The sequence below is a fragment of the Peromyscus eremicus genome, chromosome 23 (assembly GCF_949786415.1).
Source record: "Peromyscus eremicus chromosome 23, PerEre_H2_v1, whole genome shotgun sequence".
Taxonomy (NCBI): domain Eukaryota; kingdom Metazoa; phylum Chordata; class Mammalia; order Rodentia; family Cricetidae; genus Peromyscus; species Peromyscus eremicus.
This window is the reverse complement of record NC_081438.1, coordinates 8,282,323-8,425,702: the sequence shown is the minus strand read 5'-3', so window position 1 is coordinate 8,425,702 and position 143,380 is coordinate 8,282,323. Positions and strand designations below refer to the sequence as shown.

Below are 143,380 nucleotides of genomic sequence, written 5' to 3'. Positions count from 1 at the left end.
CCGCTGCCCACGGGTGACCGTGGACTGAAGTGAATACCTCCCAGCTTTAACGCAGGCCTTACCCCCGTGGAAGGTGAATCCAGCGGATGTGCGGATTTTCCAGCGCATCTGCGTGGGAGCAAATGCTGCAGATCTATCTGCACGGGTATTTTAAGAGCCTTGCATGTATTTTTGTTGGCATAAAGCTTTTCCAGCAGACTCCACAGCCCTTGGGGGGAAATGATCATGGCTGAGAGAAAACCTGAGTCTTGAGGTACAGAAGACAGGGTACTCGTCACTCTGCACATTGGCAGGCCCCCATGGTTACTATCATCAACATGTCCTGGCCTGATTTGACTTCAGCTCTGTGTGTGTGTGTGTGTGTGTGTGTGTGTGTACACACTTGTACAGATGCATGTGTCACAGCACATGTGGAAGTCAGAGGACAGCCTTGCCTGTTGGTCCTTACCTTCTACCTTCTTTGAGACAGGGTCTCTTTGTTGTCTAAAGGATTAGCCTGTCTCCACCTGCCTTCTGAGACCCAGTATTACAGATAGTCTGGCTTTAAGTGGATTCTGTGGGATTCGAATTCAGGTCCTCACAGTTGCATGGCAACCAGTCTATCCACTAAGCCATCTCCCCAGCCCCCACTGGACTTCTTGGGAGTTCCTGCCCATGTGAGTCCCTGCTTGCCCTTGGCCTGTCTTCCCCACAGGCCGGAAGGGAGGGAGAGGCTATGGTACAGTTCATAATGATCTTTCTCTGGATTCCGCTGCTCTGGCTGACTTCATCATTAATGAATATTTATAGAGAGGGGCGATTTGCTAATCGAGTTCAGACTAGACAGGTAAGCGCTTGCAACCAAGACCATTGTGTAATGGGATGTAGGGGATGGGTGTGCATATTAAAACGTGCCACAGGAAGGGACGGGGCTAGAGGTCTTATCTGCATTCTGTCACTGGCCCCAAACACCAGTTAGGATGCACAGGACCTGAGAAGGCCACATCTCATCTGGGGCGAGCAGTCAACTGGAAGCAACAACCACTTCAGGAGCAAGCGGTGAAGGATGGCTGTCCCCGGTGGGTGACTAGGCACTCTGGAGCTGCCCTGGGCATACAGCCTGGCTCTCCACACCCTCTCCACCTCCTTCCTCAGGGATTTGGATGGATGATGGATGCCCCCACCTCTGCAAGGCTCAGAGGGGACACTCAATGCATCAGGGCTGGTGGGTGGTCCAGCTTCTACGGATTCTATGCTTGCCAAGCCCTTAAACGGCTTGGTACACATATGAACCTGCTCCCAGCCACTGTGTCAGGCACACACAGCCTGAGTTACACCCCACCTGCCCCCTCCTTCCGGCACAGAGGAGAAGACAGAGGGAGAGGAGACAAGACATTATGAAGTTTGAAGTTGTCCAGTGTCACCAGGAGAAAAGCCAAGTTCATTTCCTGGCTAGGAGCTGCCAAGTGGCAATGGCTATTGCTACAATAGGCACATAGGTTCTGTGTGTGTGTGTGTGTGTGTGTGTGTGTGTGTGTGTGTGTGTGTGTGTGTTGATACCAGTTGGGCGCTTCTTTGGGACGGGAGCCGTGCTGTGTATTTTAGGGTGAGTAGAAGCCCCGGGTTCTACCTACTAGATACCTATAGAACCTCCTATCCATGCCGTGACAATGAAAAATATCTCCTGCTGTGGCCCAGCGTCCCCTGGCTGGGAGGCAGAAACTTCATAATAACCATTGTCCTGGACCCATGAAGCCTTTAGTTTGAACTCAACTTCTAATCTCCGTAGAGTGACCATATATTTTCCCGTCCACCCGGAGTCCTTCTGAGTGCAGAGGTGTGGTCTGAGGCTGTCCTAAGTGAGCAGGGGCATTTAGTTGGCCCACTACAAGCTTCTCCCAGAAGGGAAGATGTGTTCTCCATGTCCCAAGGTCATATGCAACTTCTATGGTTGGCCTTTGCACTCCTCGATTGTATTCAGTGATAAACCTTAGAAACAAAAAATGTTAATGTCTAATTTGCCCGCATATATGTGTGTACATCATGTGTGCGCAGTACCCGTGGGGGCCAGAAGAGGGCACTGGATCCCCCGGAATTGGAGTTACAGATGGTATGATTGCTCCTGCACACACACACACACACACACACACACACACACACACACACACACGCATGCACGCACGCATATGTATGTATTTCACGTACCCCCCCCACACACACACACACATAAAGAGTGATAGCAATAGAATGATCCCCTTTTGGAGCTCTCCCCTGCTCCAAGTGGTCTGTCCTTCCAGCTCCTGCACCGATCCAGCATCAGGCGTGGCCTCGCCAGCGCTTTCTCTGGGCAGCCGTGTGCACCTGGGTGAGTCCACATGACTCAGAAGATTCGGACCGAAGGCCCCATGACGGATAGAGGGGCGAGTCGGGAAACCTCCAATGCAGTGAGTGACAAGAGCCAGGCGGCCGCTTGGTGACCAGGACACGCATGGAGGCGACTGAGGGGCTGAATGAACATGACAGGCGACACGGAGGCCAGCATGGCCGAGCTGGGGAGGGCGCAGAGCCTACACCACCATGTTCTGCCTCCCTTCACCCTATGGGAGAAGAATAGGTAGATGAGCGAAGACCACCAGTGATGCACAGTGAGTGAACCACACCTGCAAGCACGCGTGTGTACATGCACGTGTGTGCATACATGTGTATGTGTGCCTGCCTGCATGTATGTGCACGCAGTGTGTATATACAAGTGTACATGTGCCTGCTTGTGTGTGTGCATACACATGTATGTAGACCCCCTTGTATGTTTGTGCCTGCTTGCATATGTGTGTGTGCATGTACTTGAGTGCATATCCATGTATGTGTGCCTCTATACATGTGTGTGGACATGTGTGCATACAAGTGTAGGCATGCCGGCATGCATGTGTGTGCATGAACATGTGCACATCCATATGTATGGGTGCCTGCATATGTGCATACAAGTGTATGTGTACCTGTATGTATGTGCATGCACATGTGTGCATACAAATGTGCATGTGCTTGGTTGCAAATGGCTAAGTATGTGTGTACCAGCAGAGCCATCAAAGTCAGTCTGCAGCAGGAGGAGGTCAGAGCTGGTAAGCCCAGCACCAAATGCTGGTATAGCTTTAGCCAAACCCCACCAGACTTCAGTTTCCACGGCCGTGGGAAAACATGGTCCACAAGCCAGATCATTTTCAGACAGAAATCAAAACTGCTCATCGCACACGGCATTAGACACGTGAGAAGCACGTCTCTGCACATGGCACTAATTCAACCTATGACAGGCAAGGTCAAGTGCTCATCACCCTGCAGACACCGTGACAAGGGGTCTACGAAGGGACAGGTGTCGTGGGGCATGGTGGGCATGCCTGTCATCTCCAGTCCTCAGGATGCTGAGGGAGGGGCATCACCCATTTGAGTAGCCTGAGCTGCTGGTGGGAGCCTGGCTCACATGAAATAGGGAAATGAAACAAAATGCCGAGGTTAAAGGCCGCGTTCAAATGCGCGTTGTTGCAGGCATGTCAGATCCATGAAGTCCATCCACGCGAGCTGGAGGTGACTCTCCCTGCACCCTGGGAGCGTCTCTGTTGGATGTGACTTCCGATAACCATGGCTCTCAGGGTGAAGGCAAACACGCGGGGCCACGGGAGTCGAACAAATATTTGTCCTGTGGTTAATATTAACGTGTATGTGTTTCCTTAGGTCTTGCAGCCCGCTCTGAATTAGCGCCAACTGGTCAACAATCCACAGCAGCTCAAAGAGTGAAGAGATGTGACTGTCGCTTCACAAACCGTCCGGAGCCTTTGCAACAGCCTCTGGCAACACATTTTTTTTTTTTTTCCCTCCCGGCTTTGATGACTGGGAGCACTTGAGATGTCACGTGAGTTCCAGCCACCTTCAGGCTTCTCCCGTCCGTTTTAAGACGGAGGAAATGGGCAAAGAGGGAGACGTGAAGTCACTCGATCTGGGACTGGAGTTCAGTGACAGAGCATTTGCCTAGACATGCGGGACACGGAATGCCCACGGAATGCCACACCCAGCCAAAGAGAGAGACAGAGAGAATTTAAAAATAGAAAAAAAAAAAAACAGAAGTCTTTTGCCAAAAGTCAAGTGACTTGGCCCTTCATGATACACACAGAGGAGAAGCCCTGAGTTCGGTTCCCAGCACTGCTTACGGTGGGACATAACGGAGCATGTCTGTAAGCCACAGCCTGGCTTTAGTTTGGCTTATTTCTAGTCAGCTTTTCTTTCTTTCTTTTTTTTTTTTTTTTTTTTTTTCTTCGAGACAGTGTTTCTCTGTGTAGCTTTGCGCCTTTCCTGGAACTCACTTGGTAGCCCAGGCTGGCCTTGAACTCACAGAGATCTGCCTGGCTCTGCCTCCCGAGTGCTGGGATTAAAGGCGTGCGCCACCACCGCCCGGCTAGTCAGCTTTTCTTAACTTAAATTTTCATGTCTACCTTATGCCTCTGGGCTTTTACCTTTCTCTATTCTATATACCTTTCTTTCCTTCTTACTCCGTGGCTGACTGCGTGGCTGGTCCCTGACGTCCTCCTCTCCTTTTCTTGCTCCTCCTTCCCCACTTCTCCTTCTATTTATTCTCTCTGCCTTGCAAATGTGGTGATATTTTATTTATGCACCCCACGACCTTTCAACCCTACCTGTCCTTTCTCTTGCCTAGCGATTGGCCGTTCAGCTCTTTATTAGACCAATCAGGTGTCTTAGGAAGGCACCGTAGCACAGCTTCAGAGATAAACAAATGCAACATAAAAAGAGCACAGCCATCATTCAACAAATGTTCCGCAGCAGAAGTTACCAGACACCAAGCCAGGCAAAGGCTGAGGGATATACTGGGGAGAGAAGAGGCTTGGAAGCCAGACCCTCCTTGATTTTGTGTCTGTGTGTGTTGCTGTGAACAAGACCAGAGTCCTGTGCACTTGGCAGGCACCCTACCACTGAGCTTCACACCCAGCCCTTGATGTTTCTGGCCCCTAACTCTGCCTGCCTCGACCTACTGAGGCTCACACATCTATACCGCCACATCTGGCTGAGCGATCTTTCGATATTTAAAATGTAAATTCAAGGTCTTAGGGGTTGGCTCAGTGGTTTAAAAGCAGCTGGTGCACAAGCAAGCAGCCCAGAGTTCTGATCCCATGTGGTGACTCACCTGTGCTAGATGTCTGGGGAGCCAGAGATAGGATTCTCTGAGCAAACTGGTTAGCCAGACCAGCTGCATGAGTGAGCTCTGGGTTTGACTGAGAGACCTAGAAGTGGAATAAGGTGGAAGTGTGATTGAGGGGGATTTCCTACATGAACATTAGGCCTTCACATACATGTGCATATGCACACACACACACACACACACACACACACACGCACGTTGTTGTGTTTCTGGTCACCTTGACTGCCTCACTGACATTGTAAGTCTATTCATGAGGCTAATCATAACTTTGGTGTCCCCAATCCTTCTAACACTAAATATTGTAACAAGCACCATAATAAGCTGAAGGAACGAGCACCCTGGAAGGTATTTCCTCAGCTTATTATTTGAGTGGCATCATTTACCTCAAAAACTAACTTTTGTGAGAACTCAGGGCAGAGAACTTGCTGCAGAATGTGTAATTAGTAGCTGGTATTGCCATGTTGCAAAAACATCAGACATTGTTAAGAAGGCTAATGAGCTGCTTCTGCTTGGGTACAAACAGCAGGGGCAAAGTCTTTCAGATTAAGGGAGTTAATTAATGCTGTGAAATTTATGTTCTAGGCTTATCAACAAGCACAGAGGCAATAGATAGAGTTCATTGACTGTACTGGCTGTCTGAAGTGCTGGGTCACAGTGATTGATTAGTGATGTCTGCCATGGCGCAGCAGCGGGAGCACCACTTGGAGTGAGCCTGTTTTCCATACCTGATCTAGATTTACAAATACAGGATGTGTGCAGAGTAGAGACCTGTCCGGTCAAAAAAAATCAATTTTGATGAAGATGCCGATTTTCTTTTCTTGGAGTCATTTTACTGCTTATCTGTGTATATTCTCCAAACCACCCTTTGTCTATTATAGAAATGAAAGAAAGTACAGACAAAAGCAGGGAAGGTTGCAATTGTGAGCTCACACACACATACACACACACACACACACATTGAATGCTTGGGAGCTTGTAAAGAACCAAGCATCATAAAGAAAAAACCCATCCTCCTCATTCCTTTTCAATCTGAAATTGTTCCACATCTCCTGCTGTCTTCCTCTAGACCTGGTTCCCAGGTATAACTCCTCAGACAGGGGCTATTTTAAAATACACCCACATCAGAACCTCCTTTGTATCTCTGGTAAACATTTGCTCTTAGCCCCTGAGGATTTCTAGAAGTATTTGGCATCTCACTCACAGTGCTCAGCCAAGTCATGGCTGATGTACAGACATCCCAGTGAACCCACTTTAGGTAAAAATAACCCCATGCTCCTGCAAAACACATAACACACTCCAAGAATTTGTGCAGAAATGACCCGATTTCAGCCGACTGGGTCGGGAAAGGTTTGATTCTCATTTTGCAGATAAAAATGCCCAAGTATCTGAGGAACAGGGTGGATTCCTTGGTGTTATATAAGTGAGACAGTGGACGCTGCTGTCTCCTCCAAAGATATTCTGTGGGGGTCATGGGAAGGCCCAGGTGCAGGTACCAGCTGCAGGAGGAAAACCGAGAAGCTAGGAAAATTCCATGATCTCAAGCTCCCCATCTCTCAGACAGCAAAGGCAGCAGCTGCCTCATAGGCTTGGCACAGAAGTAGAAGTAGGAGGTGCCTGCCCCTATGTGGCAGGCTGAGAAGCTGGCCCTCCAAAGGTGCATCCGAGCTGGGCGTGGTGGACACCTGTACTCCCAGAACCTGCAAAGCAGAAGCAGGAGGATCATGAGTTTGAGAGCAGCCTGGGGCTTTTCTCAGTGGTCAAAAAAAAAACATGGCTCAGACCGCTTTCTGTGCAAGGCTGATGACCCAGTTCTACTCAGAACCCATGTAAAGTTAGGAGAGACCCACAAAATTATCCTCTGGCCTCCACGTGGGTGTCATGGCACACATAAACCTGCATGCACACACACAGGACATGCACGCATATGTGCAATAATAAATACGTGACGCTTTAGAGTAAAAATAAAAGTTAAAGGTAAATCTCTCATCTAATTCTAGGAAGCTGTGAATCTTGCTCTAAATAGCACAAAGTGTGAGCAAGTTAAGGCTTTCCGGGTGGGAGTGTTACCTAAGGTGGAGAGTCATTGATGAAGACATCCGAGGACAACCTCTGGCCTCCCCATGCGCATGCACAGGCAAACACACACACACACGCATAGGCACAGGCAAACACACACACACACACACACACACACACACACAAACACACACACAGACACACACAGTACATACCAGGTGACAGGGAGAAAAGGTGGGGGGCTCTCTCAAAGACTGTTGTGCTAATCACTCATTAGTGCAGTGTGCTGAGGCCACAGACTCTCCCTAGCCTCGAGAAACATGAATATTTGCAGAAGTCAAGCGGTAGAAACAACCCCTGTGTCCACCAATGAGCAAATGGATTAAGAAAATGTGGTTGGTTCACAGGCTGGAATATTATCCCTCCATGAAAAGGAAGGAAATGCTGGCACATGCTATGACATGGAGAAGCCTGGAAAGGTCACACTGAGTGACAGCAGCCAGTCACAGCCCACATGGACCACGACTCTAGGACCGGCAAATCCATAGGCCAAGGACACAGTTGAGGGGTTGTCAAGGGTCCACAGAGAGGGGAACCAGGATGATGAATCTTGGCAAAAAGCTTCCTTTTGGAGTTTGCTTATGTTCTGAATGAAATTGAGGTACTTCTGGTACCACATGGAATGTGCTAAAAGCCACTAGTTTAAATATTTTAAACTGTTATTTTTATGTCATCTTCATTTGCTCTAAATTTTTCGTGTGTGTGTGTGTGTGTGTGTGTGTGTGTGTGTGTGTGTGTTGGTATGTGTGCATGTAATGCATGTAAGTAGAGGCCAGAGGACAACATCTGATGTTCTTCCTCAACCACTCTCCACCTTGGTTTTTTGAGACAGGATCTCTCCCTGGCCTGGAACTCACTGAATAGGCTAGGCTGACTAGCTACTGAGCCCTAGGGGTTTGCCTCTCTCCTCTCCCCAGGACTTGGATTACAGACCTGAAGCTTTAAAGACACACTAGAAGGACAGCTTCCTGGTTCGGCGAATATCTGTCCTACAACCTGAGTGCTTTGTGTCGTAGGGTAAACCCCAGACCCCAAAGCAGGGTCCAGGAACACAGGGGCTCCTTGCTGCAGCCAACTAGAGCTTTAAAGTCAAGCTGAAGGTAGGCAGGGACAAGGCTGGTCCGGACAGAAAGCTCTACTGACCCTGAGGAGGGTCATCTTCCCATCTGCCTGTGACTCAGAGAGTGTTCCATTCCCACTTCCAACTGGCTGCAGGTTCTTCCCTGGGAAGCCCCTGCCAGGAGTAAGCACACTTCATGCTGGGCACGCGGGAAGCTTTGGAAGGTCCCTCCACACTCTTCCCTTCCCTTTTAAAGCCCACACACTGGTTTTTAAATTTCTTCTAGATGACGCTGGCCCCAGCCTTTCAGTCTTTCTTCTGAAACCGCACACCTTTTCCAGTTCAAGGAACTGGGTGGAACCAGCCAGGCCGTTAGAGACTTCCAGGATGTGAAGGGCTCAGTGCTCCAGGCGGGGCATGCCAGAGCGCCGGCTTTTTTCCCCGAATGCCTTGTCTTGATCTAAAGAGGAGAGCTGACTTTCCCCTCCAGGTAAAGGAGGCCACCCATGGGTCCCAGGTGCACAGAGGCAGGACCTGGGGAAAGCCAAGCCTGGCTTCTCGTCAAGGCCCTAGCAATTTCGATGAGAACAACACACACCATGAGGGAAGTATCACAAAGCCAGGCCTGTGGCACATGTCTGCTATCCCAGCTCTGGTGGAGACCAGAGGATCCAGAGTTCACGGTCATCCTGGGCTACACTTTTGAAGCTAACCTGGGCTACATGAGACCCTGTTTTATAACTTCTAAATTAAGATCTCCTATCCTTTATGACTATTCAAGTCATCTCCACCTGGGGGTGCACAGGGATGCATGGGAGCAGGGGATGTTTGACAGTGTGTGTGGAGACTTTTTCGCTTGTCCCAGCTAGAGAAGTGGGTGCCAACACACCTTCTAGGCAGAGACTGGGGTTCACAGAACATCCTTTCAACACAAAGCATAGCACAGTCTGAAGTCCCAAGGGTGCTGAGGCAGAACATGGAGATGGCTCAGTGGTTAAGAGCACTGGTTGTTCTTGTGAAGGACCTATGTTCAGTTTCTAGTACTCACATGGTAGCTCATAATCACCTATAACTACAGTTGCAGGGGAAATCATCCAACGCCCCCTTCTGGCCTCTGCAGGAACTGCACTCATGTAGTGCACAAACATATATGCAGGCAAACACACACATAAAATAAATACAACTCTATATTTCCTTGAAGTGCTATTTTTGTATGTTGGACATACTGTAATCTATTGTAAGAGGAGCTGAGTAGGATGGTACAAGCTTGTCATTCCAGCCACAGGGGAGATTAAGGCAGGAAGGTCACAAGTTCAAAGTCAGCCAGAGCTACAGAGTAAGTTTAAGGCCAGCTTGAGTAAGTCAGTGAGACTCTGGAGACCCTATCTGGAAATAAAAACCGAAAGGGGCTGGGTTTATAATTCAGTGAAAAGCATTTACTTAACATGTCTTGGGTCGTAGATGGAATCCACATTATCACCTGAAAAAGAGAAGAAAGAAAATGATTGAAATGCTTAAACACTCCAGGATGTGGGAGGAAGCTAGGAAGGATTGATTCCTCCCAATCCTGACAGCAGGACCCTGTTGACATTTGACCTCCAGAGTTGTGGTAATGTGTGTGATATTTTCAGCCGCTCACTTCATGGTAGTTTGTGGTGCAGCCCAGGAGACCACACACGGCAGCCGTGGAAGGATTACACAAGACATCTCCATTCGGGAGCTAGTGACCTGCAGACAGGACAGGAAGAGGCAATGCTGAAGAGATGTCAGAGCCTGTGACGTCACTTCCTGGCTTCACACAGTCTTCAGAACTTGAAGGAGAAGGAGGGGATGCTAGGAGAGATGGTCTGGCCCTTTGATAATCGTATGTGACGTCATCGGATGACCTCTGTGTCAGACCTCGATGCCGTCAGCACGCAGGGTCTGCTCAGAGTCTGAATGTGGGTGGCATGAAGGACCAGGAAGGCGGAGGTCATGTCATCAAAAGAGAAGGAGAAAGGGGGGGGGGACTACAAGCCACGGGAAATGGGAACAAACCGCACGATAAATCATCTGTAATGCCCCCAAACGTCAGTGCAAACGGAGGAAGTGTTTGAAACATGCACGATGAAATCTCGAAGATGCTGAAATAAGCGGTTAAAAGGCGAAGAGAAGAACGTGGCATACCATCTTCATGAATGGGAGGACTAAACGGCCATGCTGCTGATTCTCCCAAACAGATTAACAGACTCAACTTGGCCCCAACCAGAATTCCAATGTTTGGGGTTCTTCTTTTTTTTCTTTTCTTTCTTTCTTTTTTTCTTTGAAATTGACAACTGATTATAAAATATATGTAGAAATACCAATAGCTAGATTAAACAAAGCCGCTTTATACATTTGTTGTTATGTTATGTGTGCGCATGATGTGGGGGGTGGAGTCTCATATGCCAAGGCCGGCATGGGGAGATCTGAAGGTAGCTTTGTGGAGTCAGTTCTCTCCTTCCACCTTCCTGGAGTCAAACTCTGGTCTTTATCCACCCAGCTGTCTTGTCAGCCCGCTTGCTAAAGGTGGAGAATTTACCTAAGAGTATAGTGTCAGATGGAGAGAGAGAGAGAGAGAGAGAGAGAGAGAGAGAGAGAGAGAGAGAGAAGACAGACTGGTTAGTGGATTGAGTGGAAACTGTCCCACGTAGATTTGGAGAAGCGTAAGTGGTACAGCCTTGCCGGAGGAAGTGTGTCGCTGGGGGCGGGCTTTGAGAGTCCACAGCCTCACTCTACTCCCAGATTTCTCTTTCTGCTTCGTGCTTGCAGGTAAGCATGTGAGAGCTGGGCCGGGCCATGACTCGCTTTCCTGATTAGCTGTCTCCATGGCTGGCTCAGTGCTCCATTGACATGCAGCTGGCACCTGGGAATGTGGGTTTGCCTCGGATGAGTTCCCTGCGTGCCTTGCCAGCGCTCCGTCAACGGCAGCGAAAGATTTCAGATCAATTCTTCTCCCCTGTGCGGTCTCCGTTGCTCCGTTGCTTTGGCAAAATGGAGAGAGGCTGAAAACGTGTGCCCCACTGGAAGAGGGAAGCCGGCCTGCGTGCAGCTCCTGGCTGCGCAGAGCTGGGCAAGAGGCTCCTCTTTCTCGTGTCAGCCCAGGAGCCCTGAAGAATGCAGACGCTTTAGGAAATCAGAGCGGTTTTGTCAATATAATTCCTTGCTATGCAAGGAGAACGCAAATCCCAAGGCAGGAGGAGCCTGGAAAACCACAGAAAGATGCATCCCTGCTCCCAGGTCTGATCCACTCTGTGCCATTCTTGAAAAATGGCACCATAGAGGAGGGCGAGCCCTAGGGTAGCCGATCCCTGTGCTGCCAGTGAGCGACTCCAAGATGATGAGGAAGCAGTGGACCATCTGAGACCCCGGCCACTTCATGGGCATCAGACGGCCAGATCCTCTTGGGTAAGGAATAGAGAAAGTAGGAAGGCAGTGTCCCCGGGGAGCAAAGGGTGGTGGGAGGCACCTCGTTCCCCTCCACCATGCCACTCAGTTCCTATCCAGAGGATAGGGCATTCTGGTGGCGCCATAGGTGCCCTCGGCTGGTGTTGAAGATATAGTTTAGAAAGTCCTCCCTTGGTCTGAAACAGCCCTGCAGGCGCCTGACCACGGGGCAGGCTGCCCACCCCTAGATGCCGGCTTTGCAAGACTCGGATGGCCCCAAGTGCCTGCACACTGCCATGTCCCACAATAAACCTCACTCCATGGCCCATAAATCCTGCTTTGGGAGTTCTGTCCTCCAGCCCCTCCCCTGTCTCTCCTCCTGCCCTGTGGGACTTGCCAATCTCAGCCCCCCATCACCTTCCATAGGAATCGCCTTTCTTCTAGGCAACCCTAGTCCTTTCCAGCTCCAAGGACTGGAGCGGGCCAGACACAGACTTCAGCCACCGGCTCTGCTCTGTATCAGTGGTCACTCTCTTCATGTACACCATCCCTGTCCCCTTAGCATCCTTTCACGCTACTTTAAGCTGAGCTGCAACATATCGATAGGGTTCTTTGACATAGAAAATTCCAGAACCACCACGGTGCTTTCCTGTTTTAAGATGTTCTCATGGCCTGGATTTTTACTGCCTGAAATATCCTAAATCCACCTCATGCCGTTCTTTGAGTGACCATGTATGTTAAATGTCGAGATCCTTGCTGTACCAAAAATCTATGGAGGGCCAGAGTCTTACTCCCCGTCCCCCACCTCTCTCCCACACTGGAGATCAAACCCAGGATGTTACCCTTGCTAGGCAATCTCTCTAACCTCTGGGCCACACCCCCAGCCCCTGATGCTCCTTTCTTGTCTGCCTTATGAGCCTAGCAGACTGCCTGGCAGAGAATTTAGACCAGTGGTTCTCAACCTTCCTAATGCTGCGACCCTTTAATACAGTTCCTCACGGTATGGTGACGCCCAACCATGACATTATTTTCGTGAATGCTCCGTAACTGTAACTTTGCTGCTGTCATGAATCGCCATGTAAATGTTTTGACATACAGGGTGGTCTTAGGCGGCCCCTGTGAAAGGTTGGATCACAACAGGTTGAGAACCGCTGCTTTAGACGCAGGGACTGTAACTGCCTGCTCCTCCACTGGCAAGTGATTGTCGAGGCCCTCGGCCTCAGTGTTTCATCTTGCTCTACCAGAACACGACAGGCCGTGCAGGTTATAAAACAAGAAATCTGTTTTATGTGGCACCTGTCAAGTTCAAGGCCGAGGGCTCTGCCTCTGGGGAGAGGACTCTACCCACAGAGTAGGCAGATGGGCTTGGAGGAGGTAAAATGAGAAGCAAGAAGGAACACAACCTCGAGTCCTATTCCAATTCATCAACCTACTCATGGAGGTGGAGTCCCCAAATCTAAACCCTTCCCACTAAGCCCCAACACTTTACCTCCGGTGTGTGTGTGTGTGTGGGGGGCTGCTTGCTCACCATCCAACACAAAACGGAAAGCAATGGAGGAAGACGTGTCAACCTCTGGCCTCCACATGTGCATACATACACAGGTGAGCACACCCACATACATGCATACACAGACATAAATAAGAATTTAGAGAAAAGAAAGGATGAAGTAAGGTAAATGAATAGCTGAATGGACCTTAGGCCAGGGGTGAGCAGTAACTTGCTCAGATGTGTCCTGTTATGCCAGACAAACTTCCACCCGACCCGTGCTTCAGAGGACACACTGAAACCATGGCAACGTCTAAGTAAACAGTGTTAGCCTGAGATAGGAGAGACCTCCACGGCAGTGGTAAGAAACAGGTGGGAATACTGGCAGGAATAGGTGGCTCAGCGTTTGCTGGGCACACCTGAGGGCCTGACCTCAATCCCCAGCCAGGTGGTAGCATCTAGCTGCAATCCCAGTATTGGGGAAGAGATAGGGACAGGAGAGTCCTTGGGGTGTGCTGGCCAGTCTGGCCAAAACAGTGAGCTCCAAGTTCAATGAGACACCCGGCCTCGGAAAATTAGATGGAGAGAGATAGAAGACTTGTCAACCTCTGGCCTCCTCATGTGCACGCCCAGGTGAGCACACCCACACACATGCATACACACAGGAATAAAAGAAAACTTTTTTAAAAAATAAGACATGTGTGTAGTTGGTGGTTTTTGCTCTTTTGGGGGGCCCACCACCCAGCTCCCAAATAAATCACACATGGAGGCTTATTCTTAATTATAAATGCCTGGTCTTAGCTTGGCTTGTTTCTTGCCAGTTTTTCTTAACTTTAAATTATCCTGTCCACCTTTTGCCTCTGGGCTTTTTTTTCTTACTTCTGTTCACTCTTACTCTGTGGCTGGTTGTGTGGCTGTGTGGCTGGCCCCTAGTGTCCTCCTCCTTCTCTGGCTACTTCTTCTCCTCCCAGATTTCTCCTTCTATTTATTCTCTCTGCCTGCCAGCCCCATCTATCCTTTCTCCTGCCTTGCTATTGGCCGCTCAGCTCTTTATTAGACCAATCAGATATTTTAGACAAGCAAAGTAACACAGCTTCACAGAATTAAACAAATGCAACATAAAAGAGTGCAACACATCTTTGTATCATTAAAACAAATGTTCCACAGCATAAACAAATGTGACACATCTTTAACTAATATTCTACAACACATTTGAATAGCTGGATGAGCCGTGGACCAGGGGCGAGCAGTGGCTTGCTCATATGTATCCTGTTAAGGAACAATCTCAAGGATTCTCCAGCAAACCAATGTACCTTGATGTAGCAGGGAGGGTTCCAGTCCTACAAGTGATAAGCCCTTGACCTCAAAGTTCTTCTGCCCTGCCCTGTGCCGCAAATCTTAGCTCTGCTCTGATCCAGGGATGATGGACAAGTGTCAGCCCAAAGACCACCTGACTCTCACAGCTGCAGAATCTCATGGTGCCTCAATACCCAGATGCAAACCTCGGAGACCAGATTCCACTCAGCTTAAAGTCCAAACCTTGCCTGTAGGGTGTGGGGGATGATAAAATCCTAAAGATATTCTAGAGAACTGTTTCCCCCTCCATGACAGAGTAAGCACAGTGGTTCTCAACCTGTGGGTCTTGATCCACTTAGCAAACCTCTGTCCCCAAAAAATATTTACGTTACGATTCATAACAGTAGCAAAATTACAGTTATGAAATAGCAAGGAAAATAATCTTATTGGGGGAGGGAGGGTCACCATGACATGAAGAACAGTATTAAAGGGTCACAGCGTTAGGAAGGTTGAGAACCCCTGCTCTAGAACATTCTGCAAGCCCGAGACTGCTCTCCACTGGCTTGTGGCTGTCTTGCCGGAACCACACTTCCTGCGCGCTGGGAGCAGAAGCAGAGTTGGCCTGGGCGAGGGCTCCATCTGCCCTGGATTCCAGGCTGGCTATCTGAAGGTGGCCTTACATGGCCCTCTCTGCCAGGAGGCTGAGAAGTTGTCCGCAGTGCCACCCAGCTCCGGTGCCCTCTCTGCCAAAGGAGTCAGGACCAGAGCCAGCCCCTGGCATCCCCAGCCAGATGGCAGGGGAGGAAAAAAACAAAAGTGGCCTTGTTAGTACGGTGCGCTTTCCCGGGAGAAGCTATTTTTGTTGTGGTTACGGGGCGAAGTCTCTGCTGAACCCCCTCCCCCCCTCCCCCCCCCTTCCAGGCTAGGGCTGCGGGATGGAATCTGTTCCAAAGTTCAGGCTTTTAATGAGAACCAGAAGTGCCAGGTTTTGTCGGAAATATTTTGGAATGGGGTACGCTCAGAGTCCCACCCCACCCCCTCTCGCCCTCTCTCCTGGCCATTGTACAAAGTAAATGTTGTCCCAGCAGGGACCCCCCCCCCCCCAGCTCCCATCGCACTTCAGAGCTGAGGGGAGAATGGCTGCCCCACCCGGGCTCCGCAGCTGGGGTCTCTGCCCACTTTACAGCCACTGTGGCACGGGGGTGGGGCGGTGGGGGGAGGAGGGGAGGGGCACAGGACAGAAGTGGAAAGGAGGACAGTGTGGGGACGCGCCCCAGGGTTCTTTTGGAAATAGCCAAGGAGCCTGGCACGGAGCCCAGGACACAGGGGCCGTCAGGCAATCCATGTGCCTTGAGGTGAAAAAAAAAGAAAAAAGAAAAGGTTTTCCCAAGATGGAAGGGGGTGGGGCGGGGCGGGGGGCGGGGCGGGCGGGGGCGGACACTGCAGCCAGGAGCCCATGTTCAAAGCCAGCACTGGAGTTCTGGATCCAGAGATCGCTTTCTTCCCGTTATCTTTGATTCTTACCTTCCACTTTCAAAAAAAAGTTACGTGCGCATAGGTGTGTGTGTGTGTGTGTGTCTGTACACACACTGGCACATGTGTCCCTGTGTGTGCAAGCGTGTGGAAGCCACAGGACAGATGCGGGCACCCTGGGATCAGGTGATCAGCTCATATTCACCTTGGTTTTTGAGACAGGGTCTCTCGTTGGCCGGAGCTTGCCAAGTAGGCTAATGTGAATGGCCAGCCTCCCTGAACCGCCATCTCTACCTTGCTGGCCCCCGGGGTTACAAGTCTCAACTACTATCTCTAGCTTCTCTCACATGGGTTCTGGGGAATCAAACCCAAGCCCTTGTGCCTGCAAGACAGCACTTCACCAACGTGTCTTCCCTTTCTTTTATTTTCTTTCTTTTTTTTTTTTTTTTAAATTCTTGTTTTGTTTTTCCAGTACTGGAAACTGAATGCTGGACAGGCACTCCACCACCGAGGTATATCCCCAGCCCCCTTCTTACAGTTTTTATTTTGAAACAGGATCTTGCTCAGTAACCCAGGCCGAGCTTGAATTTACAATCCTCCTGCCTCAGCTTCCAGGGGGAGTAGCCGGAATGGTAGGCCTTCACCACTCTCTCTTTTTAAGTGAGTTAGGAACACAAACCACGGGTGACGCTTTCCCATATTGCAAAAATAAACACAGGTAAGAAGGAAGTGTCCCCAAACTCCACAGACTCCTGGTAATCCGGTACAGATGTCTCCCGGTGACCTCACCAGTGCACGATAGCCTCAAAATGTTGGTTTGGTTACTTGTGGCCTTTGGGTAGGTGAAAAGGGAGTTTGGTTTTGTCCTGGGGTGCAGTGGTTAGAAGGGAGGACTCTGGATCCAGGTTGTCTGGAGTCTCACTTTGGCGGCAGGCAGTTGTGGTAAACATCGCTGTAGGTGGGTGGGCTTGGCTGAACATCGGCCCTCTGCTGTCTGACTACAATGACCACAATGACCTGTTGTTCAGGGCTGTGTGGGGCCAGGCACATGAACAGATCTGGGCTTTATGCTCGCTGCTCTGGCCTGGGTGAGTCTTCTGCTGAGAGTGTCTATGCCCAGGCTGGGAAATCACGGACTCATTTACTCAGATCTCATTTACTCTGTGTCTCTGGGAGAAGTGACAAATTTAAAGAGTGCTGACTCGGGCCACCACCCTCTGGAAAGGCCCATCTCAGCAAGTTGGAGGTACTTCCCAGGCTGACATCCCCAATCACTTCCTGTGTGGAGGCATCTTTAGGATGGGCGGCTGAGAAACGCAGCCCAGGCCTGGCTGACAGCTGTCCAGAAACACTGAGATGGGCCACAGCAAGACAAGCCTTTCGAAAGGCATCTGCACCGTGGGTCAACACCATGAGGCCAGGAGTAGATGGGAGGGCAGACAGGTAGAGGGCGAGCCAATCCAGGCTGCAGCTTGAAGGGAGTGTGGCAGCCTCAACCCCGTCTTTCCCGACAAGGGCTATGTAAGCCGCTGTACACACCCATGCAGAAGAGCGTCTCTCTTCCCTCCACCCGACCTCAACAGGGCTGGTCAGGTGGATGTGGACACGTGGACAAAGCTTTGGGATGCCCCTAGACCAAGCCAGGTTTCAGCCACTCACCTCTTTAAACCACCGAATCGGTAACAGGCGTGCCTTGCTTCGAGAAAACCCAACCAGGGGCTGGGGATGTGGCTCAGTGGGTAGAGCACTGGCCTGGCATGAAGAGAGCCCTGAGTTCAACCCCCAGTACTGCATAAACAGAGTGTGGTGACGCAGGCCTGTAATCCCAGCACCGAGGAGGTGGAGCGCAGGAGAATCAGAAGTTCTAGGACACCCTTGGCTACCTAGAGAGCTTGAGGCCAGCCTGGGCTAAATGAGACTCTGTTGAGAAAGGAAAAGAAAAGAGGAAAAAAAAACCCATGAGAACAAAGTCCCATTTGTAAACCAGACTCTTTCTAGGATGGCCTCAAACCCCCTCATGTGAGATAAGAATGGCCTTGAACTCCTGATTCTCCTGCTTGCACCTACCGAGTTCTGGGGTTACAGCCCTGTGCCATCACATCGAGCTCATTATGTATGTATGTATGTATGTATGTGCGTATGTATGTATGTATTCATTTATTTAGAGGCAGAATCTTGATACATAGCCTAGAACTCCCTATCCCCCTGCCTCAGACTCCTAAGATCACAACCGGGTACCACGGCACTAGGCTCTGTGCTCTGTGCCACATTTCTGACTAGAAGAGGAGCTATGGGCTAAATTTATGACTGTCTCTTATTTCTTCCTTCCTTCCTTTTTGAGTGCCGACATAGGATGCGTGTTGGTGTGTGAGCATGAGTACACGCATCTCACAGTGTGCATGTGAAGGTCCACCATTCATCCAGGGACTGAGTGTGGGTCATCGGGCCTTTATCCGTTGAGTCTTCTTGCCAGCTCTACCCGGGACTTTTCAACCATCACTGGCCACCCCTCTGCTTCCACACCAAGACCAACAGATTTGGAGAAAAGACTCGGTTAAAAGAGGCCTCTGAGGCTTGGGGAACTGGAGCAGATCCCCTGCTCACCTTGACCTCTACCTCCACTTGCGCTTTGAGTTAAGAGACAGCCAAGGCAGTTACAGAGAAACCTTGTCTCGAAAAAGCAAATCAAACAAACAAAAAACAATCAGTAAGCAGAGGCCAGACATAGGGTTCACACCCCTAATCTCAACTCTCGGGAGTCAGGTGCAGGAGGATCAAGGGTTGAAGGCTAGCCTGGGCTACAGAATGAGACTCTATCTCAAAAAAAACAAGAAGTCAGTAATTTCCTACAGGTGGCAGAGTGGAGCAGACACGGGAAACATGTGACCCATGACCCCCTTTAATTCCTGCTCCAGGGAACCCAGTGCTCTCTTCTGGCCTCTACAGGCACTGCACACCTGTGTGCACAGACAAGACAGACAGACAGACAAACACAGACACACACACAGACACACACACACACACAGACACACACACACACAGACACACACACACACACACACACACACACACACACACACACACACACACAACTGAATGCCAGCAGTGTTGCATGCCTGCGATCCCAGCACTCCTACAGTAAGATGGAAGGCAGAGACCAGAATCCCCGGAAAGCTGAAGGGCCGGCTGTCTTGACCCATCAACTTGCTTGTCTTTTCCACATGCCATGCTTTCCCAGAAGCTCTGGGCACAGCAGTTATGACATCTAGGGCCACTGAGTTTAGAAAGCTTGATTTCATTTAAAAACAAAAGAATGAAAAGCTGACTGTATGTAACGATGAATCCGGCCACCTGATTTTCTATTAATGAACTTGTAAAAAAAATTGTTTTTTCTTAATGAGAAAGGGTTCTTCCAAGGCGAAAAGTCCCGGAGGGCCTTCTGAACAGGTAGGTACCAGCGCCACCCAGGTCAGGTCTTCCTGTTAAAGGTTTTCCTTGTGTCCTGAAGCATGGTATCAGAGCTCTGACCATCTTGCCCTTTCATATTCGTGCCTTGAACCGCCAGCTCTGCCCAAGCAAGTCCATGTTTTCACTTCTTCGTAAGCTACCACACCTCACACAAAGCCTGCCTCGCGATACATGCTCAACACTTGTCTACATCCGGGTCCAAGCAGAGTCACACTTTATCCAACAAGAACACACCTTCCAGCTGTGTGTAGCTTCCTGCCTGCCTGGCCTGCAGGCAACCAGAGGAGACAGGATGAATACCTAGAGGAGGGCTCACAACGTGCGTGGGGGAATTACCGATGCCAAGGTCTCCCTCCGGGAGTCGTGCGGGACAGGCAGAGATCTCACAGAAGCAGACATTGCCTTATCCGGTAGATAGTTTGGAATGGCACACAGGTCAAGGGCTTTCTAGCTACGGAGCTAGGGGGTGTCTGCTTACAGAAGCCAGCAAGGCGACTTCTATCCAAGCCCCAGGCTGTGGCATGTCACTGTGATAAGAGACAGGAAAGCCATCAAGAGGTGGCTGACCTAGAGCACAGAGAGGTGGGGCAGACAGAGTCTATGAACCTGGGAGATCCAGGCAGGAAGCTCTGCGCTGGGTACCCTAGAGGAAAGCAGGCTAGAGGGGACTTGGGCTCTTCCAAGAGGGACTCTGGTGGGTGTGGCTACCACTTACTCTCTCCAAGAGCAGATATGTCAAGCCCATGAGAGGGTAACGACATCACAGGAATGGGGAAGGAAGGCTGCAACCCAAGCCGGCCTCTGGTAGACAGTGGCCATTTTTAATCCACTCCATCACTGGATCCCAGCACCTTGGGAGGGATGGGTCAGAAGGTAGGGAGCTGGCTTGTCAGGAGCTGTCTGTCAGCCTGAGGGGAATTAAATCACACACACACACACACACACACACACACACACACACACACACACACACGACAAACAGGTGGCCAAACGCCAGTGCCCCTTGGTTCACATTTGACTTTGGTTCGGTGAGACCATAGCCAGGACTTCCCTCTATGAGATGCAACACTGACATGTTAAAATTCCCCTGCCGTGGATAGCTCAGTGGGTGAAGGCCCTTGCCACCAAACTTGACCTGGGTTCAGTCTCCAGGATCCATCTGGTGGAAGGAGAGGACCACCGACCGACTCCCACGAGCTGTCCTCTGACCTCACACATGCTGTGTCGTGTGCACACCCACACACGCATACAATACATAAGTCGAATTTTTAAAAAATCCCCCCTGCCACCACAAGCTAAAAATCAATGTGCCTTTTCACGGTGCTGGCTGCCGGCGTGAAATGCCGTATTAGTAAACGATACAGGAGGGACACTCTGATCCAATCCTGGAAAAAAAAAATCTTATTTTATTTTTTGCTGATGGCTACCAATTGCTAATGCTTCAGCAGGCGGTCGGTGTCAGCACTTACAGCCTTGTCCTCTGTGACAAAGGGTGACACTGATATTGTCTACGTGGCAAAGTTTCCCAAAGCGCGAACCTTTGTTATCGTTTAAACAGCCTTTTCACACACTATCCACACACAGTCATAGTATTGAAAGGGTTCTGGTGAACCCACAGGGTCGCACGGCCATCTCCGCCACCTAATTCTGGGGAGTCTGCGGGTGCCCGAAAGAAACCTCATCCCCATAGCAGTGAGCCCCTCCATCCCACTGAACCCTCCATCTCTGCGTCCCTGCTAGTCTGAGCATTTCTTGTAAATAGAGTCAGACCAGCAGTGTGTGGTGGGGCATGACTGGGAGCTGGGGCAACAGTATCTTACAGATTCAAGGCCAGCCTGGGACACTAGACAGAGTTCTGGGCCAACGTACGCAGTAAATAAATAAATGTGATAAAGTGAAATAATTTGTCCATAGACAACAGGGGTGTATGCGGGGTACCGGCCCACAATGGAGTTGTGTTTGGCTGTGGAAATGAAGTCTGCAGTACCACAAGCTTCTACAGGGATGTCACAGCCTGGAGAACACAGTGCTAAACAAAGGAGGCAGCCTCAGAGACCACCTCTTGTTTACTTATGTTTGTTTAGATAGTTTTGTTTGAGGCAGGCTCTTGAGAGGTCACATTGGCTGGCCTCACCCACAATGGGCGGGGCCGTCCCCCATCAATCACTTAATTAAGAAAATGCCCGATAGGCTTGCCTACACCCTGGTCTTATGGGTATTTTCTCAATTAAGGTTCGCTACTCTCAGACGGCTTTTTTCTCACTTTTTTTTTTTTTTTTTTTTTTTTGAGACAGGGTTTCTCTGTGTAGCCCTGGCTGTCCTGGAACTCGCTTTGTAGACCAGGCTGGCCTTGAACTCACAGAGATCCGTCTGCCTCTGCCTCCCGAGTGCTGAAGATGGCAGGTGTGCACCAACACACTTGTTTTTGTTTTAGCTTTACAAGGGCCCTCCATGCTGTTTCCGACAGTGGCTACCCCAATCTAATCTAAATTACAGCCACGACCTATAAGGATTCCCTTTTCTCTGCCTCCCCTCCAACTCTCGTTATCTTTTTAAAACATTTTCACCATGCTCCAGTTCCAGATGTGCATCCAGAGGAACTGAGGTTGGGACCTTGAAACTCACTCTGCATCCAGGGCCACCTCATGCACCCCAACAGCCCCGACAGAAGCAACCCGAGTGTACCCTAGACGATGTGGTATTCCGCACAAGGGAATGTTGGAGCAGAAGCAAATCCATCACAAACAGCAGTTTGTGGAAACACGAGCAAACCAGAGGACATAGTGTTCATTACAATGAGCTACACACAAACAGACCAGTGCTACAGGGACCCTCGTATGAGGAGTCTTTTTTAAAAATGCCAAACTGAGCAGTGGTGGTGCATACTTTTAATCTCAGCACTCAGGAGGCAGAGCCAGGTGGATCTCTGTGAGTTCGAGGCCTGCCTGATCTACAGAGCGAGATCCAGGACAGGCACCAAAGCTACATGGAGAAACTCTGTCTCGAAAGACAAACAAAAAATGCCACACTCACAATTCAAGGAGTGGCACAATGGAGGCCAGAGCCTGGGGTCGGGGAGGGGGCAATCTTGCCAAGAAACACACTTCTTTCACAGTGCAAGATACTAAATCCTGGAGACCTGTAGGTGGCAGCTACAGTCATCGATACAATACTGAACTGCATACTTAAAACACGGCAGGGGACTGGGCATGGTGGCACACATCTATAATTCCAGCCCTAGGGATGGTGAAGTCAAGACCAGCGTGGACTACACAGCAAGACCCTGTCTCAGTTGTTAGCTTTTTTTTTTTACTCACTAAGAAGGAAGACGATCTAGTTAAATATAATACAATGGCCCTTGTGTTAGACGTTTAGTCCCAAGCACTAAACATGGGTGGGGGTGGACCTTTAAGTGATGGAGCCAGTCAGATGCTTTCTGGTCTTAGAGGATGCCTTCCTGCTGCTGTGAACACACCCTGACAGAAATGACTTCAAGGAGAAAGGCTGCTGTGGCCCACAATTCCAGGGGACAGCCCATTGTTCCTGGGAGGTCAAGGAAGCAGGTGGCCACATCCCATTCACAGTCAAGAGCAAAGAGTCATGAATTAAGGCAGGCATGCCAGGGCTCAGCTCCCTTTCCCCACCTGCCTAGGGAATGGTGCCACCCACGGTGGTCAGGACTTCCCACCTCGGTTAAAGCCATCGAGGTGATCGTGGACAATTCTCAGAGGCTAATCGTAAGCTAAGAATCCCTCACAGGTGTGCCTGGAGGCTTGCCTGTGAAAGGTGAAGCTAAAAGTACCAGAGGGATGTGTGACCCCAATGCCTTCTTCTTCTCCCTTTCACTTCCCTGACGTGGAGTGGGCAACTCTGCTCTGCCACAGGCCTCCACCAAGATGTGCCACCGCAAACCCAAAGCAAAGGCTGTCATTCATGAACTTGGGCTTTGAGTGTGGCTCAGTGAGAGCACTTGCCAAGCATGCACGAGGCCCTGGGCTCCATACCCAACACACACACACACACACACACACACACACACACACACACACACACACTATGGGCAGAGACCTCCAAAACCATGAGCTGAAACAAATATTTTCCCTATTTGTTGACTGACCTTGATATATTTGTCTCAGCAACAGCCAGCTAACAGAGCAGATCGCATGTTGAGTAATGCAAGATGACCAGAGGAAGCGGGGGAGGGAAGGAGAGGATGGGGGATGGTTGCAGGAGGCATCTGCAGCTACAGTCATGCTTCTGATACCGACGGGAGAACCGTGAGTCTGTGCTCGGCTGCCAACTTGCCCGGACGCAGACATTAAATATATACAGTTCCTCGTATGTCAATCATACTTCAATAAAGTGGCTCTTAAAAAAAAATAAATCCCTGGACATGGGCTTAAGATCTAATCTAGAATGTTTAGAGATCCTGAAGTGCTCTCTTCCAGCCCTAACACGAGAAAAATGCTGTATCCTTTGCATTTTATTTTTATCTTTTCATTGTTATTCGTCTGTTTGTTTCTGTGAAATAGGGTCTCACTCGGTAACCAAAGCTGGTTCAGCCTCCTGAGAGCTGGATTCTAGGCATCCCCACCCTGCCTGCTCCATCTAATCTTTTCTGTTTAAATTTGTGTTACGTTTATCTGTTGTTGGTTTGTTTGCGTTTGTGCGCGCGTGCGCGCGTGCGCACGTATGGTCACTCGCTGCCTACCCAGCCCTGCACTGAGTACCTCAGCTACGCGATCTCACTAGCTCCATAGTAAATGCAGAGTCGTCCCTGTAGGGGCACAGACAAGGGAAGGGAGCTGGCCAAAGTCCATAGAAAGGGGTGATGCTGGTCTCAGCTGAGCTGGTGAGATTCCGGAACCCACTCTCCACCAGTCTCCATGGCTATTCTAGGTTGCTGCTCCTGTGGTGTGAGGTCTCTTTGCAGCCATAGCAGGAGAAACTGAGGCATTGAAGAGAACTGGTTCTCATCAGGATCAACTGGACCCCCAGGGCCAGAACTTTCTTCTGAATAGGCAATTGCTGGGTTCCCTGCTCCATGCTCTTCAAAGACCTGATTCTGCACCCAGCTTCCCTGAGCCTTCTGAACACCCTCAGACACCAAGGACTTAGAAACAGTGCTGAGGAATGATCTGGTGCCCAGCAGAGGGAAACTGTTCAGGATTTCTATCCTTTCACCAAAATATGACAAAGGAAAAGTGCTATGTCCCACATGGAGATAAAGTGTAATTCTTCCAGCTTCAATTAATTACTTCGCTGAAAAGGAGACATCCCTGAGAAGGAGTTCCCACATCACATCACAGAGACAGAGGTAGCCCAGAGCTCAACTTCCCATCGGCGGCACTTACAGTGGTCATCACATGCCACTCTGACCCTCATGCCCTTTATTCCAGGAGCTTCATGAGGTAGGTTTGGGGAGCGCGTGGGTGTGGCTAAGATAGATGAAAGAATGGATTGAAGTCCCAAAGTCACCTGAGTCAAGGGTCAGCAGAGCCGGGGCCAAGGTGAGCTCATTCCACCCTGTGCACCTTCCAAGGGTCTGTGCAAGCAAGAAGCGCTGGGCCTGCGGGGACAGACAAAATGGGGTGCTCAAAGCAGGATCTCTGAGCTTGGGTGAGGAAACACCGGCCCAGACGTACACCCTGAAAAATCCACATTCCATAGGCCCAGTAAGAAGGGCTGGCCACTCAGGGTGTGACAGCCGACGCTTGCCTGCAGCAGCCTTGGCCTTCACGAGCCCCTGTGACCACCCCAGCAGTGGGCAGCCTGGGTACCAGAAGGTCGAAGAATCTTCCCTTGGCTGGTGACGGCTCAGCAGGCAAAGGTACTTGAGTTCCATCCTCAGAGGCCACATGTTAGAAAGAGAGAATCAAATCCCACAAATTGTCCTTATCACAGATGCTTCATGGCACACACATGTACACACACATTAAATAAACAAACGAACAAATAAAATTATAGAAATAAGCTTCCCTAAAGCCCCCAAATATATATCACTTCTCACTCCCAGATAAATTCCAGATGGATTAAATTCAAATATTAAAGTCCTAAAAAGCCTGAGAAAGGGGTGGAAGATCATTAAACATGTATAGAATCCTGGAGAGGAAAAAGACAAACACAAAACCCATCCACAGCCATAAAAAAAAAAGATGGGCAGATCCAACTGTATAAAAATTAAAGTCTCTATATAGTTAAAAAAATTACAAACACAAAGTATAAACTGGAAAAAAATGTCTGGAGCCTGCCTCCTTGGTGTTTAGAAAACTCATATGCATCTTCATGAAAAGATTATAAACACAAACTGCATAAAACACATACTACACATACACTTACATACACATACATATATATATATATATACACACATACATACATATACAAATACATAAACACAAATACACACACATACATAATCACACATACATATAGACAAATACACACATATACACACAAATATGCACACATATACACACATACATAAAAACACATACATATATATATACAGAAACATTCCTAAAGCAAACATTCCTGGCCCATAAGCACACAGAAAAAAAATGTGCTTGTAACTGATATAAAGTAAGGAGTCAAGTGGGCAGAGATGAATAGGGTTGGTGATGCCCGGAGACAGGGAGCAGGGAGTGTTGATGTTCATTCATGCTTAGGGAAGCCCAGATCTGCACAGCTGCTTGGAGTGGGACCCAGGGATTCCTGTAGGAACTCAATGTACGACACCCCCATGCCCCGCCAGGGGGTCCAACTTCCGGCAGCTGTTCTTCGCACACTTCTGCCACATGCTCTGAGATGTACACTCTAGGGCACGTCAACATGCTCAAGCATTTTGAGGAATCTATCAGGGGAGGTGAGAATGGAGCTAGGAGTAAGTACCCAGTGTGCAAAAGAATTAGGGAGCGGCCAGGCGGCAGTGGTGCACGCTTTTATTTTATTTATTTTATTTATTTATTTTTTTTTTTGGTTTTTTTTTTGTTTTTCGAGACAGGGTTTCTCCGTGTAGCTTTGCGCCTTTCCTGGAACTCACTTGGTAGCCCAGGCTGGCCTCGAACTCACAGAGATCCGCCTGGCTCTGCCTCCCGAGTGCTGGGATTAAAGGCGTGCGCCACCACCGCCCGGTGGTGCACGCTTTTAATCCCAGCCCTTGGGAGGCAGAGCCAGATGGATCTCTGTGAGTTCGAGGCCAGCCTGGTCTACAGAGCAAGTTCCAGGACAGGCTCCAAAACTATACAGAGAAACCCTGTCTCGAAAAACAGAAAAAAAAAGTTAGGAAGCAGCTTGGAGAGAACGTCAAGGTGTGCAGATCTGTAGAAACAGGAAGATCTGAAGGTTAGGTATCGTGGCACAGGCCTCTCATCTCAGCTGGGGAGGCTGAGGCAGCAGGCTGACCACCAACTCTTGGCCAGCTTAGACTTTTGAAATAAAGACCCTGTCTCAAAAACATTAGTCAGGCATGGTGATATATGTCTATGATCTTAGTACTTGAGAGGTGAAGACAGCAGGGCCAGACATTCAACATGTCATTGATGACACAGAGAATTCACGGGCAGCCTGGGCTACATAAGACCCTGTCTCAAAAGGTGAAGATGGGGGAGAATTGGCAGCCTTCAGTTACTCCAGATGTTTTTAAAACAAAACAGCCAGGCGCTGTGGTGCACACATAATCCCAGCATTTTGGAGGCCTGGTTGGAGGACTGAACTGAGTTTGGGGCCAGCCTGGAACACATAGAGTCTGAGGCTAGTCTGGACTTGTCTCAGAAAGCCAAGGGCTGGGGATGTAGCTCACTGGCAGAACACTAGCATGCAGGGGGCCTGGGTTCTATCGCCAGTGCTTCAGGGATCTGAGCATCCTCAGGAGGAACGCTGGTGTCTCTTCTTCTGCCTTGCATCAGTACCAGCTGTGGGGGACCAGCCCCACACTTATTTACCCCAGGAACTCTTGAGGGATGAGGGATAAGAGAGTTAGTTGGAGAGTAAAGCAGCAGAGAGAAAACACAGGATAGACTCGGGAGGGCCTGGATCCTTATCCACCGGCCCCGAGCTTTATTCCAAAGGTCTATTTATAACAATGCCAAGGGGTGGAGCAAAAGACCTCCCCCTTGCTAGTTAGACCCTTACAAACACCTGGTACCCAGGCCCGTGTTCCAATCAACCTCTCATGCAGTCCTGCTGGGTACGGCCACTAGGAAACCTAGTGGGCTCCAACCAGCACAAAGTCAGGACCACCTGACTGGGTGTCCTTGGGAAAGGCACCCAACTTCTCTGGGTCACAGCTTGCTGCCCCAGGAAACGGGGAAGCAAACGCTGCCCACAGCTCAGGATTAAATGTGTGGCAAACACTCAGGAGAAGGGATGTCCAGACACAGCAGTGGACATAAAGATGTCTGACCGTCCATGCCTCAGTGGAGCCTAAACATTGCTGAAACAGGAAATCCAGATGTTATTATCACAGAGAAGAAGAGGGAGGATTAGGACCATGGAGGAAGAATGTCAGTGGCTTCCATCTCTAATGCAGGGATTTGCATCAGCACCAGCCATCACAGGAAATGATACCCTGGAGAAGACCGTCTGTGGATCCCTTGGGACTCAAGTTTTCACCATAAGCTCTTTTGACTGTTAAATCAAATGTATTAGTTGCCATAAACTCAGCATAATTTAATAGTTAAAACAGGCTCAGTGATTAAAAACACTGGGTGTTCTTCCAGAGGACCCGGGTTCAGTTCCCAGCACCCACATTCATGGTGGCTCATAACCATCTGTAATTCCATTTCCAAAGGATCTGCTGTCCTCTTCTGGCCTCCAAAAGCACTGCACATATGTGGTGCACAGACATACATGTGGGTAAAACACCCAAACACATAAAATAAAAATAAATTTTAAGAAATTAAAACAGAAAAAAGTCTACACAAATATATATCTCCTCACATAGGAGTAGAAAATTCCAGAAATGGTCACCTCTTAGGAAAACATGAGGCAAAATTTTAGGTGGAGAGCTTGTTTTATTTACTAGGCTTTTCTTTGAGGCCACCAACCAGCTCCCAAATCATGACACAGAGACTTATTGTTAGTTATGAATGCTTGGCCTAGCTTGGGCTCGCTTCTTGCTAGTTCTTATAACGTAACCTGTTTCTCTTTATTGACCTTTTGCTTCGGGGCTGTTTACCTTTTTCTTTCTTTCTGTATATGTTAGTTTCCTGCTTCCTCCAGGGCCTGGCTGGCTGGCAGCTGCCTGGCTTCTGGACCTGGGTGTGTGCATGTCTGTGTCCCTGTCCTTGTCCCTGTCCCTGTCCCTCTCTCTCACCTAGATTCCTCCTCCTATTTACTCTCTCTGCCCGCCAGCCCCGCCTATCCCTCTCCTGCCTAGCTATTGGCCATTCAGTTTTTTTATTAGACCAATCAGGTACTTCAGGCAGGCAAAGTGAAACAGCAACACATCTTTACACAATTAAACAAATGCAGCATAAACAAATGTAACACATCTTTAACAAAGGCAGCAGAAACAAGTGTAACACACCTTTACACAGTTAAAGTAATATTCTGCGGCATAAACAAATTTAATACATCTTTGCCCAGTTAAAATAATATTCCTCAATAGTTTTGGTTTTGGGTTTTTTTTTTTGGGGGGGGGAGTGTTGCTGTTTGTTGTTTTTGTTTTTTCTTTGTGTTTATTTGTTTGTTTTTTGGTTTTTGGAGACAGAGTTTCTCTGTATAACAGCCCTGGCTGTTTGTAGATCAGGCTGGCCTGGAACTCACTTTGTAGACTAGGCTGGCCTCGAACTCACAGAGATTCTCCTGCTTACACACACACACCACCATGCCTGGTGAGTTTTGCTGTCTTTCCTCTTCTACCGTGTGTGTGTGTGTGTGTGTGTGTGTGTGTGTGTGTGTGTGTGCTTTAACTTGTGCATTTGTGTTACATGAACTTTGTAACATGATAGAAAACTACACACCCAAGCCAAAATGATACAGAGGACAGAACGGCTCCCTGTCTGTGGGATGTACAAGGCCAATGCTCCCGGAGTCTGGTTCTATCAGCTGCGTGCCTGGCAGACAGCATGGGAAGCTGATGAGTGGTGTGGCTCCCGGCTTCAGTCCCACACAGGGTATTTTTCCCATCCATCTCCCACTGGTAGCAGAATCAATATCCACTTAAAAACCTCTGCTGGCCTCCCACTGCCTACAGGGAACTGTCCCAACTCTGTACCACAGCATTAAAAGTCCTTTGCGAGCCTGCTCCCTCCCTGCCCTCTCCGCCCTACACCCACCTGCCTAAATTCAAACCATACCAAGGAGGGCAGTTGCGAGAGCTGAGACCAGCAGACCCGGGGAAAAGCCTTTCTCCACCTGTTAGCCCGTGACCTTGGCTGAGCAATTCAGCCTCTCTCAGCAACATCTGAGATCTTCATCTGTAAAATCGGGCTAATGCTACCTGGATGTTGGAGGAGGCAGTGAGATGGTGTATGTTTACAATCTGCACACTGCACATCACAGAAAATGGTGCCCAGAGGATGCTCTTGGTTTTGGTCTTCTGGCTTCTTCTGGTCTTTGTGGACACCCTTCCTTGTGTCTCCCAATCTCCTTCCTCATTTTCTGGTCAGCAAACTCCTTGTAAACCCTTCCCTGACCACCCACTTTGTGGTTCCTGAGTGTAAATGCATTTGCTTGTGGTGACAGCCAACACAGATGATTATGTCCTCATGGTGGTCCCCAGTGGAGGAGTCACGGCTTCTGGACCACTTGGTATAAACTCAGGCTGAGTATAGACCTGAGCAGAGCAGATGTTCGGCTACTATTTGTTCTGTGTGTTTATGTGTGTGCTGTTTGTCTGTTTTGTTTTGAGTGGCTTGGTTTCTTGAGACAATGTCTTACTAGGTAGCTCGGGGTGGTCTCAAACCTGTGATCCCCTGCCTCTGTTTCTGAGTGCTGGATTATTTACAGATATGGACCACCATGTCCAGATTTCAGTACTTTCTGCTTTTGTTTGGTTTTGCTGATGCAAGGTTTTACGTGGCCCAGGCTGGCCTCAAACTCTTTACGTAGTCACAAACTCTCTATGTGGCTTTGAACTTTTAACCTTGCCACCCTCACCTCTCACGTGCTGAGGTCACAGGCGTGCCCAACTAGTATACATTTTTTGAATGAACATATTTACTCACTTATTCTCTGTAAACCTCTGGGCACCTGCATTTACTATCTGCATTGGAAGAAGAAGATTGAATGAGAAAAATTAAACATGATCGCAGAGCGTGGATGCAGACCGGGGCTGCCCCAGTGCCCACCCACTGGGTTTCGATCTAAATGAAAGTTACACAGATCTTTGCTCACAGTTTTCTGAAATGTTCTGCCGTTCCTTACACCCAAGCCTTCAGCTCAGTGCACACCTGTTTACATGCAATGTCACCCTTGGGTGCAATAACAGCACCTTCTCTTCCAATTGGAATGTCTGCAGACAGAGGCAAGGGGGATGCGTTCTGCCTCCAATGACAGATGCTCGGGCCTCCGAAAACAGCATCCTTACGCTCTTCTGGTCCACACACCGGAAAATGTCGGAAAAGATGCTTCCAGATTGTGAGGGAAAAGAAACAAGCATATGAATAGCTGCCTGGCTGGTCCCTGTTGGGAACCTTGAAATGGGATGAAGAAGAAACGGTATCCGTTTGGCAGCTCCTGGGCACCTGGTGCTCTGCTGGGGTCTTTCGTGTCTAATGTTTCATTTCACTTTATTTTTTTAATTATTTAAAATATACCTTTATGTATGGGGTAGGGAGCAGGACCACGGGTAGGCTGGAGGGAACTTTGTGGGAATCCCGTCCTCTCCTTCCACCATGTGGGCTCCAGAGGCGGTAATGAAGTCATCAGGATGGGTAGCAAGCGCCTTTACCTGCTGAGCCATCTGGCCAGCCCCGTTTTGCTTTAATATCCGTTCTGTGAGATAAGCAGAGAAGGAAACTGTGTGTGTGTGTGTGTGTGTGTGTGTGTGTGTGTGTGTGTGTGTGTGTAGGTATAGCTGGAATTCAACCTCCCTCCAAACTCCATAGTCAGCCTTTTCACACTGTGCCCCAGAATGCCGGTAGACTGGTCATAGCTTCTCTTCAAGAGAGCCATGCTCCCTTGGATGCCCAGGAGCTTCGAGATGGGTTAAAAACAGAGCTGAGCCGGGCGGTGGTGGCGCACGCCTTTAATCCCAGCACTCGGGAGGCACAGACAGGCGGATCTTTGTGAGTTCGAGGCCAGCCTGGTCTACAGGGCGAGATCCAGGAAAGGCGCAAAGCTACACAGAGAAACCCTGTCTCGAAAAACCAAAAAAAAAAAAAAAGAGCTGACCTCTCTTCTCTCCCCAGGCAGGAAGACGCCTGTTCTAGAGAAGCCAGGACCGCACACAAAGGGAAAGGGGTTATCCTGCCCCCTTGTGTTGGGAGGACCAGCACGCACCTGCAACTCTGCGGGCGTACTGGGACTACATCTCTCTTCCTGCCGAAAGCACCCGAGGCTGCAACCTAGGTATTTCTCACCAACAGAGACGCATATGACGTTCACTCAGCACCCGTCCCGAGTTCTAGGAGTGGTGCTGGCCCAGGAATTACAACGCGGAAGATGCGGCTGTATGTGGACTTGCCTCCCAAGATGTTGGGCAAACCACCTGTGCTCCGCACCTGCGTTTCATTCTGAGGCTCGCTGTGTTGTCTATCAGTGGCAACACAGTGCACCTCTGTGATTCCCGACACGTCTGTACCGAGTGTGCTCCCAGGCAAGCAAATACTGTCTTCACCCGGTTTTGATAGACGTAAGACCCTCCCCTACGAGCAGGCAGGGTGGGAACTCCGCGTCTGTCTGTAGGGGCGTGGCGGGGGTGGACAGTGATGGGGATAAACCAGAGTCTTTGTGTAATTGATGAAAGGCGTCGTATTGTTGAACCAGATGAAAGATTTTCTGGTCTTTGGTCTTGTCAGTGAGACTTTCTACACGTTTCCTTTTACAGGTTTCCCCCCGAGGGATGAGTCATTTCCAGAGACTCAGCCGCCTGCAGCTTCCTGGGAATTTCCCTTCTCCTAGTCAGCCTCAGTTTCTCCTATCTGTAAAACGGATCCATTCAAAGGTACTTTGAGGCTCTTTAAGGCTTCCAGGACCCTGGATTTGGACACTTCTGCCAATAGCTCATGTCACCTTCAAAGTGTTACATTGTTAAACAAGCTCTGCCTCTTCAGATTACAGAATGTGGCTTGCACATATTGGGCTCGTGGGATGACAGAAATTGGGGTGGTCACCTGTCAAAATCCTCTTCCTGAGTGGTGCCTGTACCCTCCCCTGTAGCTAGTTATCAACGAAGGGTGTGTGTGTGTGTGTGTGTGTGTGTGTGTGTGTGTGTGTTCAGAGAACAGGCTCCCCCCAGGTTTTTTGGGTTTTTTTTTTTGTTTTTTTTTTTTTTTGTTTTGTTTTTTTTTTTGTTTGTTTGTTTGCAATATGCAAGCTGTTACAGGTCTCAAGGCAAGATATTATTTCTGATAAATAGAGACGGACAATAGATGATTTCTATATTAATATTACTTAAAAAAAAGGCACCTCTCCTACAACTCACCGGAGAGAGACAGGAAGGCCAGTGTATGGAGAGTTGAGCTATAGATACCAGAGACTTTGGTCCTGTGAGAGTTGGAGCGCCCCACCACCACCATCACCTTGCCGTTCACTCCCCCCCCTTCTCTTCCTTCATCTCACGCAGTTCAAAGAAAGGGGGGTCTGCATTTTCTTCCTGCTGATGGAGGTTGATTAGCAGTCAGGTGGAGCGATGATGCTCGGGGGACAGCACAACAGATTAATTAAATCACTCTGGCTGGCTAAGTGGTGACACTGTGATTTATAGCGCCGCTCACTCAACCAGACAGCCGGCTTTTCTCGCATGCCGAAGGAAGGAGGCCCAAGCTGGCCGGTGGTTAGAGACCTCAGGCCCTACGAACTTTCAGGGCAAGCTTTTTTACCCAGAAGGCATTGGGCCCCCTGCTGCTGGGCTAGGAGACCCACAGGAGAGAGGGGAGCGGCCGCCGGGAGGCGTGATAGGCAGGGCCGTGTGCAGGAGTCTGATGTATCTCGGCAGAAGAGGAGGCTCAAAAAAAAAAAAAAAAAAAAAAAAAAAAACCGTTCAGCTGTGGCTCACCCTGAAGAAACAGCCCCCTGCCAGTCCCAGCCTGGTGACTCCGGGCCTTTGTCCCCATTTTTTTTCCAGGACAGTTATTGTCTCCTCAGCGAGATGTCCCACTGTTTCTCTTAGATGTTCTGTGGGCGGCTGCCTCCACTTCCCTGAGGAACTAGGTCACCCAGGGTAGCGTGACAGCGGTAGATATTCTAATACAGTTAGCAAGAGCCGGTTCTGCCATACCCTGTGTGGGAATGGGGAGCTAGCTCATTTCCATACCATTCCAGAACACAGTGTGTGTGTGTGTGTGTGTGTGTGTGTGTGTGTGTGTCCCTCTGCTACACACACAAACACACCCAAACCCTCCAGCATTACGATTAACAATGCCATGCCCCCCCCCCGGCCCCCCAGCTTTTTAGGTGGGTGCAGCGGGTACTTTATCCACTGAACTGTCTTCCCACCCTCGGACAGATTTTCTTAAGGAATCCGAAACCTAGCCTCAGTTTCCCCAGTTGATAGTGAGTTCTTCCTCTCTCTGGGCTTTCTTTACTCAACCATCTGACTGGCCCTGGTCAGAACTAAATTGGTATCTTATACTTGAGTCTACAGCCGGCTGGCAGCTGGTCATATGCAAGGAAGCTAGACACCCCCACTGTTCATGGACAGAGAAGCAAAGTACAGCAGAATCCATACAATGGAATGTTATGCAACCTTTTTTTTTAAAGGAAGAAAATGGGGGCGGGGGGGGGGACACAGATGGACACTGATGAAGTAACTCAGTCGGCAGTCGGTAAGGTGCTTTGCCTATCGGGCACAAAAGCCCTGAGTTCAATCCCCTGAACCACAGAAAGCCAGGGCTGGTGGCCTGAGCCTATAATCTCAACACTTAGGAACTAAAGATGGGGGATCAGAGGTTCAAGGACACGTTCACCTCCGTAGTGAGTTCAAGGCTAACCCTGGACATACATACTAAGCTCTGCTTCAAAAATAAAAATGTTTTAAAATCTAAGGAATGACATTCTGACCCCAATACAAGATTGGTGGACCCCGGGGACATGGTACTAACCGAAAGAGATCACACACACAAAATACTGTGTGGTTCCAGTACCTCAGAATCTGCTGTCTTCAAATCTCAGAGAGAGAAGGGGGAAGGGCTGGTGGCCCCGCAGGAGAGTGGCGTTAGCGTGTGATAGGTGACCTGTTGGGTGTGAGGTATGAAGGTACTGGAGAGGTGAGTGTTGCCACGGTGAAGCTACACAGTAGACCTAAAATGGGTAACATGGCAATGTGTACATGCTACTCTGACTTTTAAAATTTAGATAAATTGTATTGCTGATGTAAGCAAAATGTCTTTTTCTTCCAATTAAGTTCTTAGTTAGCAAATAAAGTAATGTGTTTCATGATGACATTTTCCGAAGTGCATGTCATTGTATTTTGCTCCCATCCAGCCCCTCAGGTCCCCGAGTCTTCCACATTCCTCCTCCCTGATTTATTTTGTAATACTCATTCCCACCTTGACCGCACACTGCTCTGCAATCAGTTTCAACGAAGTGTCTGGTTGCAGAGAGGATGCAGAGGGATACAGCAGGAATATGGATAAGCAGCCGACTCTGGGTCTCCTGTGGCTTTATTCCCCAGCCTAGGAATCTTGGAAGCCCCTGAGAAGCCACCGGACCCTTATCTCCACTTATGAAGGGAGCCAGAGCGCCATCAAATATTAAAAGGGTAGAGCGACTGGCATAGTTTTCCATATAAATGACACTACTTACATATATGAAGATTGCTTTTAAAATTCAAACATAATTATTTTTTAAAAGGCATCCAGCGAGCTCTGTCTCTCTCCACTCCGACACTTCTGGCTGTTGTCAAGTTCTAGTGAGGTGCCTGCTGGCAGACAGCCCAAAGCGCTTTGTAACATGCCCTCCGGATCCTCAGCGAAAAGTAATCAAAGGATTGGCAGCGGTGAAGACGGGGCTGAAATCAGCTCCGCGAGGGGTGGGGCCGCGCCATTGTCCCTCTTGGTGGGAACAGCTGCTTAGCAGACACTGGCACGGCCTGATTATCGCAGGCACACGGGAGGCTCTGGGTTCTCTGGGGGCCCGCACCTCGCATTTTAGCAGACAGCTCGGGAAGGATTCGGTGTCAAACCCTTTTGAAATGCCTCCTTGACACGAGGGTGGAGACGCTGCCTGGGAATCTCATTAGGGCCCCCTGTCTCCCTCCGCCACGTCCCCCTGCCTGCTGCCAGTAAAGCTGGGGCACAAATTGCTCCCCCGCTTCAATCAGCCTAGAGAAATTGCTCTGCAGACATGGTGTGGGTTACCTAGGCAGATCCTGGAGGCCAGCTCCTGGGTCCCACTGGAAGGATCATTTGTGGGTCTGCAGATCTAAAGGGGGTATTGGTGGTGGTGCCCTGGGGGTCAGCAGTTCTGGATTGGTTTTTGTTGTTGTTTTGAGACAGGGTCTCCCATAGCTCTGGACAGCCTTGAACTCACTTTGTAGCCAAGGATGACCTTGAATTTCCCATCCTCCTGCCTTGACCTCACAAACGACATACAAGTGTGGACCTCCCTGTCTGGATTAGGGGCCAGTAGGTACTATAAATGGTAAGAAGCCACCACCAAGCAGCAGAACTTTATATTCTCAGTATGGGCTGGAGTGGAAGAGGTGGCTGTGGGGGTGGAGGGACAATAGGGACCCTGCAGACCCATCTGATACTCCCCTGCCCTCAGTCCTACCCTCCACTCCCCACCCTCACCCTCCCTCTTCCCCTTCTTGGTTCCTTTTCTGGTACAGGAAGTTAAGCTGCTGGTCAGCATTAAGCCATAGTGGCAGGCAGGGCTGGGGACTGAGGATTAAGGAGGTGGTTATGTGCACTGTGCCAACACACCCTGGCTCCTATGTGGCAGGGTAGGACATGCCTCAAGGCTCATCCCCCTCAGAGGTCCATCTCTTTGGTCCTCTGGGTCAGTTTTCATCGACACCCCAAAAGGAAATGGGTTCAGGGATATTGGCAATAGTCTGATGCCTGGCAGTTCATGGGTTCAGAACAATTCCAGCACCTCACCCTCCACCCATTGGCAGCTAAAGGGCCCCTGGCCTTGGTCTCCAGAGGCAAAGGCTGATGGGAGGAGGGCCAAGTTACAAAATGAATATATGCATGCATGTCTTTCGCGTTAATCACCGGAATGCATTTTTGGAGAGGTGAGCGGAGAGGAGCTGCGGGACCCCCATTAATGTTAACTTTATTTCAGTAATGAGATGCCAGGCCTGGAACAATCACTGTGGCTAATACACTGTAATCACAGTGATGAAGCCTGCATGCTGAGAGGGGAGGGTGAGGTGCTGGGGAGGGGGGGGGGTCTCAGAGCAGGGGGCCACCTGACGTGGAAGAAGCGATGGGGATCATGACAGAGAGACTCCGGAGACAAGCCTTAGTAGGACAAGGGTCTGCAGAGAGTGGCCAGGCCAGGAGGGCTGAACCCAAATGATGAGGGCCATCCCAGCTCACAGATCCTGTACACTAGGCTGAGACCCACTCACAGGCATGGCCAGAGGAAAAACCTCAATGGAAGGTCACAAGGTCCCTAGTCACCAGAGAGTGTGCTCTGGCAATGATAGGAATGTGCAGGTAGGTAAACAGGATGCTGCAGAAGGCGCTGGTACCCGAAGGTAGCAGTGGAAGGAGCCAGGAGTCAGCAGTCACTGTCACAGAGTCCACCCAGGGCGGTGGTTTAGGAGGCCAGATCACCTAAACCACAGACACAACTATGCATTAAAGCTGACTTGGCTAGCCTGAGAGAGGAGTGTGAAGGGAAGAGAGGAAGTTACGCGCACACGCCGGGTTCTAGGGGTCATGTGTAGCCACAAGGAAACCAGCAATGCGCCCAGAAAGCTCCGTGTTCCCCGAACTCCTGGTGACCCAAACCCCCACTGTTCCAGGCGTTGACGTGAGTCTAGTGGGCAGAATGAAGTTTTTCTGTTTTTAAGATTTGTTTTTGGTTATTTTTAATTACGCCTATGTGTATGAGGCAAACGTGGGTATGTGCAGGCACCACAGAGGCTTGAGGCACCAGGTTCCCCAGGCACTGGAGTTGCAGACGGTTGGGAGCCACCCAATAAGAGTGCTGGAAAAATGAACTCTGGTCCTCTGGAAGCGCAGCCAGTGCTTCTAACCCCGAAACCACCTCTCCAACCCCAGTTTCCAAGTTCGTGTGCCTCTTTGTAATAAACCGTACTAATTCATTAACAAGTAATTAATTATAGGGAAGGACATAGTTCATTAAAGGGGAGACACAGAGGGACCTGAGGTGGGCCATGCCTCCCCTGTGACCTGACTCTAGGTGGGCAAGAAGAGCTGAGGTGAGGTCCCCAGTTCCCCTTTATGGGTCATTAATACAGTCCCTACCTCTCCCAAGTTCATAAATGCAGGCTTTTCCAAGCATGCTCTCTTAACTGAAGTTCAGATGGATTAAGGGTGGGAAGTGTTTCCCCGGCCACTGCAGTCTTTCCCAGTCCTACAATTTCCTCCATTATTTTATCTGACATCACTGCCAGCCATCCTTAACTCCTGGCAGAAATCTGGTGTGTCTCCAAGAATGGTCTGCAGGGGTCCCCCAAGTGCTGGTGTGAAATAAAACGGTTTTTAGGGTGGGGTGCAGCTCAGTGGTAGAGTGCTTGGCTAGCATGAAGGAAGACATGGGTTCAGTTTGCAGCACTACAACACACACACACACACACACACACACACACACGCACGCACGCACGCATGCACACAGGCAGGCAGGCATGCATACACACAGCTTCCTAGGCTCTGCCCAACCTTCCCACAAAGCACATCCAGGCAAAGCCTATAACTGTCCAGGAGCCGCACTACAGCCAGTACCCCAGGTTGCTTAGTGCCCCTGGACCAGGCTGAGTACTGCTGTGTAAGCAAGTTCTCACAGGAGTCTGGGGCACGGGATATAGATGTGTGTGACCAGCCAACATATTCCGCAGACCCATCCTGTTCCTAACCCAGTGACTGAGCTCCACTGGCTGCTCAGGAGAACGACCAGATTCCTACGTCCAGCAGCGACTAGGCTATCCCCACCCACAGAGCTCCACTCTGTGCCCAGGAGATAGGGCCAGGCACAAATGTGGGTCAACGGCGTGGTGACGCTTATGTTCCAATGAAGATACTAGGCATACTGAAACACACCTGTCAGCCCAGTGTTCAGGACGTCAAGGCCAGACAACCTGGTGAGATCCTGTGTTCAAAGGAAGGAAAAAAGAGAGGAAGTGGGGAGAGGGAGGGAGGGAGGGAGGCATTGGGGGCGGTGTACAGTACAGCCTGGGAGGGCACCAGAGCAGTGAGTGGCTCTCAGCAAACCTTTCAAGACTCCCTCTGGCCCCGGTGACGGGAATAGTCTGTGGGGAGCCGTGGGAGAGCCTGAGAGCAGCCTGAGCCTGCTGGTATGACTTAGGCAAGGTGTGGGGGCTCATGGGAGAGCAGGAGCCAGGGAAGGAAGTGCCTTGGTGAGCTCCCACCTCCCCTCCAGGAGATTTTACAAGGGGCAGAAGAGTCCACAGGCTCTGTAGTTCTTTCCAGGGGGTGTGTCAAGTGTGTCCCTGAAAAGGGGACTCCTAGCCCACTCCTCACCCTAACCCCATGATTCCCAAGCAGGGACAATTGCATCCCATGATGACAACCGTCACCCGGGTGACCTTGTTTGTTGTCCAGATGGGAAAGAGAGGTGTGGACGGCATCTAGGATTGGGAGGTGCCTCCTTATCCCAGGCTGGCCAGGAGAGTCCCAACCACTAAGGACCATCAGGCCCAATGTCAGGCCCAAAACTGGGCTCCTGCCCGCTGCCAGTTTCTCTCCCACCTGGCCTGGTCCAGCCACCTCAATTAATTCAGCAGGTACTTCATCAGATGGCTGAGGCATCCTCCCTGACGCACCTCGTGGTGGTTTAGAGACACATTAACTCCATCTCACTGGCTCCTGACAGTGACACAGATCAGCTGCTTCTGTCATCGCAGCAACCACATGAGAAACACGAGTGTTGTGGACAATTCATTACCCAGCTGTTAAGAGCCACAAAGCGGGCACAGAGCTCCTCCCCCCTCTCCGTGCCCCGCCCTACCCCGCCCCCATCAGGCCGGCGCTGGTGAGTGCTGACCCCGCAGGGTGATAACGCACGGCTGCAAGCCCTCTCCTCTCCCTAACCTTGACACGCCAGAGCCCACCCTCCTGCTTAACAGGCTGCAGATCCAAAGGGCAGTGTCTGGGACAACAAATGGACAGGTTAATTTGTTTTCTGCCCCAGGCCCATCAGATACTCACACACATAGAACCAGCCACTACCGCAGAGAGAACGACTCTAACATGGCAGGTGCTGAGGATCGCATTCCACGGAAGGAAATAAAAGTGACGTCATTACAGAGATGCGTTTATTGGGGTCGGTTGGCTTAAAAACCAGGTTCTTTCCCTCTGCAGGTTATTCTTGCAGGCTTAGACCTTCAAGCAACAAAAATATCACACTTCCAGGTGGTATCTTTAAGGAGAGCTAATTAGGGCTCTTGGCACTTAGAACATGAAACATTTTACAATTTTCTGAAAAGCAATTTGCCAACATTAGCTAATTAAAACACCCGGCCTTCCACAGAGGGGTAATGAGAAGAGAGTGGTATCCTCATTTCTAAGCATCTGTTCTAGGGTTAAAAATCCAAATTCCTGTTGTTCCTACTGCTTGGTCAAGGTGCTCTGAAGGCTGCTCCTTGTTGCTTTGAGCAATGTGCCCAAGAGCATTTAAGGAAAGATTGTAGTTGGTTTTTTTCTTTTGCCCTTTGGGGGTTCTGCCACCCAGCTCCCAAATAAATACACACAGAGTCTTATTTTTTCTTATGAATGTCCGGCCTTAGTTTGGCTTGTTTCTTGTTTCTAGGCAGCTTTTCTTAACTAATTAGTCCATCTACCTTTTGCTCTGGACTCTTACTTTTTTTCTATTTCTATGTCTCTTTTCTTTACTTCTTACTCCATAGCTTGCTGTGGGGCTGTGGGGGCTGGCACCTGGTTTTCTTCTCTTGCTCCTCTATCTTCTGTCCCCAGATTTCTCCTTCTATTTATTCTCTCTGCCTGCCAGCCCTGCCTATCCTTTCTCCTGCCTAGCTATTGGCCGTTCAACTCTTTATTAGACCATCAGGTGTTGTAGACAGGCAAAGTAACACAGCTTCACAGAGTTAAACAAATGCAACATAAAAGAATGCAACACATCTTTGCATCATTAAACAAATGTTCCACAGCATAAAAAAAATGTAACACATTTTAAAAGAATATTCCACAATATTCCCCCCATTTTGCCTAAATAAAAATGAAAGGTTTCAATTTTAACATAGTAGAACAATTATCCAATAAGAATTACATTCACAATGTCCAGTCCATTTGTGTCTGACAAATTTAGAGAAAATACCCCATTATCTATCCTATCTTAGGGAGTCCAAAGTTTTATACCTAACTTACTTCCTATCATAACTAAGGAAAACTAACTCAACCATTTAGTCTTAACTCCATCAAAGACCCTCAGAAGGATGTAACATTACCTAGCAACATGGCTGCCTGGAAAGTCACCCAAAGTTCCTCTGTAATGTTGGGGCATCCATCTTTGGCGTACAGGTCTAGAATATCAGGCAGACTTTTCTATGAAGCAGGAATTTTGAAGGACTATCCCATCTTATCTTGGCAAAGTTTGATAGTCACTTTCCTGTGTGTCCTGCATGTCTAGTTTATACAGCATACTGTCAGCAGTCAAGGTAAAGCAGTTTCTTGCCCAAATGGCTAGCCTTGCCACATCGAAAGCAAACTCTGATGGAGCTTCTTTGATGTCCATCATCTTTTTATGAAGTAAATTGGTGCTGCCAAGGGCAGATGTGTCTCATTGTCCTGAAAAACCTCAGGTTATGTTAAGCTTCTTAAATGCCATATTCCGTAGGTCTTTGAAGTGTTTGAAAATCATCTGTCTAAAATATACCTGTTTAACCTTGAAAACATACCTAATGTGACTACAAGTTTAATTATTATAGATTAACTACTAACCTCATTTCTTAATTATACATTGCATTTTTAAATGAAAGGCATAAGCACAATACCCAAAACAAGAGGAGAAACATATATACAGTGTAACAAAAATAACTTTAAATTTGTATCAATATACCAAAATCCATGCCAATGCAAAATATCTGAGATTAATAGTTGTCTTTTTATCCTATATTCCTATATTACACCAAATAATGACAAACATCCATAATCCACCAAATAACCAAAGACCACCCCCATCTCTTGGGAACATGGGCATCATATTCTCCAGACTGCTTCTTCTTGTCTGTGGGTGAAGGCATTTTTAGGGGTCCCTGAGAAAAACTGAGATAATAGCCAAGTCCTGGGAAGACCAACTATGACCTTTGTTGATAGATATCACCTGTCAAGATTCAGGAGGACTCCCCTGATCAAACCTGATTCATCTCAATCCTAAAGGAATCCACAGCCTCTAGTCTCCTGTGGGAATAAAAGCAAAACCTCTTCTCCAAAGCAATGCATCTTTTAAGTTCCATTTTATGAACACATTTTTTTTAACTTCCATTTTAAAGTTAAGGCATTCCTAAAGTATATAGGCTGCTTTATATCAACAGTCCCTCTTTCAAATCCCAGGTCTCTTAGCAGCTGTCCTTTGCTTATCAGCAATCAAAAAAATTCAAGATCAATACAGCAACATACAGGATCCAGCCTCCCTGTGTATTTCCCATCTCTATGTGGCTTATTCTTTTTCATTATTTTACTTCTCTCTTTAAAGTGTATTATTTTTAAACTATTTATTTCTTTCTATGACTATCTGTACCCACATTGTAAAACACACTGGACCCTGTTTAGAGTTTTGTTTTCTGACTGAATCTGCTTTACTGCATAGCTCTAGTCTTTTTTGACGGTGTGGGCAAACTTTAACTGCTAAGCTACAGCTGGGTCCTCTGAGAGGCTCTATTGGATTGTGAAAGCCAAGCCTAAAGCCTAAAGCTCAAGGCCTGGTTGGAGGTGCCTTTGACCAGGGACTGCATTCAACTCCCCAGAGCTCTAGGGTGCCGATGCCTGTGCTGTAGTTGCAAGGCAGAAACTCTTTTTTTTTTTTTTTTTTTTTTTGGTTTTTCGAGACAGGGTTTCTCTGTGTAGCCCTGGCTGTCCTGGAACTCACTTTGTAGACCAGGCTGGACTTGAACTCACAGAGATCCACTTGCCTCTGCCTCCCAAGTGCTGGAATTAAAGGTATGCGCCACCACCACCCGGCACAAGGCAGAAACTCTTAAAGGAGCTGTATTGTTTTGTTTTAAAATTTCTCAGGCCCTATGGAAATTTGAGCCTCATGATGGTGCGAAAATGTAGTAGTTTTTGTTTGTTTGTTTTGTTTTTACTCTTGCTCTTTGGGGATTTCGCCACCCAGCTCCCAAATACATACACAGAGGCTTATTCTTTCTTATGAATGTCCTTAGCTTGGCTTGTTTCTAGCCAGCTTTTCCTGACTTAAATTAGCCCTTCTACCTTTTGCCTCTGGGCTTTTACCCTTTTCTATTCCTGTATATCTTTTCTTTGCTCCTTACTTCATGTCTGGCTGTGTGGCTGTGTGGCTGTGTGGCTGTGTGGCTGGGTAGATGACCTCCAGTGTCCTCCTCTTTCTTTTCTTGCCTCTCTATTTTCTCTCCCCAGATTTCTCTCTCTATTTTCTCTCCCCAGATTTCTCCTTCTATTTATTTTCTCTGCCTGCCAGCCCTGCCTATCCTTTCTCTTGCCTAACTATTGGACATTCAGCTCTTTATTAGACCAATCAGGTGTTGTAGACAGGTAAAGTAACACAGCTTCACAGAGTTAAACAAATGCAACATAAAAGAATGCAACACAGCCAGGCAGTAGTGGTGCACATCTTTAATCCCAGCACTTGGGAGGCAGAGGCAGGTGAAGCTCTGTGAGTTCAAGGCCAGCCTGGTCTACAAAGCAAGTTCCAGGACAGCCAGAGCTGTTACACAGAGAAACCCTGTCTTGGGGAGGTGGGGGGAGAATGCAACACATCTTTGTATCATTAACAAATGTTCCACAGCATAAATAAATGTAACACATCTTAAAATAATATTCTACAACAAAAGATCCCTGCTTCCTTCACATTTGGAATCTATAGTAGGGACACTATAGAAGGATCTTGGACATAGAGGCTGGTCTACTAAGCCAGAGGCCGCCAAACTAGGGTTGAAGGCTCAATTTGGCCCTTGGCTTGTGTTTACAAATAAAGTTTTATTGGTACATAACCATACTTGTTTGTTTGCACATTGACTTTCATAATTCTCAGTGTCCACAAAGCTGAACCCATTTACAGCTGAAGGTATTTCTCCTTATAGAAAAAGCTTGCTGGACTTGGTGCTAAGCTGTGTGCATCTGTCTGACCATGACTTTCCAACCCAAGCGGTCCTCAGCTGTGACTTGGGGATATTATTAGATGGAAGGCAGGAAAAAGAACCTGAGAAAAAGCAAGGGTTACCTTCATTGACTCACCCTCCGCAACACACTTGAAGTGATGGTACAGGGGTCTAAGAAGCTGGGAGGGAAGAAAGGGCAGGAGTTGACTGTGTGTCTCACCTCCTTTTCGTAACAGCTCAGCCCCGGGCACATCACCTCACCACTTCCGGCTTGTTACCCTCATGTGTAAAATGGGACACTGCACCTGCTTGATGGGGTGTTTTACTAAGTCTTTCTGAACCCTGTTGCAGCTCTGTGGGGGTGCATTAGTGAGAGGTTGTGGGATGTGGGACCTGGGTACCTCTGTCAGTGGCTGTGTAGAGGCCCCAGGACTGCTGGTCACATCTGTGAGGGAGGAAAAGCAGCATGCCAGACAGCTAGAAGCTCTCAAAGATGCTACAGGAATCCGATGACATTCAAAACAGGCTTGGGGGCCACGCTCTGAGACAGATCCCAGAATATAATGTTGCGGGGGAGAGCATTTTGGAGTCAAGAATCCCATGCAAATTGGAGTCAAGTAGCTGCCCCCTTAGGACTGTCCATTGGAAAAAATATATGGCCACTTACTCATGAAAATCACATGGCACTCCACACAGCACACAACATACAAGAAAAGAAAAAACAGAAATAGAACATCAACACTAAATTCCTAGGCTTCCGAAAACACAGTTTTAAAAAAATGTAAAGGGGCAGCCCATAGAAAGAATATATTCGCAAACCTATAAACACATAAGGCATTCAACTAAAAAAATAAAGACATCTGGGGAAGGACGGGTGTGGAATTTGAATGAGAATGTCCCCCCTCACCCCCCATAGGCTTGAGTATTTGAACGCTGGATCCTCCATTGGTGGTGTCGGAGGTTGCGGGGTGAGGGGTTAGCTGGTGTAGACTTGCTGGAGGAGGCCCATCCCTGGGGGTGGGCTTTGAGATTAAAAGCCTCTCATCCCTTCCAGTTCACCCTCTCTGCTTTATGAAGACAAGAGCTCTCAGCTTCCGGATCCTGCCACCATGTTTTGCCAAGATAGACTCTCATCCCACTGGAACCAAGAGCCAAACTGAGCTTCTTTTTCTGTAAGTGGGCATGATTTTTTATCACAGCAGCAGAAAAGTCACTAATACAGTGGTGCATGCCGGTAATCCCAGCATTTGGGAACTGGAGCCAAGAGGATCCAGAGTTCAAATCCAGCCTCAGCTACAGAGCAATTTTTGAGGCCAGTCTGAGCTATAAGGGTGCCATGGATTTTAGATTGACTTTGAAATTCTGGCAGGTCCACCCAAAAGAGAAATGTGGAGTGACTGAATTGGACCCAGCAATCCCACTGCTAAGGATCCCCAGGAAAACTGAAGCCCACAGGGAACCACACATGAATTTCAAAGCAACGTGATTCATAGCAGCCCCAAAGCAAAAGAGATCCAAATGTCCACCAACAGAGGAACTATTGAACAAGTAAGTCATGGAGGCATACTGCAGTGCCACACTCCCAGGGAGTCCCAGCTTCAGCACCTTTGATGTTGGACCCACGTTCTTGGGGGTTGCCTGACCTGAGCACTGGGAGATGCTGGGCAGTGGTGTGGTCTCCATCATCAGATGCCAGAGGCACTCCTGAAATCATACTCCTTGGCAAGCAAAAATCATCTTCAAGGCTGGCAAGATGGTTCAGCGGGTAAAGGCATTTGCAGCCTGAAGTCCTGAGTTCAGTCCCTGGGACTCACACAGCAGAAGAAGAGCTCAGATGACTTCAAGCCGTCCTCTGGCCTCCACAATAACTCCACGTCACACACACACACACACACACACACACACACATCCACATACATACATGCACACATAAGGACATAGTGGTTAAGAAAAGCCTTCAGACATTACTGGCCACTGCACTGGGAGTCAAAGTCTCCCTCTAGTTCAACAGCTTAGGTCAATCTTTTCCAGGTCCTGGGAGCCTCCTGCAATCCTAGAATACCAAGTTGGAAGGACCCTGGACGTCACTCTGTTTATACCCTTCACAGAAAGACACACTGGCCAAGATACGCAACAGATACAGAAGAGCCTGGGACGTTAAGGAGGTAGCTCTTCTCTGAATTTGGAGATCAATCCAGAAGTCAGCACCTCCGAAGACTGAGCTTAGCTACCATTGCCACAAAGAATGCCATACAGACTGGGCTGCTCAAACAACGGAGTTATTTTTCTGGAGCTCTGTGGTGGTAAGTTTTCTCAGGTTCCACCCGGCCCCCGCAGTCCCTCAGCCACTTATAATCATTCAGAGGCTTATATTAATTATCAATTTTGTGGCCTATGGCCGGCTTCTTGCTAGCTAGCTCTTTCATCTTAAATTAACCCATTCCTATTAATCTATAAGCAGCGGCTGGTGTCTCTCCTCTCCTTTCTTCTCTCCATATATCTGCTTAGATTTCCCACCTGCCTCTAAGCTGACTTACCATAGGCCAATGCAGCTTTATTTATCAACCAATCAGAGCAACATATATTCACAGCGTACAGAAAGACATCCCACAGCAGAGCTCTTAGATGGAGACGGTGGTAGGCTGGTTTCTCCTGAGGTCTTGCTTCATGACTTGCCATTGGCCACCTTCTCCCTACATAGTCTCTCTGTGTATGGTAGCTCAGGTGTCTCTCGTTCTTCCTATAAGGACCAGTCACACTGGGTCGGGGCTTATCATAATGCTTCCTTTGAACTCAGTAGCTTCCATTTAAAAAAAAAAAACTATTTTAAAATCACAATTATCTACTTAGCCTGTGTGTATGTATAGGTGTGCCATTGTATACATGTGGAGGTCAGAAGGAGAGAAACTGTAAACATGTGGGGGTCATGTGGAGGCCAGAAGACCTCCACATGGTTTCTCTCCTTCCATCGTGTGGGTCCCAGGGATCGAAACCAGGTGGTCAGGCTTGGCAGCAAGCATCTTGACTTACTGAGCCATCTCATCGGCCCATCAATCATCTCTTTAAAGTCCCGCACTCCAAACGGCCACATTCTGCAGTACCGGGTTGAGGCTGCAGTCTATGGCTTTTGGGACTCACAATTGAGTACATAGCAAGGGCCACAGAACCCTAAGACGCAGCCCACTTGCTAGGGCTACCCTAAAATGCTAACTTCCCCTTCTAGCACATTCTCCCAAATCCCTTCCTGGCACCTACCAGTGGAGAGAAGATAGAAGAGGAGGCTGGGGAGATGGGTCAGTGGTTAAGAGCATGTCCTGCTCTTCCAAAGGACGTGGGTTTGATTTCTAGCGCTACTTCAGGTGACTGCCTGGAACTCCAGCTCCAGAAGCTCCAATGCCTCTGGCCTCCATGGGTACCTGCACTCCCGAACACCATCCCCACATACACAAAATTAAAAATACTAAAAAGTCTTCTTTTTTAAAAAGGTGGACGCTTTCGTTTAAATAATAGATGATCCAATCCCAGAGCCAAAGGGCAAATTTCAGGGCCAATACCTAACCTGCCACCCTCCAGGGCTCCACTGAGGACCCCCCCCCCGCCCCTGCAGCAAGGGCAGGCCGCTCTCCTCACCGCAGAGGGTACCATCTTGGCTGAAGCCAGGAAGCCAGCGCCAATCCCCTCTGTATTGTGTCCATAAAACAGAGATGAGAAGGCCTGCCTAGCTCGGGAGGGTGGGTGTCAGGGGAGTGCCTAAGCAGCCTTTTTAGCACGATGTCACCCGGGGAATGCCCACAATGTGCTTTTCAGAGACGCCTGGTCTGGAATTCCCACAAGACAGACAGTGTGTGTGAGACCTTGAGCCCGGAAGAACCAGGGAACTGGAGTCCTCCTCTACCTGAGGACCAAAAGGAGCGAGTGATTCAAAGGAGGGGTTGTGTGAGTGGTCCCTTCGTATCCCTGTTCATTGTCACCCAAGTACGGCTAAGAAGATTCACCTACATTTTGTCCTGGGGTGGGGCAGAGACTGAGAACGGGGTGGCAAGGGGCAGTAGCTCTGTGCCAGTAGTGACCTGTTTCTCTCTCCCTGAGGGTCCTGGTCACCAAAAACGCCAGGCACAGGAAAGAGTCCCGATTTGCTGTCCCATCAGCTGGCTCTCTGCCCACAGTCATTGTTTTGAGGGCATCCTGGGCAAGCCTGAACCACAATCAACACCAGGCTCACACTGGGAACGGAAAACCCATGCAGCTGGTGCCACCAAGTGGCACAGTCAGCAACTGCCAGCACGCTTGCCACCAGCCACCAGCGCTGAGCTGCGTCGGCTGCAGCCAAAAGCCAGGCCCTGAAGATCACGCCTGACTCACTCTGTGGTTCCCCCACAATGCTAAATCAGGTCAGCGAGCTTATTTATGTCAAATAAATCAGCAGAGCCAACTGGTGAGCCGCCTTGAGACTATTTGTCTTGGGCTAGCGCTAAGCACAGGCTGCGGGCAAAAAACCCAGGCAGGTTTGGACGTCATGGACAGAGCCCAGAGAGCTTGCCCTGAAGGGCTGTCCAGATCCACACCCACCAGGAAAATTTGTGTTCCGCATGGGGGAGGGGAGCTGCATATATGCCTATGGGAGACAGCACAGCTCTAAACAGAGGCTGTCCAAGAACACAGGGAGACCTTCACATACTGAAGTCCCTGAACCTTAAAAAAAAAAACACCATGTGGATGAGACTCTTGCTGCAGGTATGGGGGAGTGGGGGGAGGTAGGGTATGGGTTGTCCCAAGCATGGCTCATCCTTCCCCATGCGGCCTATTCAGGAAGATGATGGTCCATGGAATCTTCCCTGGGCCTTTTTCTTTTTAATTTAATTTTTAATTTTTAAAAAGAATTACTTTTATTTGTATGGTGTTTTGCCTACATGTATGTAGATGCACCACAATCGTGCATGGTGCACAAAGGCCAGAAGAGGGCGTGGATCCCAATGGAGTTACAGATGGTTGTGAGCCACCCTGTGGGTGCTGTGACTCGAACCCAGGTCCTCTGGAAGAGCAACAAGTCCTTTGAACTGCTGAGCCATCACACCTGCCTCTTTTTTTTTTTTTTTTTTTTTTTTTTTTTTTTGTAAATGCCTGCTCTTAGTGATTTTCCAGAACCAACAACATGCCCAAGAGACCTGGAGAGTGTTCTTTACTTCTTGCTCAGCCAGTCCTCAAAGATGCTGCACGCAGCTCAGCTCTGGCTTTGGAAAATGCCTGGAATTTATCTGTGAAAAACAAAAAAGGACTTCTCTCCCTCTGGGGTAAAATCAGACAAGGAGAAAGGGTGAAGACTTAATAGGAGATCATTACAACGGGCTGTAGGCTCCCATGGGCTTCACTTCTCCAGGCTGGACCGTCTGACTGGGAGGAGTTGGCTGTAACTGGATAAAGTCAACCTGCCGGGAACACGCACCATAAAATAGCATGTAGTGGGATTCCGTCTCTATCTACGTACACATATAAAATATACATTTAGACACGTCATTCGGCAAAACTTCCTGTTGCAGCTGCGGCTCTCCTTGGGGGAACTAGGAACCTAATCGGGCTCAACTTGATTTTGAAGGCTTGTTTTTAGGGTTTCTTTTAAGAGACAACCCTTATGCTGAGAGAGGCCCAGGGAAGCCCCCGCTCAGGAAATATGACATGCTCTGGGCATCTCGGCTCAAGCCCACTGAGTATCTCTGCACCCGCACAGCTCTGGGCATCCCGGCCAAAAGGTGGCTTCTCTTAGCACAGGAGCGTGACAGCTGTCTCCACAGGTGCAGGGACAGCACAGACACACCGATGGTACCCAGGGAAAACAGAGAAGGAAGCTGAAGAAAATGTTTGGCCAGGTTTGATCTGTCTTTGGGATGCCTCGGGGAGGGGCTGTTTTGAGGACATTTGGGGACCTGGATGGCTGGTGTCCACCTACCCTGTGGGAATCACAGTCTATAGAGGTCAATGAAGAGATATGGCTGTGGTCATGTCTGGCTCAGTGGTGGGACTTTTGGGTGTTCAGAGTCAGGATCTAGGATCAGCATACGTGTTAGCAATCACTCCAGCTGATGACAATGAGTTTACCCAAGTTCACAGATGCCTGGGCTCCTGTGAGGTGGGTCAGGATGCTGCTCAGAGATGTCAGACCCCTTCTACTCACATGCTGTGCACAACTGCACATGTGCACACACACACATACACACTCTCACACAAACATGCACACAGACACACACGGACAAGGCAAATGTTTAGGCAACACATAGATCATCACATTTATCATTCAAATTACCAACTTCTAATTAAGGAAATATTTTATTAAACTTTGAAAACAATTGTGTGTGTGTGTTTCAGACAAGTGTCAGTATGAAGCTCAAACTGTCCTTGAACTTGGATTTCTCCTACCTCTGCCTTCTGTATGCCGGCAACTAAACCATGTGCCACTGTACCCGGCTCAACATCTATTTTAGTATCTACAAACACAGCTTAGATCTGTAGGAGCCCGTTTTCGGGTTCCTCGTGGCTTTACCCAGCATGTCCGCATAGAGGATGATTAGGACCACGGGCCTGAGTCAGGTGTCTGAGATGGTCTGCACTTGGCTGTGGTGGGGGAGGAGGTCTTTTGCTCCACCCCTTGGCGTCTCTATAAAAACCCTGGGGCAGAGACAGTCAGAGCCCATTGGAAAAGGTTCCAGGCCCTCTCGAGGCTATCCTTTATTTTCTATCTGTTTATCTCCGAAATATAAATCCTTCTATCTAATATTTCCTGCTGCTCACACTCAAGAAAACTCTGGGGAGCTGTGGGGTTGGTGGGTAAACACCCCACATAGATCCATCCCCACAGGATGGGAAAAACATATTCGAGCAGTACTCATGTACACACACACACATACACACACACAATGATCACACATGCACACATGATCACACATGCACACATATACACATACACACACAATGATCACACATACACAATCACACATGCACACATACATACACACAATGATCACACATGCACACACTCATATGGGAGCACACACACACACACACACACACTCTTCTTAGAACAGGCATAGCCAATGGTCTAGAACCGGTTGTCTGTGACATAGACTTCTCTCTCATTTAACCCACACCACACATGGCTGCACTTCAGGTTATCTGGGTGGTTTTTGACCATGGACATGCACTCTGTACCACACAAAACAACCTATTTCTAGCTCTGCTGTTTGATCCCCCTGGCCCCACGGGATGTAGAGTCCTGAGAAATACAACTGACATGCACACAGAAACATCGGAACAACTGCTTCTTCTGTTTTTACTGGCAACTCGATTCTGGGGTTGCTTCTATATTCCGTGTCAGGGTCTCACTTTGTGAAGCCCAGCCTGAGCTCGAATGCATAATCCTCCTGCCTCAGCCTCCCCAGGGTTGGGATTACAGCCCCCAGGCTATCACCACAGCCTGCTGGATCTGTTTCTCTGCAGTTTTAAAGGCTGTGTCTTTGTTTCTCAGTTCTGGACTCTCAAAGGCAACGACCCTAGGTTGTACCTCTTTAGAGGACTGCTGAGGCTGAGCTCAGAGTCAAGGGGTGGTGGCACAGATGTGACCACCCTGCTCACAGCACGGCGGCAGACCAAATCACCTTCTTCGAATCTTTGATGAGGGACTGGATAGGGATGCTGTAGACCGGAGAGGGATGCTGCAGATGGAGCGATGTTGGTACCCAGAGCTGCAGTCACACCAGGATGAACCGTGTCAAAACCGCCCAGGAAGAACCTTGCCTGGACGGTGACAGAAGCATACTTACAACAGGGGAGAACACTGTCCTGATTAGCTCTCCTCTGGCATGTTTCAATCCTTCTCCTGCGCGCTCGGACTACGCCGCTGTCTTAAGTAGAATGACTCCCTGAGGAATCTGCAGGGACACCCCCCCTCCCACCCCCACCTCACCCCACCCCCACTTCACCAACAGGTCACAAACTTCCAGCTCGTCCTGCAGTCAAGTGTCTGCTGGGTGCACAGCGAGCACACTAAGGAACACGGTATAGGGTAACCGCCCTGGGCCTTGAGGCAGGGATGCGCTGTTATCCCAGCATGTCCTGTGGGGATCACGGTGTAATTTAATCAGCACATCAGCATGGTTGAACTCCGGGGTTGGGAAATAATGAAGTCAGCGCTTAGTGCTGGGAGTTCTCTGTTCAGCCTTGGGTGCATCTGTGACCTGGAGCTGGGCTCAGTTAGCTCGGCCGGGCCAGCCTATATGGTGTGACTGTCCCAGGCACCGTGGGCCAGTGAGTAGCATCACTGACCTCCCACCCCATTCCAGCTATAAGGACACTATCTCCAGACACTGCCAGATGTCCCCCGAGGGTCAGGGGAGGCAGGAGGGGCTGCCCGTGTGACAAACCCACCGCCCTAAATCTATTAGAAAGATGGGTCTGTGAACGTGAGCTAATTGCTTGAGTGTGTCACGGAAGGGAAAGTTAAGCGGAGAGAGGCTCAGCTGGGGTTTAAATCCCCGGAGGTTAAGGGCGGAGGATGGAGAGTCTGAGGCTAGCCTGGGACAGACAGACCAAGTCTCAGAGGAAGAAGAAGAGAGGGGAATAGGAGAGAGAGAGAGAATTATTTAAGGCTTCATCATGTTCCGTAATAACCAATGGGAAGAGACAAAATAAACGGTCAATCAAAACGTGGGTTTCCACTCACTGTGATTTAATAAACACAAATCAATAGCATTTGTGTATTTTATCATTTAACTGACAGACACAGACTTAGGCAGGACCAGCAAGATGGCTCTGTGGGCCAAGGCACGGCCACCAAGACTGATGACCCGAGTCCCATGCCAGAACCCACATGGTGGAAGGGAGCGCCAACTTTCAAAGGTTTTCCTCTAACCTAAACCATGGTACATGTGTGCCCCCACCCGCCCCCAATAATGAAATGTGATTGAGTTTTTTAAAGATTTATTTTTATCATTTGTGTGTGTGTGTGTCTGTGTGAACGGATGCCACATATTTCCGGTCCCTGTGAAGGCCAGAAGACATCATCACATCCCATCGGTTATGAGTCCCCCAATGTGGATGCTGAGAACTGAACCACATCCACTGGAAGAGCAGTAAGCATTCAACCATTGAGCCGATTTCCCCTGCCCCTTAAAAATCTTAAGTTTAAAAAAAAAATCCTCTTTGCAACCCAGAACTCCTTACTCTGCATGAGTTGATACACATGGGCTCAGGATTTTACAAATAAAATAGAAATGGGAACGCTGAACTCTTGTTAGCAAACAGCTTGAGAGATGACTGGTCCATGGCCGACCGGGGAATGGACAGACAGACACCTCCTGTACCTGTGGGGAAGTGGCTTGACCTGAACAGTGATGCTCTGTAGTAGCAAACCACCCCCACGGAAAGACCCAGATGTCCTCAACAGGTCTCTAGCAGCCTCACACTGTGTGCGCACAGGCCTGCAGACAATAAACCCACAGGCGCCGTTTCCAAGGGGGAAGCAGCTCTGGGTTTTGTGTTTTTTGTTTATTGGCTTGTTTGGTTTTGCCTGAAAAGTCACAGAGGAAGCCGAAAATAGCTGGTGGTTATCTTCGGGCTGTGTGATTTTTAGGTAATAACTTTATCATTTGTATCGGGTCCAAAAAAAAAAAAAAAACCCTCGGGACAAATGACTAACTCTGGTGCCTATTAGCATACCAACGTGAATATTGCTCTCCAGGCTTCCTCAGTATCTGTGTGGCTCTTCTCAGTCAGCCCCCTGCCCCCAACTTCTCCAGCTCCCTTCTCCAACTTCTCATTCCTATATTAGGGATATATTTGGGCCATGAACTCCTGGCCCCCTTTCTTCCATCTCCTCTCATGATCATGTTCGGTCCACTACTTTCTCTCCCTACTCTGGATGCTCCCAGATGCCTCGGACTATAGTCCCCCTCATTAAAAACCTTCCCCTCAGCCATACCCTGGAATGGTCAGGTCCTCACTTTACAGTTAGATTGTCCAGAATTAGCTAATTAAAAAATAAGTTCCTAATGACTATAACGAATGCTTTCCCATCCCAGTATCCGTCTCCTCATCCTTGCCCACCCCCTCATGCTGCTCCCCGGGGGCTACTGACATTGGCCTCTTAGGAGGCAGCATCTCTCACTCAAGAGGATACCTCAGGGCAAACTTGGACAGGTAAACGTGTGACCCTGTTTTCCAAGACTCAAAGAAGGCCACACTGTTGAGAAACAGTGGTTCCAGGCTCCAGTCACATTTCTGTCCTGTCTGTGAGGAAGAGGCTAGTTCATGATTTACCTGCAAATCCCTACGTTGGGAACATCTGGGCCCGGAATCCCGGCGTGCCCCTGTTCCCCACTCCGCTCCCGGGAAGCCCTGCAGTCGGCCTTTGGGGTGTGTGAAGGGCTCCATCATCACCCTAGAAGGTCTCCTCTACTCCTACAGGAACCCAGGAGCTCACCCTTCCATCCTGGTGGTGGTGCAGAGCAGCACTGCTGGGGGGGAGGGGCACATTCTCCTGCACCCTGTCTCAGAACCCTCTTGCTATTGTGTTTCTTCTCTCTGTGGTTTCACATGTGGTATCCCAGCATCCTCCGCAAGAGACCTACCTGCCCGCATCCCTCACATTTAATAACATTAAATACCCAAGCTTGACGATGTTTGCACCTCCTCTTCCCCCAAGCCCCCAATAAGCTTCACTCGACTGGTGCACACAAAACTACAGCCTCTGATTCTAGGAGCCCCATCGAGAGAACTCAAAACCAACCCTGCAAGGGAGGCAAGCCGGGACCCTTTCCTTGTCCAGTGCCTCTCTTGTCTGAAGGAAGTACTGGGAATTTCCAAAGTAGCGTGTGTGTGTGTGTGTGTGTGTGTGTGCGAGGTGTGTTTGTGTGTATTCCCCTACTTGATTAAAACACAAAACCCACATTCTACAGTCAATTAAAAGTGACTTTTGCAGCCGGGCAGTGGTGGTGCATGCCTTTAATCCCAGCACTCGGGAGGCAAAGGCAGGCGGACCTCTGTGAGTTCCGAGGCCAGCTTGGTCTATAGAGCGAGATCCAGGACAGGCTCAAAAAAAAAAAAAAAAAAAAAAAAAAAAAAGTGACTTTTACATTACTGACTTGGTGTGGACGTAGACACCAGTTTCTCCTATCTCCTGTCTGGGATAGCTGAAAGCCATCCATTCTCGGGGTGGGGGGGGGTATGGTATGGAGGTACAGTGGAGGACACGTGGGCAGGGTTCAAGGTGAAGTTCTTGTGTGGGTTTTGATGATTCTACCTTGGAGGGGACTTGGGAGGACAAGCCACCTCTCACTATTTCCCCATCTGCCGAGTGAAAGACAAGCAAACTGGATCCTTGATCGCAACTGCTCGAGGACTATAAACTCGTGGACTGTACACAACATGCCTTTCCCGTGCAGAGTCAGAGAGAACTGGCAACGGGCGTGACGTTTGCATTAAACTGTTTCACAGTCAACCTGGGTCGCCACTCTTGAGAGTGAAAACTAACTCAAGGGAGAGACTAACACCAGTGCTGACCAAGGGTAGACTAGCATTAAAAGCCAGGCGAGCCCGGCAGCTGGGGTGCACCTATAATCCCAGCACTTGGCAGGTACAGAGAGGGCAGTCAGGAGTTCAAGGCCGGTGTCAAATACATAGGGAGTTGGATGCCAGCCTGGGCAATGGGAAACCCTGTCTAAAATATATATATATAAAAACACCCCAGTTACCAGAAATAATGAGCAAGCCAGAACATTGCCAGAACATTCTAGGACGTGCCAGAATGTACAGGTGCACCTAGTTCTTCACTGAACTTTGAATCCACGCACTGAGAAGTCCAGAGCAAACGGAAGAGAATCACCAGGATCTAACACTGAAAATCGATTCCCTGGCCAGGGCCACGGCTCAGGAGCAGAAGGTTTGCCAGTCACATACAAAGTCCTGGGTTTGATCCCAGGATGGCAGCACAAACCATGAGAACAACTGACACCAGCCCGTCCTCCCTTCCGGAGAGGTGACAGAATACAATTCAGAAGTGAGCACAAAGAGGAAGCAGGAGGGAACTGAAGGAAATCCCATCCTGAAGGCAAATGTGGCTGGGAGACAAGGCTCCACGAGGCTGCTGAAACAAAATCTTGAGACTCATGTCTGTCGCTAGGGCAACCCGAACCCAACCCACAGAACGCCATGGCCCACTGTGAGGGTCAGTGAAAGAAGTGTGCATTAATAGGTGGCCTAAAACCCAAGTTTCAGTTACTGCTAACAACCGCCCACCTCTGCAAGCATGGGACACTGACCTGCCTTCGGGACGCTCTTCAGCACGGCTACCACATCCAGCTCCCACCGAGAGGGAAACTTTAGGCTGGAGGAAGGGCTTAACAAGTGGTTTGCCTCTGGCACACAGCCAGGAGCAGAGAGCAGTAAAGAATGAATGAGTGGTGTAAAGCACATTCACCAGGTCCCCAGCGGCTTCCATGACAGACAAGGGAAAGGCTCCCCTGCCCCAAGGCTGACGGGTTTCAACAGGGGCACAGTGACAGGAAACCCCACTGGGACAGTCATCCGGGGAATTCAGGCCTCCCGACTACCATTTCAGGTATATGAGCACACCACAAGGGCTCAATGGGGACCAGGGCCCCCGAGGCCCTACATACCCCTAGATGTTGGGATATGCACACAAGGCCTGCTGGTCCGATGTTGAAACAACCAAAAAATAAGTCCGCACACCCACACTCCTGGAGACAACCTTGCATCTGGGTGCAGGAGTGACGTCACTTGTTGACAGTCAGGAATCAAGCACAGCAGTCACCTCCTCAAGCGCACCCAACTGGACAGGCAACGGTGTCCTGCACAAAACATGGCACCTTCCACCGCTCTGAGAAGTCATTAAGTAACTACAACCTAGAATCAAGTGCCCAGCCCCTGACCAGCAGGCTCAGGGCCCTGTAAGGTGCCAGGGCCTCATCTGGCCCGCTCTACAGGACATCTCCGTCCATCTGCTCCAGCTGGCGGTGAGGGAGCCAGAGACACTCGATGCCACAAGACACGGTGAAGGCCAAGGATCCTTGTGTGCCTTTCTCCTTCGTTATCTCACGTGGACCAGACTGGTTCTGGGTGTGTCTCTCCATCAGGCCTCAGGCGGGGAAGAGTTCCGGCGGGCTTTCTCCATAGCAGTACTTGGCTATGGGGTCGCGGTATGTGTTCTCGTGTTGCACGCTCTGTTGGCGAAGGAAGACGGGAGAATGATAGAGAGGGTCAGCTCAAGGGACAGCCACACACTCCCTGCCCATTCCGCCTCTGGCACGCCTTGGAATTTTAAGGAACTTTCTGGAATAAAGTTGGATTCTTAGCGCTGAGTCCCACACAGACACACAGGATGCCACTGTATCATTTCTTCTTCTGTTGTCCACCGGGGAGCTTTTGAGCAACCCGGCTGCAAGCTGGGTATTTTCAGTCTACTTCTCAGTCCATCTGGAATGGGGCCTAGAGATATGGTGCAGCCGGAAGAGTCCCTGCCTAATATGCCTGAGACGCTGGGTTTGATCCCTAGCACCTCATAAAAATGGGTGGAGCGGTGCCCATCGGTGATCCCGGCATTGGGGTAATAGAACCTCGGGGTCATTCTTAGCAGTACAGTGAACTTGAGACCAGCCTAGCCACAGGAGTCTCAAACACCAAAACAAGGGCAAGGTGAGATGGCTCAGGGGCTAACACAGACAGAGCTTGCCTCCGAGCCTGAGGACCTCGGTTTGATCTCTGGGACCCACATGGGAGAACGAGAGGCAGGCTCTACAAGCTGTCCTCTGACCCCCATGCATATGTGGTGGTAACGCTCACACATGTGCACAATAGTAAGTATGAAAAGAATGCACGAAGCAATCTGAAACAGATGGACACGTGGTGGGATCGACACCTGACCCCGTGGTCGGAGAGATCCAGTCCCTGGTAAGGAGTCCCGCAAGGGACTCAGGAGGTGACGCCACTTCAAACGGCAGACATGCACTAAGAGTCTGTTCGCGAGCCAAGCACCCTCCCCAAGAGCCTCTCTCTGGCTGGGCACAGCAAGTGAAGCTGAGCCCAGACAATCTCCCTACACCGTCGGTGGTAGATTTCCAGCAATTTCCTGTCATATGAGCAATTTGAGGTTTTGGCTGCTCTAGAGCTCATTAATTAGCCTCTACCAAAGCTATGCACCTTGTTAATCCCACTCAACAGACTCGAAGCCCAGGCTCTGGGCACACGAACCAAGCGGCCATTGAGAACCGTCTCCGCTTGTACAACAGTCGGTACCTTCCGGCTCTGTCGGCTACAGGAAGCTACTAGAGTATCAGTTCCCCTTCCCAGCGTTAGCCAGGAAGAGCAAGTGAATCTACTGAGACCCCTCACACTTCCTTTTACACCCATTTACCTGGGAAGCTCCCCCACCAAGACCAGTGGAATTTCACATTCTCAGCGCACCCTCTATCCTGACCTGGGATGTTCTCACAGTGGACTAGAGATGGAAAAGGGAATTACCAGGCACAAACCCAAAGCTTACAGAGGGCCAGAGATGGACACAGACGGTCAGTTATCCCAGAGGAGTGTGCTTGTGTAAGAGACATCTTACAAAGAGCAGTGACAGGTGCCCAGCCACAAAGGCAGGGAACTGGGGCAGGCGACATGGCTCAGCATGGAAAGGTGCTCGCCGCCAAGGCTGGTGACCTGAGTTTGAGCCTCAGGACCCACATGGTGTATGGAGAGAACTGACTCTCACGAGCTGTCCCCTGACTTGTATGCATGTGCCTCCCCAAGCCCAAAATGAACGTAGAAGGGGAAATACCCAAAGGTGGGGGCGGAGGCCTTCCGGGGCACTCCATGGGTGGCGGGGGCACGTCAAGAGAGCAGAGCACTCAAGGTTAGGTAGTGTGTGCTCACCGAGAGCCTTACAAACCTCAGACTGACCCACGTGCCTTTAAATACCCACCGCCTACCCCTGGGTTCCAGAATCAATCAATCCATAGCTCTGCCAAGGGACAAGAGACTGCCCTCTCAATGACCAGCTACTGGATCTAAATATTTCACCTACCCACTCCCAAGCAGCAGAACATGGTGTTGATGAAGCCCCTTTCCACCCTGGGTCTGTCCAGAGTGATCGGCTAGTGTCCTCCAGCTCTGCCTCCCTCCCTCCCTCCCCCCCACCTCCCCTAGCGAGGGCCAGCACCACTTCTGACCTGGGATGAAGTCCTGCACTTCGCCAAGCACAGTTCGAAGTGATCTTCAACCGCCATGAAGAGGTTCTGGAAGGCCACAGCCGCCCGGTTGAGGAAGCGCTCCAGTAGGAGTTGCTATGGAAACAAGGTATTCAGTCCTGGTAGTCACTGCAGGCCAAGCCAGCCCACCAGGAGGGACAGAGAGCACCAGTCTCATTCACCAGATACCTGGTTAGCAATAGCATGGTCCTCTCTGCAAAGGAACCACGAGTCGGGGACCAGCTCCTCTCTCAGGAGAGGCCAGTGCACCCACAAAGCTCTTCTCAAGCACCCCAGGAGATGTCTAGCTCTCCCCCTGAAAGGCCTGGAAGACAAAGGGGGAGAGCTGGAGCCCTCACCTTGCTGGGCTGCAGACAACAGGAGACACAGTGCTCATAGGCTTCACAGCAGCCATTGGCCAGGCACCCGTCACAGCAGTACTGCTTGGTGCTGGGGACACTGACGTCACAGCAGCCATTGGCCAGCCGGTCCTTCCTCTCGCAGACATAGCCTGAAAGTCAGAGACGCATCCTGAGCACCAGGGCTGGCTTCATCCAGGCAGACGATTATGGGAAAGTCCGGCTCCTCCGTTATCCCTAGATCCACATTGTCACCACGCTCAACCACTTTCCAGTCTCCTGCGTAAGTGTGAGCTCATCACCACGCCAAGCCACGCCCATGCGGTTGGGTGCTAACATAAGCAAGCAATCTTTCACCTGGGCCTCTCTTAAAAAGTCTAAGGCAGGGCCGGGCGGTGGTGGCGCACGCCTTTAATCCCAGCACTTGGGAGGCAGAGGCAGGTGGATCTCTGTGAGTTCGAGGCCAGCCTGGTCTACAAAGCGAGTTCCAGGAAAGGCGCAAAGCTACACAGAGAAACCCTGTCTCAAAAAACCAAAAAAAAAAAAAAAAAGTCTTAAGACAGGGTTGGAGAAGATGGCTCCAAGGTGAAGAGCGCTGGATGCTCTTCCAGAGGTCCTGAGTTCAATTCCCAGCAACTACCTCTAGTGGGATCTGATGCTCTCTTCTGGCATAAAGGTGTACATGCATCTAGAGCACTCATATACATAAAATAAACAAATATTTTTTAAAAAGTTTAAGACAGAAACAGCAAGGCACCCACTCATAAAAAGCGTGTGCTTTGCAGATTTAAAAAGCAAGCACACAGCTTTTGATGGCTTATGCATGCTCACTGCTTTTGTGGTCATTTGAAGGGACAGTCCACCTTCATAACTCTGCCTCGAGTGTTTGTACGTAAACATGGGGCATGGGCACGGCCACCTCCCAGAATTAGGGATGAAGTTCTCAGATCCTTGAGGAGGAGAAAAACTTAATTCGCTCCACAACTGAGAAACCCCATCACACAGACATGAACGTCCAGTGTCAGCCAGGCCTCCTTACTGAAACTGCTTTACTACCCAGAGCTTCTAGGCAGACAGTTCCCTACATCCTTTGGGAACAGGACAGAAAAGTCTAAGTGTAAGTCATGAGAGCCATCACCCAACCCCTGACATGCTCCCAGCGGCTACTCAGGCCTGAAGGAATATACGTACATATGCATACATATGCATACAAGTGTATGCAGGGACCCTTGGGTATGTGTGTGGGCTCTCAGGTGTAGGCAAGGACCCTCTGGTGTGGGCAGGGGGCCTCTGATGTGTGTGTGTATGTGGGGGGCTTCAGGTATGTGCAGAGGCCCTCAGGTGTGAGCAGGGGCCTCAGGTGTGCGCATGGGCCCTCAGGTGTGTGTGTGGGGGGGCCCTTAGGTATTCATGTGGGTCCTCAGGCATGCGTGTGGGCCCTCAGGTGTGTGCAGGGGCCCTCTGGTGTGTGTGTGGGACCTCAGGTGTGTGTGTGTAGGGGCCCTCAGGTATTCATGTGGGTCCTCAGGCATGCGTGTGGGCCCTAGGTGTGTGCAGGGGCCCTCTGGTGTGTGTGTGTGGGCCCTCGGGTGTGTGCAGAGGCCCTCAGGTGCGCAGCAGCTGTTCCTAGCACTAGCCTGTCTGAGCGCCCCAACTCTGTCCTCGGAGAATGAGGATAACTTGTTTTCGGAATTGCTCTGGAAAACAAGGTCTGTGCAGGAGCGGCTGGCGCTGGCAGAACATTGACACCAGAGGGGACACCAGAGGGCTCTCACTCAACACTTGGGGACCAGGAGAGAACCATTCCCACCACCTGGGAGCTGGAGGCCTCTGTTTTGTTTCTGCGACTGCGTCTCCTGAGTGAAGAGACAAGCACTCTGATGTCCTAGTAAACACTTCCTTCCCAGCTGCCCCCACTCACGCTGTTGACAAGGATTCTAAACGGAATTCCCAGGGAGTCAGCACGTTCCCCAGGATTCCATCCCCAATGATAACAATAAAGCAACTCTCTGCATCACGGAGACGGACGATACTGTGCACCCCAAATGCAACCTGCTGATACCACCTGCCCCTTCCTTTGCCAAGCTGCATGTTCACATCCGAGGCCTTTTCTTCCCACTGCCAACTCCCAAGCACTCGGCCTTGAACTCCAGTGCTCACCTCCCGATGACCAGGTCTAACTTCTGAGGAGAAGCAAGCTCACCCAGGCCTCTCACCGTGTATCAGAAATCATGAAGAAGTTACCTTTCCCTTTTCAAAGAGTTATTTTGATTTTTAATCGTGTGTGTGTGCCCGCAGAGGCCAGAAGAGGGCGTTGGATCCCCAGGAGCCCAAGTCACAGGCAGCCAGTGAGCTGTCTTCCATGGATGCTCGGAATCAAACCCAGGCCCCAGTCCGCGCTCTTGACCACTGACCCACCTCTCCAGCCCCTTCTTTATTTTTAGTTGAAAACAAAAAACAAAAAAAAATCTACAAGAACCATACGGGGCACTGTGATGTTTCAATACGCATATGTACTGTGTGGTGCTGATCAGATCTGCAGATATGATTTCCATCAAGTCCTGTGAGGCCAGGGCCAGCGAATGTGTTGGTCTTGACTGGGAAATTAGCATCCAGCTTCTGAAAAGTTGGGTGATTCTAATTGGCTATCTTGTTTAACAGCGCTGTTACCCTGGCGACATGGTGGCATCTCGTTGCTAACCAGCATCAACGGCTGTGAGTTTTCTTTATTGAACCACGTTTCCCATATTTGCAAAGACAAAATAAAACCTGCGGCCCCTGTGGGATTTTTTTTCCCGGGTTGAGAATCTGAGTGCTGGATTTTTTTTTTTTTTAAACTAAAGGAATCTGTGAGTCTTTGTCTGATCTAAATTAACCAGAAGAAAATTACTGTTTTTGTGGCTACAGTAAAAGAAAATGACAATCTGCCATCTGATACTAAAATTTCCTGTTTTCTGAATCTATAGAAACAAGCCCTGGCCTCCAAGCCAGCCCCCACCCATTATCTGACAGCTACCTGCATCTTCTTGGTGAAGTAACAGCCCCGTGCTCAGTTTCTCTTTTCTTATAAGGATACTTACAGGCCAGCAAGATGCTCTGCCAGTAAAGGGGCTTGTGTTAATCCCTGGGATCCACATTGTGAAGGGGGAAAAACAATCCTACCAATTAGCCTATGACCACTATATACACCATGTGGTGTACACACAGACACAGACGCAATGACACACACACACACGCGCACGCACGCACGCACGCACGCACGCACGCACGCACGCTGAAAAACAAACACAAGATGGGGAACCTCTGTGCCTGTGCCTGGTAGGAAGTGGCCCGGGACTGAGGCCAACGCTGTAGGCAGAGAGAACTGCTAGGAGTGTGGCTCCTCAGCCAAGCTTCCCAGATGCTGCAGGGAGCCTGGGACAGCGAGAAAGGTACGGAAGACAGACATGGGCACCCCTGGAGAGGAGCAAGGAGGGAAAAAGCATTCATTGTGAGGGAAGGCCATCCAGAGTCCCAAGGCCTTGAGTGTAGGGGAGGGAGGCCGTACCCAGCCATCCAGAGTCCCAAGGCCTTGAGTGTAGGGGAGGGAGGCCGTACCCAGCTCGTCCGTGATGAGGTGTTTCCCTTGAACGGAGTTCCGGCACTGGTTGCTGGGCCGGCTGCTGTTGCCCAGGTTAAACTGGACCTTCCACGGAATGGGCTGTTCGCGGTCTTGAACCTGGAGCAGGTTCCGATCTCTTACCGCCCTCTCTTCCTGCAATGAGACCATGGGGGGAGAGGAAGGTTAAAGGTGGTTTTTCCTGCAATCTCACTTGCCCTGCAGGGGTCTATCTACACCTCCATCTCCCCCGACTCCCCGTGCGCGCGCACACACACACACACACACACACACCTCCGGCACAGGCACCGTCTGAGCAAAGCCACAAAACAAGCCTGCAGGAAAATGTGGCAAGTTAAAGTTATCCTCTCCAATGGCTGTGCTGCTGATGTGCAAGGCCCAGAAGCAGACAAAAGAGCCTATGAAACTCTAGAAGAAAACTTCTCTCTCTGCAGGCAATTTAAGTTTTTAAATACTAGAATGCACGCACCACGGGATAGAACACACGGCCCGAACACTTTCAGAACCAGGAGGAAACTATGTTAGTCTGATCATCTTACACTGTCACCAGACACCTCCAGACCATGTGGGGTCAACCGGGACAAGAACTCACGTAGAAAACCTGAGTCAGGGGGAAATGACTTTCAGGTCTCCCTTTGTGTGAGAACACAGAGAGGTCATCCTTACAACTGCTTCTAGATGTCATTCTGGGTACACAGCCCTTTGCCTAACAAACCAAGAGAGGAGTGGCCCTGGGGTGAGAGCCTGGATCTTTCTCTTAAACTAGGAGGACAGAACCCAGCTGCTGGGAATAAGCCAAGCACAGGGCAGCCACCTTTGGAACTGCCTAGCCATGAATGTATAACAAAACACCTCTAAAAAGACCCCCTCCCGTGCGCCTGTTTTGGTTTGTTGTTTTGTTTGTTTGTTTGATTTTGGTTTTGGTTTTTCGAGGCAGGGTTTCTCTGTGTTGTTTTGGTGTCTGTCCTGGATCTCGCTCTGTAGACCAGGCTGGCCTTGAACTCACAGAGATCCGCTTGGCTCTGCCTCCTGAGTGCTGGGATTAAAGGCATGTGCCACCACGGCCCAGCCTGTTTGGGGTTTTAAGGCAGAGCTTCTCATCCTATAGTTCAGGCTCGCCTGGAACTCACAGCATTCCAGGGGAATCCGTGGCTGATATGTAAAATTAAATGTTATAAAATTAAAAAAAAAGAAGAAACATCCATTCAAAGGGGATTTTTACAAAGTGCCACAGACACTTCCGTCAGGGGCTCCAAGGGGCTGTTGACAAAGGCTATGCTTGTGAATCAGAGCCCCCAACCCCCTAGATGTCAGATGTCCACACACGCACAGCAGAGGAAAGATGGGACCACACGTGGGCACACGCACAAGAGAATGTTCTTTGTAAGCGGTGGAGCCTGCAGTTAACACACATGACTTCTCAGACTTTTTAAAGCCTAAGTAGGAAGCATGCCGTGTAGGTTTTAGGGGTAGTTCTAACAGTCAAATGAAAGACGTGTTCCACAGACAGTGGGTACAGCACCGCCCTACACGGCATAGTTGGCCTTAAGGGATCTGCGTAGGAGTCGCAACAATGGAGGAGATACGGCCAGAGGGCAGTGCCCGCATCTGAAGTTTGAGAATTGCAGCCTGACAGTAGGGAATTACGGTTGTAAAGAATCATAAAGAACTTTTTTTTTTTTTTTTTAAAAAGGGAATTTGTTTTTATTATTTGTGTGTGTGTATGGGGGATGGGTGTACATGGTAGCCAGAAGAGAGTATCGAATCCCATGGAACAGGAGTTAGCTGGGAACAGAACCCAGGTCCCCTGCAAGAGCAGCAAGCACTCTTTCCAGTCCCGAGAGAGTTTTTAAAGATGAGGGGACACTTGTATGTTAAGTGAGGAGATAGCACACCTCAAGAGAGAGAAGCTAAAATATTCAGATAAAAAGACAGGAAGAAACGACGCCTGTATGTCGCAGTAGCCCTTCTGCCAGTCACCCTTCCTATGCCCGCGACGAGTTCTGCAAAGTCTGCAGAGAACAAGTCTTCACTGTTAACCAGTTTAAAGGGGGCGAGGCAGCTCTCTGTACTCACCCACGCTTTATATAATGCCCATGTGGTGGTTTGAATGAGAATGGCCCCCATAGGCTCATATACTTGAATGCTTGGTCTGCAGTTGGTGGAACTGTTTGGGAAGGATTAGGAGGTGTGGCCTTGCCGGAGGAAGGGTGTCACTGGGGGCGGGGCTCCGAGGTTTCAAAAGCCCAAGTTAGCTCTTTGCCTTGTGGTGGTAGATCAAGACGTGAGCTCTCAGCTACTGCTCCAGCACCCTGCCTGCTGCCATGCTCCCTGCTGTGATGGTCATGGACTCTAACCCTTGGAAACTGCAAGCCCCAAACAAACTCTTTAATACATTGCCTTGGTCGTGGTGTTTAATCACAGCAATAAAAGAGTACTACAGGTCACATTAGTGGACGTCAATCTACATAGTGCCACAAACTACACGTAAGTGGGCACCAATCCACATAGTAACGTGGACAATGTAAGTGGGTGCTAATCCACATAGTAATGTAGACAATGTAAGTGGATGGCAATCCACATAGGTAACTCCTTCCCAGCAGAGAGGTTAATGTGATTTCAAAGAGTTCAGCAGAGAGCCCAGCCCTGTGCCATCTAAGTACAAGGAGAAACTTAGCTCTCACCTCAGGCCAGATGCCCCCAGAGCTGCCCAACCCTGTGCTAATGTACCATACACCCTAAATTTCTGTTTGAAATCATCTGCCTACCCTCCCTCCCACTCCCACAGCAGATGGCAGGCACCCAGGGAGTAGACTTCAGTGCCTGCTCTACCTCTACCCCTGTGCACAATGCTGTGCCCAGGTCACCTGGCGCCGCTCACCATCCCCAACCCTCTCCCCCGATGGCATCTTCTTCTGCACCCTGATCTCTAACTATTTAAATTATCCCCTAAAGCATTAATTAGGAAGAAAACCAAGAAAAAGAAGCATCCAAGGATCCAAGGTAACTGGGTTAGCAGCTGTCTGGGCAAAGACTGCTACACGAGCTTGAGATGGCTCACGGATGCAGAGCTGAAGAGCCTGGGGGACTTCTGTGTGCCACAAGCCTGCTCTCCACCAGTGATAAACATCACCTGGGTGTGTTTCTCTCTCCCACCTCCACCTTGTAGAAGAGAGGTGGAGTCCAGGCCGGGTGAGACAAGCTGGGCACCCAGCTGCAGGGCGGCAGTCAGCCAAGCCAGAAATCATGTTCAGGACAGGACTGACCCACTACGGCACAGCAGGCAGGGGGACCTGTGTGAGAACAGTCCAAGCCACTGAGGACCCACAGTGTGAGTTCGTGTCTACTGATGGAAAGCTAAAACGTAACTCTGAAAAATACTTCTTTTAAACCAAGTATTTACTCATTCATAAGTGGCATAATGAACTCACACTAGCAATTGGTTTTTCTTTTTCATTTTGTCTCTTGGTTAAAGATGTTTTCCGAAAAACTTTATAAGCTGGGTGCAGTGGTGGGGCACACCTTTGATCCAGCACTTGGGAGGCTGAGGCAGGTGGATCTCTGTGAGTTTGAGGCCAGCCTGGTCTACCTAGTGAGTTCCAGGACAGCCAGGGCTACATAGTGAGACGACCCTCCCCCCCCAACACACACACACACACACACACACACACACACACACACACACACACACACAGACAGGCCAGAGAGCGGCTCCTGGCCATTAATGTGGAGTCTATGTCTCATGAGTCTGTGTGCAGAGGAGAGGGAAGAGAGACTGTGACAATTCTGCATACAACCATGGTTGATACTGTACCATACCTGACACCAAGTTCTATACCAAAACTTGACAAATGTCCCTCTTGTAAGTTTATTACAGTGTGACCACTGGAAAGCAGCCATGATGATCCTCAAAAAGCCGGACAGAACACTGAGCAGTTCATTCCCAGGCCTGTGCCAGTGAGCTATGGAAACACGTCCGCACAAAAACTCATAAAGTGGGTATTCTTTGCCAAAAGATGGAACCCCACAATGCCCATCAGTGGTGAGTGGACGGATGTGACCACTATTTACATGGGAATGCTGGGTCATGAGATAACACAGGTGAGTCTAAAAACATCACAGCACTCACAAAAGATCACATGTTATACGATTCCATTTATATGAAATACCCAGGGTGGGGACAGGAGAGATGGCTCAGGGTTAAAAGCGCTTGCCACTCAGGCCTGATGACCAGCGTTTGATTCCCAGACCCAGTGGGCCACTGCGATGGCTTAGCGAGTGAAGGAGCTTGCCTCCAAGCCTGACAACCTGAGTTCAGTTCCTGGAGACTCACATGTTGGGAGGGAAGAATTGACTCCCCAAAGCTGTCCTGAGTGCCACATGAGCAATGTGGCTTATGCACACTCCTGCCTTTCCCCAACACCACATGAACACACACTCACACAAAATCAATAAAAATGCAAAAAAATATTTTTTTTTTTAAACAGGAAGTAGGTTGAGATTGTTTAGGGTTGAGAAGGAGGGGCAAGTCAATGATGGTGCCCCACATGGTGACTGACCTTACTCAAACCACTGGGGCCGCACACTCAGGGGAACAGCCACTTCAGAAGGTGAACTGTGTCTCAACGGGCACACTGGGACCCTGAACACAGCCTACCGGATTCCCCATGTACTGTCACTCATGTCCTGCTCTGTGAACAGATCTTCACAGAGCTGCCAAACGTCGACACATTTCTGTCACCTTATAAAAGCCCCAAACTCCAATTCGTTCACCTCATAGCTAATGGAAGTCAAAAAGCCTTGGGGGAGGAAACAGTTTCCAAAAATCTGATTTTTCACTTGGAAGCTTGCGTTTTATCTCTGGCAGTGGAGAATGTCAGACCACCTCTGTGAGGGAGCAGGCTCTCTCCACTCAAGCCCAAGTCTGAGAAGAACAAGCCATTTACCACTCCTTCTAGATGAGACTGGAGGCTGGGGTGGGAGTGGCTAGTTTAGCTTGTAACTCAGACTTCAGTCCACAGAAGGCAGCAGAGGCTACCCTGCTCCTGCCTCAGCACAGGGCAGACAGGAGCTTAAAAATTAGTCATTTTCCCTACATCCTTCTCAGCGAACCAACTTCAGGACCTACCCAAGCAGTGGGAGAGAACGTGCTCTAGGGCAGTGGATCTCAACCTTCCTAACGCTGCTGCGACCCTTCAATACAGTTCCTCATGTTGTAGTGACCCCCGCCCCAACCATAAAATTATTTTCGTTGCTACTTAACTGTAATTTTGCTACTGTTATGATGGTACTGTAAATGTCTGTGTTTTCTGATGGGCTGAGATGAATCCTGTGAAAGGGTCATTCAACTCCCGAGGGGTCGCGACCCACAGGTTGAGAACTACTGGTCTGGGGCAACTGCTGTGGCCCCTGTCCTCGGGTGCTGAGAACCACGACCTGTGTTCCCACTCAGACTCTCAGAGCACTCTCCCCCACGCTTGGGTTACTGCTGAGGTAAGTATCACCACAGCTCAACATGGCCAATATGGCTTAAGGGTGATTTTGAACCCCATTCAGACCTCCCAGACTTCTTGAAACCCCAGGGGGCTCTCCTGGGGTGTGCCGACCATATTCTAGAAGCTGATTGGCTAGGTTACTCTGAAAAGCAAAGCCCGCCCCCCCCCCCCCCCCCGGGAGCTTAACACAATACAAATTTCATGCTTGTGCGGCAAGTATCCCACGGCCGAGCAGAGACTACAGGGCGGGAACTACATACACACCAGGGCCAGAACCCAAGCAGAGGGAGGGACAGAGGTGAAGCCATCTCCACAGGGGCTGTGCTCATCCTGGCCCTCTGAGGCCAGTCAGTGAAGGACCAGAATGAGTGAGCACAGGAGAGAGTGCTCCAAGAGCCGCACGGGAGAGTGCTCCAAGAGCCGCACGGGAGAGTGCTCCAAGAGCCGCACGGGAGAGTGCTCCAAGAGCCGCACGGGAGAGTGCTCCAAGAACCAGAGTTGAAAGCAGCGGCTGACAGCACAAGCCTGGCCGGGTGTGCAGAATTGTGCTTTCCACTTCACAACCTGACAGTACATCCTACCAGCCACTTTTAAGACCTGTATTCCACAGGTGACAGCATGTGACGGAGTCCCAGGGCCAACCGAGTTGTGTGCAGCTACCCCGCTGTGAACTGAATACCTATCCCCATGCTGGAATCAACGCTAAACCCTTCACTCCCAAGGTGACATTAGTAGATAGTGACATCCACAGACTGGAGTGTCTCCTAGGTAACCACAATTCTATGAGGTCATGGAGTGGCATCCCCAGGGATGGATGGACTGGTCCAGTTGAAAGCGGCTGAAGGGACCAGCGTGCATGCTGCACTATGGAAGAATAAAGTCGGCCAGGGGGCGCCCACCACATGCAGAATCTGTCAGCATCTGAGCCTGGGACCTTCCAGCTGCCAGGATGCATGTGTGCCGTTTAGGCCTCCAGAGTTCACGTGGTGTTTCAGTAGCCCACACTAAGAACACAGAGTCATCCCACCCCCACAGGGCTTGAGTCCCACATAGGTTCTGCATTAGCTCCAGAGACTTTAGTCATCTACTAGCCAAAGGCCCCATCATGACACCAGGACAGCAAAGATCAGCAGTGAATAGGGGGGAAAAAAAATCCACCCAACCAAGGTGTGCACCAAAGGGTTCCTCAAGGAACCTGCTGGGTCACCCAGGGGGACACAGCACAGAGCCCTCGGCCACTTCCTGGCCTAGCCATCTCTACCTCCTGCCCACCTGTCCATCAAGAGGCCTTGGTGCAGAGCAGGGAGGGTGCCAGAGGACAAATGGCCAGGCACAGGTCTGAGTCCCTTCCCCGGGGGTGGGAGGTAGAGGGGTGTTGTACAAAGACTTGGAGTGGGATGTTCCCCTTTCTGACCCTCCACACAGCCTTCAACGCACAGGAGGCGAGGAGGGAAGAGTCAGAGGACGGGAGAGAGGAGGGCCAGATAATCAGAGGGAGGTGGACCAGAGGTGGAGGACCAGAGCATAGATTGAAGGAGGAGGGGGTGGAGGGAGGACCAAAGGGAGTACTGGAGGATCCAAGGACTGAAAAGAAGAGAATCAGAGGCTTGGCGGGAGGACAGAATGGCTGCACATCATAGGCAGAAAGGCCACAAGGTGGAGGACTGCAGGGAGCACCAGAGGAGGAAGAGAGGACAGAGGATCCTCGAGGGTCGGAGGGAGGAAGTGTGAGGACTGAGGATCAAGGAAGGAGGGTTGGAGAAGGACGGAGAGTGGGAGAGAAGAGGGTGGGAGGAGGGCAGAAGAGGACGGAGGATAGGAGGGAGTAGGGCAGAGAATCAGGGGAAGGAGGGGGTGGAGGACGGAGGGCGGGAAGGGGCTGAAGGAGGGCAGAGGAAGACAGAGGATGGGAGGGAGGAGGGCTGGAGGAGGACTAAAGATCAGAGGGAGGAGGGCCAAAGATCAGAGGGAGGAGGGCCGATGGAAGACGGGGGTGGGGGGGTGGGAGGAAGGAGAGCTGGGGGATAGGAGAGAGGACTACAGGAGGATGGAAGATAGGGAGGAGATCGGGGGAGGAGGGCTGGAGAAGGAAGAGGGATCCGAGGGACAGAGGTCCCGAGCGCAGTCGCTTACCTGCTTGAAGGTGCTGCTGAGGAAGTAAACCAGCGAGAGCCCGAAAACCAGGGCGAGCACCCAGCGCTTGCGCAGCAGCCGGCGCCACAGCAGCGCCGCAAGGTTCAGCATCCCGGCGCGGCGCAGGCGCAGAGACGACCCCGCGGCATGACCCCCAGTTCGCTCCTAGCACGGCCCGGCCTCCCCGCGGCAGCCGCGCCAGCCACGTGACCCGCCGCACGCTCCGCCCCGCCCAGTGACGCCAACGCCAGGCTCCCCCCTCCGCGCTTCCTTGCCATTGGTCCCTGCGGAGCCACGGCCTTCCATTGGCTGAATCCGGAGGCAGGGGGGCGGACCGTCGCCGACCAGAGGCAGACGTTGCCGTGCCTGGGTCCTAGCGCCGACTTCACTCGGCGGAGCCGGCCGGAAGTCACGTGCCGCCCGCGCCGCGCCAGTGATTGGCTGGGGTGGATTAGCTGAGGCCGTGATTGCTGAAGTGTCTGACAGGTAAACGAAGGGGATGCTCGCCCAGTCGCTACGCTGCCGCCCTGCAAGCCTGGCCAGAGAGGCTTCCCCTGTGGGCGGGGTGCGGCCCTGGACCGGCCTGGGGACGCCGCTTGAGCCCAAGCGTCCTGTAGGATCCGTGTGGCCTCATAGGGAGCGCCAGGGTGTGTGGAACCGAGACGGCTCATTCATTCATTCTATTGCATCCTGCGTGCAAGATGTGCTCTGGGATTCGATATTAGAACAGTTGTGCCGCCTGTTTGCAACAGAGTCTTGGGCATTTAATTTAGGACGTTGCGTTAAGCTTGTAGATGGATACTTGAGGATGCTGTGTTTTATTTTCCCCGAGGATGAGTAGTTGGGCCAGGGGGGAGTATTAAGCCAGATTGCAAGTTCTTGGGAACATTTTACATGATGACATTTCTTTTCTTTGTAAAAATAGCAGGGTCCAGGGTGTAGCTCGGTGTTAGAGCGCTTGCCTGTATTTGAAGATGATGCCAAGGAATCTTTTTCCAGCGACTTAGCTGGTCCTAGGTTGGTGGTCCTGAGAAGGCCGTGCAGAATTAAGAAGCCCTTCAATGGCCAGTTGTGTTGGCCTGGGCTAAGAGATGGTCTGTATGGGGAACATACTCTAGGAAGCTGAGCTTATTTGTGGAAGCATATCCTTTATTTCTTTAAAGATGTTTTTATTTTTTAATTAAGTGTGGGTTTGTGCATGTGAGTGTGGATTTGTGCATGTGAGTGTGGGTTTGTGCGTGAGTGCAGGTCCTTCGGAGGCCAGTAGAGGGAGTCGGATCACCTGCAGCTGGAGTTTCAGGTAGTTGTGAGCTGCCCATGTGGGAGCTGGGAACTGGACTTAGGTCCTCTGCAGGAGCAGTATGCACATTTTGCAGGCCCTGCTTGATCTTTTATTGGTGTAGGAGGTGGGACAAAGTGCAGGGATCTAAGAAAACCGTAGCTGGAGAACCCAATTTAGTCTTTGCACAAGTACTTGATCGCCTTCCATCTCCGCAATGCTGAGGTAGAAGGGCAAACCGAACACAGGGTCTCCTCACGGGTCATAAGCAATGAGCATGCATGTAAATGGCTGGTAAGTGCTGCGAAGAAAGCAGCACAGACCCAACAGGAAGCAGGAGGGAAGAGAAGGCCTCTGGAAGGTGGTACCGTTCGCATCGAAGAAGTTAGCTGTGTAACCCTGAGCTGGGAAAGCATTCCAGGGGAGGAAGAGCAAGTATGAAGGCCTGGAGCCAGGGAAAGGCTAACTTTAGAGTGACTGGAGGTGACTCACAGCATTGAGATTGTAAACAGTGATGGTGCTTCAGGAATAACCTGGAGCCCTCTGACAGCTCGGGTTCTAAAATCATTTTCTATATTCCCCAATCAGGATTCATGATTTACTTTTTCTTCCTGCCTCTGTGTGTGTGTGTGTGTGTGTGTGTACACACATACAGGGGTGTATGGATGCTCATGTGCAGGATTGCAGAGGTGTGTGGATGTGCGTATGGTACCATTCCTTAGGAACTGGCTACCTTTTTATTATTATTATTATTATTATTATTGTTGTTGTTATTATTGTTATTACTGAGGTAGGATTTCTCACTGGGACCTAGGGCTCATCAGCTAGGACTGGGCCTAGGGGGTCCCAGGAGCCCTCCGAGTTTTGCCTCCCCAGTGCTGGGATTACAATGCCACCATGCCTGGTTACTTACCGAGGGGCTGGGGATCAGACCGAGGTCCTCAAGCGTGTGCGGCAAGCACTTTATCAACAGAACTGTGGCTCCAACCCCCAGGGTCCGTAGTTTGCTAGGATGACAAACCTATCAAAGCCATAACCCTCTGTAAGTGCCTCAGAGACCAAGAGGCTGCCAGAACTAGCGGGCAAATGGGATCACCTGCTATAGTTACCAGTCATACCCCCCAATTTATTAGACGACTCAAGTCATCCCATGGCCTGCTCACCCAAGTCCTTTGTGCCATCCAAGGTCTGATGTCCTGGAGGAGCCCCTGCCTTGCACTTCCCTCTGAAGAGGAAGAGGAGCCGGCCTGCTCTCTCTGGGATCCCGTGACCACGTTGCATCAGGAACCCTGAATGTCCACGGCCCATTTCGTCAACATGGAGTTCTGAAGTCCATGTGGCTCCTTGCGGCGCACCAGGTGATGTGTCTCCATGGGAAGTCACACCTTCACCTACTAAATGTGTGAGAGGGAAGGGAGACTTCCAGGTTGACCGTTCCGTTCCATTCCCTCCCGTGGGACCGATGGGGAGTGGGAGGGCACAGAGAGGTTTACTGACTTGTCTGAGGCCACACAGCAAGTGAAAGGATGGTGTCTGCTGCTCACTGCACCCCGTCTAGTGGCTGTCGGCAGCCCCATTAGTCATTTTCTCCTTTTGCATAAGAAGCAGCTCCACCTGTGACTCTCAATCGCCTCCCTGTGAGATGGGGTAATAACGCTCTCCTGTGGGATGTAACACCCAGGATTGCGTGGCAGAAATGATAGAAATGTGGTTTGGAAGTTGTCAGAGAGCCCTGGCCATGTAACAGAAGAGTGAGACTTATTTACGGTTACCATGGCAACAGGTAAGGGGCGTGTCAGGGGAATGTGGCTCACATGTGTGTCGGCTTTCAGGTGCTAAGGAAAATGCAGAGACGCCACAGTAGCAACACGGACAATATCCCACCTGAAAGGTAAGAGTGTCCCTCCCCCCCTCCAACTTCCTCCCATGTGGGGAGCCTAGGCTCTGGATGATGTAATGAAGAGTACTTGCTTCTCAGTATCTGTTATCGGAGATATAAAACAGACCCAACGGAAAATTGCTTTGCAGTGTATTTGGCGGCTTTGCATTCCTCTAAGAACACACCCCAGGCAGATGACTTGATAAAAAGAAAAAAAAAAAGGTTTCTGTAGCTCACAGTCTTGGAGGCTGAGAGAGCGCATGGAAAGCCTGACTCTGTGGCCACCTTTGACCTCATCACCAAGTATCACGGATGGCAGTGGTGGCTGCGTGGGTCGGCGGGAGTGATTGACTTCTCAAGCATGGCAAAGAGGACCAGGGGGAATCCTTGGAGGATCAAGTGTTGGTCCGGCAAGCCTGAGGACCAGTGTTTAGATTCCTAGATCCCACGTAAAGACTGGGTAGGCTTAGCAGTCGTCTGTAATCCCAGTACCTGGGAGGCAGAGACAGGGAATCTCTGGGCAACTAGCCTGTCTAGACTAGTGGGAGTCAGCTTGCTCTGGGTTCAGCGAGAGACCCTGCCTGAAGAAACACAGTGGAGAGCTGTGCTCTACTCAGACTTTGCTCCTCCTCATGCAGTGCACACGTCAAGGACCTAAAGACCTCCCACTAGGTTCCACCTCTTAAAGGCCCACCGCACCCCCTAATAGCACACCCCATGACCCCTGCCTTTACAGTCCCTCAGGGGACTTTCTCCTTCGACCTAAACCACGGTAGAGAGCAACACCTTGCAGTGGCGACTGACACAGAGTAGCTGCTGTTGTCTTAGGACAGTTCTCAAACCCCGTAAGATGGATCCACACGGATCATTGCGACTCAGATGAGTGATCGTTTCTGCCGGGTTTTCATACATAGAGACGCCTGGCCTCTGTTAGCTGCTACAAAGCACAGGGTCCGGCCTGCCTCTTGCCTCACAAGCATCTAACTTTCACCAGTGTGAAGAAGGCTGGGAAGTCCAAGGTCAGGGAGCTGGCAGACCTGTGCCTGCTGAGAGCTGCCCCCAGCTTCCTAGATGGCTGGCTGCTTGTTGTGTGAACCAGTGAGTTTATTGAGGTTACTTTCTGGGGGACCTTGAGTGATTCCAAGGCAGCTACAAATACCAAAAAGCCCAGCCCAGCAAGGGTGGGAATCACAGAAGCTGCTACCCCGGCATCCTCCCTTCAGGGGACCTTCCAGCACATATATATATATATATATATATATATATATATATATATATATATATACATGCCAGCTCCTTCCAGGACCACATGCAGCTGTGGGGGCACAGGAGGCAGGCGAGTGGGTTGGGTCTGATGACCTCCCCGCATTTCCCTCCGTGAGCCCCAGTCTTGTGCTTATTGGGTGCAGCTGTCCTGATTTCAGGACGGGAGCAGCCACACCTTTCCCCAGTCTTGGGGACTCTGTCACAGACGCAGATACCAGCTGTGGCGCCTTTAGCAGGAAGCAGCACCTCCAGGTCTCAGTTTCTCCAGCCATAGAAAGATGACAAATGTCCCAGTTGCTGACAGATGAAGGACTGTGTCTTACGAGCACGAGGACACACAGACGCAGCATCTGCTTTACCGTTAGCTTGCTTGTGGAATCTTCGGAGCTGAGGACAGCTTTGCTGTCAAGTGAACCCAGACATCTTCGGGGGCAGAAGCCATGGCAGAAAAGCTACTGTCCACCAGGCATTAAGGTGCCTCTGTTAGAGCAGCCTGAAGATGAGAGACTAAAGTTCAGGGAGGGCAAGTCCTTTAGCTAAAGTCACACAGCCAGGAAATGGCAGGGCTAAGATTAGACCTGTGGTCCATTTGTTCCCATCCAAATCTGCGCTTTAACTTTTAATTACACTACTTATTTATTTGGGTGGGGTTGCCGGTGTCATGGCATGCATGTAGGTCAGCTTGTGGGAGTCAGTTCTCTCTCTCCACCATGTGGGAGTCCCAGGTATCAAACTCAGGTTGTCAAGAGTTGTCCGTAGTCACCTTTACCTGTGGAGCCATCTTATTGGCCCCTTTCAGATGCCATAGTTCACCTTCTCCAATTCAAGTGGACCCAATCCCTGGCTCTCTTGGCTCTCTAAGGTGTAGCTCTTAAGTGGTTAAGTTGGAAGTGCAGTTCCACCCCCCTCCCCCCAAGGAATATTCTTTCAAATTTTGGCTCCAGTCCCAACTGGATACAGGAGAGGGGCCGAGGGGAGGGAGGCAGACTAAAAAAAAAAAAGGCCTTGGTGGGTTGAGCTTTCCCGAGGTGTACTGAAGTTCCCTGGAGCATCAGGAACTCGAGTGAGCTCAGGGATCAGGGAAGGCTTTCTAGAGTCCCCTGGGATGGTAGGGTCATCTACAGCGGTCTGGGCACCTGACAAAATGCGTGCTTTCTGAGCCAAGCCCTTGAAATGCAGAGAAAGCTCAAGTCCTTCGAGACACATAGCCATGGTGCCTGTTGCTGTTGCCACTAATATCCTAAGTATTTTTATCCAGAGCCCCGGGGAGAAGGACCACACGGTTCCCAGGCTTTGGAACCACCAGGGAGGGGGCCCGGTGGGGAGAGTGATTCGGTAGCCATCTTCAAGCTGTCCCAGGTTTAGGACGATGTGCCATGAAGTCCAGCTTGTGAAGGAAACGACCCTGAGACTTCTCCAGACCAACCGGTCCCTGGCCGTGTGTCTCGGTGTCCTGTGTAACATTAATAGGTTTTCCAGGGATAAAAATGATTCTGTGGTCAAATGAGTTTTGTAAATACCAGGCTCAGGCAAATACTTTAAACGTTTTTGTTGTTGTTGTTGTTGTTGTTGTTGTTGTTGTTTTCCTCTCTTCTGAATACGGGGTTTCTTTATGTGGCTTTGGCTGTCCGCGAACTAGCTCTGACTCTCACTCATTCCTTCAAACAACACTGGTCGAGCGTGCTTTGTGCAATCTGCATTGTGCTTTCGGGCAGATATACGAAAGGGAGTAAGCAGTCATGTTTGTCTCTGTCCCTGTCCCTGCATGCTGGGATCTCCAAGGGATTTGAGAAGTCGAGGTTCAGGGCCCACTCCCAAAGATTTTGACGCATTCTTTGATGGGTCCAGGCCACCTGCATTTGTCCTGGGATCCCCACAGTGACACAGCACACAACCAGGATTGAGGGTGTTGGGAAAGGTGGGCAGTAAACTAACCACTGAGATCTGTCCCCTGTCCGCAGTCCCTGGGTTTAGAGAGAGTTGGCCACTGCCCTCCCATCAAGGAGGAGATGTGTCAGCTGGCGTCTGATGGAGGCAGGATGAGGTGACCTAGATTCAGTGAGGCAGGACTAGGGGACAGCATCGTGACCACAGCTGCCTGAAGCCGGAGACCCTTGAGAAGTGAGAAGTCCAGTGTGACCTTGGAGTTTAGGGTGCTCATCAGGAACCTCAGTTTCTGTCTGTAAAACGGGAATGCTCTCGGTACCTGTCTCTAGAACTTAGTAGAGTCTTCTGGAAACATAGACTGGGAACTCCTTAGAGGGCTTTTAGTGATAGTGAAATAATATATATATATATATATATATATATATATATATATATATATATATATATATGAGATCAGTAGAGATCGGATGGCACAAGGTCAAGGCCAAAAGCAGCTTTTTGGGGAAACGAGGTGCTTGAGGAAGTGAGCCAGGTGCTGGGATGTGGCTCAGCGGGTACAGTGCTCGCATCACTCAGGAAGCCCTGTCAGTCCCCAGCACTACATAAAACCTGATGTGGTGGCGTACATCTGTAATCCCAGCACTTGGGAGGTGGAAACAGGAGAATTGAGAGTTCAAAGCCAGCCTCAGCTACACAGCAAGTTTGAGGCCAGCTTGAGATAGATGAGACCGTGCCTCAAAGATAAAGACATAAATGTAAGTTCTTGAGTTGGGACCAAATCTTGTCCCTCACCAGCCATTCACCTCTGACCAAGTGTCTCTGTTGGTTTATCTGTGAAATGGGGATATTGTGTATCCCTAACATAGGCTAGTGGGAGGAGTCCATGAGTCAGTCAAAGAAGCACACTGGACCCTGAGCCTTCCCACTGAGCAACAGTCCCCAGCCGCCTTCCCACTTTCTCAAGACAGGCTCTCACTGCCTAGCCTGGTCTTGAAGTTAAGGTTCCTCCTGTCTCATCCTTCCAAGTGCTGGGATCGCAAGCCTCTTAGAGCTAGTGCCACTGGTGACTTCACCCACAGGGACTTGCTTTCTCATGGTGCTGGAGGCTGCAAGGTGCAAGGTCCACTTTCTGAAGTCTGTCTTCCCAACCTGCTGTGTGTCTGTCCTGATCTCTCCTCACAGGGACATCTGCCATACTAAAGTGGATTGAGGTCCACTATTTAAAGACCCTGCCCTTAAATAAGGTCATATTCTGGGGTTCAAGGGCTTAGGACCACACCCAACATTTTGAGGGGAGATACAGTTGGGCTGGTCACATCATTGGTACTTTGTGCTCACAGTCCCATGAGGGTGCTGGTTCTCTGTCTCATAGCTGTTTTTCTGTGGCAAAGACAAACCACTCCAGGCTGGGTGAAGTTATAAAGAGAGGTGTGTCTCATCTCTTGTTCGGGATGCATCTGGCCATCCGGTTCTTTCTGGCTCACTCCCTCTTCCCATAAAGCTCCCAGGATTCAATCCTGGGGGTTATACTTGGTGACCTCATCCAGTTCTAATTATGCAGACCCCCACTCCCCTCCAGACACCATAGTGGGGTTAAGTCTGCACCATCCCAGCACAGGGATTAAACTGCAGTATGAGTTTGGGGCCAGGTCTGACGTGGGCTTTGTCTGCTCTCCCATCCTTCAGAAGCCGCAGCCAGGCGCTCAGCCCCGAGGCCAGCGTGGATGAAGGTGGTGTATTTGAGAGCCTGAAGGCAGAGGCGGCCTCCCCTCCTACACTCTTCTCAGGCCTGGCAGGTGGATTGCCCGCCAACCCCTTCCCAGCAGGCCTGGTACTGGGCTCCACAGGAGGTGGCGGGGACGTGTTCATCCCGATGCCAGCCACCAGGGACGAGGCCGGTGGCCGTAGCACCGAAGGGAGCACCTACCACCATCGCCAATCCCACCACCACTTCCACCATGCTGCCCACCGCGGGGGCTCCCTGCTGCAGCACGTGGGTGGGGACCACCGTGGGCACTCCGAGGAAGGGGTGGACGAGCAGCCCGGGACTCCAGCGCCTGCACTGTCCGAGCTGAAGGCTGTGATCTGCTGGCTGCAGAAAGGGCTACCCTTTATCCTCATCCTGCTGGCCAAACTGTGCTTCCAGCACAAGCTCGGTGAGTCCCAGCGGGCCCTGCACCCCAGGGAAGGGCTGGGCGTGCCCAGGGCCAGGACCGGACAGACAGTAGAGGGACCATGGTACACTCGGCTTGAATGCATGCATGGAGTTCTGAGTCAGACCTGGGTTCAAATTCCAGCCCGATTGTATGATCTTGAGTAGGTGACCTGGCCTCTCTGACCCTCGGCTTTCTCCTCTGTCCAGTGGGGTTGAGAGAGAAACCTCTTTAGCGGGTCTCTCGGTCGGATGGAAAGAGCAGCGTGTCCTAACTAAGAACTCAGGCTTCGGGGGTCGGAACCACAGCTCCAGCCTGTCCTTGCTGCAGGACACTGGGCATGTTATTTAACGCTCTGCCTTGGTTCCACGTGTCTCTCTAACAGGGGTTAAGTATAGACAGCTGTTCCTCTCAGTCCCCAAGTCTGTCTCTAGATTCAACCAATTACACGTGGGACATTCAGGGAGGGGTTTGGGGTGGCCCCAGCGAGTAAAGTGTTCATTACCACAACACATTCAAATAACCAGTCAGCAAGATGGCTCAGCAGGCAAAGGCGCTTGGCATCAAACCTGATGACCTGAGTTCAGTCCTCCAGACCCACGGAGAGAACCCACTCCTACAGGTTGTGTTCGACCATCACAAACACACTACACACACACACACACACACACACACACACACACACACACACACACATATCCCTGACAGAGCCTGGCACATAGTAGGTACTCAGTTAGTGGGATGGGGACTTGTATAGTACTTTAACCAAGTACCTAGCACATAACTCCATTTCATAATGGCCTCTGGAGTGCTGATGGTGCCACTCTGCCCTGCAGTACTTCCAGGCCGTGACTCGGTTACTTCTTCCTGTACAAGACAGTGTCAAGGGCCAGCAAGGTGGCTTAATGGGTGAAGGTGCTTGTCTTGCACACCTGATTTGCTGAGTTCGGTCCCCAGAACTGCTTGTCTTGCACACCTGATTTGCTGAGTTCGGTCCCCAGAACCCACGGTGGAAGAAGAGAACTCCTGAAGGTTGTCCTGACCCCCACACGCACGTGTGAACACGCATTCAGGTACTCACACACAACAACAACAACAACAACAACAACAATAATAATAATAATAAACCAAAACAACAAAAAAGAAAATCTCAAGATGAGGCCATCTTTTCTTTCTTATTTTCCACTCTCTGGGGCGTTCTGGCCAACTGTGTCACCCCCTCCTTTCTGGATCCCCAAGGTCACTATCCTTCCCTGCTCTTCCTCAACTCGGAAGCCAGCATGTCCTCAAGTCTCACCCTGAGTGCTGCCAAACTTATGTCTAAGGTTTTTTGTTTGTTTGTTTGTTGTTTTATTTGTCTTTTGAGACAGGTCTCATTTGTAGCCTTGGCCATCAGTATAACTGTAAGTTTGCTGCTGAGGCTCACCTTGAACTCTTGGCAATCCTCCTGCCTCTGCCTCCCCAGTGCTGGAATTCTAGACATGTGCCGTCATATCTGGCCTTGCAGCTGTGTGATTCCTGCATGTAGTTGTTTGAGACAAGGTTCCTCTGTAGCTCAGCAGACATCAAACCTAGTGTCCCCTGCCTCAGCGTCCTGGGTGCTAAGGTTGTAGGTACGGCAGGTGTGCACCGTGGTGCCCAGCTTCAGTGGACTGTGTGGTTGTCTTTAATTTACATTTGTTTATTTAATGTGTGTGTATACATGTGCCCAGAAATATGTACAGTGTTTGGAGGCCGGAGGACATTTTTCAGGATTCGGTTCTGTCTTTCTACACTGTGGGTCCTGGGGATTGAACTCAAGTTGTCAGGCTTGGCAGCAAGCCCCTTTACCCGCTGAGCTGACTCCAGACCTGCTTATTGTCTAATCCAAAAGGAAGGTATTTAAGAAAGGAAGGAAGGGAGGGAGGGAGGAAGGAGGGAAGGAAGGAAGGAAGGAAGGAAGGAAGGAAGGAAGGAAGGAAGGAAGGGGAAAGGGAGGGGAGGGAGGGAGGAAGGAAGGAAGGAAGGAAGGAAGGAAGGAAGGAAGGAAGGAAGGAAAGGAGGGAGGGAGGGAGGGAGGGAAGGAAGGAAGGAAGGAAGGAAGGAAGGAAGGAAGGAAGGAAGGAAGGAAGGAAAAGGACCAGAGTCACCACCACCCTTACCTGCTTCTAATGCAGAGAAACACTTCTTCTGTTTGGTCCATCTAAGAATCCTAGAGAACACCTAACTCTAAAAAAACAGTCCTAAGCCAGTCCTGTCTTTGTCCTGTCCGAAGTAACACAGCAGGGTTTGAAGGTCCTTCAAGTCATTCCACAGGAACAAGCCCAGGCTGCAGACTGGCGGACAGTGGTGTTTACATGAGTTGTGGGTTCGGTCCCATTCTCCCTTCTGCCTGACGGTGGAGAGTTTCATCTCCCTTAGCATTGTTCTGTTTCCCCATGGCCTCCTGTGTGTGTATTACAGATAATTCCAGGTTTGTTCTAGAGTAGACAGGGTTATACATCCCACAGAGTCACTGCTGGAGGTTACCTGTGTGCACTGCCCCTCTGTGAGCTAGGTGCTGTTAGCTGTCTGTCTGTCCATCACACAGATGAGGGAACTGGGGCTCAGAGAGGGCCAGTGACTTGCCTGCATTCACACAGCAGAAGTGGCAGAGCTGGGATTTGAACTCTGGTCTCTCTCTCTCTGGCCGCTCTCAACCCTCTCCCCAGACGAGAGTGGCTCAGCCTTTTTGTAGATGTGGCTCGTAGCCTAATCCTTGGAAGTAGGTCTTCCTCCCCTCAGTTCTTAGCTTGCCAACTCCAGGGACATGTTGGATGACGTTTTCCAGCATTGGTCAGGGTCTCGGGCTAGGCTGGAGAGGTCTGAGAGGGTGGAAGCCAGCACGTCCCCCGTGTCACCCTGTGCTTCCCACAGGCATTGCTGTGTGCATCGGGATGGCCAGCACCTTCGCCTATGCGAACTCCACCCTCCGGGAGCAGGTGTCGTTGAAGGTGAGTCCCCCATGGCTGCCAGAGTGATGGATTTCCGTCTCACAGCTCTGCAGACTTGAGATCTGACACAGGGCTGTCTAGGCCAAGGTCAGAGTAATAAACAAGGTGGAAGGTGAGGACCTACACCCAGGGCTGTCCTCTGACCTCCGCATGCATGCTATGGCGTATGCACACCTGCAGTTACAAATATGTATGTCTTTTCTCATATGCACACAATTAAAAAAAAAACAATAATTCAAGCTGGGTGGCGGTGGCGGCACACCTTTAATCCCAGCACTTGGGAGGCAGAGCCAGGCAGATCTCTATGAGTTCGAGGCCAGCCTGGTCTACAGCGCAAGATCCAGGACAGGCAGGGCTACACAGAGAAACCCTGTCTTGAAAAACAAACCAACTAAATAAATAAATAAACAAACAAATAAGTAAGTAAGTAAATAAATAAATAGATAATTCTACTCATTGTCAGGCCTACAGTAAGTGCCTTGGAGCTTCCAATAACTCCATTCACCTCCAGGCCCACAGTAGGTATCTTGGAGCTGTAATCCACAGGCTCCTCTCTAGAAAAGGGGTTCCATTGCCCCCTGACTTTGGAGACCTCGAGTTATACTAGCTCATCTCTACGACAATGGCAAAGCAACACATTCCTCTGACTTGAGCTGGTCTCGGTGGCTGCGCCTTTAGTCCCAGGGCCCAGGAGGGTGAACTGGGAAGATCTGAAGGCTGGGAGTTCCAGGCCCGCTCTCAGCCAGCCCAGAGAGGTGACAGCCAGCATGCTACAGTGTGCTGGACTACTAAGCAGGGCTGTTCAGCAGTCTGGGTACGTCCCAAGTATTGTCCTTGATGATTTTCAACGTGCAGTGGGTACATCAGAACATTTACCCGTCTTAAGACAAGGCACCCTACCAACTCAGACTCATCGAGGTGATTAACTAAGATAAAGCATAGAAGGGGTTATTCCTGGCCTAGAGGAAATGCTAAAATGGTCTGTTTTGCAAAACTGCTTTCTGCAGAGCAGGTGGCCCTGTGACAGCCCCTGTATTCTGCCCAAAGCATGGATGCATCCCAGGCCACCTTTGCATGTGAGATCCAGGGCTTGACTCTCTGTCTCATGTTCATACAAACCCTTCTGGTAAGAAAACTGCAGAGTGACCCACCCCCATAGAGGGGGACACTGGGGACTGGCCCTGTACCAACACAATGTTATCACCATGGCGCCTGGGCTTAGGTGTTAAGGGCTAAGAGGATACCTAGATCCATGGAGGAGCCTCCTGGGATGCTTAAGCTCCATGAATACACAGATAACATTGTGTCTGTTCATGCATATTTTGTTTTGAGGGGGTGTGTGTGGAGGAGACCTAGTCTCACCATGCAGCCCAGACTGGCCTCTAACTCTGCATTGTTCAGGCTGGCTTTGAACTTGCAACCCTCCTTCCTCAGCCTGAGTGTCAGGATTACACACTGTACCATGCATGTTTTCTTCTCTGTGAGCAGGGCCACGGTGACTGGCCTTAAGCTTAGGCATCTGGCCTCTCTCTGTCCTTCGCTTCCTGCCTTTATGGGCCTTCCTAAACTAAGCTGGGACCTGCCATTTATTAGCAGGGAGAAGAGACTGCCGAGTGAGGGAACCTCACTGACAAGAGCTGTCTGTTGGTTGAAGGTGGTGGTTTCTGGGAATGTGTGTGCAAGTGCGTGCCTGTGTGCGTGGGTGTGGAGGCCAGAGATCAGACTCTGTGCACTGTGCATGGTCTTCCTCCATTGCTCTCCATCCTATCTCTGGAGACAGGGTCTCTCACTGATTGGCCGAGGCTGGCTGCCAGTGAGCTCCAGGGACGCTGCTGTCTCAGCCTCCTGGATGCAGCTACAGGCACTGCCACACCTGGCTTCTTCCCTAGGAGCTGGGGAATCAAACTCATCCTGGTGCAGGATGCACTTTCCTGAGCCCAGCCGCTAGAGGTACTCCCTCAGTCATTAACCTTGACTCCTGGAATAATGGGAGAGTTGAGATGGGTCTGTCTGCTCTTTCTCTGGAAATGTGCATTGCAGCAGAGCACCGGATTCTGGGTCAGGTCTGAGACAGTATATATGGAGCATTTACCAAAACTGCAAGGAAGGGTCAGTGGGAAAGCTATGACCTCATCTGTTCCAGCAGAGCAGACACCCTGGGCCAGGAAGAGACAGGCTTTGGAGGGCCAGCAGCACAGGGATCTGCCTCCCTGGGTACTGGGAGGGGAACATGTCTTTCTATGCAGACTCTGGACATGTTCTGGGATTGCTGTCAGGCCCAGGAGCTGCTGGGTGCAAAGAAAGGAGCCTTTGTGTATGTGAGAGACAGGGTGTCACTATGTAGACCAGGCTAGCCTCAAACTCTCAGAGATCTGCCTGCCTCTCTGTGCTGGGATTAAAGGCGTGGCTACCACTGCCAACTTTCAGGACCTAACTGTTAGCCATACCTTCATCTAGAAGGCATTGATGCCTTTGAGCAAGTTATTTAACTGCTATGTTGTTTGTTTTCATTTTTACTAATGTATTTATTGGGATGGGGCACATGTCACAGCACATGCATGGAGGTCAGAGGGCATCTTTCAGGAGTTGGTTCTCTCCTTACACTGTGTTGGTCCTGGGGGTCGAACTCAAGACCCCAGGCTGACTGCAAGCTCTTGTACCTGCAAAGCCATCTCACTGGCCCTGATTTGCTTGTTCTGAGACAGCGTCTCACACAGCCCAGGGTGGCCTCAGACTTGATATGTTGCAGAGGCTGACCTCAGGCTTCTGATCCTCCCGTCTCTACTACCTCTGAGTGCTGCTGGGATTGCAGGTGTGTGGCACCATGCCCAGTTTGTGCCCAGTTCTTAACCGCAGTGGACACTCACGCCACATACTCTAGTGTGTGTGTGTGTGTGTGTGTGTGTGTGTGCACTCATTCTTAGGAACCTGGGAGGTAGTTGCTGCTGTGGACCTACCTTTCTAGATGGTTCTCCCAGCAGAGGTCCCCCTTCCTGTCACCTTCCGTGTGGCTACTGAGTCCCAGTGAGCTAGAAGGACACCAGCAGCCTTCCCTCACTATCAGCTCTGCTTCCTTCAAAACTTGGAGACAGTGAAGTTTCTGCTCAGCACAGACCATTCTAGAAAGTTCCACTCCATGCACCATTGGCGTCACAGCCTCCCCACCGTTCTTTCACTCTGTACGCAGGAGAAGAGATCGGTCCTGGTCATCTTGTGGATTCTGGCCTTCCTGGCGGGGAACACGCTATATGTCCTTTACACCTTCAGCTCCCAGCAACTCTACAGCAGGTAAGAAGGGCATCTCCAGGCTTGGGGTGCACAGCTGGATGCCGTAAGTGACAAGGACACCAGCGTCAGATTCCTCCTGCTGTCACACACACACACACACACACACACACACACACACACACACACACACACACAGGACACCAGTGAATATTCAGCTTTACATTTCCCAATTGTCACATGAAGGAGAAGAATCAGACCCCGTGGAATTAATTTTAGTAATAATTTCATTGAACTATCAGCCTTTCATAGCCGTGGGTTCTGCACCCGTGGAGCAGTAATCGCAGCTACGAATTACTCAGGAAACGGTTAAGTCTGGACTGAATGCATGCAGGCTCTGTCCTGGCTGCTACTCCCTGAACCATACAGCAGGACCACTGCTTACATGGCATTTACATGACATTTACATAACATTTACATAGCATTGGGTGTTAAGAGCCCTAGAAAATCTGGCTGGTGAGGGTGTGTGAGATTGTTTGCAAATCATAGGCAAGAGTCTTTAGATTCAGGCATCTCTGGGGCGTCCTGGAACAAGTCCTTCACAGGCACCTAGGGATGACTGTATATCCAAAATATTATTTTGATATACAAGGAAGCTGAGGCAGGGGGATTTCAAGTTGGAAACTAGTGTGGGCCACATAGTGAACAACCTTGTCTCAAAGAAGAAGAGAGGGAGGTGGGGTGAGGAGGGAAGAGGCGGGGAGGTGGGGAGGAGAGGAGGCTGGCAGAACTGGGGGAGAGGCAGTGATGGTTTATTGTGTAATAGGTTCTGGGCTTTGGTGAGAGGAGACTCGGGTGGTAGTGAGAGCCGTCCACAGTGTGAACGCGCTTGTGTGAAATCTCACACAAATGATCGGGGGAAGAGATTTCCCATTACTCCTGTTTTACTACAATTGGAAAAAAAAAATCCATATGTCCCAGCATCTCTTCCTGAGGGGGTGAATGTTTTACCATCAACAGTTTGTTAAGGATAAAGAGCGGCGCTGTGGGCGGGGTGACTATTGCTTCGTCCTCGTAGAAAAAGGGGAAATCTTAGGAGAATCTCACCAGAATGTTCTCACGGCAGGATGACGGCCAGAGGGTTCCTGTGGGGGGAGGGGGGAGGGTTAGACTCTGGACAGGGGCTCTCGGATTGGGGACCATGGCCCCCTCGCTGTGAAAACATGCCTGCGGCAGCTGGGGCAAAAGTGGGGAGGGGCGCTTCAGAGCAGTCTTGGGAGTCCGTCTGAGCATCAGTACTGACACACCCTGCACTGGTCCTGTGGTCCAGGGTCCTGAATGCTAAGGTCCTGCTGAAGGGCAGAGGAGGCGGGGTTTCCCAGCAGCTGGGACCGGGTTTCCACTCATGCCGTTTTCTAGGCATCACCATGGTCCTGAATGCTAAGGTCCTGCTGAAACGCAGAGGAGGTGGGGTTTCCAGGCAGCTGGGACTAGTTTCCCACTCAGGCTGTTTTCTAGCCACCCTCATGTTCTCGGATGCAGACTCAGTGCCTCCATCAGACCAGGGCAGAGCCCAACTGTCAGCACAGGAGGCCAGCAGGGAGGGCAACAGAAAAGACACAGGGCCAAGCCCTTGTCCGCTCTGGTGCCGCCAGTCTCCAGTTGTGTATGAGTGGTTCCCGCAGCCACAAAGCCTGTTCTTTCCCGGTACTGTAATGGAGTCCCTGAGGCCGAGCACTTTGGTTTTGCGACAAGATCTCAAGATGTAGCTGGGGATGACCTTGAACTCTCAGCCTGGCCTGCATAGCAAGTCACTCAAAACATAAAAATAGAGGCTTGTGAGCTGGCTCAATGGTTAGAGCTTCCTGCCCCTGTAGAGGACCCAGGCTCAGTCCCCAGCATGCACACCAGGCAGGCTGCAGCTCTAGTTCCAGGAGATCCCATGCTCTGTGGCCTCTGTGAGCACCTGCATGCAGGTACTGCACATGAACTCCTGCAGGGGCACCCATACATACGCATAAACAAATCTTCAAGATAATAGTAGAAAAATACCAATATCCCTCTTCCTCCTCCTAGTATTTTATATGTAATCACTGCTGTTCTTGGTGGTGCCCAAAGGACAAACTTGTAATAAAGTAACAGGAAATGCATTAACGAGCAAAGACAGTTTGAGAGATGAGTGAACTTTGGGGTTTGGCCATGGGGAAATACTTTTGTATTGCCACCCGAACCAACCACCGCCACCACCACCACCACTACCAAAAGCGAAGAAGTAGAGCCATCCAGACGGAGGGGGGCACATACCTGTCATCCCCAAACTAGGGTGGCTAAAGCCGAAGGGCAGGATGATGGTAAGTTCAAAGCCAGCCTGAGCCACATAGAAAGACCATGTCTCAGCAGAAAGGTCTACCTGAGGTGGAGGTCAGCCAGTGAGGTCAGTGCCTCAGACTTGTCCCTGGAGGCCAGGAACAGCCACTGAAGCTGGACCGAGAAGTCCCACAGGGACAGGGCTGTGATTGTGGAAGGGCACTGAAGTCAGCATGAGGAGCTACCAGTATGGACTCTCAGGGTGCTAGAGTATGGGCCTTACTCCACACCCCTTTCTGCCCTTCCTTAGGTTTCCTGGGGATTTAGAAAACATCTCTCCGTGTTCACTATGAGTTTCCCAGTGATGGAGGAAGCAGGTAGAAGCCTTGCTGGCCCCTTGCTCAGAGCCTTGCTCAGAGCCCAGCAAGAAGAGCAGAGAGAAGCCAGTGCCCACCAGCCTGGCTCTGATCCTAGTGCCATACTCTAGCTGAGGCAGCATGAGCAGGTGACTCCACCTCTCTGTGCCGAGGCACCCTCAGCTTGGATGGGATAAGCCTTATGCCTGCTTCCTCCTCCCTAGAACCTTCAGGGAAGATGGGATGAGTTGAGCTGAACAAAGTAAATAGCGCAGGGTTGGAATGGCAGAAGGAGCCAAGATGTTTTCACTGCTGTTCAAATTGTGAATGGGATGTTGGAGCACAGAGCCAACGTGTGGGCCATGGACCGGGACCAGTTTGGAAACTATCTGTTGTCTGCCTGCAGTGAGACAAGTAGAGCAACTGAGTGAGAAATTCACAATGCAGAGTCCTAGACAGCACATTGTGTCTGCAGCGTGCTTGACTGGGAACAGGTGAAATGGGTTTGCAACGTGCCCACTCCTGCGCAGGTGAAATGGGTTTGCGTCCTTCCCAATCACGGGTGCAATAGGTTTGCAGCTTATAGGATCATATACAGGCAAATGAAATTGTAGCCTGCCTGGCACAGACAGATGCAATGGCCGACATCGTGTCTGGTCATGCACAGGTGCCACGGGTTTGCACCCTGAGTAGCTCCACTGTGCAGCACGGATTCGTTGATAGCATTCCCTGCAGCCAGGTTGCCTAGCTGCACATCCACCCCTGTCCCTTGCTGTCGACTTTTCAGCCGACCTATGCAGATCTCGTCTGCTGGACCTGGGATCTGAGGACCTGAAAGAAGGGGGCAGACTACAGACTAATGCTGTAGACAGCCTTACCTCAGTTTCAGTGGACTTTTATATAGGAATGTAACAAAGAAAGCAATGATCCAAGGAAGATTGTCTGAGTCCAGAAAAACATGTAAACACCAGTAAGCACTTGCTAAATATCAACAGAGCAGCCCTTTCCCAGAACTTTCTCAGGACAGACAATTTAAACACAAGTGTCTGGCACATACTGTAGACTATATCTGGGGAATCATGAAAGCCAGGCAGAGGCCATATCCAGATTCAGGGCACACTGACCAGATTGGGTTCTATAGCTGTGTTCTGACATCCAACAAGAATAAACATGTCTTATAAATTGAATGTAAATGTTTGTCCCAGAAGGCACGAAATCATGTCCAAGAACAATCCAGGGAACAAAACACACCTGAGGTAAAAGGCCCTCTGCCTTTTCTCCTGGAGCCTCTCTCGCGGTTCCAAAAGGCATTGTTCACCATGGGTCATTCTTTTAACTGTGTTCAGACACTTGCCAGTTGCATGACTCAACCATGTGCCTCAGTTTCCTTATCTGAAAAACGGGGGTAGATGACAGTACAGGCCTCAAGGGTTCTGTTACCACTGTCACCATGGCACGGCAGGGTCTGTAGTACATCTGTGATCATCCAGGCCTGGCAGCTAAGCTGGGGGGAAGGAGTGAGCCCTGATTTGCTGATGGCACTGAGTTAACTTGACGAGCTTAGATGTGAATGCAAGTCTCTCTGGTTCTGAATGTCCTTGTACAGTCGGTTATCTTGTGACATTAAGCTTCAGCCGTCATCTCTGAAGTGGAGCTAAGCCACGCTCACTACAGAGCCTCTTATGGTGGGAGGGTTAATGAGATCCACGAAGGAAGGACCTTAGCATAGGGCACAGGGCTTTCCTCTCCGTGACTCCTCTCTTCCCTCCTTTCTATGAAGACTTTTGGATACGTAAAACTAAAGGGGAGGGGGACAGGATGGGGAGGGGGCAGGATGGGGAGGGGGCGGGGGGGCGGGATGGGGAGGGGCACTCAGTAGGCAAAACACAAGGACCCATGCTTGATTTCCAGAACCTTAGCACCGAGGAGGTGGAGGCAGGGGCACCCCCCTGGGGCTCGTTAGCCAGCCAGCCTAACCTGGTTGTTGAGTTCCAGGCCAGGGAATGATCCTGTGTCAACAAAAAGGAAAAGAACCAAGGTGGCTAGGCTTCTGAGGAACACATGAAGTTGACTTTTGACCTTCACATACACGCAGGTGCTCGCCTGTACACACATATGCACCTGGACACACATGAATACATACAACAGAATGCAAACGGAGGGGACCTTTATGATGCTCCAGGCTGATACTGTCACTTAATCCCCAAGGGAACTAAGGCTCAGAGAGACTGAGAGGCCCATCTAAGGTCACAGGGCCGGTCAGTAGTAGATGAGGAAGCAGGTGGGACGCCAAGGTCGGTGTGCTTTCTGGCGGTGATATTTGTGAGGCCCTTTGTGAGGGAAAGCTGATAGGAACTGATTCTCTGAACACTCCTCCAGCCTCATATTCCTGAAGCCCAACCTGGAGACACTGGATTTCTTTGACCTGCTATGGATTGTGGGGATCGCGGACTTTGTACTGAAGTACATCACCATCGCCCTCAAGTGCCTCATTGTGGCCCTGCCTAAAATCATCCTGGCCGTCAAGTCCAAGGTAAGCGCTGGCTGCTGCCACCCAAGACCCTAGTCACTGAACCAGCCTGGGGTTCCAGGGACCTCCCAGAGGAGGAGAAAACTGGAGCAAAGCTAATGCAATGCCCGCCTTCTGCCCCCCATGATATCCCTGCATCTGCACCCCTCAGTATGTTTCCTTCAAAGCTTTCCTTGATAGAGTTTTCATCTGATTTTACCTGAGGGAGGGAAGCAGAGCCTGTCCATATGCCCAGGTCCTGCATCTCTCAGAAAAGAGTGATAGAGCATTTGACTTTGTACATTTCACAAACTCTTTCTGTAAATGTGACTGATTCTCAGAGGGGAAAGGGCTCTGCAATCAATTAGTAATGCCTGCCATGGGCAAAGGCGGGAAGTGAGAGCAGTGATGCTTTGCAGTGTGCAGCATGGGAAATGCTTCAGGGTGGAGAGTTCTCGAGGAATGGCCTTTAGAACTCACAGGACTGTCACTGTCCCTCACGCCGAGGACAACAGGTTGAACTGGCCCTCAGTCTTGAGTGACAACTGACCCAACTCACTAGGGGTCAATCTTTGAGCAGCGTCCTTCCTCTGTCCACCATGCAGTGACTTGGGTGAACCCCAACTCGAAGACGTTGAGGTTTTCTTGGATGAGGCCTTATCTCTGTGCCCTAAAACAAGGTCAGGAAGCATCAAGACAGACAGACAGGGAAGTCAGGAGAGGAGCCACTAGGCATAAAGGAGCCCTGAGCCACCTCTGCAGACTTGCCCAGACCATAATAACCGTGGCCTGTCTAGTGCATGCCATGGTCCTATAGGCACCATGAACTTCACCCCAAAAAACCAGCATGGCCAGTGGATAGGCACAAGGGCTTCAACCTCAGGCACATTGGTGTCTGGATCCAGCTAGATTCCTCCCTGTCTGTGTGACGCTGGGCAGATAACAGAGCCTCTCTGAGCTCCTCACCTGTCCACCGCTGGAAATCATGCCTTCCATGAAAAGGGCTGACCTTGCGGGAACGAGAAAGTGCTTTGTCTGAGCCCAGCGCATAGGAAACTGCACACGGAGTCCTTCTTGGCACAAGTTCATTGTCCTCCATCCAAAATGCTTGGATCACAGGTTGTTTTTTTCAGTTCTTAGACTATCTGCATATTCACAGTGATGTATGTTGGGAATGTGATCTGGGCATAAACGTGGAACTCACCTGTCTCGCCCACATGGTGAGAAGGTGGCATCAGACAGTGTTGTTGGCACACCTGCCTCCCATTGCAGTGTGTCAAGGGAGGTCAGGGTGGAATTTTCCCCTTGTGTGTATCTTCAGGTCTGAGCTCAAACGGTTGCAGATTTCCGGGCCTTTGGGATGTTGTAGTTTTGGGTTGAGGTGTTCCACCTGCACCAATATGGACTTAATCTTCATGACACCTAATCCAGGGGCTTTTCCTGATGTTGCGGAGTCCTGGCCAGGTGCCTGTTTCTCAGACTTTGTGTTCACTTTATGATTGATGGCTTTGTGCTCACCCAGGGTTTGGAGGCTCCTACTTCTTGTCTCCTCCAAGCTCTAGTAGGCCCAGTGAGTGAGAATTCAAGATTCATATTGTCTGCCTTGTGGAGGCCGTATGCCTCGACCAGGAATAGCTTGCAGCCATCAGCTGCTTGGACAAAGTAGGCCACTTTGTACAGGAATACAGGCCTCGGCCAGCCACCTGCAGGCACAGGGCATTTCACCTTTGTGACCCTCCTCTTGTTGCACAGCCAAGCATGGAGCCCAGCAGGGCAGGCTGGGGCTGAGGCTGGCAGACACAGCTGTGCCCCCTCCCTCCGCTCACCCGAGCACCTGTCCCTGCTGGAGCCTCCTGGCTCTACATAGTCTGTAGGGTCAGCCTGGAAGGTGGGAGAGGCAGAGTCCCGATCAGAGCTTGTGGTTGGTGCTGAATGACTGCTGAGAACAGACTGTCAGTAGAGATCATTTTTCCTGCCCATTCTGGCTGCTATGAGGAGCGACAACCAGCATTTGCTGGTTGTGGACTTGGATTTCACCATGACTATCACCACTTCTTATATCTGTGGTGACTGTGACACTGGATAGCTTGGTGACCTGCCCAGGACCATAGTCAGAAGCTGAAGAACAGTCAGGACTGTTCCTGTGACTTCCAAGTATCTGAGCATGGAAGTCACCCCCAAGACTGAGCACTGTGGCTCTCTACTGTGGGTGGGCAAAGACACTGTGCCCACATGACACCAGAGGCAGGAGGGTCTCCCAGCAGCTGGCTCCTGGTCCGTCATGTGTGGTGACACATTAGTTGTGTCCACTGTCATGTGTCTTGTCCTCTTTGAATTCTCCCGTTCTTGTCCCTGGGAGAGGGGTCTGGTCTGTCAAGTTCCCCTTTTGGATCAGCCCCCATGTAGCTTAGGGGATGGCCAGTGAGTGAATTTCATGCTGGGCACATGCTCCCCCTCCCCGCCATCCATCCGGGTGCCAGTGAGGGAAGTCTGGACTATGGTCACTTGAGGAAGGCTTTCCCAGCACAGGTGTGGCGGAGGCAAACAATGGGCGGGGTTTCTGGAATGGGCTGGGGACCTCCTCCAAGCCTGGGCGTCTTCTAGCTGCTCTGGATCTCTGATCATGGCCCTCCATGAGACCATGGCTTATGTTCACAACCTGGGAATGACCTTGAACACTGTACCTTGCTTCTTCCTGGCAGCCATTGACTTCTATTTTGTATCTTAATTGACTCTAAAGTTGAGCCTCCTAAGGTTTCACTGATGCACCCTAAACTCTGCTGCCATGAAACCGAAGTGGCCTCTCTCACTTTTTCCTCTCTGACCTCCTTGTTCTGTTCCTTGTGATCAGAGCGGTCTTTTCAGACAACCCATGTGATGGCTCATCTCTTCACTTCTCTTTGCTTCTCTACATCTAAAACGCTCTGTCCCTAGAAGGGAGTGAATGCATCTAGCTTATTTGTTGTTGGACCATAGCATCTCTATGCATTCAGAAATATGTGGTGTATGCATGTGTGCATGCATGTATGCGTGTGTGTGTGTGTGTGTGTGTGTGTGTGTATTAGAATGGGGAAATGGATGCATATGTAGATATATGTGGATGGATGAATTAGATGAATGGGAGTGTAGTAGGTGGATGGATTGTTCATGGTAGGCAAGTGTATGACTGAGAGGAAGGGAAAGATGAATGAATGGATGATGGATTAATGAATGGATAGATGGATGAAGGGGCAGATGAGAAGTTGGATAGGAGGATGGGCAGAAGGAAGGATGAGTGTGTAGACGAATTTCTAAACAGTCTTATTAAATAAGAAACACAGAGCCAAATACGGGGTGAAAACCGTAGAGATCAGAGCAGTAGCCGCCGACTAGCCTTAGCTCACCATGTCGCCGTAGCTTCCCAAGCAAACTGAATCCCTCTTCTTCCTGTCTAACCTACGCCTTTATTGCCTTGCTGTTCTGCCTTCTCATTGGCTCTTAACCCAGCCACCTCATTTCCTCGTCACTGCCTGTCTATACAGACCTCCAGGTCTTTATGATTGGTACTGGGATTAAAGGCATGTGTCACCACGCTTGACTGTGTCCTTGAACACACAGAGACTCTGCCTGCCATGTGATCAGATTAAGGGTGTGTGCTACCACCACCTGACTTCTGTTTATGGCTGGCTATGACCTCTGATCTCCAGGCAAACTTTATTTATTAACAGACAAATGAAATATCACATTTCAGCACAAATAAAATATCACCACATGAGTGGGTGGGTGGGTGGATGGAAAGAATGGTGAATGAGCTGGTTGGATGGACAGGTGGATGAGAAGGTAGACGGAAGGAAGGAAGGAACGAAGGAAGGAAGGAACGAAGGAAGGAAGGAAGGATAGATGGATGGATGGATGGATGGATGGATGGATGGATGGATGGATGGATGGATGGACGGCTAAGAAGAAAGATGGAAGGATGAATGGATGGAGGATCTATCCAGCCATCTTCTCACTTCCTCTACTCATTGACAGCAAAGCCGGGATTCCATCCTCAGCTCGATTTTCTTAGGTGTACAAATGTCCAAGCAAGGCGGTCATGAAAACAGAAATGCACAAACAAAGTCATGTTCCCTCTGTGCCATCAAAGGCTGTGGGAACTCTGGAAGGACTCTGGAGGCCCAGCCAACAGTCATGATGGCCGAGCACTACCAAGCAATCACCAGGAGCCAGGCGTGGGATCCAGCAAGCTGTTTGTTCAAGAACTCTGCAGAGAGGCTGCTAGGGTGGGCTGAGGTGAAGGCACAGGGGCATCTCAGGCAAACAGTGGACAAAGCCCTTCCCTGTGGCAGTCAGAGTCTCCCAACACATTGTCATCTTTGGTCTTATCCGCCCTCAGGGAGGAGGCGCTCTGACCTCTCGTCACACGGAATGAACTAAGTCACATGGCAAAGACTGCAGACCTCGTGGTGACCACAGGCCAGCCACAGAAGAGGGGGTGTGGCTCAGCCCTTCACTCAGCAGTCTTTGCTCACAGACGCCTCATAAGGCAAGGGCAGTTAGTTGTCTTGGACTTTTAAAATATTTTATTTGAGGTGAAAAATTCACATAAAGTTAACTATTAATCATTTAAAAGGGTGTCACTAATTCTATGACATACATACGGTGACAGTGCAGTCAGCATTTCTGTGTAGTTCCAGAACACTGGCATCACCCCAGAAGGAAGCCTGCTTTCACTAGGAAGTCAGCCCAGGCTCCTCCCGCCAGCCCTGGGCAACCGCTAATCTGCCTTCCGTCTGTGGATTTGCCCACAGTTCCTGCATACAGAATCACGTCGTAGCTGTTAACCATCATCCATGTCTTCAGTTTCATCTGCACTTAGCACGGGCTGGCACAGCTCACTCACCTGGAATCGTAGCCCTCAAGAGGCAGGGGAATCGAAAGCTCAGGGCCAGCCTGGGAACCGTAAGACCTTACTCAAAAGGAACGAAAAACAGGATTAAGAGATGGTTCAGTGGGTAAGAGCACTTGTTCTGCAGGCAGGAGGTCCTGGGTTCACATCCTAGCACTACATGGCTGAGGTGCCTGTAACCCCAGCATTACAGAGCACAGGCAGGCAGATCCCTAAACAGAGAGTTTCCAGTTCAGTGAGAGACCCTGTCACAGACAAAGGGGGAAAGCAACAAAGAGCAACTCCCAAGATCCTTCTCTGCCTTCTCTGGCTGAGAACCCCACACTCATATTAGTACATTACACACACACACACACACACACACACACACACACACTCAAGCACACATGCATGCACATGCACACACACAAGAAAACACATCACCACCACACTGTAGCATGGCTCAGCTTTTGTTTCTTTCCGTGACTGGTTCCCTGGGATAGACCAACATTCATTTAGCCTTTGCCCTTTGAGGGACTTTGGGGTTTTTCCCAACTTCTGGCCAGTGTGAGTAATGCCACTTGGAACCTTTCATGTGTCAGGATGCAATACGGTTTTTCTGAGCAAATTTAGTTTCCTAGATTTGGTTAGTTAAGAGTCAGGTCCATGGATACAAAACCCCTGTCTGCCCCCCATCCTGGCTAGAGTGTCTTGCCTCTCCTTCACACAGCACTGCTTTGGACCAAGGGGGTGGATGTGGGCCCTGACACCCTTCCCCATACCTCTGAGGTGTGGTGACAGTTATTAATGCCTCCCTGGCAACTGTCCAGCTACTTCCTTGATGATGATTATTTTATTCGGAGAGATTAATGTACCAGGTCAGAGCGTAATCCAGCCTGTAACAAGTGATGTGAATGGCCCCCTCCCAAGATAAATTGCAGGCTGGGAAAAGGTCCGCAGCCTCTCCTTGCCTGTCTGAGAGCTCTCGAGAATCCTCATCAATCCTTGTCTGGGAGGAAGAAAGCCACGGGTGTTCCTCTGCAGCTGGGGTGGGGCGGGTTGGGGGGAGACACATCTGTCAGGGACCCCTAATGGCCCTCAGCACAGATGCTCCTGTGCTGGCCTCCACGCCATCCACCGAGAGAGTGGCCTGGTTGAATATTGCAATTATGATATTGGAGGCCTCCGGTATTTGGTCCCGTTTGATGGCCTGACGTGAGGCTGAGTGTGCCACCTTGCCGGGGGACTTGGGGAGTGGCTTCCTTTTCTTCCTCTTCTCAATCATCCCTCTGCTGTGACCAATTCCCCAATTCCCTCGTGCCTCCTTAGCAAGAGAGGGTCTGTCAGGAACCCTCACAGAGGGGCCCCTTGGTGAGTCAGGATCCTGGGGATAAAGATGGTGGCCCAAATGAGTTAAAGATGGCAGCCACTGATCCTCAGCCTCAGCTCCAAATGGTCACCCTGGCCTGGTGTCCTGAGCTGCCATTTGCTTAAGAGTTTCGCTGTGTGTATCTTGGGCTAGCTTTGAATTCCTAGTCCTCCTGCCTCAGCCTCTTGAGTGCTGGGATTCTGGGTGTAAGCCACCACACCTGGCCCTGAGCGGAACTGTCATTTGTCATCATAAACCCATTTAATAGGCTGGGGTGTAAGTTGGTAGAGTGCGTGCCCACATCAAATGAATCAATTAATTAACCGCATATAATAGATACAACCCATGTATCTTGGGCCCGGCAGACCTGCCTCCTACCCCACCTCTCTCCTCTCCCACCACCTAGAGCAGCTCCTTGGGGACTTTGCAATCTCCTTCTCAGGCCCCTCACACTTCCTGTCCCCTTCGTCTGCGGCAACATCGCCCCACGTTTCCCATGGCTGTGTCCTTCCCCGGGTTTCGTTCTCTGCCTCCCTGCCCTGCCCTGTCGGCATCACGGACTCTTCCTCCTCATGTGTATCGGATTGTTTTGTCCACATCTATTGTCTACCACCCCTGCCCCACCCTGCGTCACCTCCACCAGAGTGTGAGCTTGGGTGCTTGGGAACCTCGTGTCTTGGGGGTTTCTGGCCCGAGCACAGTGTCGTTGCTATGAGTTGAGAAGACTCTTATCCTAGTCACTTGTCAGGGTTGAAGCTGGCCCAGCCTCCCCCTCCCCGAGGGTCCTGTCTGGTTCCGGTTGACTGATGGTTCGAGGGCCTCTGCTTGTGAGGCCGTGCTGCACCTGGGAGCCCTAAAACTGAGCAGACACCTTCCTAACCACTGTGCACCCAACCACTCCTCTGCCAACACACCTGTTGTTTCTTGTCGCTCTTGTTTGGTTGGTTCTAATCTTGTATGACGCTTATTTACGGGGAGGGCGCGTTAGTGGACACTTGGAGGTCAGAAGACAGCTTACAGGAGTCACTGTTCCCTCCCATCATGTGGGTCCCCGGGGTTGGACTCATCATCAGGCTCAGCAGTAAGCACTGTTACCCACTAAACCATCTGACCAGCCCTTGTTTCTGGCACTTGGAGACAGGGTCCCACTGTGTAGTCTAGGCTAGTCCTCCTGTCTGAGTTCTGAGACCACAGACATCAGTCCTCACGCCCATTGGTCCCCTCCTGCCCCTAAGTAAGAGGCTGAAGTAGCCTAAATTGACTTGACACCATCTGTCCCACCCACTAGTCCACACTGCCTTTCTTTTTATTAAAAGGAATGCCTCTTGGCCCAGGATTCTAGAGCTGTGCCGGCCCCGTGTGGGGGATACAGGGCACCTGTGCTCTGTACATGTGAAGTAGCTGAAATTCGAGACGTACCTCTCCTGTACCAGCCACCTTAGCTCAGGGGTTACATGCAGCTTACCCCTGTGCAGCCAACACAGACACCGTGTGTCCAGGGCTGAGGCCGGAGCTCAGGGGCAGAGAGCTTGTCCAGAGTGTGTGATACTCTTGAGTTCTACCCCTTCCACCATTGTCAAAACTTCTGCTGGGTGGTATCATTCTAGAACACTCTTAGGTTAGGGTTTAATTCAACATCCCACTAATCTGATAAATGAATTTTTCATTATGAGATAGCCATGAGCCTGTGGGGACAAGTGATATGTTCGGGGGTGTCTAGTTGACAGGGTGGACTTGTCATGGTTAATACTGATTTTCGTCTTGACAGGATCTAAAATCACCCAAGAGACAAACTTGTGGGTGTAACCAAGCTCTTTTTCTGTCCTGCCAACCAGCTCCCAAATAATGACACGGAGACTTCTCATTAATTATGGAAGCTTGGCCTTCAGCTTAGGCTTGTCCCACTAGCTCTTATAACTTAATTCAGCCCGTTTCTATTAATCTACATTTTGCCTCAGGGCTTTCTTTCATTCTGTGCGTCCTGTTTTCCTACTTCTTCCATGTCTGCTTGGCTGGCCGGCCCCTGGTGTCTCCCTGGCATCCCCTTCTGTCTCTGTTGAGCCTAGATTCCTCCTCCTGCTTCCTTTCTCTGCCCAGAAGCCCCACCTATACCTCCTGCCTAGCTATTGGCTATTCAGCTTTTTATTAGACCAATCAGGTGCCTTAGGCAGGCAAGGTAAACAAATATGATACATCTTTACATAGTTAAACTAATATTCTACAGCATGTGGGTGTGTCTGTGGAGAAGTTTCTAGACTGGGTTCATTGAGGTGTGAAGACCTACTCTGAATGTGGGAAGCTCCATCTGTGGGCTGGGGACCTGGACAGAGTGGGGAGGGGAGAGAGAGAGAGAGGGCACTGAGTTCCAGCACTCACCTCTCTCCTTCCTAACCACAGATGCAATGTGGCCAGCTACTTCAAGTCCCTGTAGTCATGACTTCCCTGCCATAGTGGACTACATCTTCAAACTGTGAACCAAAATAACACTTCTTTCCTTAAGGTAATTCCTCGCAGGTATTGGTCACAGCACCTATGAAGGTGATCCCTGCATCTGCGTAGCTGGCAGGGGTCACTCTGCTCGTTTCTCTGATGGAGACACATAAGAGCAGGCAGTTGTCTTCAGAACTCTGCAGCCCACTTGTCAAGGGAAGCCACACCACACGGCAGATGCCACCGAGGCCTAGAGTCATCAAAGCTGAACTTCAGTCCTGACTCCCTTGTTTAGTGCTGGGGACCTTGACTACTCACCCAGTGCTCAGCTCCCTCCTCCCGGCGGGAACGTTTATCCCGGTCTACACTGAAGACAGAGAGCCAGGTGTCTATGATGCCGCCACACGACAGCAGAACAGAACAGGGCGAGCTTGAGCAGGGCGAACAAGGGCTCTGCCAATCTGACCGCTCCAAGGGACCCACCGTCAGGTGACCCGCTGTCCCCCTGAGGGTCAGGGAGGAGAAAGCTACCGCCAGCAGCTATCCAGCCCCACTTACCAATGCTGCTAAAAACTATGAGAAAATGGCTCAAGTGTTTGCTTATGTCGCTAGGTCAGCCCCTACCACAGCAGCCTGAAATGTATCCCTCGGAACGTATATATCGAAGTCCTAACCCGTATGACCTCAGCATGTGGGTGTATTTGCATTTTCAATTTTTAAAATTCTATTTATTTATTTATTTAGTGTGTGTGTGTGTGTTTGTGTGTATGGCACAGCACACGTGTCGGTGGTCCGAGGACAGCTTGCAGGGGTCTGTTTTCTCCATCTATGTGTGGTCCTGGGGATTGAACTCAGCACTTGAGACCTGATCGCAGGTGCCTTTACCCACCGAGCGAGCCCTCTCACCGCCCCGGGGATAGAGTCTTTGAAGAGGAGATGGAGTTAAAAGGAGAGGTGTTTGTTACTGTTCTTACTGCTGAGATAGAGCACCTGACTGAGACAGCGCACCTGACTGAGACAGCCTAAGAGAGGAAGGCTGGATTCTGCCTGTGGGTCAGGGTATAGAGTCCATGGTGGAGAAGGCATGTGGCAGGAGCTGCCCTTCCCAGTGGCAGAGGAGCCTGAGGCGACTGGTTACATGATGTAGGCAGTAAGGAAGCAAAAGGAGAGTGGAACCACGCCCCACCTCAAGCCCCTCCCCCCCCAAGTTCCAGTTTTTGTGGGGAACAGCACCTTCAGATGGGGACTAAATGTTTCAATGCACAGTAGCAAGGTGGATATTTTGAGTTCAGCTATAGCAAGAGGTCACGGGGAAGGTCCTGACCCAGTGTGACCATTATTAGTATCTTATATCAAGAGGAAATTAGGGTGTAGATGGCTGCAGAGGTATCAGTAGGAGGCTTCCAAAGGATCCAGCCCTCCAGACACTAGCCTTGGCCCTCTAGCTTCCAGCATCGTGAGGAACCAATTTCTGCTGTTGAGCTGGGCTTGGTGGTGCACGCCTTTGATCTAGGCACTCAGGAGGCAGAGGCAGAGGAGCTCTGAGTTCGAGGCCAGCCTGGTCTATACAGCGAGTTCTTCACCAGCCAGGGCTACAGAGTGGGATCCTGTCTCTAAAAAGAGAGGTTCTGGTCTTGAAGTCAGCTACTCTGTGACTCTTTGTCACAGGAACCCAGACAGAAACGTACCCTGCAGACCAGCCTTCCTAGGACCCTTTGCTCCTTGGAGAAGATTTTTTGTATCTGTCTGGATGCCTGCCTTTTACTACCATAACATTATTTTGTTAAAAATAATAGACTCACAGAATTCAAAGGTCAAAGCACCTAAACAGTGTGTCTGTATTTCTGCACACATACGGATGCAAACCTACACAGCCACACTTGCACGCTCTTACACATACACACTTGTGTGTATCCCTTCCTTCTCTAGACACCCAGTTCCTCCTCCTGAAAGTTAAAATCTCATCCTTGAGTATTTTTACAGCCGCTGTGCACATGGAGAAGCAATGGTGGGTGGGTGTTCTTCCAGATCACCCTGCTTTCACTCTGCTTTTCTTTTTTTTTTTTTTTATTAATTTTATCTATTTATGTATTTTTATTTTAGGTCTGGGTGCTCTGTCTGCATGTATGCCTACATGCCAGAAGAGGGTCAGCTCCCATTATAGATGATTGTGAGCACCATGTGGGTGCTGGGAATTGAACTCAGGACCTCTGGAAGAGCAATCAGTGCTCTTAATCCCTCAGCCATCTCTCAAGCCCTTGCCTTGCTTTTCTTAGCTCCCCATCCCATTGACCCTGGAGATGGCTCCAGCTGAACACACACAGGAAACAACCTGGCCGTTGAAAGGTGGGGCCCAGAGGCTGTGCATTTCCTGTCAGAGTGTCCTTCTGCCGTTTACCAGCTGCTTGGCCTCTCCTGCCTTCATTGCCATAGCTGTAAAATGGGGTCATAATAGAAGGCCCCTGCTAGTCACTTTCAGCAGCTGCCCAGGAAATGGCCACTCATGTAGCAGCTTCAAAGACAGCCATCAGGGCCAAGGGAGGTGGCTCAGTCAGGAAAGTACCTGCTTTGCAAGTGTGAGGATCTGAGTTCTGATCCCCGGCACCCAGGTCAAAGCTGGACGTGGCGGTACACGCCTGTGTCCCCACACAGCCTTGGGGAAGGGCGCACAGCACAGGCAGACCCCTAGAGCTCATCCAGTCCAGTCTGGGCAATTGGTGAGTGTTCAGTAAGAGAGTCTGTCTCCAAACATAAGGTGGAGAGCAGCTGGGAAGACACCCAACACGGACCTCTGGTGTCTGCTTACACACATGCCCACACACCCACACCACAGACATACACACACTCCTGCACATGTGCATGACCTTAGCTCTGCTGGAAACCAGCAGGAAATCTACACCCTTAGGCTCTGCCTCCAACCCCGACTCATAAACCTCAGAGGTGTGCCCTGCTGTCAGGACCATAGCAAGCACTCTGGCTGATCTGAACACACACTGTTGGCCTACATACTCCTTTTCAGTGTTGTATAATATTCCCAGGGCTAATTGACCCAATAGAGTTGTGATGGTTAAACTGTTTCTTTATCTTTTACCAGCATGACAATTATAGTCCCCAATATCCCTGCACACACACACACACACACACACACACACACACACACACACACACACACACACGAAGTTTCTCTCACGTGGCCATCCAGGATGGAAATGTTGGATTGAATATTTCCCACTTTATGGAGAACCCCAGTAGGTCCCCTGTACCTCGTTGATTATAACCATGTGCATTGCCTCCAAGGCTGGATCCAAGCTGCACTTTCCCGTGTCTCTCTCACTGCTTTAGCATGACTGTGATGTGCCTCGTCTTCAGGGTGGGCCAGGAGCCAATCCTCACGAAGGCTAAGTCACTGTCTTTTGGAAAGGCTCTGGGTTTCAATGTGGACTGAGAGCATGACTCCAGCACTGCCCATCCCTCCCGGCTGTGGTCAGCCCAGGAGCTCCCTTCTTGGTGTTTCATTTTTGCCTGAGCAGCAGTGGGCAGTTGGGTCTCCATGACTTGGTGGGGATCTGTCAAGGATCCTCTATCAGGCAGATTCTCTCTCCAGAGAAACGGGGCCGGTAGCGTGCTTGTGCTTTGAGAGGTTTGTGTCAAGGAATGAGCTCAGTGGTGGCCCGGTGAGCATGTCTGAAATCTGCAGGATAGCTGGAAGCCTGGGCAGGGGTGAAGCTGTAGCCATAGACAAAAGTCTCTCCTTCCACCAGGACAGGCCATCTCTTACTCATATGGCTTTTCCTTTGGGTTAAATGAGACACACCCACGTGATAGACAGTTTCGGCTGCTTCCTGGCTTGAGGTGTCAACCACATCTGCACCTCACAGTGACACCTAGGAAAGGACTGCAGAAGTACACACTGTGGCCTCGTTAGCAAAGAGGATGCGAGATGACAGCCTCAGGGCCGAGGCCATGCTTGCTTGAGGTGGGAAAGCATCCAGAAGCACAAATGGAGTGGGCACGCCTCATCCCAGCAAGAGGGCCTCCAGTTCAAGGCCACCCTGGGCTTAAACATGCAAAAAAATACTTTCAATTATTATTTTTATTTCTCTGTGTGTGCATTTGTGTGTGTGTGTGTGTGTGTGTGTGTGTGTGTGTGTGTGTGTGTGTGTGAAGTCAGAGGACAACCTCTATTATTGCTCACGTACCATCCGACCTCCTTTTCTTAAAATAATTTAATTTTATTTTACGTGCATTGGTGTGAGGGAGTCAGATCCCCTGGAACTGGAGTTACAGACAGTTGTGAGCAGCCATGTGGGTGCTGGGACTAGAACCTGGGTCCTCTGGAAGAGTAGTCAGTGCTCTTAACTGCTGAGCCATCTCTCCAGCTCCCAACATTTTTTTTTTTTTTTGAGACAAGGTCTCTCATTGGCCTGGAGCTCAACACCTCGGCTAAGTGGGCTGGCCAGTGAGCCTTAGGGGTCTGCATGTCTCTGCCTCCCACCTGGTATTCACTGGGATTATGAGTGCTGGACACCGAGGTAAGAGCTTTACCAACTGAGACATCTCCCCAGCCCCACAAACAACAGCAAAAAAAACTTTCAGAAAAAAGTATCAGCTGTTCATTACACCTGGGGGTGCTGAGGTAGGGGGTTTGGTGTGAGTTGAAGACAAGTCTAGGTTACATAATGAGATCCTGCCTCAAAAAACTAACCGTAGGAAAAAAGACAGAAAACGCAGAAAGTGCCCATTCCAGTCATCAGCATTGAATTTGTTGAAAAGCACCTCATTTTTGTCCTTGGATCTGTGGCTGGGAAGCACTGCGTTATGGGATCATGTGATTTCCTCTTAATCCCACATTCCCAAGGAGAGAGTGCCACCACTATGATGTCAGGGCCTTCAAGCGGGTGTCTGGATTTTTCACGCTCTCGTCTTTATTATCATCATTGGGACATTAATTTTGTGTGTGCGGACATGTACTTGCCGTGGCACGTGTGTGGAAGTCAGAGGAGGATTTGCGGACATCACCTCTTTCTCGCGGGTCCCTGGGATAGAACACAGGCCATCAGGCTGGCTGCAAGCACCTTGGCTGACTAAGCTGTCTCTCCTGCTGATGCTCCCGCCTTAGGGGTTTCGCATTTGTGTCCCTGTATATTCTCCCAAATTAGCTCCTGTCCTTTTTGCTTAGATCGCATTGGTTCCTGCTCAGCCATACACACGGACCAGTGGGCTGCCCCGGGAGTGTCATGTTGCAGCCAGGTGCTGTTGAACCGAAAGCCATGTGGGAAGTCTTCTGTTGAAAGAAGGGGACAAGAGTCATGAAGAGACACTAGTCTCTGCCCTAGGACCCTTTACTTCATTTCAGAGGAGCCATCCCAGCAGGGTGTATTGACTTATCTAGGGTCACACAGCATTCTGTGACGGAAAAACAGTGTAACACACTGGGCCTTTCAGATGGGGAGGGGCATGCCCTTGAGGATCCATGAGATTAGTACAATAATAAATATCATATGTTAGTCCAGTGTAAACATGGGAGTAGCTGATGTGTCTGCTCCCATCTTAGGGGTGCCATCTATGTGAGTTTATTCCACACTGTCTTAGTCACTGTTCTGTTGCTGTGAGGAGACACCATGACCAAAGCAACTCTTACAAAAGGAAGCATTTAATTGGCAGCTTGCTTGTGGTTTTAGAGGGTTAGTCCATGACCATGTCATCGTGGTGGGAGGCAGACAGGTATAGTGCTGGAGCAGTAGCTGAGAGCTTTACATCTTGATCCACAGGCAGGAGACAGAGACAGAGACAAAGACAGGGACACTTGGGGCTTGGTCTGGACTTTTGAAACCCCAAAGCCCACCCCCAGTGACACACATCCTCCAATAAGGCCATACCTCTTAATCCTTCCCAAGCAGTTCCACAACCTGGGGACTAAGCATTCAAACATATGTGCCTATGGAGGCCATTCTCATTCAAACCACTGCACATTCCCATAACACCTTGTGAGGCAGATAGTCTCGGATGCTCCCCCTGGCAGACAGGGATACTGACACACAGATAAGGTAACCGGCTTACTGAGGGCTAGCAAGCGATGGGTCAGACACTTGAACCCTGTGTCTTTAGTTTCAGAACTCAAGGTTTCAACATGCTGTCAAACACACACACACATGCAAGCATACATGCATGCATGTTCCCTGTGCATGTGCACACGTCCCAGTCCCACATTCCTGCCAACCTGTCACAGGGCAACGGCAACTGCCACCACTCCGCACAGTGGGGCGTAGTCATAACAGCCCCCCTGTCAACCAGGCCCCACACCCTCCTTCAGGCCTCTCAGACTCCCAGCCTCAGCCCCCGGCTACCTGGCACCCCCTCTTCTGTCTCCAGGGCTTGAGCCTCAATTTCGTTTGGTTTTGTTTTATTTTGTCCCTCTCCCTGCCTCTTCCCTCTGTCCCCCGGGAGACTCTCAAAGGCTCCAGCCAGCCACCAAGGGAGACAGCAGGGACAGGGCACAGTGGACACCTGGGAGTTCTCACACCTCGGCCTACACCAGTGTACGGGGGAAGAGGGGGTTACATTATTTATCTATTTACGCCGTCCTGCCCTGCTCCACACCCCCCCAGCTGTTGTTTCCCACTGGGGAAGATGAAAAACAGCCTCGGACAACAGCAGACAAGACAGACCACATGGCCCCCGCGGTTTAATTTCCCTTTAATTCATTTTATATTGAACCAAATGATACTGTTTGTTTTTAATGGCAAACACTCAGCACGGAGGAGGAGCGGCCGGACTCCTGGGGGAGAGTCAGGAACACAGCTGCTGCTGCTGAAATCCTGGCTCCTTCTGCCCCCCAGCCCCCCATCACGCACCCCACCCCCACCCCATCTTCTTTGGAGATAGGTTTCCAGGTTGAAAGATGACACTCTTCGCCAGCTTGGATGGCGGCTGTCCAGAGGGGAGGCCTGGCTATGCCCCAACTGCGTCACCCGTGGTCCTAGGGTGGCCCCACTGAAGAGACGACTAGGTATCCGGACCGGCCTGCTGTGGATGTTCTTAGTGGTCCTTCTTGCTTATCGCTGGCAAGCAGGACCCACCCAGTGCCCTGTCCCAAGGAGTGGACAGGACACATGGAACTGGGCACAATCTAAGTACATGCCTTAACTCCAGAGCCTGAGGCTGCATCATAAGGAAGTCTATAGTCCCCCAGAAACAAAAGTGGGGGAAAGGAAAACTTCCTCCTACATCCAGGCCAACTCTCTGGGGCCCACCCTTCTGTGGCCTGGGCGGGGTCTGGTGCCTCTTGGAGGCCTTCTGTGACCCTGATTCTTTAAGATCCTTTTTTGCTGAGATGGGCCTTAGCTGGCCGCTGTTCTTACAAGTGAAGAGAACTGAAACTCTGAAGGAGCCCCTGGGCAAGGAGGCAGAGGGCTTTGGTCTATTCATGGTCGTGGTGAGGCTGAACCAAAACGATAGATGCCCCAAGAGGTCATCCCACAGGCCTCCCCATGCTGCAGAGGTGGCTCTGTGCCTGCTCTCTTGTCCACATGCATAGACTCAGAGCCTGGAAAGGAAATCAGGCTAGTTGTGGGTCATGTGACTCACCCCAGGCCTGATCTTTCTGTTAAGATTGGATTCTACCCTCTAGCCAACTGCTCGCTGTGATGGAGAAGGACCCCTCAGAATCAGGGCTTCTAAGCTCAGAGCTCCCAGAGCAGCAGGGAGCAGGCAGGAAAGCAGGTGGCCCCTAAACTGCCACCCTCAAGGCCTCCCTAGTCTTACCCTGCTGCCAGGGCTAGCATTGAACCCATGGCAGGCCTCCTGCCTCAGCCTCCCAAATGCTAGGATTACAGGAGTATGCCACCATATGAGAAATGAATGGGGCTGAGCTGGGGTGTAAAGCTAGAAGGGCCTGCCACAGAGAGGAACAAACAGCCATAGCACTGAGGTGGTTTTCCAGATTACGGTAGAAAGTCTCAGTCCCAACAGTGATGTCTGCCAAGCTCTCACTACACACAGGGATATTCACAGTGGCCAGTGGCCAGGAAAGGCTGCTCATGAATCTGTACTTAGGACAAGACAGGGAGGCTGAGTGCTGGGTTCCCAAAATCAACTGTATCCTCCCATGCCTCCCACACTGTGGGTACCGGGAGGCAACTTCCCAGTGGCCTACTGGAAGGATCCATGTGCCCCTCCAGCTAAATGATAGCAGCTTGTGTCCAGGGCATGGCCCTCATCCCATTTATCCTAGCAACCCTCCTCCCTGGTGCAAGAAAGGGAGTCAGAGCTAAGGCTGGCCCAGGAGCCTGCTGGTGTCAGCCTCCACTTTCTTGCCTGTTCATGAAGACTCTAAGTGTATAGGAAAGAGCTGGGCTCTAAGCTAGGCTTGGTGGCTCATGCCTTTAATCTCAGCAGAGGCAGGTGAATCTCAGAGTTCAAGGTCAGTGTCTAGATAGTGAGATCCAGGTCAGCTAGGGGTACATAGTAAAACTCTGCCAGAGAGAGAGAGAGAGAGAGAGAGAGAGAGAGAGAGAGAGAGAGAGAGAGAGAGAGAGAGAGACAGAGAGAGACAGAGAGAGAGACAGAGAGAGACAGAGAGAGACAGAGAGAGAATGCAAAAGTGTGTGCAGATTTTAAAGAAATCACATAATGCTCTGGAAACTCATGACACTTTCTAGGGCCATCTGTCTCCCTTCAGTTGTCCACAGGAAATCATCCCCATGTCTGCCTTTCATACACTTTCTGTTTCCATTCTTGCCAAGCTATTTATTGATCATGGATTGAGCAAGCATGGAATATACCCAGTTTTACCCCCAGCCAGAGTTGAGTTTGGATGTCAACACTGCCCACGCCAGCAATTTTTTGCATTCACCTCCAAAATATTTGTCATGCACAGTGTGACAGACACTGGTGTGGGTGTAGGGCCTGAATGAAAGGAGCCCAGCTGAGGAGCAGGGCTTGCCTCTTTGGCTAGGTAACCATCATTAACATAGGACTTCAGATAACAGCTCTACTCAGGGATGAAAATAAAACACTGGAGAGATGGCTCAGAGGTTAAGAGCCCTGGCTGCTCTTGCAGAGGACCTGGATTTGGCTCCCAACACCCACAAGGAGGCTGACAACCAGTAACTCCAGTTTCAAGGGACTTGATCCCCTCTTCTGGCCTCCGTGTGCACCAGGCATACATGTAGTGCACATACATCATGTAGACACACACACATATGCATGCAAACACACGTACACCAAAACCACGTCCTGGAGGCCTGGCTTCTTGGGTCAGTGGGAAGGGCTTTGAGCTGTGACTACAAAGATCAAGTTTCTCTGCGGTGGGGTTGGCCCCGGCCTGCGAACTGGGACAACCAGTGGGGTGGGGGTGGGGGCGTTAAGTGCGGGGCCTGCTGCCTGCCCAGCGCCACACAGCAGGTCTGAAACAGCATCAAGACCTGTCAGTCACGCTAAGAGCTCAGAACTCTTTGGGCACGGCGGCCTCACGGCGCGGGGGTGACGTCATCGGCCGGCGCCGCCCCGCGGACCTTGGGCTCTCCAGACGCCGACCGTGAGGAGCCTGCAGTGGATGATCTCATCTACCCGGGAGAGACTGGGCCGCCGGTGACGTCATCGCAACGCCCGTTGCCAGGCAACGCTGGCCCCACCCCAGCTTCCATCAGTCTTGTGTTCTTCTCTCCTTCCCGCCTTCCCTTCCTCCTCTTCCTTCTTCCCAACCCTCCTTCTCTTGATCCTACTTCTGTCTTCATCTTCTCCCCCTTCTTTCTCCTTCCTCCTCCTCCTCTTCCTTCATATCTATTCTTCCCCTCTCCCCGCATCTCACTATCTTTCCTAGGCCTCCTGATTCCTGTCTTCCTCACGATGTCCTGGAGCACCCTGCAGAATTTAAACCCTGGCTCCTCTGCCTGTCCTGTCCGAGCCTGTTTCCTCACCCGCTACCGGTGCTAATAAGAATAGCCCGAGGCCTCCGATCAGCCCTGGGGACAGACAGCATGAGGGTGCTAAGTTTTCCACAGCCTCTCCCGGCCCCACAGGTAGCCGATCTCCTTTTCTGTCCCTTCCCTCTGGGCTCAGATGGTCCTCTCAATGGCTTAGTTAGCCCAGTGTTTTGAGCGGTCTCATCTCAGGCTTGGAATTGGTCGTAACCACCCTCTCTCTCTCTCAGAGGGGCTCTGGCTGTACGGTTCCTGTTGGGATGCGCTAAGAAGGAGATTATAAAACAGGCTTGATGGGGTACCTGTCATGCCAGCACTTGGGAAACTGAGGCGATGTGATCATGAGTTTGAAGACCTTAAACTCCAGGCCAACCTGTCCAGCCGCTCCCAGTGTCCTTTTCCACCAGGTCTCTGACTGGGTCGTTTCTCTCTTACATCTTTGGCGCGGTCATTTATCCCTGTTGCAGTTCCCTGTGCCTCTCTTTCTTCTGCGTTCCTCTCCAGCAGCCTTTCAGGTGCCTTCTCTCAGAGCTCAGCAATTAGCTAAGTGCCTTCTCTCCTGGATAAGCCGGGGTGGGCCCCTCTGCTCATGGCTCTGCCCCTCCGATGACTGCTGGGGCTGTTTCTCCTGAGGTCGCCGGCAGCTGAGGCCTCAACAGCCCAGCAACCTTGCAAGTCACTTTCCTAGAAAAACAAGCCTTTCTGGCCCTATCTATCAGCTTGGAAGAAAAAGCAAACAGGGACTTTGGCTGAGGGGTCCTCTATCCTCAAGGCTGCAACATTTTGTTTACCCCCCCCCCCCACACACACACACACTAAAAGAGGCTTTAGGGTGCAGCCAGGCTGTGGGCTCAGGCAATGGAGCTGTCTGCCTGCCTTTGCTGCACCCTAGGGACACCAGGAGAACCCACTTGGCTCTGCAGTCTTGAAAGAACTGTCTGTCATGGGGCCCTTCCCACGATGGCCATTCAGAGAAGCAGGTGGCCAAGTTCAGGACCCTACCAACACTTGCTGCTTACTTTGGTGCCTGGTCTCAGGAGGAAACACAAAACCTGCCCTTCCTGTGGGAATTCAAGCCGTCAAAAAATGTTGTCTACTGGCTTCCATTCTCTTAACAGATCTGCTAGGTCCGGCATTTTCCTAGATGTGTGACTTAGACAGAGCAGGATCCTTTGCTACTCACTCTGTGTCTCCATTACCTGTGCTGTACATGGAGAGTGTCAGCAGCACCGGCCTCTGGGGCGGTGTGCAGAGTGCTGACCAGCACATAACCTTGTAAGACACCAAACAGGAGAAGGGTCAACCACAGCTGATAAATGGGGAAGTGACCAAGGCAGAATCGTGGTGATGGGTTCATGACTCTGCATTTGAGCTCCCGGATCCACCTGTACCTGAAGCTCCAGCCAGCTTGCCCCCAGGGTTTTGAGATGGTCCCTCCTTTCTCCAGGCTGCTTTGTTAGCTTTCTGACCCTCGTGATCCCAGGAGACACCAGTACTTAAATTAGCAATGATTAGAAGCCCAGAAGGTCAGAGCTGGGTTACTACCCCCAGCAGACAGAGCAGAACATTGAGGTGCAGAGGGGGGGATTATTCCCTCAACTCTTGGGCTAAAAAATGTACACATTTCACATTGAGCTCATGCTGCTGGTGTCAATAGGAAAGCCATTTCCCACTCTGTCCCCCGATTGAGAAGGCTTGGTGACATGTTGTACTTGGCAGACTGCCCATAAAGCCACAACTGACCCTTGTTGAGTCCTTCCATGTGTCTGGATGGACCCTACACCTCTCCAGCCTTAGCTCACTGCCTCCATCAGTCCTGAGAGGGGGGCTCCGGTTGGCCCCATGTTACCAATGTCATCAGCTTCTGTTGTTGACATTTGCCAGGCAAAGCTCCACAAGAGAGCGTTAGAACTCTAACCCGGGTACAGGACCATAAGTCCATGCCCTTTACCCAGGAACCTGCTCAGATACCAGGAGGAGTCCCAGGTGACTCTCTCCCTTCCCCCCCAGTCCTTGCTTCCTTTGTTCTCCATTATGTCCTTTTCATGATCATTGTGTCCAACTCATCAGTCGCCACCAAACCTTCTTCCTCACCCAACTTCAGAGGCTTCATTTCAAAGTCATTTTTTGGACGCAAGGACGATCTGGCTGTGACATCTGCCACCCTATTGATCACCGGAGGTGATAGGAATGAGCTGGCTGCCTAGGTGGCTGTTCCCTTTCCCTCGCCAGTCCTTATGTGTCCATCAAAAAGCTGTGCTCTCGATCAGCGAAGAGGATACCCTTCTCAGAATTGAGGAGGACCGGTCTTCCATCAAGGGTCTACAAGTAGCTGTCTCTCCTGCTAGAACCCCCAAACAAGCTCTCAGAGTCATTTCCTTTAAAACCCCATATGTGCAGAGATCCCGTCAGTAGCATCTTCAGCGTCTGAGTTCTGAAGGCTGTGGCCATAGGAATCCAGCTAGCTGTTTGAACCATAGTATCACCCAGGCTGTCCGCCAAGACTCAAGGAAAGTGAGGGAGCCAGCCTGACAAGGAGCAGGTGCTCCTGGGGGATGGAGGGAGCCAGTGCAAAGGCCCCGGGGTTCAACTGTGCCTGGCTCACAGGGATACGGGGCAGATGGTACACTTTGCAGCAAATGGAAGACATGGAAAGTGCTTCGGACACCTCTTGGGATGTGGCAGAAGACACTGATCTGAGCAGCATCTGGCACAGTTTTGGACCCAAGATTGACTTTGCGTTCTGAAAGCTTGTTTTGGTTGCCATGTGAGGAATTTACAGCATAGAGCAGGCCAGTTAAGTAGCTCTTTGCAACAGGATCTCTAAGTGAATTGAACGTTGATCATGAGAGCCAAGGATACCAAGGGCGTGGAAGGGGGTTCAGTCACAGAGAAGGGACGTCCTTCACCAAAGGTGCCCAGCTAGGAAAGGGCCGGATTAGGATTTGAATCCAGCCAGTAGGAACGTACAGAGACCTAAACTTGAATCGCAGGTCCACTACTGGCCAGCCCCAGTCATCCGTTTAGGTTGCTATGGCAACCAACCTGAAACTGCATGGCTTCAACGGAAGCTGATTTCTCACCGTGCTAAAGGCTGCAGAACCCACGGTCAAATCCCTGAATGATTCGGTTCCCAGTGAGACCCCTCATCTGGCTTGTGAGCACCCTCCTCTCTGTGTAGGGCAGGATAGCCTTGAACTCATGGCAAATCCCCCTGTCTCAGCCTCACAAACCTCACGAGGATGAGGTTGGAATTACAGGTCTGAACCTGGCAACTTTAAAAAAAAAAAGGGTTATTATTTTTATATATGTGTTTGCGTGAGTGTATATGGGTACCCAGAAAAGCATGTCAGGTCCCCTGGAGCTGGAGTTATAGGTGGCTGTGAGCCTCCTGATGTGGGTGCTGGGAACCAAAGCCCGGTCCTCGCTGCAAGCACTCATAACTGCCGAGCCACCTCTCCAGCCCATGGTGTCTCTTAAAAGGACACTAATCCTGTCGCAAGGTTCCACCCTCATGTCCACATCACCTCCCAGGGGCCTTGTGTCCCAGTGCGTCTGGCTGTGTCTCCAGGTTTCACATCGGCCATTGAAACCCACTGTGGCTCCACATTACTCAGGGGGGTTGCATCTATCCTGAAGTGGGTGGACTTTTTGTTACTGTTTCCTAAGCAACTGAGTCTATTTACATAGTATTTACATTGTATCCACATGAGAAGCCACAGGCAGGCTACAGGGTGTGGCGTGTATCCACATTCTACTGTTTTATGTGAGAGATTGGGGCAGCATAGATTTGACCGTGTTTTGTTCGGAGGATTCTGGAATCGTCCACTGTGGATACTGAGGGATGGGGGTTAGGGCTTTGGTGCATGAGTTTGAAGGGATATAGTACAATCTGGAGACAGCCATGCACCCTTACCTGAATGCTGCCGCCGCCTCTTTCTCCTCCTCCTCCTCCTCCTCCTCCTCCTCCTCCTCCTCCTCCTCCTCCTCCTCCATATCCTCCTCCTCCTGGTATTCCTCTTCCTGCCCCTTTTCTTCTTTCTTTTGTGTTTGACTTGAAACTACAGTCATTTAACTCTCTCTGTTCTGTGATTCCCAAGTTCATTTGGGGTATACTGGGAACAGCTCATCTCTCTGTCCTATGATGTCTTCTGGATCTGGACAGATCACACAGGCCTTGTCTCTTGAATCTACTACCTCAGCTGAAGAAGCAGAAGTGGCTGGCCCAGGGTCCAGGTCCTCAGCCTCCACACACAGCCTGTTCTCCTGCGCCCTCCCCTAGCCAGCCTCACAGACAGCAAGAGCAGGGAAGGAAAAACTGCCTCATCTCTGTGGGTCTGGGCTTGGACAGTCCAGATATCTCTCTGCCTCAATTTTAACCTGCCTTCTTTCCCCCCCCCCTTCCCCCTTTCCTTCCTCCCACTCTGCGATGCTGGGGATGGGACTCAGAGTTTCATGTGTGAAGGCCACACTGAGTCTCCCACCCTTTATTCCCCTTGAAGCTACACTAGCCTGTGCCTCTTTCCAACGTGGCACTGATACGTAACACTCCCAGGCCCGGATTAGCATGAGGCTGAGCATTGGCTGTCACCGTGGCCTGCGGTCTTGCTGCGGACCTGTAATTTAGAGCTTGTAGTCCCTTGGATCTGCATGGTACCTGTGGTGTGGTGGATCCCGATCACCTGGGCTCCTGAGAGTGGAAGGTTGGACTTTCAGAAAGTTTGCAGTGGACCTCATGGGAATATTTACACCACAGAAATTGGCAAGCACACAAATTAGGGACTGTTTACCCCCAGGGACCTGGTTTACCAGAACGCCACTGCATACAGTTGTGAGTGTGTGAGTGTATGTGTGGTGTGGTGTGTGTGTGTGTGTGTGTGCGCGCGCGCGCGCGTGTGTGTGCACGTGTGTGAATGTGTACATGTATGTATGTGTGTTGTATCTTTGTGACTGTGGAGGGTGTAGGTACTAGTGTGTGAGTGTATGTGTGTGAGTGCAGGTAAATCAGTGTGGAGTGTGTGTGTGTGTGTGTGTGTGTGTGCATGTGTGTGTGCATGCGCGTAAGTATGTGTATCTTTGTATGTAGAGGAAGGAACTGAAGCTCAGAGAAGTAATGTTGTCGTCCAAAGTCACCCAGTTTAGTGGATGGCAGACCTGACTACGGCTAGTCCCCTACCTTCATCTCTGAGCTATCCTGTACTGCCTCGTGGATCACTGCTCATCGTGAATATTCGTTACTCTCGGGGACACACAAATGACCAATGGTTCCTCGCCTCTGCCCTCCCACTTCTCAGGTCAGCTGGTCCGTTTATCTCTGTCCTCTGTGTCCCAGCCTCCTCAGCAGCCCCAGGTTGTCTCCAAGCTTTTGTTGTTTCCTTGTTTCCCTGCTCTCGCTGTGTCCCGACTCATCCTGACATCAAGGAAGGCAGAATGTAGCCCGGCACCGCCCCCATCACAATCCAAGCCCAGAGCCACCCCCCCTTACTTCCCCACCCCTCGCCCCACAAGTCGTACAACTGTCTCCACATGCCTCTTTCCTGGTGACAGGCAGAAGAGGTGCCCGCGCTCCATCGCCCTCTCATTGTTGGACGTGCCATAGAAACCCGCCTTCTGTTTGGTGGTCGTCAGAACTAACAGGCATGAGAAGCCTGGAATTAGGAAGCTGCTTAATTAGGGAGGCTGTTCCCCCTGGATATACACAGTTCCCGGTGGCCACCCAACCCGGCAGCTAATTGCTACTTTGAAGATGGTGCCGCTAGGCACTCCACTCCCTTGATTTTCTTTTCTGTGACACAAGGGCTTGCTGATGAAGTGGAGCTCTTCTCCACGTTCCCACTCCACTTCGCTGTCTGCCAACTCGAAGGAGGCGCCAGGTGGAACCTTCAGCCTCAGAGCCCCCTGTCCCGCTGTGTGCAAGGATACGCCCTGAGTTGAAGATGCAGGGTGGACACCCAAGGATCTCCTCCTCTGAGGGCCTCGGAGTCCAGCGGGAGAGACCGGGGGTGGGGGGTGGGCGGGGGAGGCTGAGGTTGGGAGAAATACTATAAAGAGAGAGAAGAGAGAGAAAGGACATAAAAGAAACATTGGGCGCATGGATGGATTTGTAGATGGAAAGGAAGGGTGGATTGATGTGGATGGAGAGGAAAAATAAATAAATGGCTGAGGGGTCTGGAGCGATGGCTCGGTGGATAAAACACTTGGCACCCAAGCATGAGGACCTGAGTTCAGATCCCCACCTAGCCACCTAGAAGCCAGATGGGCTTGGAGCCCTTTAGCCTCAGCACTTGGGAGGTGGGGACAGGTGATGCCAAGGGCATGCCGGCCGGCTAGACAGGCTCTGGGTTCAGCAAGAGACCCTGCCTCGGTAACGGAGCGACGAAGGATTGCAGAAGACACACGATGTCAACCTCTGTCTTCCACATGCATACACATGAACACACATGCAACTGTACACACACCACACACACATACACATTTTTCTGAAAAAGGGAAAGGAGGATTGAGGGATGGTGGGGGACATGGGGGAGAAGAGAGGAGAGTTCTCTCTGTCATCCATGGCCCTGTAGTATTACCACATGGCAGTAATCCTCCGCCTCCCACAGGTTGATGTCAAGTGTCTTCCTCTACTTTATGTACCGAGGCAGGATTTAGGAGCTAGATTTGCCTCCAGGTGATACTCGTGGGACAAGGGGTCCTATGGAAGGAGTTTTGAAGGGAAAGGAAGGCCCCTTCAGAAAACAGCGACCCCCCCCCCCCCGCAACCAGGACTCAGCCAAACCGCCATGAGGATAAAGGGGAGCAGATGCCTGGATGACCATTCTTGGTCCTTTTGCGTATCTGCTTCAAGGGGTCACCTTCTAGATGCCTTGTGTCTGGCCACCATGATGGATGGGAAGAGTCGGATAGAAAGTCGCCCTTTGGGTGGTGAGACGGCTCAACTGGTAAAGGGGCTTGCTGCCAAGGCTGACAACCTGGGCTTGACCCCTGGAGCTTGCGTGGTTGGAAGGAGAGAACCAGCTCCTGCAAGTTGACCTCTGACCTCCACACACAGCTGCGGCTCACACACGCACGCATGCATGCATGCACTAACTAAACAGTATCCGATAATTTATCTAAAGAAGTCAAGCTTACATTCTCCACTAGCCCATCCTTCCTCCTTAGCCCTCTCCTGTCACTCGGCCCTTGGTCTTGGTCTGGAAGAGCACTGGGCGGTTATGCTGCAGGCTCAGCTATAATCTATTGTTTTCTGATGGTTCCACGGAGGACCACAGACGTGACACTGTCCTTCCCAGTGTGTCACATCCTAAGGTTCATGGCGTTCCGGTGACTTATTACTGGGGGTGCTGACTTTGGTTGCTTGGGTAATAATAGGGTGTGTGGTTAACCACAGAGTGGCTGTTTCACGGGCTAATCCTTCATAGCCGCGTGGCTTTCCACCGTAGATCGCCAACAAGCAGACCCCACCGCTTGGGTGTTTCCTTTGCGACCTTTTCTGCTGTTACAGAGATCGTCCTGGTGACGTCCCTTCTTGGTACATCTTTATGCAAGGCTCTGGCTATTTTATTCGAAGAGTTACAAGTACTGAGCTCGCTTGTATGAGAGAGAGAGAGAGAGAGAGAGAGAGAGAGAGAGAGAGAGAGAGAGAGAGAGAGATATCCACGTGTGTACATAGGTCTTTTGTGTGTATATGTACATGTAGAAGTCCCAGACTGATGTTAAGTGTCTTCCTCAGTAACTCTCTACTTTATGTACTAAGGCAGGGTTTCTCACTAAACCTGGAGCTCACTGACCCAGCTACTCTAGTGAGCCAGCTGTCCCTGGGGTCACTTGTCCCTGACTCACAGACTCTGGGATTACAGGTGGGCTGCCACACCTGCCTGGTTTTTAGGTGGGCGATAGGGACCTGAACTCTGGTCCCCACGTTTGTTTGGCGAACGCTTTATCCACTAAACCATCCCCCCAGCCCAATATGGAGTCTCTTATGACTATCTTTGAAGAACCATAATGCCTGTAAAATCCATCCACGTTGATAGACATATCAGTCATCTGTTAGTTTTAATAGCTGAATGGTCTCCTATTTCATAAATATTGCCTGAATTTGTGTTATGTGTTCAGCTATGGGTGGTGCATTTGGGAAGTTTCCAGTTGGTGGGTCTTGTGACTGTAGTTGCCAAGAACATTTCCTACAAGTGGGCCCATTTCCATTTCTCTCAGAGAACCTCCTTGGAGGGGTGTCCAGGGTCCCCCCCATCAAGTTAGCTGTCATGTTCGTTAGATTCTGTGAAGAGGGGATTCATTTCTCTCCCTTTCCTAGCACAGGCCCTCATGAGGCTTGTTCAAGGCCAAAGGGAAGAAGGACCCCTGAACCTGTGGCCCGGTAACGAACTAGGTCCTCTTCCTGCTCGCTCTTGGGGTAAAAAATAGGGATGTCATTCTGGGGCTTGTCAGTATGGCAGCGAACCCAGAAAGAGTGAAGTCCCATGTCGAGATCTTTCCCATGGTACCATCTGGCCCCTTTGGAGGCCACAGGGGTTGGAAGTGCAGAAGTAGGTGCCCGCACTTGGCTCCCAGCCTGGCTGTCCTTGCTCCCGTCCCGTGGTGCCAGAGTTAGCCCTGTTGGGTAACTTGGGGGAGGCAGCGATTGTCTTCTGCCCGCCATACTGCACCCAGTCAGACAGTGACCACACAGCTGCCCCCTATCCGAAGTGTTCTGTTTCTCCATCGCTGACACCTGATCCCGGCACTTTGATCTTGTGGGCAGTAGGCAGTGGGCGGTGGACAAGGACTTCAGGCAGGAGCCATGTCTCCCTGGCCACATCCATCGGTCCCCATTAGAACCAGCTTGAGTGCTTTCCAAAGCTGATTAATGGCCTGCCTGTGACCTGGACTGTCATTATGGCCGTGCCTGGGCCCCAGCTCTGTCCTCTGGGTCTCTGCCGCTAACACTAATTGATGCTTTTTGTGTGGCTGCAGGGAAAGTTTTATCTGGTCATCGAGGAGCTGAGCCAGCTGTTCAGGTCGCTCGTCCCCATCCAGCTGTGGTACAAATACATCATGGGGGACGACTCTTCCAACAGCTACTTCCTAGGAGGGGTCCTGATTATTCTCTACAGCCTGTGCAAGGTGAGCTGGCCCAGGGCATGCTGGGCCTGGCTTGAGGGGCTGCTGAGGAGCCAGGGTCAGCCACTAATGCCTTCTGCTTTTAAATCAAAATACATTTCATAGAGCGTAGAATTAACCATCAGCCAATCTGTCTATCTCCCTTCTTTCTTTCTTTCTTTCTTTCTTTCTTTCTTTCTTTCTTTCTTTCTTTCTTTCTTTCTTTCTTTTTCTTTCTTTCTTTCTTTCTTTTCTTTCTTTCTTTATTTCTTTTTTTCTTTCTTTCTTTCTTTTTCTTTCTTTCTCTAGTGCTGCGAACTGAATCCGGTACTTCGCTCATGGTAGGCAGGCACTCAACCATTATGCTGTATCCCTCTTTAAAACTCTGACACAGGGTCTCATCAAGTTCCCAAGCCATCCTTGAACTCCCAGTCGTCCTGCCTCAGCCTCTGGAGAAGCTGGAAAGGATTACAGGCCTGCATCACCAGGCCTGGCTGCTGCTAACGTTCTGTCATGTGCAGTCAGTGGCATTTGCCATCACAGTGTGCTACAACCACTTCCTCTACATGTTTCTAAGACCTGTTCTCATCCCACAAAGAAACCTAGTACCCAGCTTTCTTGGGTAGCAGCCATTCTCCATTCTTCCTGCTTCCCAGCACCTGACAGCCACTAATCCACACCATGTGTCCACACATGTGCTGGTGTTCGGTGTTACGTATCTATGGGCTATGCCACGACCCTTTCTTTGGGTGTGGCTCGTTTGAGTTACCATAATATTTTTGAGATTCACCCACATTGTAGCATCATAGCATATACCAATAATTTTAAAAATGAATTTATTTAGTATTGGAGGAAGGGTGTGCACGTGCTACAGTGTACATGTAGAAGTCAGAGGACAACTTGCAAGGGTCAGGTTTCTCCTTCACCCATGTGGGTTCTAGGGATTGAACTCAGCAGTTCAGGCCTGATGGCAAGTGCCTCTACTCACTAAACTATCAAATTGGTCCCTAAAAGCAAACTCTCATTCTCTCTCTTGCCTCTCTTCCCTCTTCCTTCTCTGTTTCTGGCTTTAAAGGATCTAGGGACAGTGAATGCATTCACTCTGCTTCTTTCCAGCAGGACCAGTCAGGCAATCCAGGCAGAACCAGCCGTGGGGCCTTATCTTGCTCACTCTGCTCAGCTAGCTACCAGTGGCTGGCTCTAGTGCCAGAAGGGTGCTGTGATTGATTAGCAATGCCTGCCTTGGGCTTGGGAAGAGGGAAAACAGTCTATATGCTGTTTAATTATCAGATCAGGGTAACAGAGGAGACTGTTGATATCGGGCGTCAGGACAGAAATAAGGCAGAACTGATAGACATGGGAAGATGGTCGGTCCCTGAGAATGATCAAAGACGAAGGTGAGGGCTGCCAGGAGCAGGTTCTCAGCCTTCACTCTGCTTTGCTTCCAGTCTTTTGACATCTGCGGTCGAGTGGGTGGAGTCAGGAAAGCACTGAAGCTCCTTTGCACCTCACAGGTGAGTGCGCCTCAGGCCCCGGGAGCCAGACGCTGCAGCCTGCAGCAGCCCTTTCTCACCCCCACAGACACTGCCTCCCACGAGGGCTCATGGCCGCTTGTCTCCCCGTCTCCTTCTTCCTCCAACAGAATTACGGGGTCCGAGCCACAGGACAGCAGTGCACAGAGGCGGGCGCCATCTGCGCCATCTGCCAGGCTGAGTTCCGAGACCCTATGATTCTCCTGTGCCAGGTGAGCAGGCGACACTCAGTGGGACTCCGCTCCACAAAATCCCGGCCTGGGAGCCCATCTCAGGGGCCTTTGGGGACCACCTGTCAAGACCAGAGGCAGCTAGACCAGGGCTTTGTTTTGTTTTGTTTTGTTTTTTTCGAGACAGGGTTTCTCTGTGTAGCTTTGCGCCTTTCCTGGAACTCTCTCTGTAGCCCAGGCTGGCCTCAAACTCACAGAGATCCACTTGGCTCTGCCTCCTGAGTGCTGGGCTTAAAGGTGTGCACCACCACCACCACCACCCGCCTAGACCAGGGTTTGACTCTCAGCCCCGCCCCTCACTGCCTGGGTAACCAACAGCAGGCTGCTTTTCTCTCAGAGCATCCGTGTGGGTAAATGTAGAATTTGTTCGCCGTGGTATGTAATATCAGACCATTCCGTTTGCGAATCCCAGCCACATCCATTCTTTAAAAATGTCCGTGCTGTGGATCTAACTCAGGGCCGGCTCCTGCTTAGTATGCATTGTACCTCTGGACACCTCCAGCCCCCAGCAGCATTCCACATTTTTTTTTTTTATTTTGAGACAGGGTCTCACTGTGTAGCTCAGGAACCTTTGAACACAGGCTCCTCCCGCCTCCACCTCCCAGCGTTGAGATCACAGGTGTGTTTTTGATACCTGGTGCCATGGGGTCAGGGGGGTGCCACTCCATCCCCCCCCATGACAAGTGTCAAATGATCATGCTGCTGCTGCCTACTACGTATGGGTCCGACTACAGTTAAAAGAGGCCTGCTACCGCCTGTGGCATCAGCTCTGGCTGCATTTAAATGAGATCATCTGTGCAGCGCTAAACCTGCATGGCTGAACCGCAGCCGCTGCCAGCATTGTCCTTGTGATTTTCTGCGTAGTTATCATCCTCCTTTGTTTTCATTATTGTTGGGGGTCTCCAAGCCACGGTGGTAAGCGCTTTGACTCCCTCACGTGCCCCCTCCCCTCTCCCTGACATCAGGGGTCAGGTGTCAATTCAGTAAATGTGAGCTGGGTCAGAGCAACCGATCAGAGTTCAGAGGCCCTCGAGGTGGAGGATGCCCAGAGCCTGTCCCTCCTCTGGAAGCTCTCGGTCTCCTTAGGGATGCAGACACATATTCATAAATAACTATGAAACAAGGCAGGCAGTGATAAGAGCTGTGTAAGAGAGATTCATGCAGAGTCCCCAGGGACCAGGGCAGAGAGTGACGTGCTCCAGGCTGAGGACGCTTTTTGCATAAGTCTGGGTTCCAGAAGGAATGAGAAGGAAGGCAGATGGCCTCTCTAACACCCTCGGAAGATGGGATAGGAGGTAGGGTCCTCTTTTAGCATTAGCAAGAAGAAATTTGTTATTGCTGTCTGAGAGAGACTTTTAAAGGAGTTTGTTTTTAATTGAAATTTTAATGTTCTGTTGTTTTTTTTTTTCTTGGTGAGACCAGGTCTCATGTAGCCCAGACTAGTCTCAAACTATGTAGCCAAGGATGACTGAACCTGATCCCTTCTGCCCCTGCCTCTCAAGTCCTGAGATTTTAAGTATGCACTGCCATACCTCATGTGTGCTGGACAGTCTACTAACTGAGCTACAGCCCATCGCCTTAATGTTATTTGTTTTTAAATGGACAGTGTAGCCAGGTGTAGCAGTGTACATCTTTAATCCCAGCACTTGAGAGGCAGAGGCAGAAGAATCTCCCTCCACAAGTTCAAGGCCAGCCTGGGCTCCGTGGCAAGCCCCTATCTGCCTCCCCCGCCCCACAAAAAAAAAAAAAGACATTTAGTCTACTTGAGTCAAACTGCAGAAAGGAGACATAACAACTAAATACAATTTGTAACCGTGATTGGATCCTGGGACAGAGGATGATAAAACTGCTGTGTTTTGAGGACATTTAACTCAAGCCTGAAATCATCAGTAGCCACGTGGCAACCCAGTTCTTTGCGCTTTCACAAATCCCCTTCCTGGTCATGCAGTAATTCGAGGGGAAACTGAGCCTGGGTGAGGACCATGTTTCCATCACTGAACTTTAAACTTCTTCTAGAACAAAAGGGTTTTTGGTTTTTTTAAGAAAAAAATTTCCTGCAAGCCATACCAAGATGGAGCCAGCAAGACAGCAAGGTGTCTTGGCAGGTAAAGGTGCTTGCCTCACCTGAGTTCAGTCCCTGGAACCCAACACACTCTCCTCTGACCTCCACACATGTACCATGGTGCCCGTGCACACACACACACCAGACAAATAATAAATACAAAGACTAGTGAGAGGCTGTTTGCCCTCGTCCTCAGGCCTCTTCCTGTACCCATCCTCACAAGCAACTCCGTGAACTGCTTCCTTTATTTCTTGCCACAGATATTTTACGGAGTTCACGGTCATGTCAAACGTAGCATGTGCACGTGTTATCTGTATCCATGTACGCAAACATCCACACCCATAAACATCTTTTCAAACAAGCTGAGCATGCAACCTGGTCTCCCTGAGCTGTGTGTTGCTCTGCACCCTTGTGACCAGTGGCCAGTGCTTTGAGATCAGTCCTTTTCTGTCTTAGAGCCACAGACCTGACATTCTGGGGATAGACCACTGTTAGTTTGGCTGTTTCCTCACTGAGGCACAGTCTCCTAGCATCTCTTGTTGCTGCGAAGATGGCTGTCCCAAAGGTGGCTGAAATAGATTGATCGTGCCCGCCTGAGCCCGTGGTGTTGATTAAATGAGTTCACTCAGGTAGAGCCTCGGAAGCCCCACGTGGCCCGTGACCGGCGTTCAGCACAAGGTAGCTGTTCCCAGCAGGCCTTCTGTCTCTGACGTGGACGTGCTCTTGGTGTCGTGAAATTCCTAGTGGTAGAATTACCGGGTCAGAGGGTCCTCCATGTTGGCAGCTCTTGCTAAATTGCCCTCTTTGGAGAGACTACGTGACGTGCCTATTCTTCATACGGGGTGTGGCCAGCCCCTTGCTCCTGCCCTCGCCTGCACGCGGCAGCGTTACCAACCCCCTTCCTCTGCCAGACTGACAGGTGACAGTGCGGTCTCGGCTGCTCTGTCATTTGCATTTCCCTAATTACGAGCGTGGCTGGGCATCTCTGCTCGTGCTTCGGAGCCATCTGTATTTCCTTCTCCGCGACGGGGATTATCCGAACATGATGGCGAGGTGAAAGTCATCCTCCTGGCAGTCTCTCCGTGCCTCAGTCTGTCTGTCTGTCTCTTCCATTCTCCTGGTACCGCATCTTCCCAAAGGGGGATGAGGAATTCTTGGGAGGGGGTGAACAAGACACCCTTGTCTTAGATCTAGGAGTGACAGCCATATCCAGTGGCTGACTGAGCTCACATCTCCACCTTGCTCTGCTGCTGTGTGCTGGCCTGCAAGGGCAGCGGAGACCCGTGCAGGTGAAAGGGTCTACTGTCATTGAATGAATGAATGAATGAATGAATGAGCTCAGATGTCACTTAAGAAAGGCTCCCCATTTGTGTTTCCCCAGACTAGCCATGTTCCTGGCTACTGTGGTCTTACACACCATGGTCTTATATACTGTGGGTTTTCACCACAGATCCCTTTCCCGCTGTTACCATGATCATTTATGGAGTTAATGACTGTGTAAGGTCTGTCTCCCCTTGGCCAAACTGCAAGCACCTTGTGATTGGAGGCTATGACTGTCTTGTTTAGCAGCAGAGACAGTATTGGCACAATGAGTGTTGGGTGGGTGGATAGATGGGGTGGATGGGTATGGTTGGTTGGATGGATGTGGATGGATGGGTGGGTGGATAGGTGAATGGATGAAGATGGATGGATGGATGGATGGATGGATGGATGGATGGATATATAGGTAGATGGGTAGATGAATATGGATGGATGGATATGGATGGGTGGATGGCTATTAATAGATGGATATGGATGGATGGATGGATGGATGGATGGATGGATGGATGAATGGATGGATGGATGAGAGGGAGGGTGGATGGATGGATGGATGGATGGATGGATGGATAGAGAACCCTCCTGTCTCCCCTTCAAAGAGTTATAGGGTGAACATCAGCCATCACTTCCTCTGCCCCCAATGCACTCCTTGAGGTAGTGCTTGGGAAACAGATTGTAGATGTAAGGTCATTGGGCAATGAGTATCCACAGAGGCTGCTGGTCTGCTCACATGCTGGTCCATGTAGTCTCTCCATGTGCTCATGGTGCACCACACTCCAAAACTCAGGAACTCAGGAAATGGAGATGTTCAACACAAAGTCGGACTTCTCTAGAGGAATCCTTTGCCAGAGAACAGAGAACAAAGCACTCTCCTGATCCTTGACCTCTGTGAGCCTGGCCGAGTGTGAGCATTCTTGACCACTGTGAGCCTGGCTGAGTGTGAACATTCTTGACCACTGTGAGCCTGGCTGAGTGTGAGCATTCTTGACCACTGTGAGCCTGGCTGAGTGTGAGCATTCTTGACCACTGTGAGCCTGGCTGAGTGTGAGCATTCTTATCCACTGTGAGCCTGGCTGAGTGTGTGAATAGCTGACAAAATGTCAGGAGAACCATGACACCCACTGATTTGGGGCTTAAAAATTGCTCATACTTGATGCTTAAGAGGCTGTATCCAGCTGGTCAGTGGTGGCGCATGCCTTCAATCCCAGCACTCTGAGTTCGAGGCCAGCCTGGTCTATAGGGTGAATTTCGGGACAGCCAGGACTACACAGAGAAACTCTGTCTCGGTGAAAACAAACAAAAAGATCTGTATCCATTTCCATCCTTAGACTCCCTGTGGGGAGAGAGGATCCCTGCTTATTGGCAGAACAGATTCGGGCTCAGAAAGGCAGACATGCTCACACAGGGTACAGAACCAGGATTCAAACCCAGGGCCTCTAGTGCTGTTGACTCCGCCCTCTCCACTAAGTCTCAGCTTCTTGCTTGGAGGCACCCTGAAGGCTGTGCTGGGGGACTAGGGGACCTCTCCTGGAATTCATGCCAGCATGCTGCTATCTGTGCAGCAAAGCCTGTGTTTATGGCCTGCTGTGGGATGTTTTGTATGGCAAATGTGTTGCTCTGATTGGTTGGTAAATAAAACACTGATTGGCCAGTAGTCAGGCAGGAGGAAGTATAGGCGGGACAAGGAGGAGAATAAAGCTGGGAAGTGGAAGGCTGAGTCAGAGTCACTGCCAGCTGCCACGATGACAAACAGCATGTGAAGATGCCGGTAAGCCACGAGCCACGTGGCAAGGTATAGATTTATAGAAATGGATTAATTTAATATATAAGAACAGTTAGCAAGAAGCCTGGTATGGCCATACAGTTTGTAAGCAATATAAGTCTCTGTGTTTACTTGGTTGAGTCTGAGCAGCTGTGGGACTGGCGGGTGACAAAGATTTGTCCTGACTGTGGGCCAGGCAGGAAAACTCTAGCTACAATGGCCTCCTCAGGGCGAGGGACGAGCTGAGCTGGGATCCAGGCTCTGCACACCTGCCTGTGACTGCTGCATCCTCTCTCTTACACGCTGAGTACTTCCTTTTTGGTTTTTTTGTTGTTTTGTTTTTTGAGACAGGGTTTCTCTGTGTAGCCCTGGCTGTTCTGAAATTGATTGATTGATACTGGTTGGTTGGTTGATATGTATGTGTGTGTTTCTTGTTTTATAATAGCCACATTTTCAGCCAAGTTTTCACAGAACCAATCATTTCTGTCCTCATGTCCCAGGCCCTCCCAGTGTGCACACTATACATAATAGCACATAACAAGTGATGATTTTGCTAGAGTCCGGCACTCTGTATCGGCTACCACTGCTATGTAACAAATCATTCCAGAGCTTAGCAACAAACATCTGTGACCTCATAGTTCCCACGGACCACGAACTAACACAGATTAGCTGTGCCCTCTGCTTTGAGGTGACTCATATGGTTAACATGGAGGGTCTCGGGGCTCACCTGAGGGAGCAGCCGCTTCCAAGCTTTAGGGTAGAGTTGTGAGCTGGTTTCAGTTCCTCGTGGCCTACATGACTGATGTTTGTTCATGGCTGTCGTGGCCAGAAGCTGCCCTGGCTTCCTTGTCTAGCTGGTATTGTTGGAGCAAGCCTATGAGACTCTCAGAGAATGTGAGCAGGGTGAAAGTCATAGTTTTTATAATCCAATCCAGAAGTGACTCCCATTACTGTATTGTCCTTGGTAGAAGCAATGCACCCTGGGTAGGGGTCCTCAAGGAGGTGAATCCTAGGAGGAAAAGGTCACGATAGACAGCTGCCTATGAATTCCAGCCCTCTGTCTGGCTGCTGTATGTCCATGGGCCTGCGTCTTCCCCTTTCTGAGTCTTGACCCATCTCTTAATGATCAAATTATGCAGTGAAGGGACATTGGGAATGTTCCTGACTCACCTGCTGGACCCACCTGGGTCTGTCTGCTTTGTCCAGGCTCACCTCCCCCTCCATCCTCAGTTCATGCATAAGTCCTGGGACAAGAGATGCCCTTCTGCCTTCACAGCCTCTTCCCTCACACAGGGCTGGCGTCTGTGGTTTATCCAGCCATGTGATGTCTCCTCTGAGTCTCAGAGCACAGTGTGTAGAGATCGTAGATGTGATCCAGGTATCTAGTGTATGAGCGTAATCCCCAGGGCTCCTCGCCCAACTCCACAATCAGTGAGCCACTGGAGAAGAGAACACTCCAGCAGCAGCGGCTGCAGTCCTGCCAAGATGACCCCAGCTGGGAAAAAAACTCCATCTGGTCCTCCCGATGCCTCCTCCCCTGCAGAGATGGACAGAAGCAGGCTGAGGCTCGTGAACTCCTCAGCTAGTGCTCTGGGCAGACCTGGTTCCTTGAATGCCTTCCCTTGGCCCCGGACTCTGTCAATTCTCTGCTGAGGAGGCAGACACAGAGTCTTCCTCACTCTAGTGCCCGTGAGTCTCTGTCCTGATCCACATTCATTTCTCAGACACGGTGACAGAGCTCATCAAGGCTATGCCATCATGGACATAGACGTCTGATATTCAGAAGCCAGTGGGAAAAAAACAACGTGTGTTTGGCTGTCCTGTCTAAACCATTTTCACATGTCTGCTAAGCATGCCAAGACAGGGTTACTACTCCCATTTTACAGATGAAGAAAGTGAGTCACAAGGAAGTTAAGAAATATGGCCTGTACGGGGACATGTGTGGACCAGCGTGTTCTCAGCCTAACAAGCCAATGGGTCGTTTAAATTTATCAAATTATAAACCGTATGCTGGGAATGTAAGCTCATGTGGCCGAGTTCTCTCCTGACATGTACAAAGGGCTGAGGTCAGTCCCCAGTGGGGACACACACACACCTGTCACCTCAGCACTAGGGGGGGTACAGGTAGGGGAGTCAGCAGTTCAAGGTCATCCTCGGCTACATGGCAAGTTTGATGGCAGCCTGAATGAGGTCCTATCCTTTTTTTTTTTTAAGGAAATCCTATCAGGTCACTCCTCTGCTCAGAACCTTACCGTCGTGGCTCCTTGCTTCTCCCAGAATGAAAGCCAAACTAGGCCTTGTGTCTCATGCCTGCAATGCCAGCATCTGGATGCTGAGGCAGGAAGCTCAACAAGAATTCAAGGCCAACTTTGGCTTTATAGTGAGTTCCAGGCCCTGTCTCAAAGAAAGATGATGTCCACCAAAAAGAGAATTGTCCAATCCTCACATGGCTCACAGGGTCCTGTACAGTCTATGCCCCTCATCAGCCCCCTGACCTCATATTCATTTTTTTCTGTGTGTCTGTCTGCCTCAGCATCCCCCTGCCCCTCCACTCAGCCACACATCCTGGCCTCAGGACCTTTGCACATGCTGATAAGGTGTGCCGAATCCCCAGCCAACTCCACCCTCCCACAGAAGGAGCTACTTTCACAAGGCTGTTTCCCCAGGCCCCACCTCTGCCTTCCAGCCAGAACAGCCAGCTACTGACATTTCTATTTTAGACATGGTGGGCCCATTGTCTCCCCTCCTGGAGGGCATGGATGGCCTGTTTAGTTTGCTGCTGCCCCCAAGCTCCTGATCACACTCATTCCTGCCGCTGTCCCCGCCACAGCACGTGTTCTGTGAGGAGTGCCTCTGCCTGTGGCTGGACCGGGAGCGCACCTGCCCGCTCTGCCGCTCGGTTGCCGTGGATACCCTGCGCTGCTGGAAGGATGGGGCCACGTCTGCACACTTGCAGGTGTACTAAGCTGAACACAAGTGTCTGGAGATGCCAGAGGGCCCGGCACAGCTGAGCCCAGCCCCGAGGATTCCTGGGAAACAACCTCCAGCGCTTTCTCCTGCCTTCCACCACCTCTACCTGATGGCCCCAGGGCCTCCCCACCGACAAATTTCTCATCACCCTGGTGCAGTGTGTGCATCCTGCCCCACCAGAAAAGGAAGCCCTCCTCACTCAGGTGTGGCTTCCCTGCAGGTAGGTGGTCCATCCCCTCGAAATGGAGGAACTGCCCTTACACAATCTCCCCTTATTTAACTGCTCCCAGCAGCTGGTACTGGATGCTACAAACCGGTATGAGCTGAAAGAGTTCAGCCTCTCGGCACGTGACCCAGGTCTGCAAATGAGAGCCACTGGGGAGAAAGTTCAACACGTGAGCACCAGGCTTCACCCACCTCCAGGAGGTCTCCGAGATAAGAAGCGAGGTGCGGTCACCCAGCTAGCACAGGCCGATGGGTCTCCGGCTCTGCCTGGTGTTGTTTGTTACTGCAAGTTACAGGGAACAGCACAGAGGCTGTTCTCCTTTCCCCTCACTGGCTGAGGATCAGTGGCCTGGGCACACAGCAGAGGCAGACTGTGGCAGGCTCTGAATACTGGCTCCTGAGGTCAAATGGTGGGAGCCGTGGAAAGACTTGACCTTCCTGAGTCCTTGTTTCGTGGGCTCTGCCAGGGACAGTCCATCTCAAAAGGGTCCAGAAGTGCATGCTACCGGGCCTCTGTCATCTCTCCTCTCCTCCTTCTCTTCTGCACTGTCCCTCACTGACAGCTCAGGCCTGGTGCAAAGCTCTGGTGGACATGGCTACCCCTCCTGGGAGCCTTGGGAGCTAACAGTTCAATCATAGATGGCACTCGGCTCAGGAGCACTCAGTCCATTTTTCCTTCCCTCTCTCTAGTGAGTTAATTAGCTCTGAGAAACAACAGGCCTTCCAGAGTCTCTAAAAGACTGCTTTATATCTTTAACCGAACGCCGGAGAGGGACCACAGGGAACGATGGGAGCAGGCACCCAGGTGCGCTCCACGCAAGTCTCTAAGACACAGCTGCTTCTCCCGTCGGGAAACTCTCTGCTTGGAAACATGGGTTAGGATAGCACAGGTGACCACCCAGGAAGCCTGCCTTCACCCTCTCCCAACTCTGTTCTCTCATTGTCGACATCCTCACAACAGGCTGGCCCCAGCCACATTTGAGAAAACTGTGTACGGCTAGTGGGCAGATTAGCATACATGCCCCGGGGGAGATGGGGGCCTCACTGCCGTCTCCCTCCCCCACAGTAGATTCAGGACTCATGCCCCTCCCTGGGCACCCCTTCTCCTGGACTTCTTCCTTTGCTTGGTCTCCTTGGTTCTTTCCTGGTACCAGCAAGACACCCTTTCCAGGAGGCCACGGCATTCTTTAAGCTCTGTTACTATGGCAATAGCCGTGATGTTAAACAATCTCGTTGTCTGGATGTTCTAAGAGGAAAGGGAGGATGGGTCCTTCTGTTCTCTCTGGCCTGGGGGGGTACCTAGGGAGAGCAGTAGAGCAGCCTGCAAGTTGTTTTTTTATCAGAGAGATCGCTTTGTCTGCGTTGTGGAGGGGTTGGAGCTGGGGGAGACTCACAGAAGTGTAGTGTCGGGTAGAGCAGAGGCAGCCATTGGAATTCGGGCTTGGGAAAGGCGACTCGCAGCTCTGCACGACTCTGCAATGTCCCTATACCCCGTAGCCATCAGTGGGGCTACAAAACCTAGCATGTTACATGCTGGGACCAAGAAAGCCAACAGGTCTTCAGGTGTAGTTCAGTGAGTAGAGTGCTTGTCTAGCATGCAGGAAGCCCCGAGTTCCATGCCCGGCACCACATAAACTAGGCATGGCTGTGCACACCTGTCATGCCAGCCCTGGGAAGTAGAGGCAGGAGGATAAGAAGTTCAGGGTCATTCCTTGGCTACAAAGCAAGTTCCAGGATAGCCTGGGCTACATGAGACTTTAAAAGGGAGAGAAAATGTAAACTAACGGGTGGGTCACTGGTGAGTGCTCCAATGGTTTTACCACCCACCCCCATTACTTTTCTAACGCTGTGTAAATATAAACTATACACCTGCCATATAAAGAATGCCACAGGTCGGGGCATCCCCTAGAGACAGTGAGATGATATAGTCTAGGATCTTATTTGCTCATATATCCCATCAGGGGTTTTCTTCCAGGTTAGATGACTCCTCTTCTGCCCTAGCAAAGGCAGAGTTTCCCACACACTGAGCTATGGGAAGGTGTCCCCTGGAGAACCCTGCCACAGTCTTCGTCTGTGTTGGCACGTGAGTCCTTTGTATTGAGGGGTTCTGTATCTGGCCCCCAGTATTTTGTGGGTCACAGGCTCAGATGGCACTGAGTCCCCAGCGTCTTGTTTGTGCAGAAGAACCTGGGAATGATGGATGTAGGGAGGGCCGGAGAGAGGGCAGAGTGGTTAAGAATGCTTACTGCTCTCCCCAGGCCCGAGTGCAGTTCCCAGCACTCACACCGAGGGGCTCACCACGGTTAACTCCAGGGAATTGGAAGCTCTCTTCTGGCCTCCACAGGCACCGACACACATATGGCGTGTACAAGTGTGTGTATGTTGGGGGAGGGGGGAGGCACATGCACACACGTAATTTAAAACAAAATAAGTCTTCAAGAGGTGTGTGGAAAGAAGAAAAACCTGCCTTGGACAGAGGTTAACAGGGCCAGCATTTTCCAAAGGGAATGACACACAGGTGTGGAGCCTTGGGAACTTCCCGATGCTAAGGACAAAATGGGCAGCAGCCCTGAGGTCTGTGGTGCTTTCCTTTGGGACATGCGGCTATCGTTGGTGTCTTTGAGACCGTTCTGCCAATAAACCTCCCCTGTGGATGCAACTTGTATTCGTGGGTCAGTCTGCCTCCTGAAGCCAGATAGACCTGTTTCGGGGCATGCAGCACCCGTGGAGATGCAGCGGGTGATTCTCCCTAGAGAAGCCAAGAAAGGAAGAAGAGAAAGTGGGCCTCCGTAGGGAGGATGCTTGCCACAGAAGCATGAGGACCCGAGTTTGGATCCCGAGAGCCCATGTACCCCTGTAAAAAGCCAGGTGTGGCAGCAAATCTGTGGGGGCGAGGAAGACAGGCAGATTCCTGGGGCCAGCCAGCCTAGCTCCGAATTCAGAGATCCTGCCTCCAAAAGTGAAGTGGAGAGAGACACATGAAGACACTGAGTGTTGACCTCTGGCCTCCCTATCGACATGTGTGCACATACACACAAGAGTAGAGGTGAGGGGGAGCCACGCTGGACCGTTACTTCTGGGGAGACGGTCTCCAGGGACAGCCCAAGGGAGGCACGTAGCATAGGCTGTGTCTGAGACTACCCCACTCTGACTTGAGTACCCACAAAAACACACCAGGGGATCCTTGACTCTGAATTGAGGGGACCTTCGGGGCACTTTGGCCTGTCACTCTGGAGGCCCCACATCTCACTGCTGGCCAGGTGCTGTCACAGCACACCCCACTACTGAGTGGGGGTGTGGAATTGGTGATCAGGAAAGGGGTGCCATCACAGCACACCCCACCGCTGGATGGGGGTGTGGAATTGGTGGTCACGGTTCACAACTATAGTGAGACTGAGAGGAGGATTTATAGTGAACTCTATCTCACAAACCAAACTAATTTAGAGAAGTAAATACAGAGCTTGCCAGGGATCTAGACAGGGGTGGAAACCTCTGTGTAAATTAATAGCATCAGGTGACAGTTGTGCCCCTAAGGGACTTGCTAGCCACCTAGCCTGGCTGCCTCAGCAAGCTGCAGGTCAATGAAGAGACCCAGTTTCCAAAGACAAGGTGGAGCTGGGCACAGTGGCACATACTTTTAATCCCAGCAGAGACGGATGGACCTCTGAGTGCCTGGTCAACTTATTGAGTTACAAGTTATCCAGGGCTACACAGTGAGATCCTGTCTAAAACAAAACAAGTGGACAGCTCCTGAGGTTGACCTCTCACCTCCATGTGCAAGCACACATGAGCACACACACACACACACACACACACACACACACACACAAATGGGAGGATAAGGGTGTGGCCTTCCGCTCTCTGGCAGGCTGAAGGGGGCCTGTGCAGGTCAGGAATCATCTGTCACTGTGCAACCATGGTCCTCTCGTGGTCTCTGAGGCCCCACCTTCCCAGAGGAAATGAACACACAAAGGCCTTCATGAGAGGTGCACAATCAATTTTTTAATAAAAGTGTAACAAATATGTACAAAGCGTCCAGGTAGGAAATTCCCCTTACAAAAGAGCACAAGGCAACAATGTCGGGACCCAGACAGAATGTCCCCCAAGTTAACTGCCTCTCCCCCAGGTTCCAAATGCCCTCACAGCCACCTCTGCCATGTATATGGGCTCCTTGACTCTTCTAGTGCAAAGACCTCGGGGGTCTGGGGTTCGGGGGAGAAGACAGATGAGAGAGGTAAGAAAAACATCCCACAGCCTAGGAAGTGAGTGGGACAGGCCATTTGCACCTTAGACAAGCCCTTACGCCCCCGGGAGTTTATTGAAACTGAGGGCAACCCCTGAAGTCATCCATCCTGCTCTCAAGTGTCCCCAAATAAGGTGTTCTTCCCATTGAGCTTACGAGACACTCCGTGGTGGCCCACAGGTGTGTCCTTGCCCATCTGCCCTCAAGCTAGAAAACCTTGCTATCAAACACAATGCTTGCTTTTAAATGAGCAACATCAGAGCCCCTTGATATAATACAGGTACCTCACTGGCTTGGGGGGATCACACAGACTCAAATGCAAACCTTGGCTCAGCCACCTTGCCGTCGGCTGCCTCCGGCTTCCTCACCTGTAAAATGGGATCAATGGTACTAGCACTAGGGCAGGAATCTCTCAGGAAAAGCCTTGGAAAGCACCTCGTGCTGCGCTCGGCAGCGGCGGTACTCACTCTGTGAAGGGGTCTTTGATTATTGTACAAAAGGACCCATCTTCCCGCTGAGGAGACAGCGTAGCAAGCTTTTTAATTGCATTCAGCCCAGAGCGTGGCATGCAGAAAAATACTATATAGCAATCTGCCAGCAAGGCGTGGGGTCACAATGGTGACCCGGCAGATCTGTTATAAATTATGAGCCAGACTGAAAAGGGACATTTCACGGCATCTGGTCTCCAAGAGGACTGTTGCTGTACCATAACTAAGTTTGTCCCGAGGTGGAGGTCTCCGGCTGGCACGCTGTAGCTGCTCAATAAACAGGTGTCAACTGAATCGATTAAAACGTTTAGAAAGATAAACTTTTGGCTAACGCTTTCAAAAGACACTGTGATGTCAGCGTGCCCTCTTTGTGGGGCTTCTGATCAGCTCGAGTGGGAATAATCCGCTTTCCCTCCACCCCTGCCTCCCCAAATCCTCCACTGACTTCTGACCCCCTGGTTTCCCCCAATTTGACTTCAGGCTCAGAAAAGAAAATAGTATGAACACAGAAGAGAACCTGTGTTGCGGGTCACCGCAGCTTCTAACCGTTCACTCTGGACATTCAAACAGTCCGCAGCACAAGCCAGGTATGGTGGCCCACACCTGTAATCAGGAGGCAGAGGCAGAGGCAGGAGGATCAGGAGTATAGGGTTAGCCTCCACTGTATAGTGAGTTCAAGACCAGTCTGGGCTCCATGTCTCAAAAAACCGGTAACAACAAACATAAATAGTCCACGGTAGTGACTCAGTGTCTCCCAAAGGTACGCATGCAGGGTGCTTCCTCCCTCAGTTCTCGGTTAGGAAAGGGACACGTGGTCCATTTCAGAGACGTGACCATAGAGTCAGGTGCACACACGAGACATGAGCTCAGCTGTGTGATGTGGCATCGGGGCATTCACGTCCTCTTTATTCTGCGACAGTATGTTTAAGTCACCATCCCTCAACACAGTAGAAACAGAGCAAGGCTATCCACAGAGCTGAGGAAGAAGTATGACCAACAACGACGATGATGCTGGGGGAATGGTGACAGGAAGTGTTCGGGGGGGGGGGCTGGGGGGGTGCCCTCCTGGCCCAGGACACTGCCCTTACTGCGCTCTCCAAACGAACTCTGGCTCAGACTCCATCTAGGCCAAGGGAGATGGAACCCCAAACTTGAACAGAGCTCTTGCCTGTTGAGGATGAGGCAAAGGAGAGAAGCTTCGAGAAGGGAGTGGACCTACTCAGGAAGGCTTCAGTCGCACAGACCCCAGGGCCCTCACCCTCAGAGAGCAGGCAGCGGCTTTTGGACCCAGGTGGCAGATAGTGTGCCTCATCTCCTCACACAGTCAGCTCCCTAGCAATGATCTCAGAGGCCTCCTAGGCTTTGCATGGACACATACCCCCCCCACACACACCCACACATTGCTGAAACCCAGCATGAGGTCTTTTTAAAATGTATTTCAAAGCCTCTCTCCCTCTCTTTCCCTCTTCACAGACTCTGTGGAGAGGCAAATCAAAATCAATGCTCCTTGGCAGCCAGGGGAAGCAGGGGATAAAGGGAGGGATGGTGCCAGCACTTCACACACTGTGGAAGTTTTGGGTTTTTGTTTTTTTTTTGTTCTGTTTTTTTTTTTTCTTTTTGTAGTAACACCGTCAACAGAAAGCCCATCTCCCTATCTCATGCAGTCCAAGTAACACCACATCAGAGACAGTGGAGAGGAGAGAGACACAGCTAGCATGCATGCTTCAGTATCCTAATACAAATGTCCATCAAGAAGTCAAACCTCATATAAAAACAGCATTTAAAAACAACCCCCATCAAATTCGGGGCAGTGGAGAAGAAGCGCACTCAAATGAAAGGCGGCGGCGGCGGCAGCGGCGGCGTGCGAGCCAAGCCTCCCCACCCCACCCCCCAGATCCGATAAATATGTGGTTTCCATTACTACAGGAGAGTATTTACAGAGGACTTGGCTGAAAAGCTCCATCGGGAGGTCATGGGTGCCCGGGTTCTCTCAGCAACACAGCTTCATTGAAATGAAAACCACCGGATATGCCAACCCCTGTGTTTGGAGTTCACATCCTCCAGGGAGATATCGTCCGTCCGCTAACAGGCAATGTCAGGCTCAAAAACAAAACACAAAAAGGGAGGTATTCTCTGACCTCTCACCCTCGCGCTGGGTTTCTCCGGGGTCAGCATGTCCCCACTGCCATCTTGACAATATCTCTTTAAAGGGGCTGACATTCTGTGATTTCCACCATAGCAAGCACCTTCCCTGGAAATACAATGCTTTGCAAGGGCTCTGTTCCTTGCTAGGAAAGGGACTAAATACAAACAGAGAGTGTTTTCCAGATCATTCTATGTCATTCCGGCTTGGCGAGGGCACGGCCTGCTGCCTGCTGCCTCCCTGCCAAATAAGCTATTTATTTTCCTTTGCTGAGTTCAGTTCTGGCAGCTAAAGGGGGTGGGGTGGGGTGGGGAGGGCATTGAGTTCTCAGTTGCGTTTTCTTTAATAGGATATTTAGAGAAATATAAGGCATGGATTCAATATGGAGAAGGGGGGGGGAACAAACTGGGAGAGTGCGCACTTTAGGACCTGGTCACGCTCGGCATAGTTGGCGGGACCATTTCCCTTGTAGCCCTGTGCACCCTAATAACTAATGCTTCCTAGCAGACCCCCTGATCCCCAGGCACCAGACAAGTGACCTGCAGATCCAGCCAGGGGAAAGTGACTGTCCCCTGGCAGGCAGTGTCCCAAATGCCCGATGTCAAGACAGGAGGCTCAAGGACGGAGGTCAGCCTGGGCTCCAGGGCCAGACCTTGTCTCCGAAATTTAAAAAGGGAAAAAAAATCAAAACTCAGACTAACTGTCTCACTGAGCCCACAGCAGGCTCCCTCACCATCTCAGCCACGAAGACTGCCACGGAGGTAATAAAGTATCCGTGCAGAGGAATAATACCTGTTTCTGTTGGGAAAAAAAAAATTTTTTTAATGAAAGCAAAAATTAAATCATCACTTCTGAAGCAGTAAGCCTTTGCAGCCAAATATCAGTCAGGCGCACAGCTTCATTTTACATATATATATATATATGTATTTATATGTATATTTATATTAGCCCTTCTAGAAACTTCTGAAAACAGTAGCTTATCCTATGTGTATTTGGGGAGCAGGGGAATTGGACATTTCATTTAAAAGGTCCGCCTCCCCCTCCCCTAACATCCCCTGCTTATAAATCACGCTCCATCAGAATGTAGCCGTTTCTTGGCTCTTTAATCTATAAAAACCTAAGCCCTGAATCCCCTCAGGAAGTGGGGGAGGCCACAGCAGTCTCTCAGGGTACTGCTGCAGGGGGCCGGGGGACTGCCATCTCCTGGCTTACCCCTCCTCCCTCCCAGGCCCCCAGGGGGGTGGCTCCTAAGCCCCAGGGAGCATTCCCCCCTCCCCCGCATAGAGAGACTCTCCAGTGGTACTTTTGTCACTTGGCCCTTAAAAAAAAAGAGTATATCCAAAGAGCAAAATAGAAACCTGTCATCCCCCCCGGCCGTTGTCCGGGTCTGTCACTAAGACTCTGGCCATGCCAAGGACACACTTAGCACCAAGAAAATTTGAAGTGAAGCACCACACACACCAGATAGGTAGGAAAAGAAAATGACATCCCCGTTTCTCTGGCTGTGACCGACCATGAGAATCTAGAGAGCTGTCTAGACAGGGACAGAGAGAGAGAGAGGATGGGACATGTCAAGAAATGGAGGCTGCCCCCAACCAAAAGGGCCCCACATCCCCCCTGTCTTCGTCCATCTCGCCTTTGGTGGGCGCTCTCACTACTTCATGCCAGCATCTGTCCTGGGCGCTTGGTCCATGCTGAGGCTGATCCCACCAGTCCATGTGAGTTTTTTCAGCCCCCACACAGCAGCAAGCATCTCTCTCCCCTGCTGCCCTGGACGTTACAAAGTCTCAAAGTTCACATTGCAAGGTGCGGAAAGGGGAGGGACCACATCTCCCGCAGGCATGCACAGATACGGAATTTTGTATTTTCTTTTTGTGTGTATGTATATATATATATAGCTATATGTAAATAGCATTGGGGTGGCTATCTCTGCAGCTGGACTTCCCGAGGGGCTTCCTCAGTCCGTGTTTCCACCATCAGCTCTGGGTGGGCCTTTCCACTCCGCTTCCTTCCAAGCTCCGGGCTCCCCCCACTCAGGAAAACGGGAACCAGCTTCCTCCAAGGACACAGGGTTTCGCCAACCTGGGGAAATAAAGATTTGTTTTTCTGTCAGTGCAGTCTGGCTTCCAGGGTGATGTCAGTGCAGAAGGGGAGGGGGAGAGGGGGATTTGCAACACAAAGCTCTGATTGGAAAGGAAAGGGCTCCCCAAGCCAGGCCTGGCTCTTCTCACAGTTCCAGAGGCTCTGTCCATGCGGCAGTAACTGCCTTCCTTACTTGAGTGCACATACCATACCCCCCACACACACACACACCTGCTTTCAGACCTGTACATTTGCGTGGGCATCATCTGTGACTAGAAACAGAATTTGAGCCAGGCATGGGAGCACACGCCTTTGATCCCTGGACTTGGAGAGGCAGAGGCAGGCAGTTCAAGGCCAGCCTGGTCTACACAGTGAGTTCCTGGATAGCCAGAGCTACATAGAGAAACTCTGTGTAGACTAGCATGCAAGAAACCTCTGGTTCCATCCCCAGCACTGCAGGAAATCATACATGGTCTTGCATGCCTTGGATGGCGGAGGCAGGAGGATCAGGAGTACAAGGTCATCCTTGGCCAGTCCCAGAAACTAGGAAGTTACAGGCGAGTCCATGTGACAACATAAGACCCTGTCTGGGGATGAGGAGGTGGGATGAATTGAATTTTGGCCCTGAAGGTAAGTACCACTCTCTATACCAAAATTAAAAAGTTTATTAATAGGAATAGATAAATGACAGGTAGATGATTGATAGGTAAATAATTGATAAATGATAAAAAGTGTGAGGTAGGTAGGTCAGTAGGTAGGTAGTCGGTAGGTAGATGGATAAGAAAATCCAGAGGCTTATTATCCTTCCCTATTTGGAAGCAGCCTATTCGTCTGCTTGGCTCACACCTCCGTCTCCCCCTGTTCCAGACAGAGCTGTGGATAGACTAGTTTTCTCACTCATGCATTCATGTGCACACACCCCCAGTGCCCTGTGCTACGAGCCACTGCTGTGTCCCTTTCCCGTGGGAAGTTCCAGCGCCACCAGGGGCAGTGGGTGGGGGGGAGAAGCTCTTATTACCTCTCTCCTGAAGAGCAGGTGCAGTCTGGGGAAACATGGGCTATGGCAGCCCGGGAAGAGGCCCCACATAGGCACCCAGAGAGAGATAGATCCCTACTGAGAATCGGATTCCTAAGAACTAGCCAGGACAATGAGGCTCTCTCGGGGCTGAGTATGGGGGAGGAGATAGAACTAGCAAGCAAGCGAGTGAGCGAGCGCACGCCCCAAACATCAAAAACTGGCGCCCAGTAAACACCGCCTGCCCCAGTGAGAAGATTGATGAAGTCTGGAGGCATGCAGCGCCAATCAATTAGTATAAACCCAAGTGGTTAGAAGGCAGTTTGATAACATGACTATTTAGCAAAACAGGAATAATAGGTTCCATCTTGGTCTCCCCAGAAAAGGGTTCTTGATCCAATTTACCAGAACCAGACAAGTGTTCCCTCCGGTGGGACAGGCCTCAAATGCAATTGTAAAGTGGTTGGTTGCTGGCATAGTGTTCATGCCATTATTGCCCTAGAGGTTAAAACACTGAAAATAAGTGATGGTGGCGTGCTTACCCCCCCCCCACCCATGGGGACACATATCACAACTCCTCAAAGGCCCAGGAGACATCACCAAAGGGGGTCAGAAAGAATGTAAGAGCTGGGGATGAGAGAATGTGTATCAAAAAGATGTCTTGTGGGCATGACATGGCCGTCGGACTCCTGGCAAGACTGGGCCCATCAACGTTTCATCATGGATGGGGAAGGGACTTGGGGGTCCCCACTCATCCCAGAGGGACTCCTGAAGATGGATGCTTGTGGGAAGGCATCACTGTCTCCAGTGGTGTAGCCACAGATAGCCTGCCATTGCTCCACTGAGAAGCTTCCCGCCCACACTCGGGCTGGTCAGTCTAATTAAATTCAGTAGACCATGGATTTCAAGAAGACCTGGAGATGGGAGGAGACCTTGTTGAGAAGAAGGGTGTCAGTGGGAGAGGGAGGGGAATGAGGGAGGAGAACAGGGGGTGAAAAAATGCCTAAAGCTCACTATGTAAATATTTGAAACTACCAATGAAAAGATACAGGGCCAGGTGGTAGTGGCGCACGCCTTTAATCCCAGCACTCAGGAGGCAGAGCCAGGCAGATCTCTGTGAGTTTGAGGACAGCCTGGGATATAAAGTGAGTTCCAGGAAAGGCACAAAGCTACACAGAGAAACCCTGTCTCGAAAAACCAAAAAAAAAAAAAAAAAAAAGATACGGAAAAAAACTCGTGCACAGACATTCATACATTCATAGCAACATACTTCAACAGGTGCAAACACCCAAATGTGCATCCTAGATGAATAGATTAAATGCAATGTGGTATGCTCAGGCCGTGGTATTATTTGGCCATCAAAAGGGAATGAACAACTGATTTATACACAAAATGGATCAAACTTGAAAACGTTATGCTAAGTGAAAGAAACTAGGAAGAAAATGAGGAATGGCATATCATGCATTTATACGAAGGATTCACCAGAGGAAGCACATCTTTGGACACCGAGAGCAGTGATGGTTGCTTAGGGATGTGAGGAATGGGATGTCCTGGGGAGTCATTGTTCATGGACACTTTCTTTTCTGTTTGCTGTTTGTTGAGACAAGATCTACCCAGGTAGCCCAGGCTAGCCTAAAACTCACAATTTTCCTGTCTCCACCTCTCCAGTACTAGGATTTGAGGTATGCACAGCCACACCTGGAAGATTTCAGAAGCGAAGGTGACACAGTTTATCAGAGGAGACACAGACAGGAAGAAAGCACTCAATAGTTGCTGAGAGAAAGCCCACAGGTCTTTATTTCCCGATTGGAAAAAGTCCCGAATGTTGGTGGGTATCTGTGGTGTCTAGCTTCCTGCTGAGTGTGGCCAGCAGGGGACACAGAGACCTTAGACCCTGGATATTTACTCTTCAGGGGACTTCCCACTGGTCACAGACCAAAAAACCCCAGCCCAGCCCCACTCTGCAAAGTGGTGACAGCTCCCTCTATTGCCAACCTCGGGGCCCCACATCATTCTAAGCCCTGTTCACATCCCTGTCTTGAACCCTTGTCAACCTCTCCCCTGATGACTCAGGTTGGGGCTAGCCTCTGCCTCTTCCCTGGACAAGGGACCGATGCTCATCCAACTTCACAACAGCGAGTCAAACACACGGTCCCCACAGTCCACATCAGTGGGACCCAAATTGGTGACTTCACACTAGAGACTTGCTTAGGCATTGGCAGAAGATTCTTAGCTACCCATCTGCTAACACCCTTTCCCCACAAGGAGGATGTGGCACACCAGGATTCCTACACTCTCCTGGGGCCACTTTCTACCTCCCAAGAATCTAGAACTGGAGTCATCAATTGACTCAACTGATACACACACCTGACTTAGTTTATGAAAACTAGCTTGGATGGCGCCTAAAAAGTCTCACTTCGTCGGTTCCTGACCACAAGGCTATGGGACAGAAATCAGCAGAGCCCGCGGCAGTACTGGAGACAGAGGGTGGGGGGTCCTGTGGCACCCATGTAATCCCGGCATGCAGGAGATGGAGGCAGGAGAATGGAGCAATGGAGATAGTGGTAGGAATACTTACGGGTACCTACCGTGTTCTAGAGTGTGCTATGTGCTAAGCATTGATCTCTGTGCTAAAGAAGGGCAGGGTCCCTTGATTTGCCTTTCAGTATTACCAGGGAAGGCGTGACAGGTCAGAGGTCAATGCTTGTGGTGGTTTAAATGAGAAATGTCCCTCCTAGCTCACACTTAGTCACCAAATGGTGTTTATAGCTTATATAGAAGTCAGGATGGGGCTCTGTGTTGGTTAGCTCTTGTCAATGAAACACACATTACAGTCACCTGAAAGAGGGAATGTCCCTTAAGGAATTGTGCCCACTAGATTGGCCTGTAGCAAGCCCGTGATTCATTTTCTTGATTGACGATTGATGGGGGAGGACCCAGCCCAATGTGGGCGGTGCCACCCGCGGGCAGGTTATCCCTGGATTGTATAAAATGCAGGGTGAGCAAGCTAAGGTGAGCAAGCCAGTAAGCAGCACTCCTCCATGGCCTCTGCTTCAGTTCCTGCCTCCAGGTTCCTGCCTCAAGTTCCTGCCTTAATTTCCTACCTTGGCTTCCCTGAGTGATAGGCTACAAAGATTAAGATGAAATAAACCCTCTCCTCCCCAAGTTATCACAGCAACAGAGAAGCAGACAGGGCAAGCCCTACCCACCAAGGCAGCTGCCAAGAAGACCCAGCATGTGAACTGAGCCTTGAGACACAAGCATGGCCTTTCCCATCTATAGGAAGGATCATGAAAGCGAACCGGAACAACCAGGATTCAGACAAATGGGGAGGGAACCGCACCAGAAAGCAACAGGAACCGGAGTTGCATCAGATGTTAGTTGAAGGGAAGACAACCATGGCTTCCGGACAAGCCGCTTTCAAAACTGTCACCCACTGTGATCCCAAAAGAATGTAGTTTTTTGGGTTTTTTTTTTTTTTTTTTAAGTAGCCAGCAACTGAGCTGACTTGCCTGTCCTACCTGGAAATCACTGAGCATGGGAGGAATCTCAGGGTTTCCCAGGTCAGCTTTTGATCACCGTAACAAAATACCGGAGGTAATTATCAAGAGGGAGCGTTTGCTTTGGCTGGCTGCTTGGACTTCGTTGCTTTGAGGCTGGGATGTGGGATACTGCAAAGCTGCTTTCCTCATGCCGACCAGGAAGCAAAAGAGAGAAAGAGCCTGGGGTCCCAATATCCTCAAGTGTAACCCTAACAGTGACTGGAAGACCTTCTTCCACCAGGCCCCAACACTTAAAGGGTCTACCATCTTGAGGTGACACAATAGCATAAAACAAGCCCTTTAAACACTCCACCTTCGCCTTCCGGGGATGCATCCAAGCCACAGCCCTGCAGCTGCCAAAGGGACCCGCTGTAGGACCTGTTAAATCACTGTTTACTGAGTGATATCCACAGAGACATAAGCCCCAGAAACAACCATGTGTACCAATAATGAGCATGTGTCTCTCACACTGTAGTCTCCATGAGACCGAGTCCCACAGTGAGGGGTTGGCCTGGGTGTACATTTTTTTTTTTTTGAGGGTTGCAGATCTCACCTGTAGGACAAATATGCCCAAAGACCCACTTCCAGCTTGATATGTAATCACAGCAGCCATTTAAAAGGACTTAAAAGTGTTTCCCTAACAGAAGGTTGGATTGGCAAAGTAAACTACATGTGGATTAGAAAGATATAAACCGGGGCTGGAGAGATGGCTCAGTGGTTAAGAGCACTGGCTGCTCTTCCAGAGGGACCTGAGTTCAATTCCCAGCACCCGCATGGCAGCTCATAAATGCCTGTAATTCCAGTTTCAGGAGATCCGACATCTTTACACAGACATACACAGCAGGCTAAAACATAAATGCATATGAAATAAAAATAAACAAATTATAAAAAGAAAAGAAAAACATAAACCGAGGTGGGCCGAGGTGGCGCATGCCTTTAATCCCAGCACTTAGGAGGCAGAGGCTGGTGGGTCTCTGTGACTTCCAGGCCAGCCGAATCTTGTCTCAAAAAAAGACAGACAGACATAAACTGAATGGTGCTAGAGCTGAGCTAGGGCTCACTGAACTAGCAAGGCCCTGGCTTCCATCCCCAACACCACAAAAAGTGAATATGCCGAGACAGAGCAATGGAAGGTTAAACGTTAAAGTCCTTTTCTCCTTTAGTGAGTATGTGTACACACACACACACACACACACACACACACACACACACACACACGGTATCCTTTATCTGAAGTGCTTAGTATTACTAAAGTGCTGTCGGGGAATATGGGAGATGGAGAGACACATGTCTCAGCAGTTAAAAGCAATTGTTGCTCTGCTAGAGAACCATGTTCAATTCCCAGCTTCCCACATGGCAGCTCACAACAACCTTGAACTCCAGGTC

At 50.6% G+C, this 143,380-nt stretch overlaps 2 protein-coding genes across 2 annotated transcripts; one reads left to right on the top strand and one right to left on the bottom strand.

The window, feature by feature from the left end:
* Nucleotides 1-57,104: 57,104 nt before the first annotated feature.
* Nucleotides 57,105-71,012, bottom strand: Spring1 (SREBF pathway regulator in golgi 1). The gene is made up of 5 exons (XM_059249213.1): nt 70,863-71,012; nt 63,213-63,369; nt 59,616-59,767; nt 59,239-59,352; nt 57,105-57,246 (listed from the first exon to the last, which is right to left on the bottom strand). Exons 1-5 carry the CDS (start codon nt 70,971-70,973, stop codon nt 57,163-57,165), a joined length of 618 nt encoding a protein of 205 aa, XP_059105196.1. The 5' UTR covers nt 70,974-71,012; the 3' UTR covers nt 57,105-57,162.
* Nucleotides 71,013-73,331: 2,319 nt separating this feature from the next.
* On the top strand, nt 73,332-129,377 carry Rnft2 (ring finger protein, transmembrane 2). The gene is made up of 10 exons (XM_059249167.1): nt 73,332-73,499; nt 73,974-74,032; nt 78,860-79,329; nt 82,222-82,298; nt 85,486-85,586; nt 90,566-90,719; nt 118,258-118,407; nt 119,832-119,897; nt 120,026-120,127; nt 128,117-129,377. Exons 1-10 carry the CDS (start codon nt 73,476-73,478, stop codon nt 128,249-128,251), a joined length of 1,338 nt encoding a protein of 445 aa, XP_059105150.1. The 5' UTR covers nt 73,332-73,475; the 3' UTR covers nt 128,252-129,377.
* The last annotated feature ends 14,003 nt before the right edge of the window (nt 129,378-143,380 follow it).

Excerpts from the sequence above, each read along its gene's own strand:
- Rnft2 (XM_059249167.1), top strand. The coding sequence starts at position 73,476 with ATGTGGCTCCTTGCGGCGCACCAG. Across the intron at positions 119,898-120,025 it reads AGCTCCTTTGCACCTCACAG|AATTACGGGGTCCGAGCCAC; the intron begins GTGAGTGCGCCT and ends TTCCTCCAACAG. Across the intron at positions 120,128-128,116 it reads CTATGATTCTCCTGTGCCAG|CACGTGTTCTGTGAGGAGTG; the intron begins GTGAGCAGGCGA and ends TCCCCGCCACAG.
- Spring1 (XM_059249213.1), bottom strand. The coding sequence starts at position 70,973 with ATGCTGAACCTTGCGGCGCTGCTGTGGCGCCGGCTGCTGCGCAAGCGC. Across the intron at positions 63,370-70,862 it reads TCAGCAGCACCTTCAAGCAG|GAAGAGAGGGCGGTAAGAGA; the intron begins GTAAGCGACTGC and ends GTCTCATTGCAG. Across the intron at positions 57,247-59,238 it reads AGTGCAGGACTTCATCCCAG|AGCGTGCAACACGAGAACAC; the intron begins GTCAGAAGTGGT and ends CTTCGCCAACAG.